At 45.4% G+C, this 144,179-nt stretch overlaps 2 protein-coding genes across 2 annotated transcripts in view; both read right to left on the bottom strand.

The window, feature by feature from the left end:
• Window positions 1–1,824: 1,824 nt before the first annotated feature.
• ren (renin) lies at window positions 1,825–70,880 on the bottom strand. Its single transcript, XM_078546386.1, has 9 exons — window positions 70,768–70,880; window positions 46,052–46,199; window positions 41,538–41,661; window positions 40,006–40,124; window positions 39,113–39,309; window positions 26,815–26,937; window positions 18,896–19,040; window positions 4,139–4,237; window positions 1,825–2,923 (listed from the first exon to the last, which is right to left on the bottom strand). The coding sequence occupies exons 1-9, from the start codon at window positions 70,821–70,823 to the stop codon at window positions 2,762–2,764; spliced, it is 1,173 nt and encodes a 390-aa protein (XP_078402512.1). The 5' UTR covers window positions 70,824–70,880; the 3' UTR covers window positions 1,825–2,761.
• A 64,260-nt stretch (window positions 70,881–135,140) lies between these two features.
• Window positions 135,141–144,179, bottom strand: part of LOC144683406 (vesicle transport protein GOT1B-like) — a 37,028-nt gene continuing 27,989 nt past the window's right edge. Inside the window, exons 5-6 of the transcript XR_013577245.1 lie at window positions 138,660–138,800; window positions 135,141–135,603 (exon numbers count right to left, since the gene is read on the bottom strand). The gene's annotated coding sequence lies outside the window, so the exon portion shown is untranslated. The remainder of the gene's footprint in view (window positions 135,604–138,659; window positions 138,801–144,179) is intronic.

The raw sequence follows: 144,179 nt of genomic DNA on the forward strand, positions 1-144,179 counted from the left end.
CCACTTACGCCTCTGCTGCCTTTTTGAAAGAGCAATCATGCATAGTCCCGCATCCCTGTTTTTGTCCATAACCCAGTAAGTTCCTCATCCTCAAGTACCTGCGCAAATCCCCTTTAAAATTATTTGTGGAGTCAGCTTCCAACAGCTTTTGAGGCTGAGCCTTCCAGATCCTGACAACTGAGTGAAAAAATTTCCCCCCAACTCCCCTCTGGATCACCTGTCACCTTCTTTCAAATTTAAATCTTTGATTATTGACCCACTCGCCAGAGGAAATAATTGTTCTTTATTTACTCTATCATCTTCAAAACCTTTATTAAGTCACCTCTTAACCTTCCCTGTTGGAAGAACAGTCCGAACCTTTCCAACCTCTCCTCATAACTGAGGTCCTTCATCCAAGGTAACATCTTATTAAACATCCTCTGTCCCCTTTCAAAGGCATTTACATCTCTCCTGGTGCCCAGAATTATTCACAATATTCCAGCTCAGACCTACCCAGTGATTTATAAAGTTCAAGCATGATCTCTTTGCTTTATATTCTACTCCTCTATTTATAAACCCAAGTAACCCACATGATTTTTTAATCACCTTATAAACTTGCCCTGCCACTTTTAAGGATTTCTGTGATGGACACCAAGTTCTCTTTCTCATCTGCACATTTCAAAATCATGTCATTTCTAATACACTTTCTTTCCTTTTAGAACTCCAAAAGTCCGTCACTTCACACTTCTCCACGTTGAACTCTATCTGCCATGCTTCTGCCCATTTCACCATCCTGTCTATTTCATCCTAAAATCTGCAACTATCCTCATCGTAATCCAAAAACTGACCATTGGGAAATATCGCCACAAACCACCTCCCAGTATGAAAAACATCCTTCCTCCAGCACCCTTTGCTTCCTGTCAGTGAGCCAATTTTGTATCTATGCCGCCACCTACCCCTCAATCCCATGGACTTCCATCATCTTAATAAGCCTTCTGTGTGGCGCTTTGTCAAGTGCTTTCTGAAAATCCATATATGGCACTAATTGATCTACCTTCTCTATTATCTCAAAGAATTCAATCAAGTTAGTTAACCATGATTTACCTTTAACAAATCTAAGCTGGCTCTCCTTGGTTAACCTATCATTTCCCAAATGAAAGTTTATCTTGTCTCTAATAATGGTTTCCAGTAACTTCCCCACCATTGATGTTAGGGCTGGAGCTTTCTCGTGTTTAACTCTCCCTCATCTTGTATAGTCCTATGATATTAGTAACCCATTGTCCTCTTGCAAAACTCCTCTGTCCAAGGGATTTGAAAGAAGGTGACCAATGCCTCTGCTGTTTCTACCATTGCGTCTTTTGGCAGCGTATGATGCATTCCATCGGCTTACCAACTTTCAGCAATAAGAACCTTTTTTGTACGTCTTCTCTATCTTCCAATCCTATCTCTAGCTTCCCCCTCCTCTTTGAGTGTAACCTTCAAAGCATTCACTTCATTTGTGAAGATAGAAATGGAAAATGTTCTGTTCCCCAGCACTGACCTAAAATGCACACAAAGAGAATGGATCTTGTCGTGTTCCTGTTAGAGAAGTTAATTTAATAAAAGCAAAGGTTAGTGCACTGTTGACATGTTACCGTTTGATACCACTAGCTAGCAAAAATAGCAATTTCTGCATCAGATTGTGCCAAGAATGTCCAAGAGGGAGATCTCAATAACTGGTAAATAATATTTTCATTTTCATTTGTTGAATCCAAGATTGGTACACAAGTCTGGATGCTTTCCTTAGCAAAGGCAGTTGAGGCCCATCTGAAAAGGAACCTAGTACGTGTCTGGCTGAGACTCTTACTAAAGGAATTAAGTTGTGAGGGGTGGGGGTGCTTGGCCCACCATAGTGTGTGGTGGGTTTAATGGACCAGGTGGTTATTTTCTGCCTGTTACTTTTGTGTATTTGGATGAATTGGTATACATGAGGTAATGGGACACAATCTTTCTCTGGGTGGAGGAAGGGGAGGTAATATATGCTGGACAACAGGCCCAGTTTGAAGGGTTGAAATATAGGGATGGCTGAATAGTCAATAACTTTACTTGAATGCAGCATTTGTAGGGATCTTCCCTTTGAAAGGAATCGATAGAATGGAGGGAAACTTTATTCCACTGGCGAGAGAAGCTAAGGAAATAAGACGTAACCGTAAAACCAGAGTAAGGCCATTCAGGGCAGAAGTTAGGAAACATGTCTCCACACAAAGGGTGGTGGAAGTGTGGACTCTCTCTCTCTCACAAAAAGCAGTAGATGCTGGATCAATTAATAACCTTAAATCTGAGATTGTAAGTTTTTGCTAGCCATGGGTATTGAGGGATATGGATCCAAGGCAGGTAAGCAGCATTAGAATACAAATGAGCAATGATCTCATTGAATAGGGGAACAGGTTTGAGCAGCAGAATGGACCTATCCTGCTCCTAAGTCCAATGTCCTATGTTTCTATGGAAACTAAATGAATGGAGAATAATGATAATATTGACTGTATGTGGCCTCTGGAAGGAAGTGAGTGACTTTTCCCTTGTCCCATACCTGCTTCCTATGTTCTAATTTGAGAATTCTAGACCTACCACTGAGTGTCGATAACATGGACAATAAGACGCCTGCTACGAAAGCTGCTAATCTAGCCAGATGGAGCCCAAGGTGAATAGGAAACTGTTGTGCTGGAAAAGGTTGCCATACATGCGGAGTAAGCCATGTTTTTCAAAAGAAAGCCTAACTCAAGCGGTCCGGCACACGTCTGGTTCAAACTGCTGTGGCGAAACCTATCCTTTTGTTCTTGTAATCAAATTCGGCGTAATATCGACCAATAAAGTTGGCACCCAAGATCCAGAGAGGGCCAGCAGGTGGAGGGATGTCAAGGCCAGTGAAAGTAACTGTGCAGACATCTTCGCTAAACTGGGATGCCTGTAAACAGTGAGAAGCAGAGATTAGTCCCCATGTCTCCCAGAACTGAAACACTCAAACAGTTGGAATTTGAACTCATTGCATTCCCTTTAACCACACAAGAAAGTATTAACAAAATGTGTAATATCTTCCCGATTGTCTGTCAATAGCCCCATTCGAAGGCAGAGCTCATGACACTCCCAAGTTTAGCCGGAGAATGCATAAAATCTTAAGCATGTGCTAAGGGCTCATAATTATGGTGACAGGAAAACGCCCAAGGCTTCCTTCAACATCTGTGGATCAGAGGTTTACACTGCTCTCCACTTTAATTTAGGGTTTGATTGATGTTCATAAGATAACGAAAGGAATTGATTTTATTCCAGTTTACAATTTGTTCCAGTTAAATCGATTAGGGAGCACTGGGGTTGGTGGGGGGGGAGGAGGTGGGGGGTCACAATTTTAGGCTGTATTAAGCCAGCTCTAGGTTTGACATCAGTTGGTGGTGCTTTTCCTAGAGAACAATGAACATCTGAAAACAGGCGACCCATCGGGTACAGTGGGTGTTGAGTTGCTGAGTTCCTTCAAGCATGAGCTGGACCTGTTTCTGGCTGGTGGGGGCGTGGGGAATGGGGAGTGCGAACATCGCCTCTTACTAAAGGTTAGGCACTTCCGGGAGTGCAGGACCAGAGTGATCATTCGAACCAGCCTTGATTGCCTAGATGAGTGGGAGAGGAATTTCCCGGATGCTTTATCCCCCAATTTATCCTGGGTTTTTTAATCTGAATTTTTGCCTCACTCAGATATCCTGGTTTTGGGTGGGGTATCACAATTGCGTCGGACTGGCTGGATGCTGAACCAGAGTGTCTTGTCCTGTACCTCATTGTTCATATATTCATATGAGTAACACAGGACCCAGAATCCACAGACTGAACAGACAGCATATACAGAATACCGCACCCCCATGCCAAATCTGACCACCACCACCATTATTAAAATTGTCAGAGCACATACATACACACACACACACACACACATGCATGCACGCACACACACACAGTCACACACACACACACACATGCACGCACGCACACACACACAATCACACACATATGCTTAGACATAAACAGACAGATTCACACACACATGGGCACACACACAAAGACACACACTCAGAGGCACACAAGATACGTGCATAAATTCTCTCCCCCTTCTCCCCACACTATAATTAGAACTCACCCTCATAATGTAATCTTCACCCTTTAATAGATAGTTTCTTCCTCCCAGGTTGAAAGAAATGTGAGGCAATAGCTGTATTTTGTCACAGTCCACGATGTACTGTATGTGAAGTGGAAAGGGAGATGAGAATGTAGGAATAAGAAAAGGCCATTGAGGATATCCAATTCTCCCAATGATTTAAGTCAGCCTTTATCCCAGGCCTGGATTGACACCAACCCCAGTTCCTTAAACTGAGTGCTGCAACATACCTGTAATTCTACCACAGTGTTCCATGATTAACAACTGTTAAATCTGATTAAATACCTAGTATTCAAGTTGGCCAAGGGCCTCTGTATTTGTAATTAGGTCCCGTAGTTCCCCTCTGGTCCAGGACAAAGATAATTTTAGAAGATCTCTCCAATCAATTCTCTTCACACTGTAGAAGACACAATGTTGTTGCTCCTTTTAAGATAAGTACAGAGTTAGCTCCCTCTGTCTTTGTGGCTCATTGCTTTAAGTTTTAAACTACTTTCAGAGTCCCTTAAGCCGCTCTTATTTTGGTTCCATATCACTACATGGAACTAATGCACATGCCTTGTGGAGCCAGTAACTAATCAGCCCAAACTTGTCGAATTGACTAGGGTTGGCTACCACATACCCATGCTGTGCGAAAATCATTGGCAATGCCAATATGTCAGGAGGCCAAAGTAAAAGCAGTTTTTGAATGGCAGGTCAGATAGAAATTTAATTAATATCCTGAATAATATCTGCAAATACTTTGCAGGTCAGGCAGCATCCTGAGAAAAAACAGAATGATAGGTTTCAGGCCATTAACCTTTCATCAGAACTGGAAAAAGTTAGAGATGTCTGGTGCAGACACAATGGGCCGAATGGCCTCCTTCTGCACCATAACAGGTTCTGTGATTCTGCAACAGGTTTTAAACAAGTACAGAGGAGAAGGAGAGATGGGGAGGAATTAGACTTAAAAGGTTCTTTGTCATTTAATCTCTCCTTCCTTCCTCCTATTACTGACCTATCTGTTTATTCTTTCCTTCTCTCCCCCCTTCATTGTATTTCTAGCATTTTCTCTTTTTATTTCAGATTTCCAGCAACTGCAATATTTTGGCTTTTCTCTAACTTTCATTCGATACCTTGCTCCAGAGCTATTAGGACAGTGTCTTCTACACTCTCACAGCGATTAAATCTAACTGCAGTGCCTTGACCAATCAAAGTCCGCCTACCTGGTTTGAATTTAAATAAAAGCTTGGCAGTTAACTGTTCCCTGGTGCATTCTCCATGGCAATGCCTCTACCGATCAGAGTCCGCTTGCCAACAAATCAGCACTCTCTCCTTATGTAGTATAAATTGTTGTTCCCTTTACAATTGCTATTCTTGCGAAATGTCCTGTTGTGGCCCCGCCATGGCGGGACCCACCGTGGGGGATGCAGTAGGCCAGCCAAAAACCCACCGATCGCGGGCAGAAGCGCATTTCCCATCCGCTTCCAGGCCCGCCAACTTGGTGTGAAATTCAGGCCCATGAGACAGCGTATAGCAGAGTTGTTAGGGGAAATCATTGAACCTATGACCTTCCTCCGTTCTACATCTCAGTGATCGACTGAACTCTGAACCTTCACAATGGTTCTTGATAAGATCTATGATTCAAATAGTACGATGTCATGCCGGGAGAGCAAAAAGTTCAAATGTACAAATTCCCTTGTTTAAATGTCCTTGAGGACCAATAAATGTGGTCCTGCCCTGGGAATTAAACACGTGGCCTCGTGTGTTATTTAAGCAGGAGCTCAGTAAACTAGGTTCTCTGTTTGGAACTATTTTGACTCCTGGCAGTAACTATGGTGATGGACTTTGGTTGGCTGAGAGGCTTGGGAAGCGAACTACAAAAGCACGGCTTCTCTGGAGAAATGAAAAATCAATACAGACCTGAAACAAAGGCCATAATTTTCATTTCCAAGGTCAGTATTTGTGGAGAACAGTTAATGTAGTATGAGCCTCTCTCCAGCCAGGCTTGTAGGATCAGAATAAGTCCACTTGAACCTCAAAGGTATTTCTTCCAGTGGATCATACAATTTGACTCATCCTGCACTTGCACCAATTTATTTAGTCATCTGCAGTTGTCAGAAGTTTGGAAGCTAACTCTGTTTCAACTGATTCCTGGAGGTTTTATCACATGATCTCTTCCCCTCAATTCCCCCCACACCCCCTCCCCATTGATCTCTCAACATGTCCTTTATTAAGCTTCCCTGCCTTCCCACAGGTCATTTTTAAAAAAAATTAATTTACAGGATGTGAGCTTCGCTGGCTGGGCCAGCATTTATTGCCCAACCCCTGGTTGCCCTCGAGAAGGTGCTGGTGAGCTGCCTTCTTGAACTGCTGCAGTTCATGTGGTGTAGGTACACCCACATTGCTGGGTGTACTTACACCACATTGGAAAGTGAATTGAATGACTAGATTGAATGATTCTTGACTATCAGTCAAACAACCTTTGCTTCTGTATTCCCAACATTTTTAAAATAAATAATGCATTGAAAGAAATATATTTATTTCACTTAAATCCTCCCCGCTACGGTATTTCCCCTGGGTCCCTCTTATGGTGTCTTGGAGATTAATCTTTAATCCCTGGAGGGACTCCAGGACAATCCTGGAGAATTAGCAACCCTCGTGGCAGGTACAGCAGGGGCTAGACACAAAGTAAAGTCCTGAATATGCTGCCCCATCAAAAAACCTAAGGGCAGGTACAGCCTGAGTTAGAAACAGTGAAACACTGCCTCTACACTGTTCCATTAATGGCGGGGGGGAGCATTAAATCACTTATAGCCAAATCCCATACACGCTCTGTGTACCGGTGTTGTCTATTTCTAATGACATTGTAAAGCCTGGAAATTGTCCCCAGGTGAATGCTATTTTAGATAATGGAAGCAGCAAAACCACACAGATAAATGCGAGCAAAGTCGCCACAGTACACATCCACATTACAACACTTCAAAAGCACTTCATTGGCTGTCAAGCACTGTGGGATGCCCTGAGGTTGTGAAAGACTATATACAAATGCAAATCTTTCTTTTTTTTTCTTTCAGTTGGAGAGCAGGAAGATTTCTCCTGTTCAATGGGGTGGGCCATTTTTGTTGACTCTTCCCACTTTGTTCTGGACATCCAGTCACCACAAATGGTGACAACAAAAGCGGGTGGATAATCCAGCACTCTCAAACATTCAGAAATTAGAGGCTGGGTTTTCTAAACAATGGTTTTCATTAAATTGCGTCACTTGCAATTGTAAACGGTTTCAATGTCCACCATGGCTTAGTTGGGAGCAAACTTGGTTTTGAATCATAAGATTGTGGTTTCATGTCACACATCCAGAGACTTGAGTATAAAATTCCAGGCTTATACTCCAGTGCAGTATTTGAGCGAGTGCTGTCCTGTCAAAGGCACTTGTCCCCTTTTAATGCGCTAAGTGTGGCAGTGGGTGTGAAAAATGGCATTCGACCCACTGGCCGCAATGGCGGGTAGAATCAGAGGAGACCACCGTAGAGGACCCGTCACAGCGCTTACCCACACCCTCCACCAGCGCAGGGACACAGAAGTCGGTGGGACCTAGTTCTAGAGCAGCCTCAGGGTCACAATCTGGTGAGCACAGAATCTGGTCCACAGCACGCGGAGGCAGGGACATCCAAGGTTGCTGGCCCTCGGGGGACTGCTGGAGGCCAGGATTCTGCTGAGCCCGGTTAAGATGATGAGCTTCCAGTCTCAGTCCTAACTCAGGTCAAGCAGCAGCGACAATCACAGAAAAATCAGGTCGAGATGTCAGCTGCATTCCTCAGATTGCAACATAAGGTGGAGGAGTCCGTCCACATTCAGTCTGAGGTGATAGCGCCAGCATGCCAACGCACTGAGGCCAACGCTGATAGAATGGTAGCTGCCATGGAGACCTTGGTCTGCGACATTGATCCTGCGCTGCTGCAGGAGCAGCACTGCATTGGTGTAGCCCTTGATGGCATTCATCAGTGGAAAAGTGAGAGGGGGGCAGGACACCTACATCTCACTCCAGCTGCCCCTTCTGCTCAAGGAGTCTGCCAGGGCTCCTCAGGCACCCAAGGGAGGAGGACCAGCAGGCGGACACCCCGGGGTCATCCACCCAGGTAACCCTGGGAATGTCCAGCCGATCCCAATCCCCTCTTTCCGTGACACCATTACCTCCTGCTCTACAGGCTGAGGAGGGTGCACCTGTCCCACAGTAGGACATCCAAAGCAGGCCGGGCCACTCCAGGTCTCAGCCTCTAGAGGACCCCTTCCAAAGTCATCACATACAATAGGACGTAGCAATCAGCAAACTGCCTCCAACTCTGAAGTGGGGGAAGCACCAAGATGTAGTGGTAGGGTTAGGGAGTTAGAAAGACCTAGGGCCACAATGGTGGCATGGGTGTTCATAACATGTATATGTTCATAAATGTAAATAAAATCACACACATTCACATCTCCTCTTGAATATGTCTCGTTTTTATGATGAGCTGTGTTGTTGTCAATCTGATATGATACCATGGCCTCTCCCCCCACTTATTGCTGATGTTGCTATCATAGGCCTCTCGTTTATGTAATGTGCTTCCATAATGTGACAACGTGTGGCCCTTTTCCAGATCATTCTCGACACCAGTGAGGCCTCGACATTAAAGTTAAATGTGCTTGTAAAATGAACATTGTTCACATGCTTTGCAGGGTTATGTCATGTTTATTCTTGGTAGTGTAAGATTGAGGCAGAGGTGTTCTCCTATCTTGTTTCTTGGAGCAACACGTTCTGGAAACAACCAGAGAGCAGGTTATATTAGATTTGATATTGTGTAATGTGACAGGATTAATTAATGACCTCAGAGTAAAGGCATCCCTAGGTAACAGTGACCACAAAATGATTGATTTTACATCCAGTTTGAAAAGGAGAAGAGTGGGTCTGAGACTAGTATTTTAAACTTAAATAAGGGCAACTATGTGGGCATGAAAGCTGGACTAGCTGAAGTAAACTGTGATACTAGGCTAGGGGTTAGATCAACAGAGAAGCAGTGGCAGACATGGAAGGGGATATTTCAGAATACTCAGAATAACTTTGTTCCTACTATAAAGAAAAATTCTAAATCAAGGACCCACCATCCGTGGTTAATTAAAGAAGTTAGGAAAAGCATCAAACTTAAGGAAAAAGCATATAACAGCTCAAAGATGAGTGGCAGATCAGATGATTGGTCAGGATATAAAGAACAGCAGAGAATGACTAAAAGGTTACTCAAGAGAAAGAAATTAGAGTATGAGAGGAAGCTAGCTAGAAATGTAAAAATGGATCACAAGAGTTTCCGCAGGTATTTAAACAGGAAAAGAGTAGGTTAAGTGAGTGTTGGTCCTCTAAAGAGTGAGAATGGGGAGTTAATAGATAAGGAAATGGCAGATGAAATGAACAAATATTTTGGTACTATAGAGGATACGAAACACATTCCAGTAATAGCTGTAAATCAGGAGGTGGAAGGGAGAGGGGAACTTGGTGAAATTACAATCACTAGGGAAGTGGCACTGAGCAAACAGGTGGAGCTTCAGGCTGAGAAGTCTCCAGGTCCAGATGGACTTCATCCTGGGATTTTAAAAAAGGTGGCTAATCAGGTAGTCGATTTGTTGGTGTTAGTTTTCCAAAATTCCCTAGATCCTGGAAAAGTTCCATCAGACTGGAAAGTAGCAAATATAACCCCTCTATTCAAGAAGGGAGGGAGGCAGAAAACAGGAAACTATAGGCCAGTTAGCTTGACGTCTGTCATGGGGAAGGTGTTAGAGTCGACCATTAAGGAGGTTATAGAAGTTCAAGGTAATTGGGAAGAGTCAGCATGGCTTTATGAAAGGGAAATCATGTTTAACCAATTTATCAGAGCTCTTTGAAGGAGTAACATGTGCAATGGATAAAAGGGAGCATGTAGACATCCTGTACTTGGATTTCCAGAAAGCATTCGATAAGGTGCCACATCAAAGGTTATTGTGGAAAATAAAAGCTCAGGGTGTAGGGGGTAACATATTAGCCTGGATAGAAGATTGGCTGGCTGGCAGAAAACAGGGTATGCATAAATTGGTCTTTGCCTGATTGGCAGGATGTGACAAGTGGTCCCACAGGGGTCTGTGCTGGGGCCTCAACTTTTTACAATTTACATCAATGACTTAGATGAGGGGAGCGAAGGCATGGTAGCTAAATTTGCAGATGACACAAAGATAGGTAGGAAAGTATGTTGTGAAGAAGACATAAGGAGTTTGCAGGCGGATATGCATAGGTTGAGTGAGTGGGTAAAGATCTGGCAGATGGAGTATAATGCGAGAAAATGTGAAGTTGTTAACTTTGGCAGGAAGGATAAGAAAGCAGAGTATTACTTTAATGGAGATGGCTGAAGAATTCTGAGTTGCAGAGGGATCTAGGTATTCTCATGCATGAGTCACAAAAAGTTAGTATGCAGATACAGCAAGTAATCAAGAAATCAAGAAGGCTAATGGAATGCTATCCTTTATTATGAGAGGGATTGAACATAAAAGTAAGGATGTTATGTTTCAGTTATACAGGGCATTGGTGAGACTGCATCTCGAATATTGTGTGCAGTTTTGGTCTCCTTATTTAAGGAAGGATGTAAATGTGTTGGAGGTGGTTCAGAGGAGGTTTACTAGATTGATACCTGGAATGAGCAGGTTGTCTTATGAGGATAGGTTGGACAGGCTGGGCTTGTTTCCAGTGGAGTTTAGAAGAGTGAGGGGTGACTTGATTGAAGTATATAAGATCCTGAACGGTCTTGACAAGGTGGATGTGGAAAGGATGTTTCCTCTTGTGGGTGAGTCCAGAACTAGGGGCCACTGTTTCGAAATTAGAGGTCACCCTCATAGGACGGAGATGAGGAGAATTTTTTTTCCCTCAGAGGGTTGTGTGACTTTAGAACTCTCTGCCTCAAAAGGCAGTAGAAGCGAGGTCACTGAATATTTTTAAGGCAGAGGTAGATTGACTCCCATGCCTAACAAGAATCTAAGGTTATCAGGGTAGATGGGAATGTGAAACTCGAAACACAAACAGATCAGCCATGATCTTATTGAATGGGAGAAGCAGGCTCGAGGGGCCACATGGCCCACTCCTGCTCCTATTTCACATGTTCGTATGTTCATATGTTCATTCTGAAAGGTGAAGGTGTAATGTACAAAGAAAGATGTGTTGACACATGGAGAATATGTCGTGCAACTCCATGTGCTCTGTCTCTCGGCAGGGTTTTCCTGCTATGAGCCCAGACTCAGAGCTCTTGTGCGCTGACGTCTGCCAACCACGTTTCTGACTTTCCAAGTGTACGTCTGCTAAGCTGACCAATAAGGAGGAAGACCTTGCTACCTCGAGCTGCTGAAGCTCTGCCCCTCTCAGCCACAATATTGTCCTGGTGCTCAAACCCACAACCCTGAGCGTTTCTCAACCTGTAATTGCCTGGACTGCAGCCACAGGGCTCCCATCGCAATGTCGGGACGCAACATTGACCAGCGGGGAATCTTGCCAGTGACACCCCCTTGAAAGCGATGCGGTGCTGCCTGCGAAGCCTGGCACTGATGCCGGCGAGTGCCGCGCGACGCGAGCCAGGCGAGCGAACCGGAAAGGCACAAACGAAGTGCACGTGGCTTTTACGCTGTTGTGAAACATGTTGTTCTAGTTGCATGCTGACGTGCCCTGACGACTGAGCTAGGGGCGGGGGGGGGGGGGGGGGATGGTTCCAGCGAGGAGTCCTCATAATCAGCCGCAAATAAATTGCGATGACGTTCTCCGCATGCCGCAGCGGGAAACGCGGCCCGCCATTGGCGGCTGGAGCGCACCATCGGGAACTGGCTTTACGACGGCGTAAAGCTGAGTTTTGGCCTTGTTGCGATATCTTCTGCTCCAGCCCACCATGACACCCAGCACACACAGGAGCAAAATATCCCAGCAGCTGCCTTTTGGATGAGATGTTAAAGCCAGGCTCCGACTGCCCTCTCAGAAGGACATAATAGATCCCAAGGCACTATTTCAAAGCGCTGTCCCTGGTGTCCTGATCAATATTTCAATAATAATCAACATCACAAAAAAACAAGTATGTGGTCATCATCACGCTGCTGTTTGTAGGAACTTGCTGTGTACAGATTAGCTGATGCTGTTCCCACATTACAACAGCAACTACACCTAAAAACAGAAATACTTCATTGGCTATAAATCACTTTGGGACATCCTGAGGTCATGAAAGCACTAAAGGATTGCACATCACCTACTGTGCCTGAATCATGCGCTTAGTTGTCTCCTGCTTGCTGTTAGAAACTGCGGATTCTAATAATGCCCTACACTATTTACCCCTGAGTGATTGCTCTGCACCCATGGCGTTTATTCCACAGAACAAGTATATGCCACAATGGGCAGATTTGTGAAACAGAAGATGAACGCCGCACAGATTTGCAAGAGGGCTGACCAGAAAAAGATTGATATATGGGACATTTGTTAGAGAAAGGTCAGATGGTAGAGTTACACCGTCAACTCCCAAAATCGACTGTTTGCATCTGTGATCGTAGCAATTTAATGGCTTAATTTTCAATTGCAGTAAATGAAATACGCTAATGTACTTCCGTTTCCTACAGCAAATAAAACATCATTGTCTGATACATTAGTTGCGAGTCACAAGTGGGAACCCGGATGTGGAGAATTGGATTCCTGATTAGTAATTAAAAGATGAGTCACTGGAACTGTCAATGATCTCATAACTCACATTTGCATGTCATGTGCATGCATCCAAGTGTTTTTGATCATTGTGTTTTTGAAGATTTGAAAGGAAGACAAAAATCGTCAGACTGTTTCCTATGGATTTTAGCATTGGTTCATTATTACCCGAGAGTTACTGATTTAAGTACCTCTGCTAGGAGAGACCATGGTATCACATCGGATTGACATTCTTTCAATATCATCATTCACATTGCTATAAGTTCTGTACTGGTAAGGAACTTAACTGATTTGTGTGAATTTATCTGTATTGTCCACAAGGGTTTTTCTTGCATTTGGCAAAAAAAAAGCATCATTGTAGCCCTAGCTATGTCTAGTCATCAAGTTCTGTTGGACAACACTGCTATAGAAATTTAGTGCCTTTCACAACCTCAGGACTTCCTTCATAGTCAATTGAGTATCCTTTGAAGTGTAATTACTACTGTAATGCAGGGAAACATGGCAACCTATTTGCAAACAGCAAGGCCTAACAAACTGCAATGTCATGAATGACTACTTTTAGTGATGTTGTTTGAGGGCCAGAACACTAGGAGAACCTCCCTATCCTTCATCAAAATAGTGCCAGGGGATCTTTTGCATCTACCTGAGAGGACAGACAAGCCTTCAGTTTAACATCTCATCTGAAAGAAGGCACCTCAGACAGTGCAGATCCCCCCGATACTGGAGTGTCAGCCTCCATTATGTTGCTCAAGTCTCTGAACAGTGAGGTAACTGTTATTAGGCAAGAGGCATTTTTTGGGATACTTCTGAGCAAGGTTCAATAAAACAGAGAGTGATTTTATTCTGTGAGATTACCCGAGGATGAGGTCAAGTATGGTGATGTATTCATTTAATAACAATGTTTTAACTCTGGTGATTACTCACCCAACACAATGACTCATTGCCGGATTATCTCTGTGTTGACAATGCCCATAATGGCCTGCAGCCCATGATATCACTGCCACATAAACTGTTATTGAATTAACAAGGAATTAACCTGGGTAGTTTTTTCGCCTCTATAATTTTTTAAAATTCATTCATTAGATGTGGGTGTCGCTGACTAGGCCAGCATTTATTGCCCATCCCTAATTGCCCTTGAGAAGCTGGTGGTGAGCTGCCTTCTTGGTATAGATGCAATTTGCTGTAGTGGTATGGTACAACTGAGTGTCTTGCCAGGCCATTTCAGAGCGCAGTTAATAATCAACCGCATCGCTGTGGGTCTGGAGTCACATATAGGCCAGACCAGGTAAGGACGGCAGATTTCCTTCCTTAAAGGACATTAGCCCTTTCATTAAGCTTTCAATTCCAGATTTTTATCGAATTCAAATTCTACCATCCGCTTTGGTGGGATTCGAACCCAGAGCATTGACAGTAACTATGCCACTGCCTCCCCCTCTGTTCCTCAGCGGCATCCTCGTTGCTTTTTGGTCATTGGAATCACAGAAGAGGTGGCCATTTGGTCCACTGTGCCTGTGTTAGCTCTTTGAAAAAGCGACCCTATCGTCAAATACCCTGCCCTTTCCCCACAGCCCTGAAAATCTTTCCTTTAGGACAGCGCATTCCGCCCTGTGTAAAAAAAGAAGTCACCTCATCTCATCACCCCTTTTACCGATTATCTTAGATCTATGCCCTCAGTTTTTTTTATTCATTCACAGGATGTGGGCAAGACTGGCAAGGCCAGCATTTATTGTCCATCCCTGATTGCCCCCAAGAAGGTCATGGTGACAACTGAGTGGCTTGCTGGATCATTTCAGAGGGCACATTAAAGAGCCAACCACACTGCTGTGAGTCTCAATCAATAGAGGCCAGACCAGGTAAGGACAGCAGGTTTCCTACCCTAGAGGACATTTGTGAAAATTCTTCTTTTTATATGGCAATCTGCTGGTTTCTTAGGCACCAGTGTCAGTGATAGCTTTTTATTCCAGCTGCATTAAATTAGCTGAACTTAAATTCACTGCTACCATGAGGGGTTTGAACTCACATCTCCCGGTTATTAGTCCAAGACCATCACTGCTAAGTTACCATTCCCATAGTCAGTGGAAACAGGTTTTATTTATTTACTCTATAAAAACACCTCATAATTGTGAATACTCCTATTAAATCTCTTACCCCTCTCTGCTCTAAGGTGAACATTCCCACATTCTCTACTTCTCAAAGAGGGTTGACAACCCAAGGGGCAAGTGGGAGAAAGCTTTTATGGACGTGGCTGAAAGGTCAGTCAGAAATATATTTGCAGCAGACCTTGGAAGGTGGGGAAAGGTAGCTTAGGAAGAGAACTCTGGTGCACATAGGCTTTGGCCCAACTGGTGCTGGGGGGAGAGGTGCAGAGTAGGCCAGAGTCAGAAAGGTGAGCTGGGGCATAGGGTTGGAAAAGATTGCAAAGTAAACAGAAAGAAAGAACTTGCATTCCTATAGCACCCTGCACTTTTGAAGTGTAGTCAGTATTTTAAAGTAGGAAATGCAGCAGCCAATTTGTGCACAGCCAGCTCCCACAAAGAGCAATGTGATAACGACCAAATACTCCATTTTGTAACATAGATTCAGTAATAGATATTGACCAGGACTCCTCTACACTTCTACAAAATAGAGCTATGGGGTTTTTTATGTCAATCCGAGAGGGCAGACAGGACTTTGGTTTAAAATCGTCAGAAGAGCCACTTCTAACAATGTAGCACTCCCTCGGTAATACACTGGAGTGCTGACCTAGATTTTGTAAGGGAGGAGCAAGTGAAGGGAGGGTTTTGAAAGAAAGAACGATGATTTCAATTTGATACACTGAGGGACAGGGAGCTCAGAGGTACTCGCTGCAATCTGGCTACCTTTGTTGGGTCAACTCAGTCTGATTGCTATTCATTTCCAGATTTGCTCAGTACAGTGCTGGCGATCGCAGTCCAGTGTCCGGTCCAGACTGACACCAAATGGCTCTTGAGCCAATGTAAGCAGATACATCCATTTCGGGGAATTGACCCAGTTGGAGGCACTCTCGCCCCTATGAGTCAGGTTATTGTGGGCTCAAGCCCCATTTGAGCACATCATTTAGGTTGACCCTTCAGCACGGTACTGGGTAGTGGGGGAGGGTGCTGTGTGGTCTGAAATGCCATCCTTTGAACAAGATGTTAAACTCACCCAAAGAGTGACTTTGTCCTGGTGGAACAGATAAGCTGTCGAAGATCCCACGGCACCTTTTTTGCAGAGGAGCAGCACTTTCACCCAGTGGTGGAGACATTTTTCCTCCTCCAACCCTAGTGATCAGTTATCTTACGGCTGTCGGCTGCGTGGAAATGACTGTCACGTTCACCTAAGAAACCGCCGCCTGCACTTAAAAGCAATGTGTTGCATGTGACTCTCTTATAGACATTTTGGAGAGGATGTAGGTTTAAATGGTCTCCTCTGTGGCATCAGGTGAAAACAAGACGCTCAAATGCTTCCAAAGTGAACCTGCGGTTTCTGCAGCAGCTTTCCTTCCAGATAGCCCATGGAAGAAAGCCACGTATTCCTTATTCCTCCCTCTCCTTCAATAACTCAATGGCTCACCCAGTGAGCACGAACACTATTATTTTCATCCTTTCCACCAGCAAAGGACCAGGCAGTAGCAATGCATCGCTTAATGCCCTGTTCCTGCCAAGACCCAGGCCGTGAGATTTTTGGAATGGGCTGGGAAAATAGGCTTGCAGCTGTCCGCCCAAAAGGAAACGGGACTCTGAATCATGCAAAGAACCCCCAGGCAATTTTATTGTTGCAATTGGGCAGAGCACATGATGCAATCGAGCCTAAGCAGTTGTCCTTAAAAGGACCGCTGCAGTTCCTCTGTTCTCCCTGGACTCACACAAATCGGCTGACAGCCCTTCCCCGCCTCCCTGCTAACGCATGCACTCCACCCCCGCCCTTCCCATTTTAGGTGTCCCTCTTGACTCAACAAGAGCAATCGTCAGATCCCTCAACTCCCTACCTGCCACCCAAATCGCCTGTCCATGGCGCAAACCTGTGGGCGACTCCTCCCAACCCCATCAAATTAAAATGAGGTCCAACTATGAACATGGACACAAACCTCCCACCCAATATCCACCTATCAGGAAAATTGGCTCTGATATGTGGAAGCTCCTGTTAGAAAATGCTGACCTTGGTGCTCAAAAGTCGCTGGGCTCCATCACTTAAAGACCGCCTACCTCATTTTGTGTCAACCCTACTGTGATCTGAGCCACCACCCAAGCTTAACCAATTAAGCAGAGTGACCAGTTAAAAACTCACATAATCAAACACAGACTAATTGAACCATTGAACACTACACCTACTGCTACCTCAAAGTAAGGGGGCAGGGGGTGGGGGTGTAGGGTGGGGTTGGTAAATGAACACACAATGTCTGGCTTCTGCAGACAGACACAATGATGTGACTATGTGTGTGCTTCATTGGTGGTTGGGGTTGTGGAAATGCTTCATAGCCAATTGAGTACTTTTAAAACATCATTGTTATAACGATGTAGCAGCCAATTTGTGCACAGAAAGCTCCCACAAATAGCAATGTGATTTTTTTTTTTATTCGCTTCTTAGGATGTGGATGTCGTTGGCTAGGCCAGCATTTATTGCCTATTTCTAATTGCCCTTGAGAAGGTGGTGGTGTGCCGTCTTCTTGAACCGCTGCAGTCCATGAGGTGTAGGTACACCCACAGTGCTGTTAGGAAGGGAGTTACAGGATTTTGAACCAGCGACAGTGAAGGAACGAAGATATATTTCCAAGTCAAGATGGTGAGTGACTTGGAGGGGAACTTGCAGGTGGTGGTGTTCCCATGAACCTGCTGCCCTTGTCCTTCTAGGTGTAGAGGGTTTGGAAGGTGCTGCTTAAGGATTCTTGGCAAGTTGCTGCAGTGCATCTTGTAGCTGATACACACTGTCTATGCAGCTATTGTGCAATGGGGAGAGTGAATGTCTAGGGTGATGGATGCTGGTGGGGTGCCGATCAAGCAAGCTGCTTTGTCTTGGATGGTGTCAAATTTCTTGAGTGTCATTGGAGCTCAACTCATCCAAGCAACTGGAGAGTATTCCATCAGACTCCTGACTTGTGCCTTATAGATGGTGGGGTGTCAGGAGGTGAGTTACTCAATGCAGGATTCCAAGACTTTGACCTGCCCTTGTAGCCACAGTATTTATATGGCTGGTCTAGTTCAGTTTCTGGTCAATGGTAGCCCCCAGGATGTTGATAGTGGGGGCTTCAGCGATGGTAATGCCATTGAATGTCAAGGGGTGATGGTTAGATTCTCTCCTGTTAGAGATGATCATTGTCTGGCACTTGTGTGACACAAATGTTAATTGCCACTTTCAGCCCAAGCCTGGATATTGTCCAGGTCTTGTTGCATTTGGACATGAACTGCTTCAGTATCTGAGGAGTTGTGAATTATGCTGAACATTGTGCAATCATCAGCGAACATCCCCACTTCTGACCTTATGATGGAAGGAAGGTAATTGATGAAGCAGCTGAAGATGGTTGGGCTGAGGACGTAACCCTAAAGAACTCCTGCAGTGATGTCCTGGAACTGAGGTGACTGACCTCCAACAACCACAACCATCTTCCTCTGTGCTAGGTATGACTCCAACCAGCGGAGAGTTTTCCCCCTGATTCCCATTGACACCAGTTTTGCTGGGGCTCCTTGATGCCACAGTCGGTCAAATACTGCCTTGATGTCAAGGGCTGTCACTCACCAGATAATGAGATAGCCTGTTTTTCCAATGGTGTTGATTGAGGAATAAATATTAGTCAGGACACTAGGGAGAACTTATGTGTTCTTCTTCAAAATAGTGCCATGGAATCATTTGCATCCATAGGCAGACAGCCTCAGTTTTATGTCTCATAAAGTGCAGCACCTCCAACAGAGCAGCACTCCCTTAGTACTGTAGTAAGTAATAACCTAGACTTTAGCTTAAATCTATGGAATGGGTCTTCAATTTAGAACCTTCTAACTCAGAGCCAAGCATGCCACTCATTGAGCTGGCAGAAAAATGACCCCTGCCCTTACCTCTCCCTCTGCTAGGGATTTGGCTCCTATAGCGGTCATTAGCGAGGAAACCATTGCGGCTGGTCCAGTGATATAGGACGATCCAGTGTCAACGACAGCTGCACATCCTTGACTACAGAACAGTAACTCCCCACCTACAGAAATTCTAAAGGAGGGAAAAGAACAAGAAATCAGGAAAGGATATTGTTCTCGCCTTCAAAATGATGACAAAGTTCTGCACTTTATTATTATTATTATTTGCTAGAGATTGCAGGCTGCAGTTCAGGAGAATGAAGCCCTGACTGTTACAATTAGGGGTGGAAGGATGGCCAATGTCAGTCTGTACAGCAAAGGCATTTTTCGAGGAGAGTTTCAGCCAAGGCTTAGTTGGTAGCACTCTCACCTCTGAGTTTGATGGTTGTGGCTTCAAGTCCCAATTCAGAACAAAATTCCAGGTTGAGAGTCCCAGTGCAGGTTGAGAGCCCCAGTGCAGGTTGAGAGTCCCAGTGCAGATTGAGAGTCCCAGTGCAGAGGACTTGCTTCCCTACGATGTCTTTCATGACCTTAGGGCTTCCCAACTTTACAACCAATGAAATGCCTTTGAAGTATTGTCACAGCTGTCAAGTGAGAAACATAGAAACCATTTTGTGCACTGTGAGGTCCCGCAAACTGCACTGCTATAACAAGTTGATAACCTGGTTTTGCGATGCTGATTGAGGGGTAAGCATTGGCCACGACAACACCCTTGCTCTACTTAAATCTGGTTCAAAGGGACTGTTTAATATCCACCTGAGACAGCTAGGAGAATTGTCTCATATCAAAAGACAGCATCTCCAACGGTGCAGCATCCCCCTGAAGTATCAGCCTAGATATTTGTCTTTAAGTCATTGGAATGGGACTTGAATCCACATCCTTCTATCTGGAAGATGAGAGTGCTTCCAACTGAGCCACAGCTGACATACAAGCTTCACATCCAATTCAAGGTTGAACCACAAGGTTGCATCAAACATTAATAATCAGGTAGCAGGAGTCATGGTGTCACTGCCAGAGATAAACTTTATATAACCACAATAAACACATTCAATAGCAAATCTCCCTCTGCCCTTCTAGCAAAAGGCAATAGTCTGTCTTTTAGCTGTGCTGATTGGACCAGGCTGAAACAATATCACCTCTGGAGCAGGTAAGAGCAGGCATTGGCGCATGGAGTGGTGCCTATCGATTCAAAGGCCGGAATTATCCGGCCCCATTGGCGTCGGGCGTCATGATCAGGGGACAATATGATGAAAAGACCAAAAATCAGTTTTACGCTGTTGTGAAACCAGTTTGCGATCGCCCGCTCCATCCGTCAATGGGAGGCCGCGTTTCCCTCAGGAACATCATTTTAACACAGTTGCATCTAACCCTGCTCACCGGAATCATCCCCCCATCAGCCCCCACCGTGTCAAATTCACCGCCCACATCGGCGTGACCTCCGATGCCTTTGAAAGGTGTGCACCTGGCGACCTGAACCTCGAAGGGCACTCGGAGGTGAATGCACACAGCCAGCGCTCACAAGCATCACCCGTAGCACATCAAGGACGAGGCGCCGTGCATTCGTTGGGGGCACAGGCAAGTCCCTTTCTCCTGGCTGGCTTTCGGTGCGGTGCCAGGGCAAGGGCTCCAGTGCAGGGTCAAGCCCAGGGTGGGGGGACAGGGGGATGGGCGGTGGTGGGGTGTTGGGGGCAAGGCAGCAGAGATTGAATGAAGTACACAAGAACATGCCAGGCGTTGGAGTTAAGCCAGCACAGACAGGCTGAAGGAAATACTCAAGCACTTGCTGCAGGGATGGGGGGAGGGGGAGGGGGAGGGGGAGGGAAGTGGCCACGCGCTTGGGAAAGCTTGTCAAAAGTGAGCATTCTTCCACAGCTGAGACCGTTCAGCTGTAGCTCCATTACCATACTTGGGCCTCTGAAGCTTTCCTGTCCACTCAAGCAACACAAAAGCATGAAAGTTCTGTCAAATGCTCCAGAACTTTTCACCCCTCCTCGGGTGCCCACTGCAAATGAATGTACGTTTTAGGGGGCAGCAGAACACATGGCCGACTGGGCAAGTTGTAGAATCCCCTTGTGAAAGGCAGCCATAGCACAGTCACTGGTGGAGGTGCTGACAGCCCCTTGCAATGTCTTTATTAAGGTTTGGACCAGTATCCATTATGGTTCAAGCTAATAGTGCAGCCTTGCAATACGGGTTAGGAGAATGCTTGTGCCTGAGCTGAGAGCACAGCCTGCAGTCCAGTGGGCAAAGCTGCTGCCACTCGGTCAGGTGGGTGGGGCGGAAGTGGGTGGGATTTTGGACAGCCAATGAGTGCACTACACACTGACCATCCAAGTGGTGGCCATCACTCTCCGGCATGCGTGAAGGAGCCTTCAGACTTAACCAAGTGAGGTTCTTAGTACACCCATGCTAACCCATGTGTCTCTCTCTTTGATCCTGCGGGAGGAGAACATCAGGATCATGGAGCCTGGTGATTTAATGGTATGTCCCATGGCTTACAGGGGGCAGAGAAGAAGAAGAGAGCGACAGAGGTGCCTGGCTTGGCAAAGAGAGCAGCACCTCCCTCAAGATGAAGGATCGGCAGGGCCTGCTGCACACACAGCTGAAGATCCACAGAGAGCCATTGCTCGTAGGCACCTCACTAGACCCAGGGTCTATAGACGGCACTTGTCATTCCTGCAGATGACCGAGAACCAGTGTCACTGAAAACTGAGCATATCTAGGGAACTGGTCACTCACATATGCCACCTCTGCAGGATTTGGCACCACAGGGACATGGAGGGCATCCACTGCAAGTGGCATATTTTTATGCCAGTGGTTCTTTCCAGGGTTCCACAGGTGACAGATTGTGCAGGATCTCACAAACCTCCACACACAGATGTATCCAGGAGGTCACAGACGCCATCTTCGTGAAGGCACGGAACATTGTGCACTTCATCCGGGATCAGGAAAGCCAGGAAGCAAGAATGCTGGGATTTGCGCAGATCTCGGGTTTTCCACAGGTGCAGGGTGCCATCGACTGCACTCACATGGCACTTAGATCTCCATGGCAACAAGCAGTCAACTTCATCATCCACTCGCTGAATGTTCAGCTGCTGTGCGACCACCACAAATGTATCCTACAGGTCTGCGCACAATTCCCAGGGACCATCCACGACTCCTACACCCTTCAGCAGGTCTCAGAGCCCCGACATCTTCCAGGGTTCAAAGCGGCTGCAGGGTTGGCTCCTCAGGGACAAGGGCCCACTCAGTGGCCTCAGACTGTACCAGAGCGATAGTATAATGAGGCTCATGCCGCGACTCGGACTTTGGTGGAGCAAATGATAGATATCTTGAAAATGAGGGTCCGGTGCCTCGACAGGTCTCGTGGAGCCATGCAATACAGTCCCCATAGGGTGCTGCGCATCATCATCACTTGCTGCGGGCTCCACAACCTGGTGCTGCAACAGGGGGAGGACCCGGCTGAGGAGGAGGTGGAAGAGCTTCACATCTCCTCCGATGAGGAGGACGTCAAAGGGGATGACGATGATGGGATCCTCGAAGGTGAGGATACCGGCGGTGAGGCCATCCCACTGGCGAGGTGAGGCAGGCACACTCGGGAAGCCTTCATAGCCGCAAGATTCGTGGAGGATGATGACGAGATGCAGTGAGGACAATCCTGACATCCTCACCTTGCATCTGTGAACGTTTGACTCCTGTGTGGCTGATGGCAGCGCCCATACCCTCAGTGCTCAGGCTCATGTCATGGAGACACAGCGAAGGCTCTAATACAAAGAAACAAAGAAACAAAGAAAAGTACAGCACAGGAACAGGCCCTTCGGCCCTCCAAGCCTGCGCCGATCATATTGCCCGTCAACTAAAACGTTTTGCACTCCCAGGGTCTGTATCCCTCTATTCCCATCCTATTCATGTATTTGTCAAGCTGCCCCTTAAACACCACTATCATACCTGCTTCCACCACCTCCTCTGGCAGCGAATTCCAGACACTCACTACCCTCTGCGTAAAAAACTTACCCCGCACATCTCCTCTATAGTTTTCTCCTCTCACCTTAAATCTATGTACCCTTGTAATTGACTCTTCAACCCTGGGAAAAAGCTTCTGACTATCTACTCTGTCTATGCCACTCATAACTTTGTAAACTTCTATCAAGTCACCCCTCAATCTCCGTCGCTCTAGTGAGAACAATCCGAGTTTCTCCAACCTCTCCTCATGGCTAATAACCTCCAGACCAGGCAACATCCTGGTAAACCTCCTCTGCACCCTTTCCAACGCCTCCATATCCTTCTGATAATGTGGTGACCAGAATTGCACGCAATATTCCAAGTGTGGCCTAACCAAGGTTCTATACAGCTGCAGCATGACTTCCCAGCTTTTATACTCAATACCCCTGCCAATGAAGGCAAGCATGCCATATGCCTTCCTGACTACCTTATCCACCTGCGTTGCCACTTTCAGTGACCTGTGGACCTGTACACCCAGATCCCTTTGCCCGTCAATGCACTTAAGGGTTCTGCCATTTACTGTATAATTCCTACCTGTATTAGACCTTCCAAAATGCATTACCTCGCATTTGTCCAGATTAAACTCCATCTGCCATTTCTCCGCCCAAGTCTCCAACCGATCTATATCCCGTTGTATCCTTTGACAATCCTCTTCACTATCTGCAACTCCTCCAACCTTAGTGTCATCTACAAACTTACTAATTAGCCCAGTTACATTTTCCTCCAAATCATTTATGTATCCTACAAACAGCAAAGGTCCCAGCACTGATCCCAGCGGAACTCCACTAGTCACAGCCCTCCATTCAGAAAAGCACCCTTCCACTGCTACCCTCTGTCTTCTATGACCAAGCCAATTCTGTATCCATCTTGCCAGCTCACCTCTGATCTCGTGTGACTTTACCTTCTGTACCAGTCTGCCATGAGGGACCTTGTCAAAGGCCTTACTGAAATACATGTATATAACATCCACTGCCCTTCCATCGTCGATCATCTTTGTCACTTCCTCGAAAAACTCGATCAAGTTAGTGAGACACGACCTCCCCTTCACAAAACCATAATAGTCGCTCACTTCCAGGAGGATGATGACAACATGCGGTGAGGACACTCCATAGATCTTCACACAGCCCCTGTGAATGCCTGACTCCTGTCTAGCGGAGAGCAGCTCGCTTGCGCCCTGTGATCAGGGTCATATCTTGGAGACGCAGCTGTGGAACTTTAAATGTACTGTTCATAGATGCTGAAGAGAAGGGGGACCAGCCCCACCTCAAAGGTGTTGAGGGCACACAGAGAATGACTGAACTCTGTGACACCTCCACACGACATTCTGGCAGCAACGACAAGCACCATCGAGGTGCAGGCATCACTAATGTGTCCAGTGAGTATGAAGCTGGACCATCACTTTGGTCTGAAGGTTCCACACTGCACAGGGAACAGGCCCTGGTCTGAGACACCTGCCTTTATCCTTTGCAGAAACCAAGGTTTCACATCTGAGTGACACAAACACTGCTCATCAGAACAAGGAGGGATAGGCAAGGAGGCATTCTTGGGAGTTTATTCACAATAGTGAACATTAAGTACAAGTGATTGACACCCCTGCCCAAGCTGTGCAACTACATCTTCTTAACCTTCCTAACCCTGCTGCTACGTCTTGGTGCTCCTCGGACATCCACAGCAGAGGTGCAGTCAGCCTGCTGACTGCGATGCCCTGTCTGTGATGACTCTGGTGGGTGTTCTCTGGGAGGCTGAGACCTGGAGGGCCCCAGCCTGCTTTTGGGGTGCTGCTGTGGCAGTGACACCCTCCTTGGCCTGTGGATCTGGAGCTGCTGGGGTCACAGGAAGAGGGGATTCGGATGGGCCGGACACTGCCAGTCACGTGGATGGATGGCCCAGGGGGTTCACCTGCTGATCCCCCTCCCTATGGGTGCCCGAGGGCCCCTGGCTGACACCTTGAGGAGAGGGAGAAGCTGGAGTGAGATTGAGCTGCCCCACACCCATCTCGTGTTGATACTGTTGGAGGCCAACTATGGCACCTGCGAAGGAGATCAGCCCATGCAGAGGTCCAGGACTGAAGTCCAGGACCAAGTCCTCCATGGCATTGACCTTGATGTGTTGGCATTCTGGCACTATCACCTCAGACTGAAGGCGGATGGACTCCTCGATCGTGCCTTGCAATCTGAGGAGTGCAGTGGACATCCCTTCCTGATGTTCCCGATCTTATCTTTGCAGCTCCAGCAACTGAGGTATGACCGAGTCCAGAGGCTCATCATCCGGCTTGGACTCAGCAGATTTCTGGCCTCCAGCAGTCTTCTGAGTGCTGGAAACCTGGGGAGTCCCTGCCGCTGCCCGCTGTGGATCAGACAGTGTGCTGTGCTCACCAGATTGTGACCCTGAGGCTACTCTAGAACTAGGTCCACAGAGGTGTGTGTCTCTGTGCTGGTGGAGGGTGTGGGTGAGCGCTGTGGCAGTATTCAATTAGGGTGTCATCAGATTCTTCTTCCGAGGTGTCTTCAGGGCTTGAGACAAGGACCTGGATCGTGGTCCCCCTCGGCTGCTTCCCAGGCGTGTAATTAGTGCAGGGCAGGGGACTGTGGAACAGGGGAACTAACTCACAGCATGGTTGTCTGATGGATGTTGCACTGCTGGATCCTCACTTGGTTGAGCAGCGCCGACCTAACTGTCAGCAAAGGAAAAGTCCAGATCATTGGCAGCCAGTTGGGTGACTTTATTTTCAAAGTCCGTGAGGACCTTACTGTCAGGCATTCCGCCACCAGTCTGAGACCTCTCCCTTTTGCTGTGTGGCTGCTTGATGGAAAGAGTATAAGCAGGGCGTCTGCCAGGCCAGATGATAAGGATGCCTGGCATGTGTGGGTGGTGAGTGGTGCCATGGACGGGATGCGGACACGATCCACAGGGCAGATGAGGGTGTATGTGAGAGTGAATGGTGATGTCCCTTCAACTGGCAGTGAGTGAGATCCCTGTTTGTGAGTGCGTGAGTTGAGAGTGATGAGGAGAGTGACTTACCCTGGTGGAACAGAGGAGGCAATTCATCCACCTTCAGCACTGGGTGGCTGTCCTCTTTTGCAGGGCGTGGGTGTTGACCACCACTGCCGCTGCCTCCCACGCTGGATTGGTGACTTGCCTTGCAGGTCTTTGCCCAGAATGGGGGTAGAGGACTTCACGACGGGCCTCCACTCCACTGAGTAGGCGCCCGAGGGAGGCATCACTACATTTGGGGACAGCACGCTTCCTCCCTTTGGCAGCCATGGCTTTGCAGCAGCTTCCGATCCCTTAGAGAGAGTGAGCTCTGTGCTGGGTTACCCTTTAAATATGGTACCCGGAATACTGAAGGCCTGAGGGGATGGTGGGGCAGAGAATCAGAGGCTGCCCCATCAGCGATCCGGTATTTCCTGGGAATGCATTATTAATGAGGCGTGGTGCACTGGGAATGGGGCCATACGGCGCGAAAACCCGCCATTGCGGCCAGCGGGTAGAACGCCTTCTTTCCCACCGGCTACCGCACTTTGTGCAAATCTGGGATGAATTCGAGATTTATCTATTTGAAATAGAAACAAGGACTGCTTACATTTTATCCCACTCTGTTTTCTGTCCGCGCTCACTCTCTTATTCTTTTGCTTTAACTTATTTTCAATCTTTAACTAAAGCCACCTTTCTCCCATCTACCTTCTCCTTATATAAAAAAAGCTTCTTGAGCCACATCAACCATCCGAATTAAGCCATACAAGTGAGAGACCATTAAATAGCACAACAGTTAAATATTAACAGTGCTCCCTTTGTACATACTAATCTTTAAACTGTTTACCACACGCAATAATAATTTGGAATCGGAGCCTCTCTGAGTGAATCTGTGCCTGAGGGATCACTCCGAGAGTGTGCTGTGTGCTCACCCTTTCACTTTGATCTGCCAGTAGCCTTTCTTAACCAGGCTCAGATAGTGGAACTCCCCGCTGTAGTAGGAAGGGTCGCTGCCCCCCAGAATGATCTCACCACCTGGGCTCCCACTGGCGTCTCTGTGTAAATAAAGAAAACAACTAATTTAAAAGGTCAAGAAACAACAGAAGGGAGCAGGTAGCTGAGGGTAAGAGATTATCCCCTCCACTTCAATAATCTCGGGTCCAGGACGTCCGATCCCCAGAGGGTCGTACCCCGGAGGTACCCCCCTCTGGATGCGCTGGGGGAACCGCTTGAAGTACTGGACTGACACATTGGACCGTGCGGGATTTGCCCGGGAGGTTTGTGCTTCTGATGGGCAATTCCCCTACACCCAGAACCTTCTGAAAAAGTCCCCAAATCTGAGTTAGAGTTGGAGACTTTAGATGATTCCAATTTACTTACCTGAACACTTACCCAAGAGAAGTTAGAAGAATTAAAACTAGCTCTAACACCTGGGTAACTATGCTAGTGACCTCCTGAATCCCCCCCCAACTCTGACCCCACAGACCTGACTATCCCCCACAACCCCTCGATTCACCCCCAACTACCCTCCGGCCCACCTGACTACCACCTGACACCCAACTACCCCCGGCCCCCCAAGCACCATGACCACTTGATTCTCCCCAACTCCCCAGACCCACCTTACCCCCTCACCCACTTACCTGCCAACCTACATCTCACCTACCTGCCACGCTAACCCCTCACCCACTTACCTGCCACCCTACATCTCACCTACCTGCCACACTAACCCCTCACCCACTTACCTGCCACCCTTCCCTATCACCCACTTAGCTGCCACCCTACATCCTCACCCACCCACATGCCACCTTAAACTCTCACCCACTTTCCTGCCACCCTGTCCCCTCACCCACCCACCTGCCACCCTACACCCTCACCCACCCACCTGCCGCCTTACCCCCTAACCCACTCATCCACCATGCTACCCCCTCACCAACTTAGCCTACACATTTACCTTCTCTCTGTAGCTTCTCAAAGAGAACAACTCTACCTAGCGGAATACGACAGCTAGTGCCGTAAAAAGGTGTAGCTTGGCTTCCCCCAACAATCCTGCAAGATGAAGGAGGGCTCCCAGAATAGGTACACTCCGCATTTTTGAAGAGGCGCAGTCCAGAATTCCGGGCCAGAAATACGGAGCTCCATCCTAGTGTGAAAGAATAGGAGTAGGATGGCAATCCGACAGAGATTGCCAGTTCTCGGAATGTTTGGCCTTCAATTTTTGCAATGGAATCTTTTTACTCATTATTCATTCATGGGATGTGGGCTTTGCTGACTAGGCCAGCATTTATTGCCCATCCCTAATTGCCCTTGAGAAGGTGGTGGTGAGCTGCCTTCTTGAACCGCTGCAGCAAATGTGGTGTAGGTACACCCACAGTGCTATTAGGGAGGGAATTCCAGGATTTTGACCCAGCGACAGTGAAGGAACAGCGATATATTTCCAAGTCAGGATGGTGTGTGGCTTGGAGGGGAACTTCCAGGTGGTGGTGTTCCCGCCTATCTGCTGCCCTTGTCCTTCTAGGTGGTAAAGGTCATGGGTTTGGAAGGTGCTGTCAAAGGAGCCTTGGTGAATTCCTGCAGTGCATCTTGTAGATGGTACACACTGCTGCTACTGTGAGTCGGTGGTAGAGGGAGCAAATGTTTGTGGATGTGGTGCCAATCAAGTGGGCTGTTTTGTCCTGGACAGTGTCCAGCTTCTTAAGTGTTGTGGGAGCTGCACTCATCCAGGCAAGTGGGGAGTATTCCACCACACTCCTGACTTGTGCCTTGTAGAAGGTGGACAGGCTTTGGGGAGTCAGGAGGTGGGTTACTCGTTACATGATTCCTAGCCTCTGACCTGCTCTTGTAGCCACAGTATTTATATGGCTAGTCCAGTTCAGTTTCTGGTCAATGATAACCCCCAGGGTGTCGATAGTAAGGGATTCAGTGATGGTAATGCCATTGAACCATAAGGGGCGATGGTTCGATTCTCTCTTGTTGGAGATGGTCATTGCCTGATACTTGTGTGGCGCGAATGTTACTTGCCACTTGTCAGCCCAAACCTGGATATTGTCCAGGTCTTACTGCATTTGGACATGGACTGTGTCAGCATTTGAGGAGTTACGAATGGTGCTGATCATTGTGCAATCATCAGCGAACATCCCCATTTCTGACCTTATGATGGAAGGAAGGTCATTGATGAAGCAGCTGAAGATTGTTGGGTCGAGGACACTACCCTGAGGAACTCCTGCAGTGATGTCCTTGAGCTGAGATGACTGACCTCCAACAGCCACAACTATCTTCATTTGTGCTAGGTATGACTCCAACCAGCAGAGAGTTTTCCCATGATTCCATTGACTCCAGTTTTGCTCGGGCTCCTTGATGCCGCATTTAGTCAAATGCTGCCTTGATATCAAGGGCAGCCACTCTTACCTCACCTCTGGAGTCCAGCTCTTTTGTCCATGTTTGAACCAAGGCTGTAATGAGGTCAGGAGCTGAGTGGCCCTGGCAGAACCCAAACTGAACGCCAGTGAGCAGGTTATTACTAAGCAAGCGCCGCTTGATAGCACTGTTGATGACCCCTTCCATTACTTCACTGGTGATCGAGAGTAGACTGATGGGGTGGTAATTGGCTGGGTTGGATTTATCCTGTTTTTTGTGTACAGGACATACCTGGGCAATTTTCCACGTAGCCAGATAGATGCCAGTGTTGTAGCTGCACTGGAACAGTTTGGCTAGGGGCACGGTAAGTTCAGGAGCACAAATCTTCAGTACTATTGCTGGAATATCGTCAGGGCCCATAGCCTTTGCAGTATTCAGTGCCTTCAGCTGTTTCTTGACATAAGACCATAAGACATAGGAGCAGAAATTAGGCCATTCGGTCCATCGGGTCTGCTCCGCCATTCAATCATGGCTGATAAGTTTCTCAACCCCATTCTCCCGCCTTCTCCCCGTAACCTTTGATCCCCTTACCAATCAAAAACCTATCTATCTCAGTCTTAAATACACTCAATGACCTGGCCTCCACAGCCTTCTGTGGCAATGAATTCCATAGATTCACCACTCTCTGGCTAAAGAAGTTTCTCCTCTTCTCTGTTCTAAAAGGTCTTCCCTTTACTCTGAGGCTGTGCCCTCGGGTCCTAGTCTCTCCTACTAATGGAAACATCTTCCTCACGTCCACTCTATCCAGGCCTTTCAGTATTCTCTAAGTTTCAATCAGATCCCCCCTCATCCTTCTAAACTCCATCGAGTATAGACCCAGAGTCCTCAAACGTTCCTCATATGTTAAGCCTTTCATTCCTGGGATCATTCTCGTGAACCTCCTCTGGACCGTCTCCAGGGCCAGCACATCCTTCCTGAGATATGGGGCCCAAAATTGCTCCCAATATTATAAATGTGGTCTGACCAGAGCCTTATAAAGCCTCAGCAGCACATCCCTGCTTTTATATTCTAGTCCTCTCCAAATAAATGCTAACATTGTATTTGCCTTCCTAACTACCGACTCAACCTGCAAGTTAACCTTAAGAGAATCCTGGACTAAGACTCCCAAGTCCCTTTGCACTCCAGATTTCTGAATTCTCTCCCCATTTAGAAAATAGTCTATGCCTCTATTCTTCCTACCAAAGTGCATGACCTCACACTTCCCCACGTTATATTCCATCTGCCACTTCTTTGCCCATTCTCCTAACCTGTCCAAATCCTTCTGCAGCCTCCCCGCCTCCTCAATACTACCTGTCCCTCCACTTATCTTTGTATCATCTGCAAATTTAGCCAGGATGCCCTCAGTTCCTTCATCTAGATCATTAATGTATAAAGTGAAAAGTTGTGGTCCCAACGCTTACCCCTGCGGAACTCCACCAGTCACCGGCCGCCATCCTGAGAAGGACCCCCTTATCCCCACTCTCTGCCTCCTGCCAGACAGCCAATCTTCTATCCATGCTAGTACCTTGCCTCTAACACCATGGGCTCTTACCTTACTGAGCAGCCTCCTGTGCAGCTCCTTGTTAAAGGCCTTCTGGAAGTCCAAGTAGATAACATCCATTGGCTCTCCTTTGTCTAACCTACTCATTACCTCCTCAAAGAATTCTAACAGATTTGTCAGGCATGACCTCCCCTTGATGAAACCAAGCTGACTTTGCCCGATTTTACCATGCACTTCCAAGTATTCTGAAATCTCATCCCTAATAATGGACTCTAAAATCTTAACAACGACCGAGGTCAGGCTAATCGGCCTGTAATTTCCCGTCTTTTGCCTCACTCCCTTCTTAAACAGGGGGGTTACATTAGCGATTTTCCAGTCCTCTGGGACCCTCCCTGACTCCAGTGATTCCTGAAAGATCACCACTAATGCCTCCACTATCTCTTCAGCTATCTCCTTCAGAACTCTGGGGTTTAATCGATCTGGTCCAGGTGATTTATCCACCTTCAGATCTTTCAGTTTTCCTAGCACCTTCTCCTTGGTAATGGCCACCATACTCACCTCTGCCCCCCGACTCTCTTGAACTTTGGGGATGTCACTCGTGTCTTCCACTGTGAAGACTGACGCAAAGTACCTATTCAGTTCCTCCGCCATTTCTTTGTTCCCCACTACTACCTCTCCAGCGTCATTTTCCAGCGGCCCAATGTCCACTTTTGCCTCTCTCTTTCCCTTTATATACCTAAAAAAACTCTTGCAATCTTCTTTTATATTACTGGCTAGTTTACCCTAATATTTAATCTTCTCCCTCCTTATTTCTTTTTTAGTTGTCCTCTGTTGGTCTTTGTAGGCTTCCCAATCCCCTGCTTTCCCACTGCTTTTCGCCGCATTGTATGCTTTCTCTTTAGCTTTTATGCTGTCCCTGACTTCCCTTATCAGCCATGGTTGCCTCGTCCACCCTTTAGTATGCTTCTTCTTCCTAGGGATGAATTTTGCTGTGTCTCCCAAATTACTCCCAGAAACTCCTGCCATTGCTATTCCACTGTCTTTCCTGCTAGGCTCACCTCCCAGTCAATTCTGGCCAGCTCCTCCCTAATGCCTCTGTAGTTGCCTTTATTTAACTGTAATACCGTTACATCTGATTCCAGCTATTTCCTCTCAAATTGCAGGGTAAATTCTATCATATTATGGTCACTTCCTCCTAAGGGTTCCTTCACCTTAAGCTCCCTTATCAAATCTGCCTTATTACACATCACTAAATCTAGAATTGCCTGTTCCCTAGTGGGCTCCACCACAAGCTGCTCCAAAAAGCCACCTCGTAGATATTCCACAAATTCCTTTTCTTGGGATCCACTACCAACCTGATTTCCCCAGTCTACCTGCATACTGAAATCCCCCATGATCACTGTAACCTTGCCTTTCTTACACACCTTTTCTATCTCCTGGTGTATCTTGTGCCCCACATCCTGACTACTGTTCGGAGGCCTTTACATAACTCCCATTATGGTTTTTTTACCTTTGCGGTTCCTCAACTCTACCCACACAGATTCTATATCATCTGACCCTACATCATTTCTTGCTATCGATTTAATTTCATTTCTTCCTAACAAAGAAACCCCACCCCCTCTGCCAACCTGCCTATCTTTTCGATAGGTTGTATATCCTTGGATATTTAGCTCCCAGTCCTGATCCCCTTGCAGCCATGTCTCCGTGATGCCCACCACATCATACCTGCCAATTTCAATCTGCGCCACAAGCTCATTTACCTTATTTCGTATACTGCGTGCATTCAGATACAACACCTTTAGTCCTGTATTTCCCGTCCCCTTTCTCATTGTCATCCCTTTATCTGATGTACTTGAAGTTAGATTCCTAGCCCTTTCCAAACACTCTGTCCTATTTTGTGTTCTGGGGACTTTAATAGCCTCTCCTGGGCTCACCTTTCTTTTCAGTTTGTTCATAATTTTCCATGAAGTTGAATCCACCCCCCCACACGCTAACCTGCTGCTTTGTTTCCCATTAGTCATACTTCTTGGAGTTTTACCCTTCCCTCCCCCCCATTTTCTAGTTTAAAGTCCTGTTGATGACCCTATTTACCCTTTTCGCTAGAACATTGGTCCCAGATCGGTTCAGGTGGAGACTATCCCAACGGTACAGATCCCTCCTGTTCCAATACTGATGCCAGTGCCCCACGAAATGGAACCCCTCTTTCCCGCACCATTCCTTTAGCCACGTGTTTACTTCCCTTATTCTCGCATCCCCATGCCAATTTGCACGTGGCTCAGATAGTAATCCGGAGATTATAACCCTTGAGGACCTGTTCTTTAATTTAGTTCCTAGTTCCTGATAATCCCCAAACAGGTCCTCTTTCCTAGTCTTATCTATGTTATTTGTCCCGACATGGACCACAACTGGATCCTCTCCCCTCCCTCTCCAATATCCTTTCAAGCCGGTCAGAGATGTCCCTCACCCTGGCACTGGGCAGGAAACATACCATGCGGGACTCTCGATCCTGCTTACAAAGGAAGCTATCAATTTTCCTAATTAAAGAATCCCCTACAACTACCACTTGTCTTTTTGCTCCCCCCTCTTGAATGGCCTCCTGTGCCACGGTGCCGTGGTCAGCTGGCTCATCCTCCCTACAGCCCTGTTCCTCATCCACACAGGGAGCAAGTACCTCGTACCTGCTGGACAAGGCCAAGAGCTGAGGCTCCTCTGTTCCTGAACACAGGATCACTCTACCTGCCTCACTTGCAGTCACACCCTGCTGACCCTGACCACTGACCGGACTTGAGGTACTTAATCTACCGGGTGTGACTGCCTCCTGATACATCACATGGAGTGAATGGAATTGGCTGAAGACTGGCACCTGTGATGTTGGGGACCTCCGGAGGAGGCCGAGATGCATCATCCACTTGGCACTTCCGGCTGAAGATTGTACCAAATGCTTCAGCCTTTCCTTTTGCACTGATGTGCTGGGCTCCTCCGTCATTGAGGATGGGGATATTTATGGAGCCTCCTCCTCCAGTGACTTGTTTAATTGTCCACCACCATTCACGACTGGATGTGGCAGGACTGCAGGGCTTAAATCTGATCCATTGATTGTTGGATCACTTAACCCTGTCTATCTCTTGCTACTTATGCTGTTTAGCACATAAGTAGTCCTGTGTTATAGCTTCACCAGGTTGGCACCTCATTTTTGGTGCTGCTCCTGGCATGCCCTCCTACACTCTTCATTGAACCAGGGTTGATCCCCTGGCTTGATGGTAGTGGTAGAGTGGGGGATATGCTGGGTCGTGAGATTACAGATTGTGGTTGTATATAGTTCTGCTGCTGCTGATGACCCACAGTGCCTCATGGATGCCCAATCTTGAGTTGCTAGATCTGTTTGAAATCTATCCCATTTAACATCGTGGTAGTGCCACACAACACAATGGAGGGTATCCTCAATGTGAAGGCGGGACTTCGTCTCAATTGTGCAGTGGTCACTCCTACCGATACTGTCATGAACATATGCATCTGTGGCAGGCAGGTTGGTGAGGATGAGGTCAAGTATGACCCAGTCTAGCAGCTGTATCATTTAGGGCTTGGCCAGCTTGGTCAGTACTGGTGCTACCGAGCCATTCCTGGTGCTGGACATTGAAGTCCCCCACCCAGAGTACATTCTGCACCCTTGCCACCCTCAGTGCTTCCTCTAAGTGGTGTTCAACATAGAGGAGCGCTGATTCATCAGCTGAGGGAGGGTGGGACGTGATAATCAGCAGGAGGTTTCCTTGCCCATGTTTGGCCTGATGCCATGAGGGGGCCAGAGTTGATATTGAGGACTCCTAGGGCAACGTACTCCCAACTGTATACCACTGTGCCGCCACCTTTGCTGGGTCTGTCCTGTGGGTGGGACAGGACATACCCAGGGATGGTGATGGTGGTCTCTGGGGCATTATCTGTAAGGTATTATTCCGTGAGGATGACTATGTCAGGCTGTTGCTTGACTAGTCTGTGAGACAGCTCTCCCAATTTTGGCACTAGCCCCCGGATGTTAGTAAGGAGGACTTTGCAGGGTCGACAGGGCTGAGATTGCCGTTGTTGTTTCCGGTGCCTAGGTCGATGCCAGGTGGTCCATCAAGTTTCATTCCTTTTTTGTGACTTTGTAGTGGTTTGATACAACTGTTGCTCAGCCATTTCAGAGGGCATTTTAAGAGTCAACCACATTGCTGTGGGTCTGGAGTCACATGTAGGCCAGACCAAGTGAGGACAACAGATTTCCTTCCCTCAAGGGCATTAGTGAACCAGATGGGTTTTTATAACAATCAACAATGGTTTCATGGTCATCATCAGACTTTTAATTTCATATTTTTGTTGAATTCAAATTCCTCCATCTGCCATGGCAGGAATTGCACCCAGGTCCCCAGAGCGTTACCCTGGGTCTCTGGTTTACTAGTCCAGCAACAATACCACAGCACCATCATCTCCCCACAAAGCTACTGCTACTTGGCAGAACATTTCTCATTTCACTTGGAGTGGCCACAAGGATAGTTAGCTGGACAGTTAGATACTTACTGAAATGGAAAGTTTCCGATACCGTATCTAGGATTTCCAACTCGGGTTGGATGTATCCCTGGAGCAGGTCAGAGGATGGAAATTCTGTGGCGAGTAACTCACCTCCTGACTCCCCAAAGCCTGTCCACCATCCAAAAGGCATAAGTCAGGAGGTGGAATACTCTCCACTTGTTGGGATGGTTTCAGTTCCATCAACACTCAAGAAGATCAACACAATCCAATATCAAACAGCCCGCTTGATTGGCACCCCATCCACCACCTTCAATTCACTCCCTCCATCACTGACGCACAGTGACAGCAGTGTGTACCATCTACACGATGCACTGCAGCAACTGTCCAAGGCTCCTTCAACAGTACCTTTCAAACTCACAAACTCTATCATCTAACAGGACAATGGCAGCAGATACATGGGAACGCCAACCTCTGAAAATTCCCACCAAGCCCCTCACCATCCTGCCTTGGAAATTTGTCAACCGTTCCTTCACTGTCGCTGGGTCAAAACCCTGGAACTCCCTTCCTAACAGCACGGCGGGTGTACCTACACCACATGGACTGCAGCGGTTCGAGAAGGGATGGGCAGTAAGTATTGGTCTTACCAGCAACACTCTCATCCCATGAATGAGTCACAGTTGAACGTGGCTCCCACTTCCAATTGCCCCGCCCAGCACACCGGCCACCGATCTCACCTGACAAGTCCAATTTCACGGTACAGCACTGGGTCACTCTCATTGAAAAGCAAACAAGCCATCATTGGCTCATTGAATGATTCCTGACTGTCTGTCAAACAACCTTTTTGCCTGATCTCCAATATTTTTCCAACTAACCAGCACTATTGTTCCAAAAGAATAAAAAAACGTGCATAATTATTTTAATGCCCCCTCTGATCTTACTCCCGGGTCCCGCTGAGCGGTGTCTCCAAAATTCATCGTTCATTCCCGAAGATTCTAAGCCAATCCTCGAGCGTTAGCAACCCGAACTATCGCACACATGCCCTTTAGGAGATGAGAGGGCAGACTGTTCAGGGAGATTAGAAGGAGCCTTGGACTGCTACAGGCTGTACTGTAACTGACCTTGGAGACTCTGCTGTTGGCTCAGTGTGACAGGAATGGAAACATGTTCTGTTTGCCAGCAGTTTCAGCTGGAAGCCTCCTGTTCACAGTGTTTAGTGGATCCACTGATTTGCTTCATATATGGTTTATTAAAAAATAGAGCAAATCTCTGATCTAAAAGTCATAAAGCTCATTTAGTCCTATGTCCTTCTTACATTGTTTCCCTGTCGTCCTGCCTTCCTCTCAAACTCACTCGTTTTCGAATGGACTTACTCTTTGTTCCTGTTAAGCCATCTCTCTGTTACTCCAGCTCCTGTTTGTATACTGTTTGTTAATCCTTGTCCCTGTATAGGCTTGATAAACTGTATCTTCTCTCTGTTACTCATTTGCATTGTTATTCCCCCTCCTTATTACCCTATTACCCCCTCTCTTTAACTCAATCTGTTACCCCATTTCCATATTATTTAACCTCTCTGATACACAATTGTTCTTTTAACCTTATTTTCCCTTTGGCTCATTTCTCCCATATCAAATTTACCTATCATCCCATCTCCCTATTACTTCATCTCTAGCTATTATTCCATCCCTGCTACTTCATCTCCCTGTCATTCAATCTCTCATAGCCACATCTTCCTAGTTACTCTGCTGTTGAGTCCCTTCCCTCTCATGCCCCAATTTACCACTGTCCCATCTCCCCATTACCCAAACTCTCCAGTGTCCCATCTCCCCATCACCTTGCCCCGCCATCTCGCCAACTCCCACCCCACCCCCTACCCCCATCTCTACCACTGCCCTCTTTACCCCACTCCATCTCACTTCACAGCCTATTCATTAATTTTGGAAACACTGTTGTTTTGAAGGAAAATGTAGCATCCAAATTTCTCTCAGTAGGGTCTACAAAGTGCAACGAGAGGAATGATCATATTCAGGAGCAAACAGAGAGAGAGAGAGAGAGAGATAGAAAATTTCAACCTTTCAGTCTGAGTCGGGTTGGAAACCATTCATGGAACTTTCTAAAATTATGAGGTAGCTGTTCACCTGGAATGTTCTTCTTTAATCCATGATCGTTGCTATGGTTTCCTGTATGACTGCCCCACTCTGAGCTCTCCTTTCACAAATCAACTTTAATCACCTCAGATACCTCGAGAAACTATGATAGGTTTAAAATTCTATGCCTTTGAATAAGCCGCCATCATTTAACCTCCCCTTGAAGCTGTCTCTTCAAGTGGCTTCCTCGTTGTCTAAGGGTTGCTTCATTATAGGCAGAATTTTTAGGGGAGCTGGTGGTGGCATATTGTCACTGGACTCGTATTCAGAGACCCAGGGTAATCCTCTGGGTTCAAATCCCACCACAGCAGATGGTGAAATTTGAATTCAATAAAAATCTGGAATTAAAAATTTGATGATGGCCACGAAACCATTGTCAATTGTTGTAAAAACCCATGTGGTTCACTAATGCCCTTTAGGGAAGGAAATCTGCCGTCCTTACCTGGTCTGGCCTACATGTGACTCCAGACCCACAGCAATGTGGTTGACTCTTAAATACCTCCTGAACAAGGGCAATTAGGGATGGGCAATAAATGCTGGCCTACCCAGTGATGCCCACATCCAATGAATTTTAGAAGAAGAATTTTTAGGTTGGCCTGCAGGTGCGCTCTTGACTCAATCGGACGGTGAAATGACATCGGGCGAGCTTCCCGATGTTCATCCCGTGCCCACGCTTACGTCAGCACCCACCCTCCTCCTGCCACGCCCCCCTTCCCCCACCCCAGCAGCGCTGAGCATTTCGGCGTGCGCTTCACACTGGCTAGCCAATAGCGGTCAGGGGGCCGATAGTGGACAGCGGTCCATTCCCCGGCTGTTCCCAGGCCCACCAATTGCGCCCACACGCCAACCTAAAAATCCTGCCCCGTGCCCCATGCCACGATTTCGCAATGGGACCAAGATGAGGAGGCAGGCCCCAGTAGCTGCTTCAGCCAGTACGGAGATCAAACCCACACTGTTGATGCTATTCTGCACCAACTGAGCTAACCAACCTCTGCCCTTGAAGCTATGTTCCGGTTAATTAATTACTCTTTTTATATCCCAGGCGCCCTAAGCTCAACTATCAGCTTGACCCAGTTTGCAGCACATTTCCTTGGAGACGTTGGCTGGTGACACTCGTGTCTCTGAGTTAGAAGGTTATGCGTTCAAGTGCCACTTCTAGCAGGGATGCAAAACTCCAATCTGACACAGGAGTGCAGAGCTGAGGGAGTGCTGCACCCTCAGAGGCGTTACCTTTCAGGTGAGCAGTCAAACTGAGGCCCCACACAGCTTTCTCAATGCAGCTGGGCCTAAAGATCCATGGCACTATTTTGAGAAAGAGTTTGGGGGGAGGTACATTGACTGTCCTAGTCAACAGTTATCGCTTAATCAGCACCATAAAAACCTAGTGCTTAACACATTGCTGATTGTGGGAGCTTGCTGTGTGCAAATTGGCTGCTGCATTTCCTACATTACAACAGTGGCTACACTTCAAAAATGACTTCGTTGGCTGTGAAGCACTTTGGGGTGTTTGGGGGGTTGGGAAAAGCGTTATATAAATGCAAGTGCTGCTGTGGATTCTCGAAGTTCGAAGGAGCTGGAAGGGCCCCAGGTCTCCTGCCCTGTCTATTCAATCTCCCTGTCTCTCTCACTTACCTCCTGCTCTATAGGTTATATATATATATACATAGATTATATGTCGGATGTACCCACCTGTTGTAATAAACAGAAAAGACGTCATCACTGAGAACATGTTGATCCAGGATTCGCTCAAACACGGGTTTGATGTTGTCAATGGAAATAGCCTGGAACCCCATTCCCAGGACCCCATCGAACTTGGCAAAGATGAAAGGGTAAGCTGGCAAGGAGGTAGCCTCGGCAAAAACCTGGATAACCGGGATATTGGCCACCTACCGGAATAAAAGGTCATGCTTTATAAATCACGTCTCACTAACCGGGACCAATCAAAGCCGGTTCCAGTTCCCCAGTGGGGGGTGGGGTGGTGGTCCCGGGCGAACAGGGTGGGCCAATTGGGTGACAGGAGGTGGGTGGCAGGCTGGGTGAGTTAATGACTGTGTCGTAAAGTATTCAAATCACCATTATTGGAAACACATGAAACATTCAAGATTCTGAGGGGGCTTGACGGGGTAGATGCTTGACAGGATATTTATGCTCATGGGGGAGCATCGAAAGTTTCAAATTAAGGGGTCTCCCCGTTTAAGACAGAGGTGAGGAGGAATCTCCTCACTCAGAGGGTCATTAATCTTTGGAATTCCCTTCCACAGAGAGCAGCAGAGGCTGGGCCCTTGACTATATTCAAGGCTGAGTTAGACAGATTTTTGATCGGCGAGGGAGTGAAGGGTTATGGAGGGCAAGGCAGGCAAGTGGAGTTAAGACCACAATCAGGTCAGCCATGACCTTATTAAATGGTGCAGCAGGCTTGAAGGGCTGAATGGCCAACTCCTATTTCTGAAGTTCTTATGTTCTTATTTGCAGAGGTACAGTAAGTAGCACCTGCCCTGCTGAATAAACAGAAACTGGAAACAATACACAATAAATAATGTTTGTGCTGATACATGAACAGGATTTCATCACCTATTTCTCACCATTACAATGTCTTGACTGAGGATTCCCTTTACATTGCCAGACCCATATTGAATGGCAAATCCTTGTCCATTGGCTTCATATGTCCTTGAGGTGGAGGCATCATATCTGTTATGGGAAACTGCAAAGAACCAAAACAAGGTAAAAACTAAGTGTGAGGTGATGCATTTTGGGAGAACTAACACGGCAAGGGAATACACAATGAATGGTAGGACCCTAGGAAGTACAGAGGATCAGAGGGACTTTGGTGTACATGTCCATAGATCCCTGAAGGCAGCAGCACAGGTAGATAAGGTGGTTAAGAAGGCATATGGGATACTTGCCTTTATTAGCCGAGGCATAGAATATAAGAGCAGGAAGGTTATGTTGGAGCTGTATAAAATGCTAGTTAGGTCACAGCTGGAGTACTGCGTGCAGTTCTGGTCGCCAGACTATAGGAAGGATGTGTTTGCACTGGAGAGGGTGCAGAGGAGATTCACCAGGATGTTGCCTGGGCTGGACCGTTTCAGCTATGAAGAGAGACTGGATAGGCTAGGGTTGCTTTCCTTAGAGCAGAGAAGGCTGAGGGGGTGGGGGACCTGATAGAGGTATACAAAATTATGAGGGGCATAGATAGGGTTGATAGAGTGAAATTTTTCCCCTTGGCGGAGGTGTCAAAAACCAGGGGCCATAGATTTAAGGTAAGGGGCAGGAGGTTTAGAGGGGATTTGAGGAGGGATTTTTTTCACCCAGAGGGTGTTGGAATCTGGAACACACTGCCTGAGGGGGTGGTAGAGGCAGGAACTTGAACAAGGACACTTGAAATGCCGTAGCATACAGGGCTATGGGCTAAGTGCTAGATTAGAATGGGATTAGAATAGGTAGATGCTTGATGGCTGGCATGGACATGATGGGCCGAAGGGCCTGTTTCTGTGCTGTGTAACTATGACTATTTAATTTTAGGCAATTTAACCATGTTCTTCGATACATCGCAATCTAATCTTGACCTATAGCGCCATCAAGTGGCAAATCAACTTCTGTGTTAAACCTAAAGAGAATGATGTGCTTAATTTTTTATTATTTTGTTTGATTCTATTCCTTGCCATATCATTAATTTTATATCTCCTCTTTCCTTTTGTTTTTCCATTGTTTTATGTTTTGCACTTGTTTTCTCTAATCTTAAAAATGTTTTTTGATCCAGATCTTGAACTTTTCTCACATTTTCTCCTTGATTGTTGTTCCTTGAGCATTTCATCTCTGCCCAGCCTCTGGTTGAATCTGCAGCCACTTCCAGATCTGCCTATCATTTCAAAGTTCTTGCAGGGGGAGGGGGAGAGGGAGGGGAGGGTGGAGATCGACGATTGTGTCAGGTTTTACAGGCGCGTCAGGAGTTCTATTCAGAGTCTCTTCAGAAGGGCAGTGATAGGTTCAAACAAATCTGACCAGCTATGGGGGAGAGAAGTGAGATGGTCACCCCACTTATGGAGGAATGCCCACTGAACTGCGAATTTGAGCGTATCTGCAGCTACCTTACATTTATCGAGAGGACACTTACAACAAGCAGTGTAGATTGGTGAACAATTAGCCGATGGTATCCAGAGGTTGGCTGACCCTGTGTCGAAGATGACTTTGAAGTTCTGTGGGGGTGTCCCGATACTGATCTCCCCAAAGTATTGGGTCTGAAAAGGGCAACACAACAATGACAAAGACTCAGGACATCTCAAAGCCCCTATATAGCAAATGAAGTACTTTTGAAATGCCTCACCCTAGGAAAAAGCTATGTTATAATGTCCAAGTAATCTGTGTTTTGTGATGTTGGTCAAGGAATAAATATTGACCCAGGGCATCGGGGAGAACTCCTTTGCTCTTCTTTGAAATAGGGTCACAGAATCCTTTGGCGTTCACCCGAAAGGACAGACAGATCCTCACTTTAAAGATTTAGCTGAAAGAAGACACGTCCAGCCATCCTTAGGGTGTCGGTCTAGGTCATGTGCCCAAGTCTCTGAACCCACAACCTCCTGACTGAGAGGGAAGGGTGCTAGACATGGGGGTGGGGTGGGGGTGGGACACAGTGTCTCTGTTACAGGGTTAGTAATTCAGAGACCCGGAGATCACAGCAGGAGCTCAAAGCGTACAATGGAAGTTAGGAAATTTACATTCTGTGAACAAATCAATCTGGAATTTAAAAAAACTAACATTAGCAATGGTGTCAATGAAACTAGTGGATTGTTGTGAAAATCTATCTCGTTCGCTAATGTCCTTCAGAGAAGGAAATCTGCCATCCTTACCTGGTCTGGCCTACATGTGACTCCAGACCCACAGCAATGTGGGTAGATGCTTAACTGCCCTCTGAAATGGTCCAGCAAGCCACTTGGTTGTTAAGAAGCTGGCTCTTCACCACCTTCTCAACTCAAGGGCAATTAAGGATGGTTAATAAATGCTGGCTTTGCCAGTGACCTCACCTCCTGTGAATGAATAGGAAAACAAGATACCCAATCACATTGTAATAACAGACAGCCAGGTGCTGCTGGCCTGGGTTATCTGAAAGAGTCAGTGTCACACTCAGTCAACCAGCTCCAAGCACGACTTCCAGATCCAGAGGTGGGTTGGGGTCACTCCGTCCCATTGCCAACGCCAATCCTGGTTTTACGACGTGGGTAAATGAGTTTGTTGGCCAACCAAACTCTAACTGTACGCCTTCCTATGTTCTCCACAATTGCTGCTCGCAATCAATAATGGGGAGAGACTGATTTAAGAATAAGTAGTGATGGTTTATTGAAACAGAGGCAGAGCACCAGATCATATGTGCTCACTCAGAAACCTCCAGAACTAGACTTATAGTTCCCAGTTGCCTGTGCTGTACAGTGATTTGTCAGTGCTGTCACATGATCAGTACACTTGCATTCTCTTAAAGAGACAGGGTACCTCACTTTACTACATCGCTCCCCCTTTACTTAAAAGTACAGCTAACAAACTTAAAACACATTAACTATTTGCACAATAACTATTTACAGGTCAAGTCTCTCAGAAGACCTCTTCTTTGACAGGTTGACAGGTTGACTGTCCTAGCCCGACAGCCTCGGCTGGTGTCTCCGAGACCTCCTTTTCAGGGGCCAGCTGCCCACTAGGTCCCTCTGTGGGCACTGGCAGGGTTGGACTCTCCAACTCCCTCGGGCTCCACAGGCCCCACCAATACTTCCAAGTCATGTGACCTTCCCTCTACCTGTGGAGCTGACTCACAGCTACGTGATGACTGCGTTTTGCCGTGTGGGATTGGCGTTCTTTGGCGGAGATGATCCACGAGTCATCGAATTACTCTGCCGTTTATCAATATACTATAGGCGAGGGGTCCAGTTACGGCGCTGACCTCGCCTAACAACCAATTTGGCCGGTCGCCAAAGTTCTTCGCGAGGACCACATCTCCTTTTGCGACCATGACCATCGTGACTGGTGTTCTGCACCTCTTGGCTTTTCTCCACCCTCCCCTCTAAATTCAGCCGGATCACAGGGTCAGGTGGGTGTGAAGACGTCTGTTTACGAGGAGTCCTGCCGGGACAATGCCGGTCATTGTGTGCGCCGTGGTCCGGTACGCGAATAAGAAGCAGGACAATCTTGTACTGATGGAGTCCCCTTCCACCTTCTTCATCCCAGCTTTAAACGTTTGGACTGCTCGATCAGCCTTGCTGCTGGACGCTGGGCGGTGGGGGAGGTTCTGATATGGGTAATGTCATTCAGAGTTATGAGCTTGTTGAACTCCGCACTGGGTAAATGCAGTCCCGTTGTCAGAAACAAGGACTTCCGGCAACCCATGTATGTGGCAAAGCTCTGTCGCAACCGATCTACAGTAGCAGCCGATGTGGGCGACCGGACTTCATAAATGTCCATCCACTCGGAGTGAGAGCCAATCAGCAAAAGGAACATTGTGCCCAAGAAGAGTCCCACATAATCAATGTGGAGGCGCACCCATGGCTGACCCGGCCATTCCCACGGGCACAATGGAGCTGAGGGGGGAGCTTTTGCACCTGCGGGCATTGGGGACAGCTCTTGACCAGTGTTTCAATGTCCAAGTCCACGCCTGGCCACCACACATAGCTGCAAGCGATCATCTTCATTCTGCTAATGCCCCGGTGGGCACTATATAGCTCTGCTAATAACGGCCTTTGCCCACCTCGGGGGCACGATGACCCTCGCTCCCTGTAACAATAGGCTGTCCTGACAGGATAGCTCATACTCGCAATCATAATTGAGTTTCACATCCTCAGAGTCAGATCCACCAGACCAACCGTACAAGACCTTCTCACGGACGTTAGACAGTAGTGGGTGTCCTGGCTTGTCCACTCCCAAATTTGCCTGGTTTGAACAGAGGAGGCGTCCAGGAAATTTAGCGCTAAAATGAATTCCTGGGAATTGGGGGTTCCCTGTTGTTGGCTGGCAGGGGAAGGTGGCTTGGCGCGTTGGCATGTGTGATTTGAGTACCTGGTTGATGAACAGAAGGGTATTCATAGGCCGCTAATATGAGCGCCCATCTCCGTACGCGAGCCAATGCGATGGGGGTTATCGACATGTCTTCCCCAAATAATCCCAGCAGGGGCTTAGGATCAGGGACGATATGGAAATGGCGACGGTGGAGATTTTGGTGAAATTTACGGATATTGAACACAATAGATTATTCCTCTTTTTCAATGTGGGAACGCCGCCGCTCTGTGACACTGAGTGTGCGAGATGTATAACCAATGGGTCTCTCTGATCCACCCACCATCCTACGTGAAAGAACAGCCCCTTACGCCATAATAGGGCGCGTCGCATGTTAAAATTAATTCCTGTTTGAGGTCAAAGTGGACCAACAGGGCCGACGATCTCAACACTCACTCAGCTTTCAGGAAGGCATCCTGCCCGGATAACTCCGGTTTTGGTTCTTCTTAAGTAGGCCGTACAATGGGGCCAGGACGGCCGAAAGATTCGGGAGGAATCGGCCATAGTAGTTTAACATGCCAAAGAAGGCCTTAAGCTCAGTGGTACTTCTTGGGGCAGGGGCCTCATGACTTTCCCTTCCCCCCCCCCCGCCCCCCACACAGGCTTGGGCGAGTCGTTTGAGCACCTCCTCCAGATTTCCTAAGTGCTCCTCATCGGTTCGTCCAGTGGCCAAAACGTCGTCCAGGTAAACGACAACATGGGGTAAACCTTGAAGCAGGTTTTCCATAGCCCCCTGAGAAATAGCAAGATCCCTGAGTGTGAGTCCGCAAGACAGGGTGGGCAAAGCATTGGGAAAAAGCATCTGTACTTAACCTTGTAAAATAGCCAGCAATCGGAGCAGGGAGTGAGCACTGTGGTTCAATGTTTTTTTTTAAAAGCCCTGTCCAATCGCAGGGATCCCGCCAAAACTCGCAAAGAGTGCAAAACCCAGCTGAGAAAAGCCGACAGCTGCAGAGGTAGTGAAAAAAAAAAACAGCGACTGCTCTTAAAGCAACAATACATTTAAAAGGGTAAATACATGAAAAATGGCTACGGACAGAAAATTATAAGAGACCCCAGAGAGACGGTGACTCTGCGGTGAGCCAAACACCTACATTCCTCATTCCTGGAAAGCCTATCGGGAGCGCAGCCCCCTTTGCAGTCGTTCACAGTGCCGCAGTTGGGGCGTGTCGACCCACTCGACCCCATTTCAGGTGACTGGTCTCAGTGTGTCGAACGCTTAGCGTTCTTTTTTTACCGCTAACGACATAGAACGGGGGCCGGCAGCCATTATAACAAGGAGAGCTGTTTGTTAAATTTAGTCAGGAAGACAGCACCTTAAAAGCTGCAACACTGCTCCTCAAATACCAATAATAGTGAAAAACAAGGCAGAGACACAATATGGATTTCTGCTTATTTTCCTGTTTCCATTTATGGTTTGTTTCCAATTCTTGGCTCTTTAAATTAGAGACATAATTAATTAATTATGTTCTGAAAGTTGATGGTGAGAAAAATTGGGTCCCATTGTTTAAGGGAGGAAGCCACCCAATCAGTGGGCCGCAGGTTACAGACCCCTGCCCTAGGAATGAAGTTTGAACAGGAGGACTGCACACTTACATCCAGGTAGTTCGTCAGGATTGTCGGTGCTGTTCCATTGCCCACATTTGTCTGAAAATCTTTATCCACCTCCGGAAAGACGTCCGACAGTTTCAGTCCGAGTTGCCGCAGTGATTGGCGAATGGATGACATTTTGTAGAGAGCGATCCTTTGGAGAGACGAAGGTTTTAGAATGATTGTAGAGCAATAGCATAAACCTCTGCTAATTATCAATGAACAAGCACAGGCCATTCAGCCCATCAGTTGCAGTGCTTCCACAGACCATGTACAATCCATCCCATTATCAACAACAACTTGTTCTTATGTAGCGCCTGTAAGAATTATGCTTAAGGGGCGAGGGATCAAGTTTGGGAAAATGTGATAAATTGAATAGAGAAGACAAGGAAGGAGACCAAGGTAGGTATAAGAAAAATTATGATCAGCAGGAAAGGACAGAGTGCACGAGCCTAAGGGCGGGATTTTCCGGCCCACCCAAAGTCATCCGGTCCCGCCAAATGCCAATGGATCCTTTGCCTGGGCTCCTGAATCTCCCACAGCAGGCCCTGTCATGACAGGACCAAAAAATCCCGGCCTAAGAGTCTACCAGCAGATAAGGCTAGAGGTTAAAAAAAGGACAGAACTAAAGGCTTTGTATCTGAATGCACGTAGCATTCGTAACCAAACAGATGAACTGACAGCGTAAATAAAGATGAATATGTATGATCTGATAGCCATTACAGAGACATGGCTGCAGGCTGAGAAAGACTGGGACATGAATATTCAAGGCTACATAGAAACATACATAGAAACTAGGAGCAGGAGTAGGCCATTCGGCCCTTCGAGCCTGCTGCGCCATTCAATATGATCATGGCTGATCATCCAACTCAATAGCCTGCTCCCGCTTTCTCCCCAAACCCTTTGATCCCTTTCGCCCCAAGAGCTATATCTAACTCCTTCTTGAAAACATACTGTGTTTTGGTCTCAACTACTTTCTGTGGTAGCAAATTCCACAGTCTCACCACTCTCTGGGTGAAGAAATTTCTCCTCATCTCAGTCCTATATGGTCTACCCCATATCCTCAGACTGTGACCCCTGGTTTTGGACTTCCCCACCATCGGGAACATCCTTACTGTATCTACCCTGTCTAGTCCTGTTAGAATTTTATAGGTTTCTATGAGATCCCTCCTCATTCTTATGAACTCCAGCGAATATAATCCTAACTGACTCAATCTCTCCTCATATGTCAGTCCCGCCATCCCAGGAATCAGTCGGGTAAACCTTCGCTGCACTCCCTCTATAGCAAGTACGTCCTTCCTCAGATAAGGAGACCAAAACTGCACACAATATTCCAGGTGTGGTCTCACCAAGGCCCTGTACAATTACAGCAAGGCTTCTCTGTTCCTGTACTCAAATCCTCTGGCTATGAAGGCCAACATACCATTTGCCTTCTTTACCGCCTGCTGCACCTGCATGCTTACCTTCAGCGACTGGTGTACAAGGGCACCCAGGTCTCATTGCACATTCCCCTCTCTCAATTTATAGCCATTCAGATAATAATCTGCCTTCCTGTTTTTGCTACCAAAGTGGATAACCTCACATTTATCCACATTGTACTGCATCTGCCATGCATTTGCCCACTCACTCAGCTTGTCCAAATCACACTGAAGCATCTCTGCATCCTCCTCACAGCTCACTCTCCCACCCAGCTTTGTGTCATCTGCAAATGATATTACATTTAGTTCCCTCATCTAAATCATTAATATATATTGTGAATAGCTGGGGTCTCAGCACCGATCCCTGCGGTACCCCACTAGTCACTGCCTGCCATTCGGAAAAAGACCCGTTTATTCCTGCTCTTTGTTTCCTGTCTGCCAACCAGTTTTCTATCCATCTCAATACACTACCCCCAATCCCATACGCTTTCATTTTACATGCCAATCTCTTATGTGGGACTTTGTCGAAAGCCTTCTGAAAGTCCAAATAAACCACATCCACTGGCTCCCCCTCATCAACTCTACTAGTTAAATCCTCGAAAAATTCCAGTAGATTTGTCAAGCATGATTTCCCTTTCATAAATCCGTGCTGACTCCAATTCTGCCGCTGTTTTCCACGTGCTCAGCTATTAAATCTTTTATAATGGACTCTAGAATTTTTCCCACTACTGACGCCAGGCTGACTTGTCTATAATTCCCTGATTTCTCTCTACCTCCCTTTTTAAATAGTGGGGTTACATTAGCTACCCTCCAATCTGTAGGAACTGTTCCAGAATCTATAGAATCTCAGAAGATGACCACCAATACATCCACTATTTCTAGGGCCACTTCCTTAAGTACTCTGGGATGTAGATTATCAGGCTCCGGGGATTTATCGGCCTTCAATCCCATCAATTTCCCCAGCACCATTTTCCTACTAATACTGATTTCTTTCAGTTCCTCCCTCTCACTAAACCCTGTGTTCCCCAACATTTCTGGTATGTTATTTGTGTCTTCCTTTGTGAAGACAGAACCAAAGTATGTATTTAGTTGGTCAGCCATTTCTTTGTTCCCCATTATAAATTCCCCTCTTTCTGACTGTAAGGGACCTACATTTGTCTTCACCAATCTTTTTCTCTTCACATACCTATGGAAACTTTTACAGTCAATTTCTATGTTCCCTGCAAGCTTACTCTCGTACTCTATTTTCCCCTTAATCAATCCCTTGGTCCTCCTTTTCTGAATTCTAAACTGTTCCCAATCCTCAAGTCTGTTGTTTTTTCTGGCCAATTTATATGCCTCTTCCTTGGATCTAACTCTAATTTCCCTTATAAGTCATGGTTTGGCCACCTTTCCTGTTTTACTTTTGTGCCAGACAGGAATAAACAATTGTTGCAGTTCACCCATGCACTCTTTGAATGTTTGCCATTGCCTATCCACCGTCATCCCTTTAAGTAACGTTTCCCAACCCATCATAGCCAACTCGCGCCTCATACCATCGTAGTTTCCTTTGTTAAGATGCAGGACCTTAGTCTCAGAATCAACTATGTCACTCTCCATCTTGATGAAGAATTCTATCATATTATGGTCACTCATCCCCAAGGGGCCTCGCACAACTAGATTGCCAATTATTCCTTTCTCATTACACAATACCCAGTCTAGGATGGCCTGTTCCCTAGCTAGTTCCTCAACGTATTGGTCCAGAGAACCATCCCATATACACTCCAGGAATTCCTCCTCTACGGTATTGTTACTAATTTGATTTGCCCAATCTATATGCAGATTAAAGTCACCCATAATTACAGATGATCCTTTATTACATGCGTCTCTAATTTCCTGTTTAATACCATTCCCAACATCACCACTACAGTTTGGGGGTCTAAATACAACCCCCACTAATGTTTTTTTCCCCTTAGTGTTTCTCAGCTCTACCCATACAGATTCCACATCATCAGAGCTAATATTTTCCTCACTAGTGCATTAATTTCCTTTTTAGCCAGCAATGCAACTCCACCACCTTTTCCTTTTTGTCTGTCCTTCCTAAATACTGAATACCCCTGGATGTTCAGTTCCAATCCCTGGTCACCTTGCAGCCATGTCTCCGTAATCCCGACTATATTAGCATGGTTTATTCATCCACTGTATTGCGAATGCTCCTCGCGTTAAGGCACAAAGCCTTAAGGCTTGTCTTTTTAACATTACTTGTCCCGTTCCCGCTATTTTTCACTGAGGCCCTGTTTGATTCTTGCCCTTGATTTCTCTGACTATCACTTTTCTTATTCCCCTTTCTGTCTGTTGTTCTTGTCCTTGATTCCTCCTCCTCCGACTCCTTGCATAGGTTCCCATTCCCCTGCCATTTTAGTTTAAACCCTCCCCAACCACTCTAGCAAATGTTCCCCCTCGGACATCAGTCCCGGTCCTGCCCAGGTGTAACCCGTCCAGTTTGTACTGGTCCCACCTCCCCCAGAACTGATCCCAATGTCCCAGGAATCTGAAACCCTCCCCCTCACACCATCTCTTCAGCCACGTATTTATCCAATATATCCTGCTATTTCTACTCTGACTAGCACGTGGCACTGGTAGTAATCCTGAGATCACTACCTTTGAGGACCTACTTTTCAACTTACTTCCTATCTCCCTATATTCTGCTTTTAGGACCTCATCCCTTTTTTTACCTATGTTGTTTGTACCAATGTGGACCACGGCCACTGGCTGTTCACTCTCCCCCTTCAGAATGTCCTGTAGCCGCTCTGAGACATCCTTGACCCTAGCACCAGGGAGGCAATATACCATCCTGGAGTCTCGTTTGTGGCCACAGAAATGCCTATCTATTCCCCTTATAATTGAATCCCTTATAACTATTGCATTCCCACACTTTTAACTCCTCCCCTGTGCAGCAAAGCCAACCGTGGTGCAATGAATTTGGCTGTTGCTGCTTTTCCCTGAGAGGCCATTCCCCCCAACAGTATCCAAAGCAGTTTATCTGCTTGCAGGGCAATAGCCACAGGAGATTCCTGCACTGCCTGCCTAGTCCTCTTGCTCTGCATGGTGGTCACCCATTCCCTTCCTGCCTGTGGACTCTTAGCCTGAGGTGTGACCACCTCTCTAAACGTGCTATCCACGATACTCTCCACCTCGCGGATGCTCCACAGTATCCCCAGCCGCCGCTCCAGCTCCGAAACCTGGTCTTCCAGGAGCTGCAGCTGGAGACACTTCCCGCACATATGCTAGCCCTGGGCACTGGAAATGTGCCCAGCTTCCCATATAGAGCAGGAGCAGGGTGCATGACATTTAGGAAGGACAGGAAGTTAGGAAAAGATGGAAGGGTAGCTCTGTTAAATAAGGATGACATTGGTACAATAGAGAGAGATGCCCTTAGTTTTGGAGGTCAAGATGTAGAATGACTTTAAGTAGAGATGAGAAATTGCAAAGATACGATGTCACTTGTGGGAGTGGTTTATAGGCCCACTAACAATAACTACACTGTAGGACGGGATATATAGGAAGACATAATCAGGACCTGTGAGACAGGTACAGTGATAATCATGGGTGATTTCAATCTACATGTAGATTGGATGAATCAGATTGGCAAAAGTAGTCTGAATAATGAGTTCGTAGAGTGTTTTCAGGACAGTTTCTTAGAGCAGCATGTTCTAGCACCAACCAGAGAGCAAGCTATACTAAGTTTGGTGATGTGCAATGAGACAGGAGTAATTAATGACCTCATAGTGAAGGCTCCCCTAGGTAGCAGTGATCATAATGTGATTGAATTTTACATTCAGTTTGAGGGAGAGAAGAATGGATCTAAGATTAGTATTTTAAACTGAAATAAGGGCAACTATGAGGGCATGAAGAAAGAGCTGGCTAAAGTGAACTGGGAAATTAGGTTAAGGGATAGGTCAGTAGAGATGCAGTGGCAGACATTTAAGGAGATATTTCAGAATACCCAGAAAAATATATTCCAGTGAGAAAGGATGACTCTAGTGGTTAACGAAGTAAGTTAAAGATAGTATCAAATTGAATGAAAAAGCATATAATTCTGCAAAGATAAATGGTAGGTCAGAAGATTGGACAGAATATAAAGAGCAGTAAAGAATGACTAAAAGGTAATAAGGACGGAACAATTAGAGTACGAGAGTAAGCTAGCTAAAAAATAAAACAGATAGTCAGGATTTCTACAGATATTTAAAAAGGAAAAGAATAACTAAAGTGGGCAACGTAAAACAATTATAACCCCCAGGGAAAGGATAAAGAGAAAATTATTAGAACTAAAAGCTGACAATTCCCCAGCTCCTGATGGACTTCATTCCAGAGTCTGACAAGAAGTGGCTGCTGAGATATTAGACACACTGTTTTTAATTTTCCAAAATTCCCTACATTCTGGAAAGGTCCCATCTGATTGGAAAATAACAAATGTTATTTGTTATTTTCAAGAAAAGGAAAGAAACAGAAAGCAGGAAACTACAGGGCAATTAGCTTAACATCTGTCATAGAGAAAATGCTGGAATCTATTATTAAGAAGTATTAGAGGGGCACTTAGAAAATCTCAATGCAATTAGACAATATCAACATGGTTTTATGGAAGGGAAATCATATTTGACTAATCTATTGGAGTTCCTTGAGGAATTAACAAGCAAGGTGGATAAAGGAGAACCTGTGGATGTGCTGTACTTAGATTTCCAGAAAGCATTTGACAAGGTGCCACATCAAAGGTTACTACACAAAATAAGAGCTCATGGTGTAGGGGCCAACATATTAGTATGGATAGAGGGTTGGTTAGCTAACAGGAAACAGAAAGTAGTGATAAGTGGCTCATTTTCAGTATGAAAAGGTGTAATAGGTGGAGTGCCACAGGGATCAATGCTGGGGCCCCTGTACCTCAGAGTTCTGCAATCTCTCCCCATTTAAATAACATGCTGCTTTTCTATTCTCCCGGCCAAAGAGGACAAGTTCACATTTTCCCATATTATACTCCATTTGCCAAATTATTGTCTACTCATTTAACCTATCTGTGTCCCTTTGGAGACTCCTTATGCCTTCTTCACAACTTACAGTGCTCAACTATTTACAATTTATATCAATGACTTGGATGAAGTGGCCGAAGGTATGGTTGCTAAATTTGCTCATGATACAAAGATAGGTTGGAAGGTAAGTTGTGAAGAAGACATAAGGAGCCTCCGAAGGGATATAGATAGGTTAAGTGAGTCCAGTAGCCTACTAGGGCAGCAGACACCTGGGAACATCACTACCTGCAAGTTCCCCTCCAAGTCACACACCACTTCACAGAATCAGAATCACAGAATGACAGTGTAGAAGAGGCCCTTCGACCCATCGAGTCTGCACCGACACATGAGAAACACCTGACCTACCTACCTAATCCCATTTACCAGCACTTGGCCCATAGCCTTGAATGTTATGACGTGCCAAGTGCTCATCCAGGTACTTTTTAAAGGATGTGAGGCAACCCCCCTCCACACCCTCCCAAGCAGTGCATTCCAGACCGTCACCACCCTCTGGGTAAATAAGTTTTTCGTCACATCCCCCTAAACCTCCTGCCCCTCACCTTGAACTTATGCCCCCTTGTGACTGACCCTTCAGCTAAGGATACAGTTGCTCCCTATCCACCCTGTCCATGCCCCTCATAATCTTGTACACCTCGATCAGGTCGCCCCTCAGTCTTCTCTGCTCCAACGAAAACAACCCAAGTCTATCCAACCTCTCTTCATAACTTAAATGTTTCATCCCAGGCAACATCCTGGTGAATCTCCTCTGCACCCCCTCCAGTGCAATCACATCCTTCCTATAATGTGGTGACCAGAACTGCCCACAGTACTCCAGTTGTGGCCTCACCAAGGTTCTATACAACTGCAACATGACCTCCCTACTTTTGTAATCTATGCCTCAATTGATAAAGGCAAGTGTCCCATATGCCTTTTTCACCATCCCACTTGGAAATATATCACCATTCCTTCACTGTCGCTAGATCAAAATCCTGGAACTCCCTCCCTAACAGCACTGTGGGTGTACCTACACCAAGTGGACTGTAGCGGTTCAAGAAGGTGGCTCACCACCACCTTCTCAAGAGCAATTAGGGATGGGCAACAAATGCTGATCGAGCCAATGTCCACATAGAATCACACAGTGCAGAAGAGGCCCTTCGGCTCGTCGAGTCTGCACCGACACATGAGAAACACTTGATCTACCTACCTAATCCCATTTACTTCTTTAGCCAGAGAGTGGTGAATCTATGGAATTCATTGCCACAGAAGGCTGTGGAGGCCAGGTCATTGAGTGTATTTAAGACCGAGATAGTTAGGTTCTTGATTGGTAAGGGGATCAAAGGTTACGGGGAGAAGGCGGGAGAATGGGGTTGAGAAACTTATCAGCCATGATTGAATGGCGGAGCAGACTCGATGGGCCGAATGGCCTAATTTCTGCTCCTATGTCTTATGGTCTTATGGTCTTATGCACTTACCAGCATTTGACCCATAGCCTTGCACATCCTGTGCAAGAATAAAAAAACATGGACCAATCAAAAGCTGATCACGCATTCTGGAGACCAATTGAATGGCTCAGAAGGATAGGGCATGAGGGCAGTTGCTGTGCAGCCAAAGTATAAAATCAGGCTGAAAGCCCACAATGATACAGCGTCATCGCGAGTGTGACAATCAATAGGAGAATTCCTGCTGATCAGATCAGATCCTATCAACCTGCAGTCAATCTAGGGGTAACTGTACGCGCTGAAAATTATTCTGTCTTGTTTTTTAAGTTTATTCTTTTGACAGCAAAGCTATTGGATTTACAGTGTTGTTGTGCCTGTTGTTATTCTCAATCTCCATGGACATTGTACACCTTTGTAAAACATCCCAAGGTGCACCACAGGAATTTAAACCAGACAAAAACTGGCACTGAGCCAAAAGAGGAACCAGTCTTTTTTATGTATTCATTCATGGAATGTGGACATCACTGTCTAGGCCAGCATTCATTGCCCATCCCTAATTGCTCAGAGGGCCTTTAAGAGTCAATCCCATTGCTGTGGGTCTGGAGTCACATGCAGGCCAGACCAGGTAAGGAGGGCAGATTTCCTTCCCTAAAGGACATTGGTGAACCAGATGGGTTTTTACAACAATCAACAACGGTTTTGTGGTCACCATCAGACTTTTAATTCCAGATTTTTATTGACTCTGCCATGCTGGGATTAAAACCTTGGTCCCCGGAGCACCATCCTGGGAATACTAGTCCAGCGACAATCCCACCACGCCACTGCTTCCCAGATGACTAAATGTTTGGTCAAAATGGTCGGTTTTCAGCAGCAACTTAAAGGGCGATCGAGAGAGAGGTCGAGAGTCAGAGAGGTTTAGGGAAGGAATACTGAGTTTTGAGCCTTGAGGCCAGAATTAGAGGCAATCTAAGATCCCGGGGGATTCTAACTCCACAAGAGGTCACAGAGAGTTAGTGGAGTGAGACTATTGAGGGACTTGAACGCAAGGTTGTGGATTGTAAAATTGAGGCTTTGCAGGACCGTGGGACAGTGTAGGTCTGCAAGCACAGGTCTGATGGGTGAATGGGACTCGGTGCCAGTTAAGAGACAGGCAGCAGCAGTTTGGACAGGATCAGTTTCCTAGAAGGTGGAAAGTAGGAGGCCAGCCACAGGGGATCGAACCCCGAATAATCTCCTGAGGGACATTTGTGCACAGACATTCCCTCAAAGATAATCGAGCAAAGCCCCAGATCATTCATTGGTTTCCCTCATCAGACAACTTTCCCCTCTGCTTATCCATCTCTGCAGCTTAAGACAGCCTTAAACCGAACTAGGAGGGTGAACACAGTGGGCAAATAGTGGCATTGCCTCACCTCCCTGACTTGATCTTCTCCACTGCCCACTCACTGCCTGCCGCATGTAAATGCCAGTGGGGAATGAGAGGGTAAAATCATGACGACAAGTTGCATATATGCGGCATGGATTCCCTTGAGTATAGGAGATCGAGGCGTGATCTAATTGAGGTATTTCAAATAATAGAAGGATTCTATCGCGCAGCTACAGAGAAACTACTTCCTTTGGTGGGGAAGGTCAAGAACAGCGGAACATAATCTTAAAATTAAGACCAGGCCATTTAGGAGGGAAATTGGGGAGCATCTTCTCACACAAAAGATCATAGAAATCTGGAGCTCATTCCCAAAAAGGTTATGATGGATACTGAGGACAATTGTTGTTTTCAAGATTGAGATCAGTAGATTAAGTAAGGATGTCAAGGGATATGGAGCAAGGATGGGAAATGGATTTGAGGCCAAGGTCACCCATGGTCTAACTGAATGGCGACGCAGGCTTGAGGGGTCAAATGGGATACCCAATTTCCTATGGAAAAAAGGATCTGGGTTCTGAAGCTCCTTTGGTGCTACCATCGTCACTATGTGTGTCTGCATAAGTATATAAAAAAAGCTTGTTTTTATTTAGCATCTTTCGCAATGTCAGGTCATCTCAAAGTGTTTCACAGCCAATGACGTTCTTCTGAAGTGTAGTCACTGCTGTAATGTCGTAAACATGGCAGCCAATTTGCACACAGCAAGCTCCCACAAACAGCACTGTGATAGTGAGCAGGTAATTTGCGTTATTTTGTGTTGCTGATTGAAGAGTTAATATTAGCCAGGACATGAGGGATAACTCCCCTGCTCTTCTTCGAGATAGTGCCACGGAATCGGTTACACACAACCGAGACGGCAGATGGTCCCTCAGTTTTGGGTCTCGCCACTTCTGACAATGGGCAGCACTTTCCCGGTACTGCCCTGGTGTTAGTCCAGCAATTTTGCTCAAGTCTCTGAAGGTGAGGCTTGAACCCACAGCCTCTGAGGAAGGGGAGAGTGCTACCTACTGAGTCACTGCTGAAAGAGCACCAATACCACCCTTTAAATGGATTCCTAAATCTCACCTTTCAACCAAAGTCACCTATTCTCCTTTGTCCCTTCCACGTCCTGCTACCCACTCCTCCACCCTTTTGTCATTGAAGGAGCGCCTCAAGATTTTATTTTCAATGTTATGAACGTGAGAGGTTCCAGTCGTATAAAAAAAACCTCCAAATGGCCCCAGCCATTTGAGACTGAGGACGTCCCTTATTTTGGCTAAGTCTTTGTACCTGAAACAGCCGCATGATCTCACGAAACCCTTCGGGTCCCATCAGAGCACAGGATAAGTGACCCCCTCGGGGCATTGCTGTAATGCCAGCTGAAAAGTCAAACAGACTTTCTCACAGAGCTCGAATTTTAACCTTCTCCCAAATATCCAATTGGATGGCGCAGCCACTCGGGCTATCAGACCCTGCTTCGACCTCATGTTGGCAGCGAAATACTGCAGCCCTAAAATTAAATGACTGTGTAAGCTGAGCCGCTGAGAATTATTCTTCATTTCCAATAGACCCAATTGTAAACATTCACTGATTGCGAACTGTTGCAAATATCAGACAGCCGGACATTTTTTTTTTTGTTTTTAAGTGGTTCTCATTTCTTTAACAAGCTCCTTATGTTCCCTTAGGGTGACTGAAAATACCCAAGTGCTGACGGGCAGCGATCTCATGCAGCTCAGCATTGGCAAGGAGCGAGCCATCTTTTTTAGCCAATGTTCAGATGCAAAGGACAAAGAACGAAGGGGAGTGACGGCTACCGCAGAAAGGCAAGCCCTGGGCTTTTGGAGGTGTGGGCGGGGGCGATCTGAGAGCACAGGGAGGTGGGGGCGGGCGGGCGTGGAAGCGGGGAGGGGAACCTGGTTTCAGAGAGCAGGCAACAAGGTAGGAAGGAGACGGACAAGCCGAATGGATCTTTAAATATTCACTTAGATATGGCGGACAGGCTGCCGATTTTGGCACCCGCCCACTTAGCAGGGGTGTCAGCTTGGGGGTGGGCGGGAAGGCGGTGAGCTAGCCGCCAGACACATTTTACGTGCCCCACCCCCCCACCCCAACTCACTGCCCCCCCCCCCCCCCCCCCCCCCCACCACCACACCTGGAGGGGGCAGGGGGGGTGAGGGGGGAAGTATCTGGCGGGTGTGTAAAACCCAGCCCTAGGTGTTGCCGCCTCAGAGTAAGAGGAGAAATTTCTTCAATTGAAGGGTATGTGGTGGGTCATTGGAATTCTCTACCCCAGAGAGCCGTGGACGCCCGGTTGTTAAGTACATTCGTGGCAGAGGTCCACAGATTTTGGGGTTCAAAGGGGTTTAAGAAACACAGGATGTTGCAGGAAGGCGGAGGTCGAAGGTCAGCCATGATCTAGCTGAATGGTGGAGCTGACTTGAAGGGCCGAATGGTTACTCCCGCTCCTATTTTTTTTTATGTTCTGATCAACATTAAAAAAAAACTTACATTGACATAGCGCCTTTCACAATCCCAGTTCACAGCCAATGAAGTACTTTGCGGTAATGTACATGTTAAGTCAGTCACGACGCTGATGACAAGCTTTTCCCCCCAACATTTTACCGCCTTTCGAAGGCTTACAGAAAACGTTACAACAACAACTTTCACTGATGTAGAACCTTCAAGGTAAAATAAAATCTCAAAGAGTCAAGAGAGAAAAAAATTTAAATAGGTAAAGAATCAGATGTTGAGTAGTTCATTTCGCTTTAGGAATTCAGCCCTTTTGGATAACTTCTCCAACTGTCAGAAGAGAAAACTTTCTGAAATATGTACAAGGCTATGGGCCAAGTGCTGGTAAATGGGATTAGGTAGGTAGGCCAGGTGTTTCTCACATGTTGGTGCAGACTCGATGGGCTGAAGGGCCTCTTCTGCACTGTGTGATTCTGTGATTCTGTATTGAGAGAATGGTCAGAAAAGCATATGGGCTCTTGGGCTTCGTAAATAGAGGCATTGGGCAGTATTTAATAGAGGATGGGGTGTCACTGCAGGCTGAGAACTGGCAAGAGCCCCCACGTGAACTCCTTCCAGGTTAAGTGTCACCTGGACAGCACTGGGCCTTCACTGGGATCCAAGGAACCCCCGGGGGTGGAATCCCACCCGCTGAGAACTGCTGGCCAATCAGAGACTGCCAACTCTCCATTGCTCGGCAGCACCACCGGGCAGCAGTGGCCGTTTCTGGTACTACACCCACCTGAGGCCTAGGATCGCCATGGACCCAGGCACAGATGACATGAGGGGATTCGTGGGATGGGCGTCACGCTGTGTGGGGGAGGGTCAGTAGCAGGGCTAACCCAACACAATACCAGGTCCTTCGATGAGACACTGAGTGCCTGACAAAGAGGGACTGCCCACCTCCCAAGAAGCCCGTAAGAAAACACAGTAGCATTTGTTTCCTGGGCTCCAGTGAAAACCAGTGGTGGCAGGATGAGGTATTAATTGCTCACTTAAGGACCTCAACCAGTGGTGGAGCGGGTAAGACACCCACAAGCCTTCCCACCATGGGCTTAATCGGGCAGTGGCTAGAAAATGGTGCGGTCTCTACCCATCACCCTCCTGCCCAATTAAATGCCACTCACCACCAAACTTGCCACAGGGGAGGGCATTAAATTCTGGCCATTGAGCACAAAAGCAGGGAAGTTAAACTGAACCTTTATAAAGCTCTGGTTAGGCCCCAACTAAAGTATTGTGTCTAACTCTCGTCAGCACACCTTAGCAAGGATGTGAGGGTCCTTGAGGGGATGCGGAAGAGGTTTACCAGAATGATCCCAGGGATAGGGTTTTTGTTACAAGGTTGGGTGGGAAAAGCTGGAGTTGTTCTCCTTGGAGCAAAGGAGATTGAGGAGAGATTTAATAGAGGTGTAAAGATTATGACAGGCTTGGATAAGGTAGACAAGGAAAAACGTTTCCAATTAGTTGGTTGCACAAGGACTAGGGGGAACGGAGTTAAGGTTTTGGGCGAGAGATGCAGGGGCAATATGAGGGAGAGTTTTGTTTACACAGCAAGTGGTAATGACATGGAACTGGTGGCCTATGTGGGTGGTGGAAACAGAAACAATCAATGATTTCAAAAGGAATGGATAAGCACTTGAAGGGCTACAGAGATGGGGCGGGGGAATGGAATTAACCGGATTGCTCCAGAGAGAGCCAGCATGGACTCGATGGGCCGAATTGATGGCCTCCTTTTGTGCCATAGATAACCCTATGGGCGGAATCGTCCCGGATTTGCACAAAGTGCGGTAGTGGGCGGGAGAAACCTCAATGTCCTGAGCATCTCCAATGCTGCCTGCTGGGATTCTCTTTCAGTTGTCCATCTGAGTTGTCCATTCTGTATCTCCATCCTCCCACTGATCACACTCCCATGCAGCACCTGTACCCACCCAACACAAGGCCCCTTTCATTTTCGATTTCAGAAGCATGGTGGTTGTAAAGTATGTTTTCAGCTCCTCCATCCTTTCCCCTCCTCCAGCCACCCATGTGCTTTCCCCCATCACTGTTGACCCCCCGGCATCACCTTCCACCTCCCCACCCTCACCGACTAGCCAGAACCTTTATCTTTCTGAGATGTCCAAGTAAACGTGCAGGTTCCCTATCTTCCCGAAAATCCCCATCCACATCCACATTGTCCTCCCCGATCTCCTTCCCACCCCCAGGGTCCGGTCTGCCTTCAAATCCCCACCAACCACCTTCGCCATCCCTTCTACAGCTACTGTCACATCCTTACCCTCCCACCCTGCCAGCTCACTCTGCCCTCTCTCATACCATTCATTCCTACCACGCCCACTCTCAGTTTGCTCCCCAAGAGGCAGTCATTGGCTCCATAGACCCCTCCCTTGCACGTTCACCTGGACATCTACCCTCCCCTTACTCCTTCCTCCACCCTTATTCCTTCCTCCCCACAGACTCATTCACCCGCTGGACTCCTGCCCTCCTCCGAACTCCTTCCTCCCCCCATAGACCTGCCCCCCTCCAAACTCCTTCTCTCTCCGAACTCCTTTCCTTACACCTTCCTCCCCCCTTACACCTACTTCCTCAGTCGGCACATTCTCCTCGTTATACCCTCCTCCCCTATACTCCCTCCCACCCCCACCTCACCCCATGACACTATCTTTCCTCCCTTCCCAATCTCAACCCAATCCCAACACCAATGTTACCCACCTCTGAACCTCACAGCCTCTCCCCAACACTATCGTTTCCACCCCCCCAGCCCGCTTCCAACCTCATCCCCACCCCCGGTACACCTTCCTCTCTCCCAGTCAAACCCAGACCTTCCTCTCCACCCCATCGACGATCGCCCGTTGCAGCCCATGGCCAAGACCCTGATGTCCTGAAGCAGACCCCAGACACCAAAGGAGACCTTCCGCCTTCTGTGAGCCATATCCGTGAGAATCCACCCAGCGCGCGATACATGTGTTCCTCCAGGGTCCGGTAGCTGTAGGGCTCCAGCACTTCCAGCTCCTCGGATGTCCGCAAAGTGAGCAAGGCCCTAATGGTAAGTCCCAGCTCCTGCACGTCACACTTGTCGAGACGTGTCCTGGGCCGATGTGTTTTCCTGCCAAACGCGCCCGAATGATCCAGCGTGGGGGGGGATGATTCCAGCGGGCAGGGCTTATAATTAGGTGCCAATGTGTTAAAATGACGGTTCCCAATGTGTGGCAGAGGGAAAGGTAGGCGGAGTGGATGATCGCAGACTGGTTTCACGATGGCGCGAAACTGATTTTTGGCCTACCCGCTACATTGTCCACTCGCGCCCGCCATGACGCCCGACGTCAACGAGGACGGAAAGTTCCGGCCTATGACATTTGGTTTAATTTAAATAGTTACTAAGGGACCAGGAGACTGTTCAAGTCACAAAAATCATGCAAGTTGGCGAATCAGTGCGTGAACATTGTAAAAGTTGCAGTGCATTAACAGTATTACTAGAATCAGTTACACGGGGTGAATGCAACTGGCGCAGATGAAAAGTAGTTTATGATTTTCAATATCTCTCCAGTTGACAGGATTATATATTTATGCAATGTTAATTGCATTTGTATAAAGACCAATTTAAATGCAAATATTCTCTGGTCATTAATGAACATCCAGGGGTTACATATTTGGTTACGTGATGCAGATTATATTAGTACAAAAAGCAATCTAAATGCTAATATATCCTGATAGTTAATGATCATCCAGGGATTAAAAGGGGGCCTGGATAATTGACAGGTTGGCACTCAAAAGGTGTGAACAGGCAGGCTATAAATGTTACTTAGACAGGGAATTTTATCATAGAATCATGCAGCATAGAAGGAGGCCATTTGGCCCATTCTTCCTGTGCTGGCTCTTTGGTGGAAGGTCCATTTAGTCCCACCATGTCTGTCCTCAGCCCATAGTACACCGAGGAGCTCGAAACTGTGTAGGACCCCTCAGGCTGTTTGCCTGACACGGAATGTACACTGTGAATATCAATAGTATTGAAATTGTATCGAGGGACCTCAGGGTGGAACATGCTGTATGGAGAAAAATTGAATTTTATTGCACTTTCTGTCATTTTCAATTCAAAATGTTTTATGAACATAAATTTTACGAATAATGTATAATTTTGGGGGAAAAAAGTCTGCCTTTTATTAGATTACTTGACATTTTTTGCATGAAGCCCCCTTTTATTGATTTATTTCCCTCTGCTCTAACAAGCATGTACTCACTCTGGGATAAGATTCTAGGGTTGCCTTAACCCCTCACCTTCAAACACAACTATCAGCAGGCAGAAAAACAGAAAGTGCTGGAAAAACTCAGCAGGTCCTGCAGCATCTGTGGAGAGAGAAACAGAGTTAACGTTTCGAGTCCATATGACCCCCCCTCAGGGCATATTTTGGGCAGGCAGTTGGCCACAGAGAATCACTGGTTCCATCACTGACCCTACTTCCCAAAAACATCCCAAAAGTGCACTTTGCAGTAAGAATGACTGAATGACAACAACTTGCATTTATGGTCTGGAATTTCTCAGATAGCAGGGGGGAGGGGTGGGGGAAGGGGCGTGGATGAGAAGTTGGGACAATGCACTCGCAATTTTCATTGCCCCACAGGCATGCCTTCAAGCATCAGGCCCTAAGCTCTGAAATTCTCTTCCTAAACCTCTCCTTCCTTCTTCCTGCCCCCCTCCCCCACCCTCTCCTCCTTCAAGATGCTCCTTAAAATCTACCTCTTTGACCAAGCTTTTGATCACCTGCCCTAATAGCTCCTTTTTGGGCTCATTGTCAAATGTTGTCTGATAGTGCTCCTCTGAAGTGTTTTATTGCATCAACGATGCTATATAAATGCAAGTAGCTGTTATAAAGCAATTATCACCTGAACTGTGCCAGGGTGCAAATTAGATAGATACCGCTGAGTAGTCCAGAACTTCCTGTTTTTATTTCCGATTTCCAGGGTCTGCAGTAATTTGCTTTTCTTATCATGCAAATTGAATAGATTTTGTTTTAAAAAGCAGGACTTGTGATTTGTTCCAGTGGCTCCCTGCCCACCCACTCCCCCCAATGTGACACTGAGCTACACAAACTAGGGAAGACTCAGACTCAGGTTTGATCCATGGATCCACCATTTGCACTGAAATAGTCAGTCAGTGTGGCTCTGGGACACTATAACTCATCCCACTGTTCCTGGGTCATAGAAGGCAAACGAGAAAGGAAGAACTCCCACTTCTGTCACCTGTTTTCACTGTGTCTGTGGCCAATGCAAGATGGTCGCCCATTGCCTTCTGCGCATGCTCACTGGTCCGCGCTAACAGACGCAGCCTTTAAAATTCTTATTCCTGTTTTCAAGATCCTCCATGACCTTGCCCCTCCCTCGCAATGCAACGTTTAGAAATGCAGTCTTTCAACAAGCCATTGAGGCACAGCAGCCCATCATTTAACAGCATTCAGAGAATGCATTCAAAGTCAATTAATCGCTCTGAGTCAAAGCGTCAGTCTCATTAATTAAGGATGCAGCAGCATCGTGGTTATGCTGATGTGGTGTGCTGCAGTTCACTCAGGGATTCTGAGCTGTGACATACACTTTTATGTGCATGATGTGGCCTGGAGCTATGGATGGTGATGGTAGAGACTCCAACTCCATCGCATGGCTGGCCAGGAACCTCTCCCGCTCTTACCGACTGCCAACGGTGTGTGGTGGAAGGATTTGCAGGTTGCCAGGACAACCTGTTTGGCCACGGAACACACCTTTCTTGGGCATCGAGTCCTGGGGTGCATTCAAACCCGGAGCTTCCAGCTTAGAGGCAGGGACACTAACCATTGCGTCACAGGACCTCCGGGTGATTATGCTACTGGACTAGTGATACTACGAGAAACAAAAGTTCAAATCCCTCTCCTCTAATTGGGGAACATAAATTAAATTAATTAAATAAAATCTTGGGTAAAAAAATTGGAATCAGTAATGGTGGACATAAAACTGCTGGACTGTCATAAAAACATCTGATTCGCTTATGTCCTTTAGTGAATGAAATCAGCCATCCTTACCTGGTCTGTCTTGTATGTGACTCTGAACCCACAGAAACTTTGTGTTTGACTCTTAACTGCCCTCAGGAATGGCCTAACAAGCCATCCAGTCGTGTTCAAGAAGGTGGCTTACCATCAGCTTATCAGCAATGAAGGATGGACAATAAATGCTGGCTTTACCAGTGACACACACATCCCAGGAATGAATAAAAAAAGGAATGAACAATCCATTGATTGTAACGAGGGGTTGGAGCTGTGCTAAGCACTTTATAATTAGTTTTGACAAAGTTAAGAGTGGAGAGATGCAAATGTCCAAGCAATATATGGATTTTTAAGCAGTGGTGTGAGACACTTATTCCATCATTTCTGCTTTCTTTTATATCATTCAAGGACCTGTATGGCATAAATATGCTACCATAATGCCACATATCCCCAGAAAAATCTGGGCCATCAATTGTACTAAGGACTCTTGAGTTTATATCCTTGGATATTGTCATTCTTATATACTGTCATGACACTAGCTCCTCGGTTCTTCTCTCCCATTTGTTTCCACTAATTGAACAACACCAACCCTCCTGAAAGGCCGCCATGGTACAGCACAGGTTTACAACTGGTGTTGACAAGGCTATCGGATTGAGTATTGAGTTTCTATCATGTGTCAGGTTTGACTCAATGGTAGCAGTTCTGCTTCCCACTTAGAAGGTTGTGTACTCTTCTGTTATTGTTGGGTTGTCTCAGGAGACATTGGGTACTTTACTCTGATAAGAGATCTTGCTGGAGGCAAAGGTCTTTCCTTCAAAATACTTTCAAAATCAAAATAACCAACTATAAATGAGGTTATAGAACATCAGGATATAGCTACAGCTCCTCTCTTAGGTCCTTTTCACTCATCTCTCTCAGTCATCACATTACTATGATACAGCTCCTCACACACGCTCAGACGCAGTTATTAGTTTTAGAGTTAGCTCTTTACTCTACATCTCCCCCAAGTCTTTATCTTGCATTATTAAATACATATCCTCCCAAACTCTAGCCCCATTTCATTGGCTTGAGCACATGATTTGGGCAGACATTCCCAGTGCAGTACTGAGGGAGCACTGCGCTGTTGAATGCATGAGGTGTTAAACCCAGGGTTCGTCTACCCTCTCAGGTGGATGTAGAAAATCCCACAGCATTTTTGAAAAAGAGCAGGGGAGTTATCTCTGATGTCCTGCCCTGTTATTTATCCCTCAAACAATATCACAGAAGCAGATTATATGGTCATTTATCTCCTTGCTGTTTATGAGAGCTCCCAGTGTTCAAATTGACTGCTACATTTCCTACATTGCAAAGGTGACTGCGTTTCAAAAGTATGCCATTACCTGTGAAATACTTTGGGCTGTCCTGAGATTGTGAATAGTGTGATACAAATGTGAGTTCAGCCTGTTGCTGTATTTTAACAAAACCGCTTTCTCCATTGGGTCACTTGGCAGAACAGGCTCGAGGGGCTGAATGGCCTATATTTCCATAGGAAGCTTGGGAAGAGGGTTCCTGGGAACCTGACAACTTCTGCAGGTGAAGGGGGGAGGTGGTCTCCACCACAGAGAGAGGTTCCACAATTACTGCAGAAGGGCTTACAATGGTTAATAAGCTCCGTTTAACAAAGGGCAATCAACTAAGTTTATTTTCCCTGAAAGCTTTGTATCAAGTTTCCTTTTGGTAAAAGCTTTCTGCAGTACGTGAGTTGGGGGAACATGACTCCAGTAACAGGGTCAGGAGCATCATCAGCCAGATGGTGAGATTAACTATCAGACAGGAACTAAAATAAGACTCACAGTTCCTTGTGTTTACACAGCAACGTTCTGAAAATAGCCAATAATGGGGAACGCTTCTCCAAACTCTCTCACGCACCTAAGCAGAGTGGTGTGTGGGGGCTGGAGGATATCATGTCTTTCTAGGAGTGGTGGTGGAGGCAGCGGGGGAGGGGAAAAAGGAGGGTATGCTAGAGATTCGCAAAAAGGACCACCAGCACAGTTAGTAGGGCAGTCATATTTACAAAAGTATTTTCAAAACTCAATCACCAGTAATGACTGCATCTCTTCCCAGTCCCACACAATAAGCTCAATTGGATCATGCACAAAAAACTCATACATTCAGACTGCTCCCAGGCTTGAACTCTAGTTTGGGACTGGAGAGGAACTTGGCCGCAGTGCCCTAGGCTAGTTTCTACTTCTGCTGCCTGATCCCCTGCTGTTAATGTCTGTGTGGGTGAACAGCATCAGGTTAAACAGCGATACCATCCCATGAAAGAGCCAGCTGTCACTTACTGAAGAATAACCCTTTTTTTAAATATTCCATTCCCATTAAAACAATACTACAATGAAGAATGAAAATTTGCACCCATTGTGATCCCTCAAACTCTGCCCAAACTTTGGCACAATAGTACGCATTCTCTGTAAGACCATAAGACGTAGGAGGAGAAGTAGGCCATTCAGCCCATCGAGTCTGCTCAGCCATTCAATGAGATCATGGCTGATCTGATAATCCTCAATTCCATTTTCCTGCCTTTTCCCCATAACCCTTGATCCCCTTACTGATTAAAAATCTGTCTATTTCAGCCTTGAATATACTTAACGACCCAGCCTCTACAGCCCTCTGCGGTAAAGAATTCCACAGATTCACTACCCTCTGAGGGAAGAAATTCCTCCTCATCTCTGTTTTAAATGGGCGACCCCTTACTCTGAGATTATGCCCTCTGGTCCTAGACTCTCCCACAAGGGAAAGCAACTTCTCAGCATCTACCCTGTCAAGCCCCCTAAAAATCTTATATGTCTCAATAAGGTCGCTTCTCATTCTTCTAAACTCCATACCCCCATACTCGAGATCAACCTAGTGAACCTTCTCTGGACTGTCTCCTTATATCTTTCCTTAAAAAGTGGACCAAAACTCTTCACAATATTCTAGGTGTGGTCTAACTAGTACCTTGTATAGTTTTAGCAAGACTTCCCTATTTTTATACTCCATTCCCTTTGAAATAAAGGCCCACATTCCATTTGCCTTCCCTATTACCTGATGAATTGTATGCTAGATTTTTGTGATTCATGCACGAGGATCCCCAAATCCCTCTGTGCCACAGCTTTCTGCAGTCTTTCTCTATTTAAATAATATTCAGCTCCTCTATTCTTCCTGTCAAAGTGCATAACCTCACATTTTCCCACATTATACTCCATCTGCCATGTTTTTTTCCACTCATTTAACCTGTCTATATCCCTCTGTAGACTCTTTGTGTCATTCTCACCACTTGCCTTCGCACCTATTTTTGTGTCATCCACAAACTTGGCGATAGTACATTCACTTCCCTCATCCTAGTCATTAACATATATTGTAAATAATTGTGGCCTCAGCACTGATCCCTGTGGCATTCCACTAGTTACAGGTTGGCATCCTGAAAATGCTCCCCTTATCCCAACTCTCTGTCTTCTATTAGTTAGCCAATCCTCTATCCATGCTAATATGCTACCCCCAACACCATGGGCTCTTATCTTATTAAGTAGTCTTATGTGTGGTACCTTATCGAATGCCTTTTGGAAATCCAAATATATTACATCCACTGGTCACCCTTTATCTATCCTGCTTGTTACCTCCTCAAAGAATTCTAATAAATTTGTCAGGCATGATTTCCCCTTCGTGAAGCCATGCTGACTCTGCTTGATTATATTATGCATTTCTAAATGCTCTGCTATTACATCCTTTATAATTGACTCTAACATTTTCCCAATGACAGATGTTAAGCTAACTGGCCTATAGTTACCTGTTTTTGTCTCCCTCCCTTTTACAATAAGGGTGTTACATTGGCAGTTTTCCAATCCTCTGGGACTTTTCCAGAATCTAAGGATTCTTGGAAGGTTACTATCACTGCATCCATTATCTGCATAGCTACTTCCTTTAATGTCCTAGGATGCAACCCATCAGGTCCAGGGGACTTATCAGCCTTTAGCCCTATTAGTTTCCGTAATACTTTTTCTCTAGTATTCATTATTGTATTTATTTTCTCCCCCGCCCCCTTTTGCCCCTTGATTATTTAGTATTTTGTTATTAGTGTCTTCTACCATGAAGACTGATGCAAAGTATTTATTCAACTCCTCTGCCATTTCCTGGTTCCCTATTATTATTTCCCCATTCTCATTCTCTAAGGGGCCTATGTTCACTTTGGCCTCTCTCTTCCTTTTTATATACTTAAAGAAGCTCTTACTGTCCATTTTTATATTACTTGCTAGTTTACCCTCAAAGTTTATTTTCTCCATCTTTATTTTTTTGGTCATCTTTTGTTTGTTTTTAAAACTTTCCCAATCCTCTGGCTTACCACTAATCTTTGCCACATTGTATGTTTTTTTTCTTTCAATTTGATACTATCCTTAACTTCCTTGGTTAACCATGGTTGGTCTATCCCCTTCCTAGAACCCTGCTTCCTCACTGGAATATATCTTTGTTGTGAGTCATGAACTATTTTCTTAAACATCTGCCATTGTTCATCAATCGTCTTTTCTGCTAAACTCCTTTCCCAGTCCACTCCAGATAACTCCGCCCTCATTCCATTGTAATTACCCTTAAGTTTAGCACAGTTATTTCCGATCCAAGTTTCTCATTCTCAAACTGACTGTAAATTCTACTATGTTATGGTCACTGTTTCCTGGGGGATCTTTCACTCTGAGATCATTTATTAAACCTGCCTCATTACACATTACCAGATCCAAAATAGCCTGATCCCTGGTTGGATCCACAACATATTATTCTAGGAAACTATCCCGAATACACTCTATGAATTCTTGCTTGTGGCTACCTCTGCCAATTTGATTTTCCCAATCTACATGAAGATTAAAGTCACCCATGATTAATGTACTGCATTTTTTACATGCCCTCATTATCTCCTGATTTATTCACTGTCCTACAATATAGCGACTGCTAGGGGACCTATAGATTACTCCCAACAGTGTCTTCTTCCCTTTGTTATTTCTTACCTCCACCCATGTGGATTCTACATCTTCCAATACAAGATCATTTCTTGCTATTGTGCTTATTGCATCTCGTACTAACAAAGCTACCCCACCACCCTTTCCTTCCTGCCTGTCCTTTCGAAAAGTCACATACCCCTGAATATTTAGTTCCCAGCTTTGATCTCCTTGTAACTATGTCTCCGTAATGGCTATAAGATCATACCCATTAACCTCTATTTGTGCCGTTAATTCATTTATCTTATTCCGAATACTGCAAGTATTTAAGTAAAACGCCATTAATTTTGCCTTTTTACAATTTTTTCCTCCTTTGACCCTATTTGCAGTTATTTTTTTATGTTTGTGCACCCTGTCCCTTCCTGTCACACTCTGGGTATCATTGCCTAAATAGCTGTCCTGCAAGGCTGCTATATCTTTTTGCTTTGTTAGCCTACGTATCCCCTCCCCAGAACCCTCTACTCCTCTATTCTCCAGTTTCAAAGCCTCAGACTAAGTTTTGACCAATGAACAAACTCACAGCCAGGTGGCTTTTTTGAGTAATGGTGATTCTACATGAAGGAATGCCATGTGGGTGAGGTGTTGGAGTGTGGGCAGCATACATGGAGTTGTGCCCCAGCGCACAAGTTGGCTTCTTCCAAAGATTAAATTGCTTTGAAGATAGGGCGCAGGGGGCAGGAGATAGCATTTGGAGCAATTGCCATCACCCATACTCACCTCAGTTTGAGACATCGCAGCCAACCTTTTAATTCTTAGTGAGAAAGCCTTAGCTTGCTTCTCCATAGCCTAATGACGTAGAATAAAATAAGGCAGATTTTTGTGCATGCAAAGGGAGTTTATTAGAACAACATCTTATTGTTAAGATGTAGTTACATAAGAACATAAGATATAGAAACAGGAGTAGACCATTCGGCCCCTCAAGCCTGCTCCGCCATTCAATAAGATCATGGCTGATCTTCTTGTGTTTCAGATTCCACATTCCCATCTATCCCCCGATGACCTTTGATTCCCTTGCCTAGTTCTAAGCTGGCCACTAAGCAAGGGAAGCACAGAAGAGAGGGGAAGACTGTGGCATAGTGGTAATGTCACTGGACTAGTAATCCAGAGGCCTAGATGGATGCTCTGGGAACGCACAGCAGCTGGTGGAATTTAAATTCAATTAATCAAATCTGGAATTGAAAGCTAGTCTCAACTATCATACAAAACTATAAAAACCTAATGCTCTTTAGGGAGGGGAAATCTGCCATCCTACATGTGACTCCAGACCCACAACAACGTGGTTGACCCTTAACTGCCCTCTGAAATGGCCTAGCAAACTATTCAGTTCAAGGGTGATTTGGGATGGGCAACAAATGCTGGCCTTGCCTTGACACCCACAACGAGTAGATAAAAGCAAATTCTGATGGAGCGTGAAAATTTGCACTATTTGCCAAATTCTGTTCCTTCACTGAGGGTACAACAATACCCCAGGGAATGAAAGCAATTATACGGGCATCAAAAGATTGTCGTTTCAATTTCTCGCTCTAATATTTTTAAACCGAATTTTTAAATTTTGAACAAATTAACAATGGCGAAACAGCACTTTGGCAATTCCGCTATGTTACATGAAGCAGCCTTCCCAACATTGACAACAAAAGTGGCACCTAGTGTTAGCTTCACCTCAACTAATCCTCAGCACGGTCAGTCACACAAAATAACTTTGACAAGTCGCTGTCAAATGTTGTGTTCACACAGAAGCTGTTAAGTGTACTATTGAATCTTCTACACAATAGTTAAAGAGCTCAGAATAATTATACTCAATCAATTCAGACTTGCATTCAATATTTGTTCAGCTGTGTCTTGTTTTGCTACTGAATATTAAATGAGCGTCAAAATTTCCAACTGTAAGGCAACAACAGAGGCTCTTACCTTTTTAAAGCATATGCTGAGGTACAAAGACACCAAAGAACTAACAGCCACTTCATTGTAAGTCTTGTGCTATAAGCTTCGGTCTTCTTGTTTTGCTCACTTTCCAATCTTTGATCTGTGTAAAGTTTCTATCTCTTGTGAGTTTTATAGTCACTTGGCATCGTCTGCAGCTTCGCCATCCACCTTCTCATTGGCTATTGCCCAACCCCTCTGTCTATTGCCCTGCCCCTATCAAACTGTCTGGCAGCTTGGACATGTATGCAGCAAACCCAACGAGTGTCACTAAACACTTAAGAGGATGGTACATTTCTTTAAGCTACTGAGCATTCACAGTATGAGACTACAATGTTGTGTGCCTTCTTATTCTATATACCGAGCTTTAATTGTTGAGCCTCAATTGACTTCAGGGAGATTTTATTCCAAAATGATTGCACAGCGATTAAGTGGAATTCCATGCAGGGAAGGAAAGGCAGGATGCACAGTGGCTGGGCACTTTGATTCCATTAGCTTTGTAGCCCTGATGAAGCTGATAGTTACCCAAATCTGTCCCTACTCACCCCATCAAAACCCTCCATCATTTTACAATCCTCCTGAAATCTAGCGATTTAATAGGATCATAAAATCTTTCCTTTATGGAATGTCTTTAAACACAGAAACTGTGCCAGTGCACTTTATATAGGAGAGGCAGTGAAAAAAAAAAGAGTTGTTGCCAAGCCATCAGATGAGAATTAGGGGAGATGACTGTAAGCATGGTTAGAAGTATGGGTTTGAGAAGTTTTTAAAAACGGAGAGAGAAGTGGAGTGGCAGAAGGGTTTAGGAAGGCAGTTGCAGAGAGTAGGGCTCTGGGACCAATAGTAGTGTGAAAGGTAGAAGGGTAAGTGTTAGGGACCAAGACTGGAGGAGTGGGCCAGGCTTGATTTGAAGATGAGGATGAGGATTAGAAAAGGAGCAAGAGATAAGGATAATGGTCTCTATGGCAGTTGCAATAGAGAGATGCCAGAGAAATTACTGAATCACAACTTAATGACTGTTTTATCAGTGAAGGGGAAAGAGAGGCTTAGTTGAGGTATAAAAGGGAGAGTAACCAGACACCCTTAGTATCACAGGAGAAGGTGAGTAGGAAGGCTTAGGAATTTTAAGATGAATAAAGGCTTCGCAGCCAACTCCAACACATATGGGCATTGGTGGAATTTTTTTATTCTTTCATGGGATGTGGGCATCACTGGCAAGACCCAGTTGCCCATCCCCAACTACCCTTGAAATAAGTGGTCTTCAGAGGGCAGTTAAGAGTCAACCACATTGCTGTGAGTCTGCAGCTACATGTAGGCCAGACAGGGTGAGGATGGCAGATTTCCTTCCCTACAGGGCAGTAGTGAACAACAGTTAATGATAGCTCCATGACTGAGACAAGCTTCCTAATTCCAGATTCATTCATTGAATTGAAATCCCACTGGCTGCCATAGTGGGATTTGAACCCATGTCCCCAGAGCATTAGCCTTGGACACTGGATTATTAGTCCAGTGACATTAACACTACGTCACTGTCTCACCATTGGTTGGAGCAATTGCAGATTTTCTGACCGATACCTTTCAAAATTCATTGGAATCAGGAAACATCTCAATGAATTGTAAGGAGGCAATTCTGAAACCCATATTTCAAACAGGAGAAATCCTCAACTAAACACTGTGAGCCTTATGTCCATCCATGGAAAGTGATAGAGACTTCAATGAGGCATAGCATGACAGATCATAGAAAAGATAGGATCAGGCTAGAGAATGCCAACTTAGGTTCAGGAAAACCACCTTCTTTAGCTTGGTGACCATTTTTGTCTCATTGTGCACCTGCGCAGCATCTGGGGGTATTTTTCTACACTGAAGATGTCGAACACAAGTGAGCTGTGGTTCTCAGTGGTGTTCGTGAATAAGATGAAGCAGTGGACGTTTTCATCCTGGTTTTCAGGAAGGTATTTGAGGGCATCCTGGGTAATAGGGCTGGCACACAAAGTGTGAGCCCCTGGGGTAACTGGCAAAGTGGAACTTGAGTGAAAAGCAAACAACAAAGATTGATTGTGGACAGAGAGATATCAGAGTGGAAACCAAATGCAGATAGAGTCCCAAAGGGATCATTGTAATGGTTGTTATTGTAATAATACTTAATCATTAAGTAGTGATTCAGTAATTCCACCATTTCTCTGGTGTCTCTATATTGCCACTGCTAAAGAGGCCACAGCTGAAGGTCTCTTCTGATCTAAGAATAATGTTTATAAAAAAAAGACTTGAGGACAACATATTCTGTCATATGTATAAGATGACACCAGTGATCAATGTTGCTAACCAATGTCTAAACAACTTGCATTCCTGTGGGATCTTAAGTAAAACATTCTGAGTCCAATCTGACCACAAGCTACATAAGGAAATATTAGAACAGATGGCCAAAAGCTTGGTCAAGAAGAGAGGTTTTAAGAAGTGTCTGAAAGGAGAGAAAGGGAGAGGGAGAGAGAGAGAGAGAGGTAGACAGCCAAGGAGGTTCAGGGAGGAAATTCACAAGTCTAGAGCTGAACGAGTGGCTGCCAATGGTGGGTGAAGGAAACTGGGGATACACAAGAGGCTAGAATTGGAGGAATACAGATGTTGCACAGTGTTGGGGAAGGTTACAGAGATAGGGTAGGGACAAAGCCACAGAAGAATTTAGGCACAAGGGATTTGGACAGGTCAAATAAATGGAAGTGGGCCAGATATTATTCAACACATATAAATGCAAAGTCAGGAGATTAGTAGAAGAATTGAAAGTGTGGAGTTGTAATGTGATTGAGGTGACAGAACAAGGGAAAGATCTGGGAGTTTGATAGATAGCTCACTAAACTTGGAATGAGTGAGTTGTCTTATGTGGAAAGGTTAGGCAGACTTGGCTTGTTTCCACTGGAGTTTGGAAGAGTGAGGGGTGGCTTGATTGAGTATATAAGATCCTGAACTGTCTTGACAAGGTGGGTGTGGAAAGGATGTTCTCTCTGCTGGATGAGTCCAAAACTAAGGGGCATTGTTTTAAAATTAAGACAGAGAGAGGTGAATTTTTTTCTCTCAGAGGGTTGTGTGACTTTGGAACTCTCTGCCTCAGAAGGCGGTGGAGGTGGGGGTCATTGAATATTTTTAAGGCAGAGGGAGATGGATTCGTGTTAGGCAAGGGAATCAGAGGTCATCGGGGTAGATGGGTGTGGAATTCAAAACACAAGCAGATCAGCCATGAACTTATTGAATGGCGGAGCAGGCTCGAGGGGCCGAATGGTCCATTTCTGCTCCTATTTCGTATGTTCGTGTGTAACCACTTATTCTGTGTCAGGTGAACACATTCTGGAATGTGTAGCTTGTGCTGTGATTTATTCATCAAAGGATAAGATTTCAAAGTTGCATCTGGCTTAAATGTGTCTTCATCCGCTCTGAAGGAGAGTCATATGGGCTCGAAACATCAACACTATTTCTCTCTCCACAGATGCTGCCAGACCTGCTGAGTTTTTCCAGCATTCTCTGTTTTTATTTCAGATTTCCAGCATCCGCAGCATTCTTCTGCCATCTTCATCTTTTTCTCTGCTTTAGAGACAAGATGAGGAGGGAATCCAGAGTAAGGCTGTGAAACTGGTTACTGAGCCAAAAGAGGAAAGGTTGTCTACACTGGCGCTTTATCCTTTTGACATAGGGAGTACTTGATTGAGGTCTTTAACGTATTCACAAGAATGGAAAAAAAATTGGATCAAATATTTTTAGTCAGGATTGAAGGGCTCTGTGAAGTTAAGAGGGGTCAGAAAGAAATAGAAAAATTAGGACTACTTTTATTTTGTAAAAAAAGCCGATACAATTCTGGAAGAGATTACCAGCAGCAGTGCTGGAACAGAAAGCTATGGCAGGGTTTAAAAAAGGACGGGGTGTATTTCTGCTTTGGGCGGAATTTAATGCCCAACACCCTCCAGCACCTGGAGACGACTTTGGAGGCTGACTGATTGGGCGGGAAGGTGTGGGGTAGAGACCCCGCCAGCTTCCTGACTACCCTAGTCAAGTTCCGGGCGGAATAGGGGGATGGGGAGGCAGTGGTGTAGTGGTATTGTTGCTGGACTAGTAATCCAGAGACCCAGGGGAATGCTCTGGGGACCCGAGTGTGAATGCCCAGAGTGTGGGCAGCCTTCTGTCTGGAGGCCTGAAGTAGCCAGCAACCCCCTCCCGCCCATACTTACCTCTCTCCAGGGTTTTATTGTCAATCCCAGGTGAAAGCCCTGGTGCAGTACTGGCCATGGCCACGGTGGCGCTGTCGGTACTGAAGAGCTGCTGGCCTCCGATTGGCCGGCAATCAGGGCAGGATTTCCGCCCTCCACTGGGCTTAATTAAACCGGGGGCCCATTGCTGCCCGTGTAAGTGCCTGATTGATCGGCCTCACAAAATTGATCGTTGTGTGTTTGATGGGAACCCTGCCACAAACATTAAATTCCACGCAAAGGGAAGCCAGGCTATTAGTTTCAGAATCAGTTGAGGGGCCCATGGGAGCTCCTTGCAGGGTGAGCCAGATAACCTTCTCCTGTCTAACATGTTACTGGGTCTGTACAACCCTGCCTCCATAACAGTGCAGACGCCCACAGAATCTTATGTCTCTTTTTTATTATTCTTTCATGGGATATGGGATGTGGGCGTCGCTGGTTAGGCCAACATTGATTGCCCATCCCTAACTGCCCTTGTTCAGAGGGCATTTAAGAGTCAACCACATTGCTGTGAGTCTGTAGGCCAGACCCGGTAAGCACAGCAGATTTCCTTCCCTAAAGGACATTAGTGTACCAGATGGGGTTTTTTTTATGGCAACCAGTAATGGTTTCATGGTCATCATCAGACTTTTAATTCCAAGTTTTTATTGAATTCAAATTTCACCATCTGCCGTGGTGGGATTCACACTCGGGTCCCCAGAGCATTACCCTGGGTCTCTGGATTACTAGTCCAGTGACAATACCACTGCGCCACCCCCTCCCCATCCTCCCCCACCCCTCCGAAACTTTATTTTAGGTTATTCTCTGGAAAAGCGCTTGATAGAATCATGCAGCTCAGAAGGAGACCATTCGGCCCATTGTACTGGTGCCAGCTCCTTGAAAGAGCTATCCAAACAGTCCCACTCCCCTGCCCTTTCCCCATAGCCCTGCGAATGTTTCCTTTACGAGTTTATGTCCGATTTCCATTTGAAAGTTACTTTGAATCAGCTTCCATCACCTTTTCAGACAGGGCATAACAACTCACCGGGTAAAATAATTCTCAATTCCCCCCAGTTCTTTTGGAAATTATCTTAAATTTGTGTCCTTTGTGGTGATGCTGACCCTCCTGCCAGTAGAAACAATCCCTACCCATTTCCTTTATCAAAGCACCTCATAATTTTGGAGACTATACAGAGTGACAAATAGAGTTAAAACGCTAGGTCACTGGAGTTATAGATTGACAATGGGGATATTTGGGCATTGCAATGGATCATTTGTCTGAATAAGTCAGGTAGACAGATGGCTCCACCCTACACCACACAATACCTGATGTTCTTTGTTTTGATTTTTCTCAAAGCTTTTGCAATGTGCATGACTACATCAAACCAGGACAATGCTTGTACATTTCCATTTATCGGACATGTTTGCAATTCAAATATTCAATTTTAGTTCTGGCTTGTACCTATTGTTCCGGCAGTAATGAGCTGCTACTGTTCTAAAAGGTCACGGAGTAGAATTATTGAAGTGCAAATTATCCTTCTGTCAAAAAAATGGAATTGAAGCGAATTAAAAAATATAGTACCATTGATGGAGGTACCAACTTTGTTAAAAAGTAAAGATAGGTATATACTTTCAATAATAAGCTTCAAAAGGGGAAATATTTGCAAGGCCATGTGGAAAGAGCAGGGGAGTAAAACTAATTGTGTCACATAAGGGTCTGGCACATAAAGGGTTAACGTGGGACTGAGTACAGTGCTGTCCGCGCAGTGATGTAAGAGAACAGATGACCTGCACTTAGTGGTCAGCGTAGTGTAGGACAGAGCTGTGTGTAGATGCAAGCATGGAGACAGCTCCCAACTTGGACCTTTGCTGTGCCTATGTACATAGTTTCTAGTAGTTAATAAATACTTATCGTTAAACTACCTAAGACTATGAATGCCTTAGTAAGACCTACTGAGCTACACCCAAGACTCTACAACAAATTGGATAGCTCTTTCAAAGAGCAGCATAGGCATGATGGGCCGAATGTACTCTTAACTCTCTATGATTTTTTTAAAAATCATTCTTTCATGGGATGTGGGCATCACTGACAAGGCCAGCATTTGTTGCCCATCAATAATTGCCCTTGAGAGCAGTTAGGAGTCACATTTAGCCAGACTAGGGGGGCGACAAATATCCTTCCATAAAGGACATTAGTGAACCAGATTGGTTTTCACAACAATCAATGACAGTTTCACGGTCACCATTACTGAGACTAGCTTTTAATTCCAGAATTTTTATTAATTAATTGAACCATGGTGGAAACTCATGCTCCCAGAGCATTAGCCTGGGTCTCTGGAGTACTCATCGCATTACTACTGCACCAACACCTCCCCAATAGAAACAGTGCAGCTATATAATGCAGTTCCTCCAAAAGCCAGCAGGTGGAGTAAAATTCCCTCCCTAATCAAAGATAAAAGCAAAAAAACTGCGGATGCTGGAAATCCAAAAAAGAAACAAAAATACCTGGAAAAACTCAGCAGGTCTGACAACATTGGCGGAGAGGAACACTGTTAACGTTTCGAGTTGAAGAGTCATACGGACTCGAAACGTTAACTGTGTTCCTCTCCGCAGATGCTGTTAGACCTGCTGAGTTTTTCCAGGCATTTTTATTTTTGTTCTTATCCCTCCCTAATCAGTTCAGTATCAGAACCGGATTCATCTCAAAGCTGCTATCCTGATCTCTCTAACCATTAACACCAATGAATGCCAGAAAACTGTGAACTTAAGCTGTAGACTTATGATTTGCTCCAACCTGGCCCCTCATCGCTCATTACCTGCCAAAGAGGCTCATGCTACTTGTCAGTCAAAGCCTCATTAAGCCTATAATTTATCAGAATTACCAACTGGGAGCCTTTTCCCAATGTGATGATGAGTTCAGGGTGGAACACCCTCTCGGGCTGTGTGAAACAAGTAAACCTACAATCACTTCATTGTTTTTTCCCTCAAAATTGTACTTTATTTATAAAATTTGCAAAAATACATCACAGAACATTTCAACCTGAAAATTATAGAAAGTGCCATAAAATTCGACAATGTGTTCCACTCGTAGGTGTCTCTGTACAATTGTAATTCATTTAATATTTGCAATATACATCCCATGTCAGGCACAGAGCTGGGGCAAAACAGTTCAAATTCAAAAAATGACAACAGGTACAATAGAATTCAACTTTCCTTGATACAGCATATTCATCTCTGAGGTGCCTCAATACAGCTTCACTACTTTTTTATACATATATACATATGAATTAGGAGCAGGAGTAGACCACTCGGCCCCTCGAGCCTGCTCCAGCATTCAATAAGATCATGGCTGATCTGAATGTAACCTCAAACCCACATTCTTGCCCACCCTCAATAACCTTTCACCCCCCCTTGTTAATCGAGAATCTGTCTAGCTCTGGTATCCATATTCAATGTTAGGCATACAGCGCGAGGGGGTACCACAAATTTTCCAGCCCCTCGGTGCCCTCTGGCAGAAAGGTCTTAGACAGTGACCTTTCCCTGTGGCGCCCCCTGTGCCGGCTGTCCCAAGCTTTAGTGCATCCCTCAGCACGTAGTCCTGGACCTTGGAATGTGCCAGTCTGCAACATTCAGTCAAGGAGAACTCTTTGCACTGGAAGATCAGCAATTTGTGAGCAGGCCAAGGAGTGACTTTCACTGAATTAATGATTCTCCAGCTGCAGTTGATGTTTGTCTCTGTGTGCATCCCCAGGATAAGCCCATAGAGCACAGAGTCCTGTGTCACAGAGCTGCCCAGGGTGAACCCCGACAAAAACCAGTGCATCTTTTTCCAGACCTGCTTTGCAAAGGCACATTCCATAAGGAGGTGGACAACAGTCTCTTCCCCACCACAGGCACCTCGAGGGAAATGTGCAGAGGGGGTGAGACACCAGGCTTGTAGGGAAGATCTAACGGAGGGGGGTGCTTTCTCACCATCACTTCATGGCCCTTGAGAGCTTACTGCCTGGAAATTTCCGGAGCAATCCGGTTCATACTGGATTGGGGCAGAACCATACCTTCACCCACTGTAATGACTTGACGTACCGGACAATCACGTGACCCCTGATAGTCAGTAGGAAAGGCTATACCTTCAATTACTACATTTCCTCCCCTTTTCGTTTTTTACACTTACTACTTACAGAGAATATTTGAACAACCCACAACATATACAAGTCAGGTGATTAAAGATTACGTCTCTGAGGTTGTTTCCTTATTCAGTTAGAACAGTGCAGCTCTACCACTTGAGGTTATTTCACTGGATCGACATGATCAGGAACTGCAGCATCTGATACATCATTAGAAAGTGACAGTTCGGGGTCAGGCAACTCTACAGAGACATCAGGCATGTCTATTCTAGATTGAACATCGCCTCAGGAATTGATAGTTCGACATTATTCACAGGAGGAATAGCTGGTTGTTGGAATGTCTCTCTATTCCTAAGATGATCCACATGTTTTCGAACAATTCAGCCTTCCACTCCCACCTGGAAGGACAAGGGACCAGTTTCTGAGACAATTGTACCAGGAATCCAACACGGTCCACTTCCAAAATTCTGCATGAGAAAAAACTGTATCTCCTACAGTAAATCTTCAACCTTTACTATGAATATTGTGATTCAATTTTTGATAACCCTGTTCTTCTTTACCTAACCCTCTAAGTTTGGAAACACCAGACTTAACCTTGTACATAGACAGCATTTCATCAATAATTCAGACGGCGGTGAATGAAGTGCCATATGATATTTGTGAAAAAAGCGGGAAAGTCGAGCTTCTAGAGTACCTTCTAATAACCTCTTCATTCCAGATTTGAAAGTTTGCACGGCTCCCTCAGCTAAACCATTTGATTAGGGATGTAATGGTGCTGTTTTAATATGTCTGATTCCATTTAAATTCATGAATCTATGAAACTCTGCATTGGTGAAGACTGTCCTGTTAGTCAAAACGATGACTTCCGGTAGGCCACGTACACTAAAATATTGACGCAGCTTTTTAATAGTTGTGCTTGATGTTAGTGATCTGACTTCATACACATCCATCTATTTAGAATGCGCACCTACAATCAATAAGATCATGGTACCTAAGAACGGTCCTACATAATCAATCTAACCCAGGGTTGACCAGGCCACTCCCACCAATGCAGTGGAGCTGAAACAGGCAACCTCTGTTGTTGCTGACAATGGAGACAGTGCTTGACCATCTTTCAATGTCACTGTCAATGCCTGGCCACCAGACATAGCTTTGCGCAAGCATTTTCATCTTCGATACGCCTGGATGCGCACTGTGAACCTCTGTCAAGAGTGGTTCTCTTCCTTGTGAAGGGACGACAACTCTTGATCCCCACAATAAGATTCCATCTTGACAACTTAACTCTGTTTTCCGTGCCTGGAATGGTCTCATCTCTTCAGGTCTCAGATTTTCGACAAAATTGGATCTCTCTTTGTCCAATTCCTAATTTGCTTTGCACACACAGGCAAAACATCCAAGAAATTCAGTACAAGGACAACTTCTTGTGGCATTGAAGCATGTACAATGCTATCTGGTAACGGGAGACGACTGAGTGTGTCCGCATTTGTAAGGCAGGACAGTGCATAAAGGTATACTCATATGCAGATAATATCAAAGCCCAACGTTGAATTCTTGCTGAGGCTATAGGCCGAATGGCTTTATCCTCACTGAATAAACCCATGAATGATTTATGGTCCGGCACAATGGTGAAATGTCATCCATGCAGGTACTGGTGGAGTTTCATCACTCTGAATGTCACTGATAAACCTTCCTTTTCTAGTTGGGAATAACCCTTCTCGGCTGCAGAGAGGGTTCTGGAGACATAGCTAATTGGCCTTTCTGATCAGATTTCTGTCTTTTCTTCTTCTGTTAGCCGTAGAGTTTTGTCTCGTCCTTCATTTTGATTTCACAGTTGGCCAAATTTCTCTTTGGTGAAATCTTAACTTGACTCAGTTCAGTGGTTTAGCTACCCATGGCTTCATTATCCGCTCGCATGTTGGAAAGTTCCACGAGTCGTTGCCAATGACCTGACGTACTTGAAATAGATAACTTTATTACAGAGAGCTTTTCAGAAGCTATATGCTTGAACCAGGTCCTCAACTAGAAAGCCATGTCCCCTGGATTACTTAGGGCTCATTGGTCAGCGTCTCCAAGAACAATCATGTGACCCCTGATAGGCAGTAGCAAAGGCTATAACTTCAATTACTACATCCACCTTTGCCGACGTGACTGTGGAAGATAAAATAGAAAGTTCACCGTTACATCTCAGTGGCAGCCCTTTAAGAACAGCTACCATGATAGGAACCCTGCCGATAGCAAGTCCCTGTGGAATAAAGGGGAAAAGTTTGCATTTTGATAGCATCTTTCACGAACTCAGAATGTCCCAAAGTGCTTTACAACCAATGAAATACTTTTAAATTGCAGTCAACATTATAACGTAAGAACCATGGCAGCCAATTTGCACACTGTAAATTCTCACAAAGAACAATGTGATAATGTTCTGTTTTTTTAAAATTATGTTTGGTGAGGAATACATATTGGCTAAGAAATTGGTTCGATCAACATAGAGTGTTTAGAGAAATTATTAAAATGAATTAAGCTAGGAAAATCTCACATGTCTGCTCATGTCTTCTTTCAACCTTGGGCTTACTGCTTTTAAGAGAACAGAAAATCAACTTAGATGGTTAGTTGAGTGTTAAGTGAAAATCCACATAGTCTCTTAAAAAAAAATCCCATTATCTTTTACTTTAACTGTTTCTGCCATTTATATGAGGAGGGAGTTTAACTCTTGAGGACAGATGACTTATTCAGACTTCAGTACCTACCCAGCTCCTCAATCATTATTAGAACATCAGTTGGTTTTATATGCTGGATTGAGTGTCAACGTTGCAGAAGAGAATTTGAAACAATACACAGCATTCCTGAAGTCACAGAATACACAAAGCAAACTTAAAAAAAAAACTGGCATTAACATAGTATCTTTTGTGGCTTCAGGACATCCCAAAGCAATTTACAGCCAATGAAGTACTTTTGATGTGTTGTCACTGTTGAAGTGTAGGAAAATGCAGCAGACAATTTGCTTCATTTTGCCACAAACAACAATGTGATAATGACCGGATAGTACTCAGCTACATAAAGGGCAATAGGATAAGTGAGCAACTTAAAGGAAGAGAGATGGAAAGTCAGAGAAGCTTAGGGAGAGAGCTCTAGGGCTGAATCTCTGGCCACCAATGGTGGAGCAAATAAAATCCTGGAGAAGCAAGACACCAGAAATGGAGGAGCACTAAGGCCTCCAGAGTTTTAGGGCTGGAGTAGGTGACAGAGATAGGGAGAGGCAAGGCCATGAAGAAGTTATTATTAAGGAGCTTATAGCAGGGCACTTAGAAAATCTCAGTGCAGTCAGGCAGAGTCAACCTGGTTTTGCAAAAGAGAAATTGTGTTTGACTAATTTATTAGAGTTATTTGAAGAAGTAACCAGCAAAGTGGATAAAGAGGAATCTGTAGATGTGGTGTACTTGGATTTCCAGAGGGCATCTGACAAGGTCCCACATCATAGGTTATTACACAAAATAAGAGCTCATGGCATATGGAGTCTCATATTATCATGAATAGAGGATTAATTTGCTAACAGAAAACAGAGTAGGCATAAATGGGTCATTTTCGGTTGGCAAGATGCCACGCCCCTAAACAAGCTGCCCCACCCAGTACAGTTACAACATTGGCACCCACTCAGCAAAATGTGGAAAATTGCCCAGGTATGTCCTGTACGCAAAAGGCAGGACAAATCCAACCTGGCTAATTACCGCCCCATCAGCCTACTCACCATCATCAGTAAAGTGATGGAAGGGGTCATCAACAGTGCTACCAAGCAGCACTTGCTTAGCAATAACCCGCTCACTGATGCCCAGTTTGGGTTCCACCAGGGCCACTCAGCTCCTGTCCTCACTACAGCCGTGGTTCAAATATGGACAAAAGAGCTGAACTCCCAAGGTGAGGTGAGAGTGACTGCCCTTGACATCAAGGCCGCATTTGGCATCAAGGAGCCCTAGCAAAACTGGAGTCAATGAGAATCAGGGGGAAATCTCTCTGCTGGTTGGAGTCATACCTAGCACAAAGGAAGATGGTTGTGGTTGTTGGAGATCAGTCATCTCAGTTCCAGGACATCACTGCAGGAGTTCCTCAGGGTAGTGTCCTAGACCCAAACATCTTCAGCTGCTTCATCAATGATCTTCCTTCTATCATAAGGGTAGAAGTGGAGGTGTCCGCTGATGATTGCACAAAGTTCAGCACCATTCATGATTCCTCAGATACTGAAGCAGTCCATGTCCAAATGCAGCAAGACCTTGACAACATCCATGTTTGGGCTGGCAAGTAGCAAGTAACATTTGCATCAAACAAGTACCAGGCAATAACCATCTCCAAAAAGAGAGAATCTAATCATCACTCCTTGATGTTCAATGGCATTACCATCATTGAATCCCCCAACATCCTGGGGGATACCATTGACCAGAAATTGAACTGGACAAGCCATATAAATACTGTGGCTACAAGAGCAGGTCAGAGGCTAGGAATCCTGTGACGAGTAACTCACTTCCTGACTCCCCAAAGCTTGTCCACCATCTACAAGGCACAAGTCAGGAGTGTGATGGAATACTCTCCACTTTCCTGGATGAGTGCAGCTCCAACAACACTCAAGAAGCTCAACACCATCCAGGACAAAACAGCCCACTTGATTGGCACCACATCCACAAACATTCACTCCCTCCACCATGAGAAACAGTGGCATCAGTGTGTACCATCTACAAGATGCAGTGCAGGAATTCACCAAGGCTCCTTAGGCAGCACCTTCCAAACTCATGACCACTACCATCTAGAAGGACAAGGGCGGCAGATACATGGGAACACCACCACCTGGATCAAATTTTTTTAAATACAATTTTAAAGGGGAATGCAGGATCCAAGAGAACTGGGGCTGCATGTACTCAAATCTTTAAAGGTGGCAGGCCAAGTTGAGAAGGCTGTTAAGCAAAGCACATGGAATCCCTGGCTTCATCACTAGAGGAATGCAGTAAAAAAGCAAGTCAGTTATGCTGAACCTTTATAAAACACTGATTAGGCTTCAGCTGGAGTAATGTGTTCAATTCTGAGCACCAAAATTTAGGAAGGCTGTCAAGGTCTCGGAGAGGGTGTAGAAGAGATTTACCAGAATGAAACTAGGGATGGGGAACTTCAGTATGTGGAGAGATTAGAGAAGCCGAGGCTGTTCCTCTTAGAGCAGGGAAAGTTCCAAGGAGATTTGGTAAAGGTATCCGAGACGCTGATTGGTTTTATGAGAGTAAATGAAGGGGAAGAGTGAACAACGGATTGGGAACCAGAGGACAGAGTTAAGGTGATTGGCAAAAGGACCAGAGGCAATATGAGGAAATTTTTTTTTACACAACCATTTGTAGTGATCTGGAATGCACTACCTGAAAGAACAGAGGAAGCAGATTCAATAGCAACATTCAAAAGAGAGGCCTATGAAGAATGAGCGGGAGCTAGCATTAACTGGATAGCTTTTCTAAAGAGCTGACAAAGATATAATGGGCTGAATGGTCTCCTATGCTATATGATTCTATGATATTAGCTGGGTTCAATTAATCTATTCCCTTAAGCATTTTTAATGTTTGAACAATATCTCTGAGTCCACTCTTTCAGGCCCCAAGCCCTTCACCCTTTCCACACTGGTTGTGAGTTTGGTTGCTGTTCTCTGTAACGCCTCCTTTCTTGTACAAGGAAAACCTTAAATAGAGAGAAAGTCACTTTCTTATTCCTAATATTCAGTCATGCTTTGTAAAAGAAGGCAATGAGGCCTGCATAAATGGGGGGACAGGGATATTAATCATATGAAATGATTCATTAATGACTGAGCCATTTACAAAAACTGTACGCAGTCATAAGGACATAAATAAGTAACAGGATTATTAGACCCATCAATCCCATTCTGTCTGGAGCCTACAGAATAACTTTGCCCAACGTGAACAACCCTGGAAGAAGTGAAGCAGCCATGCGGAGGCTTTAAAAATACAAAGAGCTACGAGAATTTACCTTCCTCCCAGGGCTAATTGCTTATAATGACAAAATATTAAACCAGTCTTAAAACCCACACTTACAAATCCAGCTAGTTAACTTTCACTGCTGACTCCTACCTTGTTCTAGTTTTGTATGAACCATCATATATAGGTGGCAATTATCTCCCCGATCTTCAACCACATTTTCTTTCCAATCCTACTTGCCAGTCCTGCTCATAGTTCCCCTTCCTCTGTTGACAGTACTAAGTAATGCTGGTGCGTGGTTCCACAGATACCACTGGTAACCTCATGGGCGCTTTTCATGCATCAAGCAGTTTAGCTACTTGACCGTAGGCATCACAACATAGTCCTCGGCCCTAGTCCTAGACCTAGGTGCTCTGAAGAAGAGTATGTAGACTCAAAATGTTAACTCTGTTTCTCTCTCCACCAGATGCTACCGGACCTGATGAGATTTTCCAGCATTTTCTGTTTTTATTACAACCTAGTCCAATCCAATCATCCGCACGTGTGCTTTCCTACACAGGGAAGCTGGACATTGACCTGAAGTGGGGCTTCATGTTTTTTCATTCCACCCCCAGCCACCACCCCCACACCCCCGACTTTCCTAGTCTAAAGGAAACTGAGACCATTGGAGTCCTGAAACTGCTGCTCAGGAGGAGAGCAGCCATCGCAACAGATACCAAGGATTGAACCTAGCCCCTTCCTGATCTGTATGGTTTAGTGTTACATCAGGAAATGCTATCCAGGTCTTTTAAAAGATCGGCAATTGCCTTGATATTTACAGGGGTGGGGGTGGGAGGAAGGTGGTGGTGAGTGAGGCAGCTCCCCAGGAGAATGGGTTCCCCTCAGGTACTGCCGAGTTGAATGCCAGGACTTGGTTAACATCATCGGTCTTCCTTTCCTGGCCACAATGCACCAGGTTGAGAAGCTGGCTGGTTATGAGCCAAAGGGGTCATAAAGTTTGCAGCTGGTGGGATGGGGGAGGACCATGGCTCCGAGGTGAAGGGCATTATCTGATTGCATTTGGGAGGGGGAGGGCAAAGAAAGTAGAGACTCTAGATCCAGCAGCTACAACGAAAGATGCTTACCTGCAGAATCCAGCAGTCTTTGCCTCCCTCCAGCTGATGGGTTTCCTGATATTCCTGTTTACATTTAAAATGGAGATTAAATTTGAGGTTTGGAGCCTCATTATAATATTTAAATGATCAACCTGTCCCCAGGAAGAGGGTTGATTGCCCCCATCTCCATTAAAAACAGAAACAGATGGCGTCAAGATATAATGGGGTTGAGTTTGAGACTTTGAACATTGTTACATCCCACCCAACCCAAACCTCACCTATTTTTGGGAGTTAAAATCCCCCTCAATGTGTTTGAAACATTGATCCTGTTTATGGAATGTGTGCATTTAGTGGTAAAAAATAGTTGCAAATACTAAGAAAGTTAATCAGGCACTTGCGACACATTGTAAATAGCTTGTGTCCAAAGCTGTCCTGAATGTGAAGATTATTTTGTGGTATGTGACGGGTTGTCAGCTCCAAACCCTTCCTTCCAGTCCTACGCCAATACAAGCTTTAGTTCAGCACAGAGCTATGCAAGGTCCTGCTGTGCTATATTCACCAAGATTCCCAAACATGGAAAATTGGAATTCCTCCCAGTGATGTGCGTGGGTCTGGAGGTCAGTCTAGAGTGGTCCTATTACGCATGGATCTGACTTTCTGCGACATTGCCTGTCTATCAAGAGTACATTCCCTGTACATCTATCAAACTGATTTCCCACATCTCTACCAAAATTATTATATTGAAGGCAATCAGACAATTCAGTAATATAAAACTAAACTGCTTAAAATACCTGCTGCTTTACCGGGCTATTAATGCTGCTGTTACCCCTAGACTCGACTGTTCCAATGCTCTTCTGGACTGTCTCCCACCTTGCGCCTTCTTTAACTTTGAGCTCATCCAAAACTCTGCTGCCCGTAACCTAACTCACACCACGTCCCATCCACTGTGTGCACTGACATACATTGACTCCTGGTCCTACAAAGCCTCAATTTTAAGATTCTCATCCTTGGTGGTATAGACTTTGAATTAGAATATTTAGAATTATTGATAAGAGAGACCTGTTTCTGAAGCTTTTCACCTTGTCCTTAGCAGGGCAAATGCAGGAATGCCAAATTTCCAGCTATCACAACAATTTGTGCTGCAGAAGAAAAGGGTGCTGCTTGGTTAGCAAAGCAGAGTCATGCCTCTCTTTTCATCAACATTTTAATCCTTGTTTTCAAATCCCTCCCTATCTCTAACCTCCTCCAGCTCTACAGAACTCTGCACTCCTCCAACTCTTAGTGTCGCTAATTTTTGTTGCTTCATAATTGATGGCCGCGTCTTCAGCCATTTAGACTCTGTGCTCTTGAATTCCCTCCCTACACTTCTCCACCTCTCTACCTCCATCTCTCCTCCTTTAAGACACCACCTTAAACCTACCTCTTTGACCAAGCTGTCCAAATGTCTTCTTATGTGGCTCCGTGCCACATTTTGTTTGACAACAGTCCTGTGAAACACCTTGGGGATGTTTTACTTCATTGGAGGTGCTATGTAAATACAAGTGGTTGTTGTTAAAGAGCCAGGTGAGATACTGGGTGGAGTCTTGTGACCTGTACAGGACAGTGGGTGGATCCCTGAGCCTGCAGGCCCAACCAGACTTGCTGTCTTGAAAGATTGGCAGTCGCTTGACAGAGGCAAGCACTGCCGCTGCACGATGGGGCCCCCTGAGAAGGTTAGAATTTTTTTTAAAATAAACTCTGGCCACAGCTGCCAGTCTACCCCAGTGGAGGAGAAACCCATCCACCTGATGGCCTGCAGCCACAGTTGTAGCCTGCTGATCCATGCTGCTCCAGAGCGGCGGAGGGGGGTTTAGAACAGGAGGCCTCACAGATCCCCCAGGCCAGCTGCCGGCAAGTCACTTGACCCTCAGTTGGGGGAGCCCAGCCAACTGGGATCTTCCACAATCCGCCTGCAAATGGACAATTAATTATTCAAATTAGCTACCCCCCCAACTTCTGGACAGGTAACCTCTGACCCACTTTTGGATAGACCACTTGGAGGAGGAACATGTCAGCCCACTGACCCAACGCTAATTTTTCCAGCTTAAATGCACAGGGGCTCGTTCTCTGCAATCAAAAGAAAATGTTCAAGCCTTGCACTTTTTTTTGAATTAGCCAGTAGCTTAGGGAGCCTACCCATCCATCCATACATACAAACAAGGCCCTTCAAGCCTGCTCCAACATTCAATAAGATCATGGCTGATCTGCTTGTAACCTCCGCCCTACCCCAATAACCTTTCACCCCCTTTTTAATCAAGGATCTATCCATCTCTACCTTGAAAATATTCAAAGACTCTGCTTCCACTGCCTTTTGAGGAAGAGAATTCCAAAGACTCACGACCTTCAGAGAAAAAAAATTCTCCTCATCTCTGTCTTAAATGAGCGACTTCTTATTTTTAAACAGTGACCCCTAGTTCTAGACTCTCCAACAAGAGGAAACGTCCTCTCCACATCCACCCTGTCGAGAACCCTCAGCATCTTAAAGGTTTCAATCAGATCGCCTCTTACTCTCCTAAACTCCAGTAGATACAAGCCTAGCCTGTCTAACCTTTCCTCAAAAACAACCCACCCTTTCCTGGTATTAGTCTAGTAAACCTTCTCTGAACTGCTTCCAATGCATTTACATATTTCATTAAATAAAGAGACCAGTGCTGCACACAATAATCCAGATGTCATCTCACCAGCGCTCTGAAGCACAACCTCAAATTCTAACGGAAAGTGCTGGAAAAACTCAGCAGGTCCGGCAGCATCTGTGGAGAGAGAAACAGAGTTAATGTTTTGAGTCTGTATGACCCTTCTTCAGAGTCATAACCTCTCTACTTTTGGGCTGAATCTTACCTATGTTGGGTGGGCTCGGTGGGAGCGGGCGGGGACGGGTGCGGAGCCAATCGCCGCCCACGATCGGCTGCGCGCCACCATTTTACGTGGGCGGGCCAATTAAGGCCCCGCCCAGCATAATATGCATTCCGAAGCACTCAGCGTGACTTGTGCGGACGGAGGAATGAGGGAAAGTTCTTTCACACATGCGCATGCCCCAGGGAGATTAAGTTGATAATAAAAATTTTTAACAAAGGAAGTAAAAAATTATTTAAACACGTCCCATTGTGTGACAGTGTCACATGAGCTGGGACATGTTTGTGAATTTTGCAAAATTTAATTAATCTTTTTATAAAACCTTCAGGAAAACTCACCCCGCCCGTGGATGAGGTTTCCTGAAAAACGCAAAGGCCGCTTGGGCTCTTTGCCTGCCCCCCCGCCAACCTTAAGGTTGGACAGGCAACGTTGCTAATAGCTTTAATTGCTTTTTTAGTGGCCTTAATAGGCCATTGATCGTTTAGCAGGCGCGCGCCCACCAAACGAAATATCGAAATGACGCGCCATGGCGTCGGGATGCACACCCGACCTCATTGCGCATCATTTTACGGAGTCGACATGTCAGGTCTGCCCCTGCACACCGACGGCAATATTCTGCCCTTTGTATTCAATACTTTTGTATTCAATTCCCCTCGCAATAAACAATCACATTCTATTAGCTTTCCTAATTGCTTCCTGTACCCACACACTAGCCTTTTGCAATTCATAGTTCCCCATTGCTCTCTCCAATGGCAACACCTCGGCCAATCAGCGTCGACTTGCCGACCAATCAGCACCTTTTTCTCTTGTAGTATAAATTGTTGTGATAGTTTGAAGTTTGGCAATCTTGGGGAGAATTTTCTCCCCGTCGGGCAGGCCAGTTGGGAGCGGGTGTGAACGGGTGCGGACCCAATCGCTGCCCGCGATCAGCTGTGCGCCGCCATTTTATGTGGGCGGGATGACTAAGGCCCGCCCAGCATGACATACGCCCGGTAGCGCTCGGCACTACCTGCGCGGGTAGGGGGAAGGAGGGAGAGTCGGGGTGTGCGTGCGAAAGAGCGCAGAAATCTCCCTGAGGCACAGAGCTGCCTCAGGGAGATAAAGTTCAAATAAAAGTTGGGAAAAAAGAAAAAATAAAATTATTCAGACATGTCCCCTCATGTGGTAGTGTCACATGAGCTGGGACGTGTTTACGAATTGTCATAAAACTTTTTATTTCATTAATAAAGCCTTCATGAAGCCTCATCCCGCCCGCGGATGAGGTTTCATGCAAACCTCGAAGGCCGCTTGGGCTCTTCGCCTGCGCCCCCCCACCGACCTTAAGGTTGGACGGGCAGCCCTGTCAATTTGTTTCATTGGTTTGTTAGTGGCCTTAACAGACCTTTGACAGTTCGGCGGGCACGCAGCCAACTCCGGTGCACACCCGCCAAACAAAAGATCGGAATGGCGCGCAGTGATGTTGGGACTCACACCCGACATCACGGGGCGTCATTTTACCTGTCGGCGTGCGGGGCCCGCCCCCACATGCCAGACAGAAGGCTCTGCCCCTTGCGTTTGTCCTGATGAGTGCAAGATGTAAAGCTTCAGCAGCATATCTCTTTTTTCAGCAACGTTCAAGTTCCGTGTTACCAAGCGATTCCTGACTTCTCTTCCAGTCCCACCTAAAAACCACCCCTCCCCCTGCAGGATCAGGAAGATTCCGCCCATTAATCCCAATAGAACTCTCATGTCAGGTGAGGCAATTTTTACATGAACTGTTATAATGGTGAAAGAATATTTGTGAATAGCATTACTGCCCATGATACTGGAAGTGGCCTCATTATCGGACACTGAATACAAGAAATAGAAGTAGAAGGAACTTTTAATCTAAGGAGGGAGGACACCCTCTCTATTAAGTTTTTTTTAAATATTTCCTTCTAAGTTAATTTTAATTTTAGTTTTAATTTCCAAAATTCTGGAAATGTCCCATCAGAGTGGAAAATAATGAATGCGACTCCTCTGTTCAAGAAAGGAAGGAGACAGAAAGGGGGAAACAATGGGCCAGTTAGCTTGACATCTGTCATGGGGAAATTGCTGGAATCTATTATGACGGAGGTTATAGCAGGGCACTTAGAAAATCCCAGTGCAATCAGGCAGAGTCAACATGGTTTTGTGAAAGGGAACTCATGTTTGACTAGTTTATTTGAGTTCTTTGAGAAAGTAACAAGCAAGGTGGATAAAGGGGGACCTGTGGATGTGCTTAACTTAGATTTCCAGAAGGCATTTGACAAGGTGCCACATCAAAGGTTACTACACAAAATAAGAGCTCATGGTGAGGGGGCAACATATTAGCATAGAGAGAGGATTGGTTAGCTAATAAAAAGCAGAGACTAGGGATAAATGGGTCATTTTCAGATTGGCAAGATATGATGAGTGGAGTGCTGTTGGGATCAGTGCTGGGGCCTCAACTATTTACAATTGATATCAATGACCTGGATGAAGGGAGTGAATGGGTGGTAGCTAAATTTGCTGATGGCACCAAGATAGGTAAGAAAATAAGCTGTGAAGAGGACATAAGGAGTCTGCAAAGGGACTTAGAAAGGTTAAGTGAGTGGGCAAAAAATTGGCAGATGGAGTATAATGTGAGAAAACACAGACTTTGGCAGGAAGAATAGAAAAGCAGTTTATTATTTAAATGGAGGGAGATTGAAGAATTCTGTGGTACAGAGGGATCTGGGTGTCCTGGTACATGAACCACAAAAAGTTAGTATGTAGGTACAGCAAGTGATTTGGAAGGCAAATGGACTGCTGTCAGTTATTGCAAAGGGAATAGAATATAAAAATAGGGATGTTTTGCTACAGTTGGCGAGAGCACACCTGGGGAAGAATTTTCCCGTCGGCAAGCGGGGACAGCATAAAATGATGCGCGGTGACATCGGGCGGGCGTCCCGACGTCACCGCGCGTCATTTAGATTGTCAATTCGGCGGGCGCGCAGCTGTGTCAGCTGTGCGCCCCCCCGAACTGTCAAAGGCCTATTAAGGCTATTAACAAAGTAATTAAAGCTGTTAAGAATGCTGCCCGTCCAACCTTAAGGTTGGGGGGCAGGCGAAGAGCCCAGGCGGCCTTCGCATTTTTCATGAAACCTCATCAACGGGCGGGATGATGTTTCATGAAGGGTTCGTTAATTAAATAAAATTTTTTGAAAAAATTCATGGACATGTCGCAGCTCATGTGACAGTTTCACATGAGCAGACATGCCCTTAAAATTTTTTTTTAACCATTATAACATTTTACACAACCTAAACTAATGTCCTTGAGGCACCTCAGTGCCTCAGGGAAATTTCTGTTCTCTTTCGCGCGAAAGAGCACAGGCCCCGACTCAGGGAATTCCCCCCCCGCCCGCACAGGGAATGCACAGCACTTCTGGGTGTACATCACGCTGGATGGGTCTTAATTGGCCCGCCCACGTAAAATGGCAGCACATGCCCGATCAGGGGTACCGATCGGGTTCACGCTCGCTCCCACCCGCCCCCACACAATCCCCCCTGACAGGGGGAAATTCAGCCGCTGGAGTACTGCATACATTTTTGGCCTCCTTATTTAAGACAGGATATAAACACGTTAGAAGCATATGCATTAGGAGCAGGCTTGAAGGGCCGAGTGGCCTACTCCTACTCATCTATTTATGGCCACTAGTTCTGGGAGTGAAATATCTTCACTACATCCACCACTTTAATCAGATCGTCCCTCAATCTTCTATGCTGGAGGGAATACAAGCAATGTGTCCTAGTAAAGAGCATCAGGGAGCATAATGTTTGCTCCACTAAATATTTGACCATTTTTATGCTGGCTAAGCAATTCTCTTTAAATAATTCCTTGTGAACATTTCATATACAAATCCACCTTTGTCCTGTCATTTTGATATCTTCTCTCTGTCTCCCAATGGGAAACATTCCAGAATTGTGGGTTTTTTTGACCCATGTGGTTTTCCAGTTGCACTGAGACTAGCAAGTAGGTCTTGGGAGAGACTGAAGTGAGGCGGATTGGATAGGTTCACAGTCAATGCTAGCACAGCAATGATGTGTTCTTACCCTCTACAATGTTCATTTTCCCATGTTTTCAGTTGAGCGTAGCACAGGCTGTTTAAGGTTACAATGACGATGTGTGTGAGCTATTACACAATGCATGTGGTTGTTGCTTAATGATACTGAACTGAAAGACAAAAAAAAAAACTCCCTTAAAAAGAAAAGTGTATCTCAGCACCAAGAGTTTGTGTTTTCTACTAACTTTTCAGGCTTACAGAAAAAAAGAACTTGCACTTATTTATTGCACCATTTTTAAAAATTTAATCACTGGATGTAGGCACCATTGGTGAGGTTGGCATTTAGTGCCCATTCCTAATTATGCCCAGGAAGGTGGTGGTGAGCAATTCTTAGCCACTGAAGTTCCCTGTTCTAACATGGCTATTATGCCACCATACCCACCTTTCACAATCTTAGGGCGTCCCAAAGTGATTCAGCACAAATTATATTTCTTAGAAAGGGCTTTCACTGCTGCCCGAAGCCCTCAAGGAAACCTGAATAGTAAAGAATCAAGCTCACCTTCTTGGCCATTTTCTGCGTCTGCTGCTCCCTGGCTTCAGGTTTCTCTTGCTAGGCCTCACCTCACTGACCTTGACGAAGACTGACTCAAATGGTGCCAGTGTCTGAAGCACATCAAAGTGAAACTTTTGCATTTCAATAAGGCCCTAATCTGTCTAGGGTGTAGGGTTGCTAACCCTCCAGGATTGGCCTGGAGTCTCCAGGAATTGAAGATCACTCAGCAGGACATTCCTGTGCACAACCCCAGTGAAAAATCATCAGGACATTAAAAAAAATTATATTTTTTTAAATTTTCTTTGAACATTTCTTTTAACCAATTATAAAAATATTGAACATGGGGGAAAAAAAAGGCTGTTTGGCTGACAGTCAAACATCATCCAATTGGGTAGTGAACCGTTTTGCTTTCCAACTGATGTAAGAAGGCAGTAGGTCACAAGGACGGATGTGTTGGCTGACTAACAGCTGGAGTGTGGGAACAAGCCATGTGATGAAACCTCCAGGAATAGATTCAATCACAGTTGGCAACCTTACTGGGGTGAGGTCCTCACATGCTACCCAGAATGTGGCTATTAAAATGGCACATGGGACAAGTGCAGCATGGACATGGCACATCCCACGCTGCTGATATCGTAATCCGCAGTGCACCCATTTCTCATGGGATGCAGGGTAGAAATTGACGGAATACTTCCAAGGTGCATCAACTGTCCTGTGATTATTTAAACCTATAAGGGGACTGAGCCCGAAGAACCCCTCTCAACCCCTACCTGAGCATCACGTGTACTTCATCTGTGACTGTGCACATGCCTAGCTGGAGACTGTGGTCTGAACCACCTTTTCTTTCAGGCTGGAGGAGGAATGGAACTCAGGACAAGAAAATTGAGATGGAGCAGGTAGGTTAGCAACTCATGGTGGAGGAGAGGCAGTACAGGGGTGGTGATGGTGTAGTGGTATTGTTGCTGGACTAGTAATCTGGAGACCCAGGGTAATTCTCTGGTGGACCTGAGTTCAAATCACCACGGCAGATGGTGGATCCAATAAAACTCTGGAATTAAAAGCCTGATGATGACCATGAAGCCATTCTTGATTGTTGTAAAGACCCACCTGGTTCAATAATGGCCTTTAGGGAAGGAAATCTACTGTCCTTAGCTGGAGTCTCCAGGAATTGACCTACATGTGACTCCAAACCCACAGCAATGTGGTTGACTTTTAAATGCCCTCTGAACTAGGGGTAAGTAATAAATGCTGGCCTGGCCAGCACTCTGTGAATGAATAATTTCTTTAAAAGTTTGAAAGGGGTGTCTGTAAACCTGCTGACACATTTTCTCTTTATACTAGAGCAGGTTCTTCAAAGGTTTAAAAGGAACCTTTATTCATTAAAGCACAAAAGCAATTATGGCACTTACAGTAAACCATTATAGACACTGCTTAGAATTCAGCTTGGGTACTGTGGCCAATTCTGGGCACCATACCTTGAAAAACTGCAAGTCGCCACAGTTGGCAGAGGACCATTAAAGAGAGACGACTGGTGGTGAGTTTAACCTGAGGTTTAGGAAGGAAGTCATGACCTTCAAAATGGTGTTGAGAAAATTTAGTAGAATGGTACCAGGGATGAAAGACTTCAATTACGTGGAAAGATTTGAGAAACAAAGATTGTTCTTCTTTAAAAAAAATTAGAGCATATTGTGTGGTCGAACTAACCAATGCACTATATTACATCTACCTGTCATTTTGTTATGATGCGGAATATGATTCATGCCAGGCAGACCAAATCCACACAGGAAACTTGGTCGTGCTATCACAATGGTTTTGCAATTTGTATTTATTACGAGACGTGCCCACTGAATTCAGAAGTAATAAGTCCACCAAGACTTTTAGAGATTTTAAAAGAAACTAAAGTCAAATATTTATTAACAAAAGAAAAGGTTTCAACATACATTCAAGACTACAAATTACTACAATAATAACTCCTAATACTCCTAATTAACCAGACTCCCAGTTACACCCCATTTAAGGCAACGGTCCAAAAATAGATTTCAGATTTTAAACAAATCCAGCAATTTAACACAATAGTCTGGACAATGGAATTTCAAATGGCTTTCTCCAGCTTCAGTTTCGGTAGACAGCAGGCTTATGCACAAATGCTGGAGGCTTCATTAAGGCTACTGCACTCACTTCTGTTAGATCTCAAATGCCCTTTCCTGACACATAGCCTCATTCTTCTTTATATACGTTTCTCTCTTAATATGTAAATTCTATTGTTTCATAAGTCTTTGAAACTGTATCTCCCTCATAACATAAAAACTTTCATGTTGTCACTATAGACTGCCAGTAACCCTTGGGAAAAATAAACATATTCCTTAGCCTTGCTTATCTGGCTAATTGTAAACAGACTGGGGTCCCTTTGAAATCCAAATCTCCCTTCATCTATCTAAAAATACAAATTCCCTTCACACCCTACATGCTAAGCCAACATCCATGTCTACTCATTAGCATGTCAAGCACCAAGCTTCTTTTGATGATTTAAACTTGCAGTCTACTTGACTCCAAATGTAATTAAATCACACACAGACAGACCCAACTATACTTACCCCCATAACCCTACTTTACAATAAACCAGAAAAATATTATGAAAATTATTATGCTTTCATGACATATTTGCAAAAATCAACTATTCTGATGTTCTCCTGGTCAGCCTCCTATCTTCCACCTTCAAAGAACTTGAACTCATCTAATACTCTGCTGCACATATCCTAACTTGTAGCAAGCATGTCCCATTTGCTTATCACCCCTACTATGCTTATTGACCCACACTTGCTCCCGGTCCAACTACGCCTCAACTCTAAGGTTCTCTTCCTCTTGTTGAAATCCTTTCATCCCTCACCGCTTCCTATCTGAACTCAGCAGCGTGAGCACTGCATGTTCTTTGAACTTGGTACTGCGAGTGGTGCAAGTGTTCCTAAGCCAGGAGTGTAAGTCCTGTCCATTCTCTGAAAGCTGTAGTGACTGGATCAAACTGCACAATGCAGTGGCCTTGAATTACTCCACAGCAAGCAGGAGCAAATTGCATTCCAGTCAAAATGTTGGCTGTGTCTTGTTGGGAGTTTTGATTTGGGGAGGAAACAGGGGATGTTTGAAAACAACTTTGTCTCAATGAGGAAGTGCCTCCAAGAATAGACACAGCATATCAGGAATAAGCACTGTTACCAAATGTGTATATTATTTAATACTGTCTCCTGCCAATGCAAGATGGGCAGGCAAGATGGCCACCGATGCCCATCAGCTCATGCGCAGAAAACCAATTTTGAGCAGAAAACAAATTTTAAAAATTCTTTTTTAAGTCTTTGTTTAAAAAAAAAACATGGTAAAAGAACATGCTTAAAGAAAACAAGAGCCCTGGGCAAAAGAATTTTCCTATGGTGGGTGGGCTGGGTAGGAGCGGGTGGGAGCAGGCGCGGAGCCGATTGCCGCCTGCGATTGATTCTGTGCTGCCATTTTACGCGGGCTGGCCAATTAATACGTGGCTGGTAACACTCTACCTGCGTGGGTGGGGGGAGGAGGGAGAGTCGGGGCTAGCGCTCTTTCGCGCGCATAGCAGCAATCTCCCTGAGGCACGGAGCTGCCTCAGGGAGATTGAATGGATATTAAAATAATTAAAGAATTGATTTAAAAATGTACTTAAACATGTCCCCCTTATGTGACTGTGTCACATGAGGGGACATGTTTAAATAAATTTTAAAATGTGACTGTGTCACATGAGTGGGGACACGTTTTTGTATTTATGAAAGTTAATTTGTTTATTTAATAAAAGCTTCAGAAAACCTCATCCCGTTTGTGGATGAGGCTTCCTGAAAAACGTGAAGGCCGCTTGGGCTTTTCGCCCACCCGCCAACCTTAAGGTTGGGCGTGCAGCGTTCTCAAGTGGCTCAATTGATTTCTTAATGGCCTTAATAGGCCATTTACATTTCGGCCTCTGATATGCTCCTGCTTTCGAAGGAAGCTGCTCCATTTTTTATTTGGTTGCACCAGGTGAAGCGATCCCCTGGGGAGGATTTCTGCCCAGGACTCAAAGTCAATATCAAAACTCCTAAGTGAAGCCTTCAGAGTGTCCTTGTAGTGCTTTCTTTGACCACATGAGATCACACCCCAGACTCAAGCTCTCCATAGAAGATTCACTTTGGCCAATGAGTGATAGGCATTCTGGCTATGTGACCAGCCCAACTCAGTTCTGACTGTCTCAATATGGTGTGGATGCTTCGCATACCAGCTCAGGTGAATGCCTCAGTGTCTAGTATGTCCTGCCATCTGATCTTCAGAAGCTTCTGAAGGTAGATCAGTGAAAGTGGTTGAGCTTCTTGGTATGATGCTGCTGTACAGTCCAAGACTCACATGCGTGGAGAAGAGTGGGCAGGACTATTGCTCTATAGACTTTTGGTTTGGTAGACAGACTTACTGCTCTTCATTCTCTGACTGATGTTCAAAGTCTGCAGTGGGCTACACTCGCTTTGGAAATTCTTGCACATGTCTCCTCATTAATATAAACAGCTTGAGAGAGTGTGCTTCCGAGATAAGTGAACTTATCCATTGCTGACAGGTTCTGGTCATGGACTGAAACTTGGACTTGAGGTAGGTCTTTCCTGGGGCAGGTTGGTCCATTACTTCAGTTTCCTTAATGTTGATGGTAAGGCTGAAGTCGTTGCATGCATTGGAGAGCCAGTCCATGTTACATTGCATATCCTCCTCTGAACCAGCAGCTACTGCAAAGTCATCTGCAAACAGGAGATAGTGAAGTATGCCCTAGGAGAAAGATAAACCTGAGGTATGGAGAACATGCTGACATAATGATATTGGCTCAGTTGGTAGTGTTCTCACCTCTAAGTTACAAGGGAGTTGATGGTTATAAGGTTGTGGTTTCAAGTCCCACTCTAGGACTAGAGCACAGCATTCAAGGCTGACACTCCAGTACTGAGGGAGTGAGGTGCTGTCCTTTGAATGAAATGTTATACAAGGCTCAAACTTCCCCCTCATGTGGGCATAAAAAGATCTCTTGATACTATTTCAAAGAGTGTGGCAGTTATACCTGGTGTCCTGATCAATATCTTTCATCAATCAACATCACAAAAAAACAAATTATCTGGTCACTATCATTATTGCTGTTTGTGGGAGCTTGCTGTGTGCAAATTGGCTGTTGTTTCCTGCATTGCAACTACACTTCAAAAGTACTTCATTGCTGTAAAGCGCTTTGAGATGTCCGGTGGTCAATAAAAGCATTATATAAATGCAAGTTTCTTTCTAAGTTAAAAGGATGCGATTAACTTTATAAAGAGGTCCTTAGGGACTTCTTGTCTTGCTAAGGCTAGTGCCAACAATCAAGATCACACACTTACAGTGTTCCTGATGAGTCTTTTGCAAGTGAATAACTATTGTTACCAGTCTCTTAAGTGCTATATGCAAAGGATTGTATTACATCATTGTTTTAATAAATAAAGAGTATTAGGGCTCGTGCTTGCACACGAATAGGAGAGAGAGCACATCCTGAGTGGGACACAGCCAGAGTGGGTATTGGAAATTTGGTGCAGAGCGAAAATTTTGTGCAGCAGGGATGAGGTGCTCTTTGCATTTTTTCCTTGCTGTCCAACTTCTTAAATCTTCAGAGCGTGCTGCAGCAGTAGAGGCTACAAGGGAAAGGAATCACTGGTAAGTAGTGGGTAAGGTATTTACTACTTTATTCGCTTATAGTTTAAGGTCTTTTTGTGGTTTACAGTTTGTATATTTTACAGTAATGAGGATCAGGGAAGAAGGGCCCTAGAGTAATTGACTTAAAAGTTTTAATTTAAAGGGATAAGTCATGGCAGGAGCGCTCAAAGCCATGGTGTGCTCCTCGTGTTCCATGTTGGAAGCCGGGAACATTTCCAGTGCCCGGGACCAGCATGTGTCAGGAAGTGTGTCCAGATGCAGCTCCTGGAAGCTCGGGTTTCAGAGCTGGAACGGTGGCTGGAGACACTGTGGAGTATCCGCGAGTCTGAGAGCATCATGGATAGCACGTTTAGAGAGGTGGTCATACCGAAGATGAAGGGACTTGAGGAAGGAAGGGAATGGGTGACCACCAGGCAGTCCAAGAGAAACAGGCAGGTAGTTCAGGAGTTCCCTGGGGTCCCGCTTGCAAATCGGCGTTCCATTTTGGAGGCTGATTCCTCCAGGGAGTGCGGACAGAGCCAAGCTTCTGGCACCATAAGCAGCCTGTCTGTACAGGAGGGGAGGAAGGGAGGAAGAGCAATAGTAACAGGGGATTTTATAGTCAGGGGAACAGATAGGTGCTACTGTGGCCGTCAACGTGACTCCAGGATGGTATGTTGCCTCCCTGGTGCCAGGGTCCGGGATGTCACTGAACGGCTGCAGGGCATCCTGAAGGGGGAGGGTGATAAGGCAGAGGTCATGGTACATGTTGGTACCAATGACATAGGTAGAAAGAGGGATGAGGTCTTGCATCAAGAATTCAGGGAGTTAGGTAGTAGACTGAAAAGCAAGACCTCTCGGGTTGTAATCTCTGGATTACTCCCAGTGCCACATGCTAGTGAGCTCAGAAATAGGAGAATAGCGCAGATGAATATGTGGCTTAAGAGTTGGTGCAGGAGGGAGGGTTTTAGATTCCTGGATCACTGGGGCCGTTTCTGGGGAAGGTGGGACCTGTACAAATGGGACGGTCTACATCTGACCCAGAGCGGGACTAAAATCCTTGTGGGCGGGTTTGCTAGTGCTGCTGGGAGGAGTTTAAACTAATTCGGCAGGGGGAGGGGGACACAGAATGTTAGCAGAATAGGGACGCATCATAATACAGTAAAACAATCAAGTCAGAGGGAGTACAGCTGCATTAAGCTTCAAGGGAGTAAGGCAAGGCTGGATGGCCTCTACTTTAATGCCAGGGGTATTACAGGTAAAACGGATGAGTTAAGGGTGAGGATTGACACGTGGAATTGTGATATAGTAGCCATCACTGAGACATGGTTAAGGGAAGGGCAGGATTGGCAGCTCAACATTCCGGGATATAGAATTTTCAGGTGAGACAGGGGAGGGGGTAAAAGAGGAGGAGGCATTGCATTATTAGTTAAGGAGTCAGTTACTGCAGTAAGGAGAGATGATATCTTGGAGGGGGCATCGAATGAAGCTTTGTGGGTAGAGCTTAGAAATAAAAAGGGGGCAGCCACATTGTTAGGTGTTTATTATAGACCCCCAGATAGTCGGTGGGAAATTGAGGAGCAAATATGTGCACAATTTGTGGAGGTGTGGAAAAACAATAACAATAGGGTAATTATATTAGGTGATTTCAACTTTCCCAACATTAATTGGGATAGACATAGTGTTAAGGGCTTGGATGAAGTGGATTTCTTAAAATGGGTACAGGAGAACTTTTTAGGTCAATATGTAGAGGGTCCAACAAGGGATGGCGCAGTGCTGGACCTAATTCTGGGGAATGAAGCCAGACAGGTGGCTGAGGTGGTGGTGGGGGAGCATTTTAGTGATAGCGACCACAACATAGTACAGTTTAAGCTTGTTATGGACAAAGAAATCGACAAGTTGCAAAAAAATGTTTTGGATTGGGGGAGAGTGGATTTTAGTAAAATAAGGCAGGATCTGGCCAAGGTAGACTGGGAACAGCTATTTATGGGGAAATCTACGGAGGAACAGTGGGGGTGTGTTCAAAAAGGAAATGGGAGGGCACAGGCTCAACATGTTCCCTCTAGGGTGATAGGAAGGAGTAACAAGCCCAGAGAATCATGGATGACCAAAGATATTCAGGTTACGATGAGAAGGAAAAGAGAGGCTTTTAGCAGGTACAAGGGAAGCAAATCAACAGAGGCATTAGTGGAGTACAGAAAATGCAGGGTGGAGCTTAAGAAAGCATTTAGGAGAGCAAAGAGGGGATATGAGAACGCTCTGGCTGGTAAAAGTAGGGAAAATCCCAAGATATTCTATAAGTATATCAACGGGAAGAGGATAACCAAGGAAAGAGTAGGACCCATAAGGGACCAAGGGGGCAATCTATGGGTGGAGCCAGAGGACATCAGTAGAGTGTTGAACGAATACTTCACATTCATCTTCACCCAAGAGAATGAGGATGAAGGTATCGAACTCGGGGAGAGAGACTGCGAGGTTCTTAAGCAAATTGATATAGGGAGTGACAAGGTATTGGAGGTGTTGGCAGGCTTAAAAGTGGACAAATCTCCAGGTCCAGATGATTTATGTCCCAGACTGCTGAGGGAGGCAAGGGAGGAGATTGCAGGGGCTCTGACCCAAATTTTTAATCCCTCTCTGGCCACGGGGGAGGTGCCAGAGGACTGGAGAACAGCTAATGTGGTTCCGCTATTTAAGAAGGGTTGTAGAAATAAGCCAGGGAACTACAGGCCAGTGAGGCTCATATCAGTGGTAGGGAAACTATTGGAGAAAGTTCTGAAGGAGAGTATCTATCTCCACTTGGAGAGGCAAGGTTTTGTCAGAGGGAGGTCATGCCTAACAAATTTGATTGAATTTTTTGAGGAGGTGACCAGGTGTGTAGATGAGGGTAGTGCAGCTGATGTAGTTTATATGGATTTCAGCAAAGCCTTTGACAAGGTCCCACATGGGAGACTTATAAAGAAGGCAAATGCACATGGGATACAGGGTAATTTGATAAGGTGGATTCAAAATTGGCTTAGTTGTAGGAGGCAGAGGGTGATGACAGAAGGATACTTTAGTGACTGGAAGCCAGTGTCCAGTCGCGTACCACAGGGATCTGTGCTGGGTCCCCTATTATTTGTCATTTATATAAACGACATGGATGACTATGTGGGGGGTAGGATTAGTAAGTTTGCGGATGACACAAAGATTGGCCGGGTGGCTAATAGTGAGGTTGAGTGTCTTGGGCTACAGGAAGATATAGACGGGATGATCAAACGGGCAGATAAGTGGCAGATGGAATTTAACCCTAGAAAGTGTGAGGTGATACACTTTGGAAGGAGTAATTTGACAAGGAAGTATTCAATGAGCGACATGACACAAGGAAGTTCTGAGGAACAAAGGGACCTTGGCGTGTGTGTCCATAGATCTCTGAAGGCAGAGGGGCACGTTAGTGGGGTGGTGAAAAAGGCATATGGGACACTTGCCTTTATCAATCGAGGCATAGATTACAAAAGTAGGGAGGTCATGTTGGAGTTGTATAGAACCTTGGTGATGCCACAGCTGGAGTACTGTGTGCAGTTCTGGTCGCCACATTATAGGAAGGATGTGATTGCACTGGAGGGGGTGCAGAGGAGATTCACCAGGACGTTGCCTGGGATGAAACATTTAAGTTATGAAGAGAGGTTGGATAGACTTGGGTTGTTTTCGTTGGAGCAGAGAAGACTGAGGGGCGACCTGATCGAGGTGTACAAGATTATGAGGGGCATGGACAGCGTGGATAGGGAGCAGCTGTTCCCCTTAGTTGAAGGGTCAGTCAGAAGGGGACATAAGTTCAAGGTGAAGGGTAGGAGCTTTAAGGGGGATGTGAGGAAAAACCTTTTTACCCAGAGGGTGGTGATGGTCTGGAATGCACTGCCTGGGAGGGTGGTGGAGGCGGGTTGCCTCACATCCTTTAAAAAGTACCTGGATGAGCACTTGGCACGACATAACATTCAAGGCTATGGGCCAAGTGCTGATAAATCGGATTAGGTAGGTAGGTCAGGTGTTTCTCACATGTTGGTGCAGACTCGATGGGCCGAAGGGCCTCTTCTGCACTGTGATTCTGTGATTCTGTGATTCTGAAGGAATATAGGACTTAGGAGCAGGAATAAACCTTTCGGCCCTTCAATTCTGCTCTGCCATTTGATAAGATCATGGCTGACCTGGTTGTGATCTCAATTCCACTTCCCTGTCTGCCCCCAATAACCATCGACTCCCTTGTCTATCAAAAATCTAATTCAGCCTTCAATAAGTTTAACGACCCAGCCTCTATTGCTCCCTGGGGAAGAAAATTCTACAGACTAACGACCCTCAGAGAAAGGATTTCTCCTCATTTCCATCTTAAATGCGAGACATCTTATTTTTAGACTGTGCCCCCCCGCCCAGTTCTAGTCTCTCTCACAAAAGGAAACATCCTCACGCTATCCACCCTACCAAGCCTTACATGTTTCAATAAGATCACCAACTCCAGTGGTTATAGGCCCAGCCTGTTCAACCTTTGTTCATTAGCCAGATGTCTTTTCTAACCCTCAAATGACGTTTGACAATATGCTGTAGGACCCAATAAGCTCATGTCCAACAAGCAGAGCTGGCAGAGCAGTGGAAGACAAGTGTGTCTTTATTTTTCTTCCAGAATCAGTAAAGGCATGGTCTGGCACTCTCACTCATTTTTCTCTGTTCTCCCACAGGGGCACAGTCCTTTCCCTCAGCTTCCCACCATTCTCCCCACTCCCCTGGTGCCTCTCCTTGGGGCTCTTGGTCACTCCAGCATGCTATCCCTGTCCTCCCCACACTTTCCCACTTGCTGTCACCAGCAGCCTGATCTCCAACTTCCAGAGAGCAGAAGGGAACAGATCATTAAAATAAAACGCAGAGATATTTCCTTAATGAAAACCTTCTTGTGAAAACCTTCTAGTAGTGGACTAGACTCAAATGCCTACATTATCTAGGGATTTCTGTTTTTTAACTGCAGTGGCCTTGAAATAACATTGAAACCAATGGGTTTGTCTAAAATCTCTGGCTGCTGCTTCAGCAAAGGAGTAAACTGTTTCAAAGAAATTACATCTCTTCTGGTAGAGAAAAGTTTCAAATGAATACTAGATTGCCTGAAGAACAATTTCAAGGCCAAGGTTTTAAATTAAAAGCAACATTTTAAAATGTGTTCTTTTGTTACAAAGGGATTGGAGTATAAGGAGAAAGAAGCCATGTTATAATTGTACGGGGCATTGGTGTGGCCATACCTGGAGTATGGTATGCAGTTTTGGTCTCCTTACTCGAAGGACATACCTGCCCCAGAGAGAGTGCAACAAAGGTTTACCAAACTGCTTCCTAGGATGAGGGAGAGATTGAGTAGACTAGGCCGATATTCCCTGCATTTTAGAAGAATGAAAGGCAATTAATTGAAACAAGGGAGAATCTAACCATCTCCCCTTGACGTTCAATGGCATTACCATCGCTGAATCCCCCGCTATCAACATCCTGAGGGTTACTATTGACCAGAAATTGAACTGGTGTATAAATACTGTGACTACAAGAGCTGGTCAAAGGCTGGGAATTCTACGGCGAGTAACTCATTTCCTGACTCCCCAAAGCTTGTCCACCACCTACCAGGCACAATTCAGGAGTGTGATGTGTGATGAAGTGACTCTACACTTGCCTGGATGGGTGCAGCTCCAACAACACTTAAGGAGCTCAACACCATCCAGGACAAAGCAGCCCCACTTGATTGGCACCACATCCACAAACATCCATTCCCTCCACCGCCATCATACAGTGGCAGCAGTGTGTACCATCTACAAGATGCACTTCAATAACTTGCCTAACTTCCTTCCAAACCACCTTCCAAACCCATGACCACTACCATCTAGAAGGACAAGGGAAGCTGGTGCACAGGAACGCCACCACCTACAAGTTCCTCTCCAAGCCATACACCATCCTGACTTGGAGATATATCACCTTCACTGTCGCTGGGTCAAAATCCTGGAACTCCCCCCCTAGTAGCACTGTGGTTGTGCCTACACCACATGGACTGCAACGGTTCAAGAAGGCAGCTCACCACCACCTTCTCAAGGGCAATTAGGGATGGGCAACAAATGCTGGCCTAGCTAGGGACGCCCATATTTCACAGAAGAATGAATAAAAACAATATAAATTTCTTAAGGGGCTTAACAGAGCAGATGATGAGAAAAATGTTTCCCCTCGCTGAGCAATCTAGAACATGTGGTCATAGTCTCAGGAAAAAAGAGGCTGATCATTTAGAACCACAGAACCATAGAACCATAAAACACTACAGCACAGAAAACAGGCCATTCGGCCTTTCTAGTCTGTGCCGAAATATTATTCCGCTAGTCCCATTGACCTGCACCTAGTCCATAACCCTCCAGACCTCTCCCATCCATGTATCTATCCAATTTATTCTTAAAACTTAAGAGTGAGCCCGCATTTACCATATCAGATGGTAGCTCGTTCCACACTCTCACCACTCTGAGTGAAGAAGTTCCCCCTAATGTTCCCCCTAATCTTTTCCCCTTTCACCCTAAAGCCATGTCCTCTCGTGTTTATCTCTCCTAATCTAAGTGGAAAGAGCCTACTCGCATTTACTCTGTCTATACCCCTCATAATTTTGTAAACTTCTATCAAATCTCCCCTCATTCTTCTACGCTCCAAGGAATAAAGTCCTAACCTGTTTAATCTTTCCCTGTAACTCAACTCCTTAAGACCTGGCAACATCCTAGTAAATCTTCTCTGCACTCTCTCAATCTTACTGATATCCTTCCTGTAGTTAGGCGACCATAACTGCACACAATACTCCAAAGTTGGCCTCACCAATGTTTTATACAACCTCACCATAACATCCCAACTCCTATACTCAATACTTCGATTTATGAAGGCCAGTATGCCAAAAGCTTTCTTTACAACCCTGTCTACCTGTGACGCCACTTTCAGGGAATTATGTATCTGAACTCCCAGATCCCTTTGTTCCTCCACACTCCTCAGTGTCCTACCATTTACTGTGTATGTCCTACCTTGGTTTGACCTTCCAAAATGCAACACCTCACACTTCTCCGCATTAAATTCCATCTGCCATTTTCTGGCCCATTTTTCCAGTTGGTCCAGATCTCTCTGCAAGCTTTGAAAGCCTTCCTCACTGTCCACAACGCCTCCAATCTTAGTGTCATCAGCAAATTTGCTGATCCAATTTACCACATTATCATCCAAATCATTTATATAGACAACAAACAACAATGGTCCCAACACAGATCCCTGAGGCACACCACTAGTCACAGACCTCCAGTCTGAGAAGCAATCATCCACTACCACTCTCTGTCTTCTCCCACACAGCCAATTTCGAATCCAGTTTACAACCTCTCCATGGATACCAAGTGTCTGAACCTTCTGAACTAACCTCCCATGTGGGACCTTGTCAAAGGCCTTACTAAAGTCCATGTAGACAACATCCACAGTCTTTTCTTCATCTACTTTCTTGGTAACCTCCTCGAAAAACTCTACAAGGTTCGTTAAACACGACCTACCACGCACAAAGCCATGCTGACTATCCTTAATCAGCCCTTGGCTGTCCAAATAATTATATATCCGATCTCTCAGAACACCTTCCAATAATTTACCTACTACTGACGTCAGGCTCACTGGCCTGTAATTACCTGATTTACTTTTGGAGCCTTTTTTAAACAACGGAACAACATGAGCTACCCTCCAATCCTCCGGCACCTCACCCATGGCTAAGGACATTTTAAATATTTCTGCCAGGGCCCCTGCAATTTCTACACTAGTCTCCCTCAAGGTCCGAGGGAATATCATGTCAGGCCCGGGGGATTTATCTACCTTTATTCACTGTAAGGCAGCAAGCACCTCCTCCTCTTTAATCTCTATATGTTCCATGACACTACTGCTTGTTTCCCTTCTTTCCTTATACACTATGCCAGTTTCCTGAGTAAATACTGATGCAAAAAAACTGTTTAAGATCTCCCCCATCTCGTGAGGCTCCACACATAGACGACCACTCTGATCTACAAGGGGACCAATTGTGTCCCTTACTATCCTTTTACTCTTGTAGAAACCCTTCGGGTTTACCTTCACATTATCTGCCAAAGCAACCTCATGTCTTCTTTTTGCCTTCCTGATTTCCTTTTTTAGTATTTTCTTACATTTTCTATACACTACAAGTACCTCATTTGCTCCTTGTTGCCTACACCTGCTATACACCTCTCTCTTCTTCTTAACTAGATCGCCAATATCCCTTGAAAACCAAGGTTCCCTATGCCTGTTAACTTTGCTTTTAATCCTGACAGGAACATGCAAACTCTGCACTCTCAAAATTTCGCCTTTGAATGCCTTCCACTTACTGAACACATCCTTGCCAGAAACAACTTATCCCAATCCACTCTTCCTAGATCCTTCCTCATTTCCACAAAATTGGCCTTTCTCCAATTTAGAATCTCAACTCGAGAACCAGACCTATTCTTATCCATAATTAGTTTAAAACTAATGACATTGTGGTCACTGGACCCAAAATGCTCACCTACACATACTTCTGTCACCTGACCTGTCTGGTTCCCTAATAGGAGAACTGAGATTAGGAGAAATTTCTTCAGTCAAATGGTGGTGGCTCTTTTAAATTCTCTGCCTCAGAGAAGTATGGATGCTCAGTTATTGAATATATACAAGGCAGAGGTCAATAGATTTTTGGATATTAAGGGAACAAAGGGATTATAGGGAAGATGGTAGCGTAGTGGTAATATCACTGTACTAGTAATCCAAAGGCCCAGGCAAATACTTTATGGACATGGGTTCAAATCCCACAATGGCAGCTGGTGGAATTTGAATTCAATTTATAAATCTAGCCTTAGTATTGGTGACCATCGATTTGTTATAAAAACCCATCTGGCTCACTAATGTCCTTTAGGAAAGGGAATCTGCTGTCCTTACCTGGTCGTGACTCCAGACCCACAGCAAAGTGGTTGACTCTTAACTGCCCTCTGAAATGACCCAGCAAGCCACTCAGCTCAAGGGAAATTATGGATGGCCAACAAGTACTGGCCTTGTCAGCTGACGGTCACATCCCAAGAAAGAATAAAGAAAAAAAATAGTGTGGGAAGGTAGAGTTGAGGTAGAAGATCAGTCATGATCTTAGTGAATGGTGGAGCAGACTCAAAGAGCCAAATTACCTACTCTAGCTCTAGCCTCTTATGCTTAAAAACTAATTGCTTAGAATTATAGAAACAATTTAATGCCATACAAGGCACTGAACGGAGCAAGAAAGACCCAAAGAGGGAATTTTAATTAATATTAAATAGCGCGAGTTTGTTAAAAAGTGCTATATAAATTCAGGTTCTTTATACTTTTATTTTTCTCTACAAAAGTGTCCTTATCTGAATTTGCTTTCCAGAAGTTCATGATTGTTTTTTGAGACTATAACCTGCTGCTGAAAGCCAGAGATGAACAAAGCCACAATCAAATTGCCCTCTCCAATATTTTAACATTCGAGGCGATTGTTTTAATGTCTTTCTTAAATAGGAATGAGGAATTTGAGGCGAGCCTAAGGAGGATCTCACGGCCCAAGCAGTGAGTGCAGAAGTGTGTTTACCAAAATGATAGCAGTGATGAGGATGGACTGGCTTTCTTCATTAGAGCAAAAAAAAAGGTTAAGAGAAGATCCGACAAGAGATATTTTACAGTGCTGTAAAATCCCATGATCCTATAACATCTTTAAATAAGTGTTCAAGAGTTTAAGTATTTTTACTGTACATTCCCTCTGCCAAGATATTGTAACATTTTATAACAATAATTTATCATGTCTAGATGCTGAATCTCTGTTTCCCACAGAGGCATTTTCAAATTTGCCCTTACTTCAAGTGACCCTAGTGATAAGTCATAGCCAGTTGGAGGGTTTGACGTAGGGACCCCTTTTCCAGGTCCTGTAAAATGCATGAGGAAAGGAGTTTGCTCCCCAAGCTCCACCTACCTGACATTGAAATATTAGAGATGCATGTCAGTATTGGATGCAGAATGCATGCTAGTGCACAGGAACCATGTGGGTGAATAGTCTCCACCACATTCAATCTTACAATTAGCCATCACCAGTTTTCAGCTTTGAGGGTCTGTGAGGTCACTTATTTGCGTGAAGGGTTTTCAGTCCGTCGGATTGAAGCACGAGAATTCAGCCCAGAGACACCACACTGAGGAGTGAAGCGAACACCAGGTGAAACAAGGGTTTGCATTTGAGCAGGAAGCCTAAACCAGAGTGCCATAAATACAAGACAGCCATTAATAAATCCAATAAGAGATTTGGGAGAGCCTTCTTTATCCAGATAGTGGCGAAAGCACGGAACTTGCTACCGTAAGGAGCGCAGTTGAGTGAACAGCATAGATAGACACGTGAGGGTAAAGGATTAGAAGGACATATTGATATGGGTAGATTAAGTAAATAGAGTGGGAAGAGGCCTGAGTGGAGCGCAAACACAAGCATAATGCGACCAAATGGCTTGTTTCTGTGCTGTACATTCTGTGCAATTTTATGTAACCAGGCTACAAAGATACTCCTTTCTTTCCCACCCCTCAAAACACTGTCCAACATTTGTACCTTGGGTCATTTCCAGCATCTTCCTGAGACTTTTGCCAGTTTGCCCTTGAGGGGTCAAAGAGGAGTTTTTTTGGCAGTTTCTTGAACTAGCTACAGGTTTCTTGAGGCTTTTTTTTTTCTGCTTTTCCCAGGAGGTGGGGACAAGTCTAGTCAGGCTTGAAGGACTGAATGCATATGGGCCTGGTAGCCTTTCCTCATGAGGGCAGAACCAACAACAATTCTCCATCCAGTGAGATGGCTGGATTCTTGATCTCAGCCCAAACCTGCGCGTCATTTCTTTTCTCCCAAGGGTGCTCTTACTGAATTGCTGGCCTCAGTCCTTCTACTGCCTGTTGCTTCCTTCTGGCCCAAACAGCCTGAGTAGCGACTTTACGTCATGTGGTAGGATAGACCAAAGTCGAAAGAGTTATACGTGCTCCCAAGAAGTCAACCATCACAGGAGGAACAGATCTAAAAGCATGTGTCCCATCAGCCGGTGAATATGGGACTCATATTAAAATATATGAAATCGAAGAGGACAGTGATGGGAAATCATACAGAGTAAAGAAAACATCACATTGAAAACAAATTTTAAAAATGGAGCATTTTGTATCAAAGCAGGACATTGAAGTGTGTTTCAAAGTCAGTAACAAAGTGTGAAAAGATCTGGAGGATGTCTACTCAATCTATGGAGCAGATTACCTAAGGAGACAGTGGAAGTAGTTAGTCCTGATTCATGAGACATTTCTTTTAGGAAATTAGGTTTTGGGATACAGTAATTTAACATATGATGTGAAGTGAGTATAGCACACTCAGGAGGAACCAATGCTCTTCTAACAGGGGGTTTCTCTTGTCTCATGCCTGGGTGTGTTGCAGACTAATTAGAAGAGTTTGCTATTAGTCACCAGATCTAATATCATTAAATCATGGGACAACTAGAGTGCTAGAAGGCAAACTAGGTAGTCCTTGCTCCTTTTCCTTCCGGCATCTCCTATGCTTCTCTGATTTCTTGTTGCCTTGCCCCACTCCCACTAGAAGCATCCTTGATAAAACGCTCCACTATATAAAGTACTGGATAATATAGACTTGAAAGATGATGCTGCTTGTTTGGTGTGCCTTATTGTATTTGCATTCTTCTGAGGTTCGAATGATTTCTAGTGCCTTAATCATTGTGGTTTAAGAAAGAAAGAACTTGGAATTTACATAGTGCCTTTCACATCCTCGGTGTTTCCTAAAACACACAGCCACTCCAGAGGATCAGCTGGTTAACCAGCCCCATTTCCAGTGAAAACGATGTGCAACAAGTCAGTATGAGGCTATCATGAGATGAGCCAAACCAATTTGCCCCCACATGGTCCATGTCTCTCTGGGGCAGAACGTTTCGTCCCACAGGCTGGCGCGCGGCCGACCAGATCGGGAGTAAAATATTGTTTGACGATGTCGGGCGAGCATCCCAACATCATTGCGCACTCGCACGATATTTCAGTTGGCGGGCATGTTCAAGAATCGGCAGCGCGCCCGCCAACAATTAAGGGGCCTCTTAAGGCCATTAAGCAAGTAATTGAACGCTATATTTGGCTGCCTGTCCAACCTTACAGTTGGCGGGCGGGCAAATAGACCAAGCTGCCTCTGCATTTTTTAGGAAGCCTCATCCACGGGGCAGGATGAGGTTTCCAACAGTAAATAAAACACAATAAAAAAAGTTTTAACATCATTTTTAACATGTCCCTCTTCATGTGACTGAGACACGTGGGGGGATAAAAACAAAAAACTACTGTGGATGCTGGAAATCCAAAACAAAAACAGAATTACCTGGAAAAACTCAGCAGGTCTGGCAGCATCGGCGGAGAAGAAAAGAGTTGACGTTTCGAGTCCTCATGACCCTTCAGCAGAACTGAGTATAGTTAGGAACAAGGCAGAAGAGACAGGCGGAAATCCTGTCGGAGAGCAGAGCAATACTTCTTCAAGGTAGGCATTTCTTGAAGAGGAGTGCCAGTCAATTAAACACAGAGATAAAAACAAAGTGGGGGGACATGTTTATACTATTTGTAAAATCTTTCTTTTTGATTTTAAAGTTCTTCAGCTCCCTGAGGCAGCGCTGTGCCTTCAGGGAGCTGTCAGTGCGCATTCCCCTGCACTTACCCAGACCTCAGCACTCGCGCTCCTCCCGCTCCCACCCCAGCAGCGCTGAGGCTCTCAGCACACATTTCACGCTGGCTGGCCGGTAGTTAACCCGCCAGCCATGTCCACCCGACAAAGGGAAAATCCTGTCCCTACAGTAGGATCTTGTTTTATTTAACTATAAGATGTAATTTTATTACAATCTTATGTAATCAAATAAAATTAATATTTTAATTTTATATATATATATGTGCACAATTAGCAATGCATTGGCATACATGAAGAAGTGGCAGAAAACTTTCCAATAAGGAGGAACAAGGAATGGTGGAGATTGAGTGTGGAGAAGTTAATGGAGGGGCTAGTATGGGTCTATGAAAATACAGCTCAGGAAGAGGGTTTTGAATCAATTCTTGAAAGCAGATAGGAGTGATATTGAGGTGGAACAAACTGCAGGACTGCAGTCAACCTTTGCCATTGTGGAAAGGGCGATGCATAGAAGCTTCACTGATGTTAGGACTATTCTACTACTGGTTTTGGATTTTTCAGCCAATGGCTAAATCTTTTTCTTATCCTTTGACATTCTAGGTACTATTTCCAATATTCGCCCTTTAGGGTTCTGCTATCCTTATTCCCCTGGCAAGGTGAATTTATTCAGTCAAGCTTATTGTCAGTTTAAATTCTTACCTAAAAGAGATTTTAAATCATCTTAAGAGCTTAATTCAGCTATGGCCTTGGTCTTAAGATAAATGTCCTCTCTCCCAGGAATATTTAGACTCAACAGATATATCTCAGAACAAAACATACACTTCACAGGTATATTATAGCTGAAATTTCCCTCTTAAAGAGTTTTACCTCTCCTAGAACTTAGAATTCACTATTATAGGATCCTAGAAGAGTTAGCATTCTTGAAGTTTACCAAATGAGTCTACAAGTTTTTCTAATGGTTACTTTATAATAAGCTTAAACTTTGGATTACATTCTAATAATGTTTTGAATACTACAGAGTATAAATGCAAATTCATCTAAAAATAGCAAATGCAAACTTCAAATTCACTTAGAAAATAAAAGTAGGACATTCAAACAAATAACAGCTAGCTTTTTATTCTCAGATTCAAAAGCTAGAAGTGCAGTTTTCTGCTGTCTTTGTCTCTGGTTGAGAGGAAACTAATGAGGTCTTGACTGTCTTAGTACTACAAAGGTCTGACTGCCTTGCAGGCTGAATTGTTTACCTAAGTTTCTGATTTAAAGAAAATCTTGACTTTGAATGATATGACTATTGTCTGTCTTACTGTTAGGCCAGAAAAAACAAGTTTTTCTGAAACATGGCTGCAATGCTATCAGCTTAAGCATGGTTCCCTGCCTGGAAAAAGCCTCTCCTTGAGCCCTTCCTGTCTGTGTATATGTGTGAAATTAACGTTGTCTCTTTTGCAAAGATTTTTAGCTGTGATTTTAATGGAGTTAAATTTTTAACCCTTTAATAGTCCGAGTCAACTCCTTAACACTCCCTTCTGGGTGCAAGGAAGAAACCAGTAACAAGATGGTTTCTGGTGATAATTACACTCTCACAATGATTTTTACTTGGAAGTCAGAGTGGTGGGGGTGGGGCAATACTGTTTTATGTCCAGCTCTAAGGAGTCCAGGCTCACCTATTTAGTCCATTAGTGGAAGCTCATGTGAAAGACAGATATATGCACCCAGAAGTTTCTCAAATCTGCTCTCATTATGCTGCCATATCTAAGCCCAAAGTGAGGAGGAAATCTCATTAATCCATGCAAAAAGGGTCTCCACAACTCTGACTGTCATTAAAACAGAGCTAAGTAGAAAGGACCTATACTGTCTGAAGTTTAGAAGAGTGAGAGGTGATCTCATTGAATCATGAAATTCTGAGAGGATTTGGCTGATGATGGAGAACATGTTTCCTCTGGTCGGACATTCTAGAAGTAGGGGGTGTCTCAGGGTAAGGGAGTCAGCCATTTAGGACTGAGATGAGGAGAAATGTCTTCACTCGGAGGGTTGTGAACCTTTGGAATTCTCGAATCTGAGGGGGCTCTGGATCTTCTGTCATTGGGTGTATTCAAGTCTAAGTTTGAATGAACTTTGAACTCTAAAGGGATCAGAGAAATGTAACCCCCCTGTTTAAGAAGGGAGTGAGGCAAAAGACTGGAAATTACAGGCCGATTAGCTTGACCTCGGTCGTTGGTAAGATTTTAGAGTGCATTATTAAGGATGAGATTTCAGAATACTTGGAAGTGCATGGTAAAATAGGGCAAAGTCAGCATGGTTTCATCAAGAGGAGGTCATGCCTGACAAATCTGTTAGAATTCTTTGAGGAGGTAACAAGTAGGTTAGACAAAGGAGAGCCAATGGATGTTATCTACTTGGACTTCCAGAAGGCCTTTGACAAGGTGCCGCACAGGAGGCTGCTCAGTAAGATAAGAGCCCATCGTGTTAGAGGCAAGGTACTAGCATGGATAGAAGATTGGCTGTCTGGCAGGAGGCAGAGAGTGGGGATAAGGGGGTCCTTCTCAGGATGGCGGCCGGTGACTAGTGGAGTTCCGCAGGGGTCAGTGTTGGGACCACAACTTTTCACTTTATACGTTAATGATCTAGATGAAGGAACTGAGGGCGTCCTGGCTAGGTTTGCAGATGATACAAAGATAGGTGGAGGGACAGGTAGTATTGAGGAGGTGGGGAGGCTTCAGAAGGATTTGGACAGGTTAGGAAAATGGGCAAAGAAGTGGCAGATGGAATACAACGTGAGGAAGTGTGAGGTCATGCACTTTGGTAGGAAGAATAGAGGCATAGACTATTTTCTAAATGGGGAGAGAATTTAGAAATCTGGAGTGCAAAGGGACTTGGGAGTCCTAGTCCAGGATTCTCTTAAGGTTAACTTGCAGGTTGAGTCGGTAGTTAGGAAGGCAAATGCAATGTTGACATTTATTTCAAGAGGACTAGAATATAAAAGCAGGGATGTGCTGCTGAGGCTTTATAAGGCTCTGGTCAGACCCCATTTAGAATATTGTGAGCAATTTTGGGCCCTGTATCTCAGGAAGGATGTTCTGACTCTGGAGAGGGTCCAGAGGAGGTTCACGAGAACGATCCCAGGAATGAAAGGCTTAACATATGAGGAATGTTTGAGGACTCTGGGTCTATACTCGATGGAGTTTAGAAGGATGAGGGGGGATCTGATTGAAACTTACAGAATACTGAAAGGCCTGGATAGAGTGGACGTGGGGAAGATGTTTCCATTAGTAGGAGAGACTAAGACCCGAGGGCACAGCCTCAGAGTAAAGGGAAGACCTTTTAGAACAGAGATGAGGAGAAACTTCTTTAGCCAGAGAGTGGTGAATCTATGGAATTCATTGCCACAGAAGGCTGTGGAGGCCAGGTCATTGAGTGTATTTAAGACCGAGATAGATAGGTTCTTGATTGGTAAGGGGATCAAAGGTTACAGGGAGAAGGCGGGAGAATAGGGTTGAGAAACTAATCAGCCATGATTGAATGGCGGAGCAGACTCGATGGACCGAATGGCCTAATTTCTGCTCATATGTCTTATGGTCTTATATCTGAAAATTGGTCTGGAAAGTGGAGTTGATGTTAACTGTATTCAATGGCAGAGCAGGCTTGAGGAACCAAACAGTCTACTCCAGCTATTCTTAAATTCTGAGTTTATAGTCACCATGGGACTCTTACGTTAAAAGTCTCAAATCTCATATGCTTTAAAAATAGTGTAGGCCATTTATTTTCTGTCTTTTCTCTGTGCAATATTGTAAAACTCCTCATGTAGAATTGAATAAGAAAATGTGTTCAATGTAGCTGCAGCTCCTTCGCAATACAGGATATTGGTCACATTGACATGAGATGCTCTGGTTGAAATACGTCTCTTGAAATCGCTGCCCTTTGTGCAAAGCTCAGGTCCCCATCTGATTTTCTTAATACGCACCACAGCATTCCATAGTTTATTGGATGGCTTCAGCATGTTCTGACGCACAGATGCTTTTGTTACTTGCACAGTTGAAGATATTACGACATTCAGCTTGCCTAGCTAGCCCTCTGTAGAAGATTTCCTGGCAATTATTTCTGCAGCTCTTTATCGGGGTTAGGAATGCCAGAATCATTTAAAGTTTTGCTTCACAAGTCTGTCCAAAGTTTGGCCCTCCAGTTTAATTCTGCCGCGAAGTAGGAATTGATTCTGGGGGGATAAGGTTTGCTCGTGGCAACTTTGTGCAGAAGGAGGCTGTTTGGTCCATTGCCCCCTGTGCCAGCTCTTTGAAAGAACCCTCAGTTAGCCCCACGCCCTGGCCTGCAGATGTTTCCTTTTCAAATATTTATCCAATTCTCGCATGAAAGTTACTTCAGGTACAGTGCCTCAAAGCATGTCCTGTCCTTTCCCCTCCCTCAGTCACTCATGTGCTTTCCTCCATCACTGTTGACCCCCCCGGCATCACCTTCCACCTCTCCACTGTCATCTACCAATCAGAACCCTTATTATTCCAGGATGTCCGGGTGAACACGCATGTTCTCTACCTTCCTAAGAGTCCCACCCCCATCCACACTGACCTGGTGGCGTCCGAAAACCGGATTTTTTTTTTAAGCGGGACATGCAAGAATTTTAAATGCTATTAAATGAGTGAAAAAGCTCACTGGCTTGTTCGGGGAGTTTCAGCATCGGCCCGGCGGCGTGCCGAATAATTGTCCACCTCGCACGCCTATTGTTTCCCACGCTCCCAAGTGGCCGGAGTGACCCTTGACCCCACCCGGCCCAGCTCGGAAAAGTTTGGGGAGCTGCACCTCTCTTTCTCTCTCTGTGCGACTTCCACCTTGGGTGTTTCTCGAGATGCTGTAGTGAACCCAAAGTGAACACGGTTTTTAAGTTGTGCCCTTACCAGATCACCCCGCAGCTTCAGTGCGGCTGCTTTAGACTCAGGGGGCCGGAGTTTTCCGTCTTCATTGGTGCCGGGCATCAAGGCGAGCATGACAAGACATTATGGCGGGAAGGCCAAAATTCCATTTCACGCCATCGCGAAACCCATTTCAGATCGTCCGCTCCACCTGTCAATGGTGGGCTGCCTTTCCCACCACCAGGAACGTCATGTTAATACATCTACATCTAATTATAAACCCGGCTCGCCAGAACCACCCCCACCCACGTCAAATTTACCGCCATGTCAGGCAGGAAAACACACCGACCCAGAACAAGTTTTGACAAGTGTAACGTGCAGAAGTCAGGACTTACCACCAGGGCCTTGCTCAGGTCACGGACACCCGAGGAGCAGAAGATGCTGGAGTCCTACAGTCTCCGGGCCCTGGAGGAACATGAGCATCACATGCTGGGTGGATTCTCATGGACGTGGCTCCACCGCGAAGCAGCTCACGGAAGGTGGAAGGTCACCGTTGAGGGTTTACTTTGGAGCATCAGTGTCTTGGCCATGGGAGAGGAAGGTGCACCAGGGAGGGATGAGGTTGGGAGGGGGGAAGGAGGGTGTCCAGGGGTAGGAGGGTGTAACGGGGGAGAATGCCACAACTGAGGAGGTAGGTGTAAGGGGGAGGAAGGTATAAGGGAAGGAGTCTGGAGAGGGGAAGGAGTCTGGAGAGGGGAAGGAGTCTGGAGAGAGGTAGGAGTCCGGAGAAGGGGAAGGAGTCCGGAGAAGGGGAAGGAGTCAGGAGGAGCAGAAGGAGTCCAGGTGGAGGAAGGAATCCAGGGGGAGGAAGGAGTAAGGGGTAGGGGGGAGATATCCAGGTGAACATGCAAGGGAGGGGTCTGTGGAGTCGATGACTGCTCCCTGGGGAGTGAAATGAGGTTGGGCAAGGTAGGAGGGAATGGTGAGAATGAGAGAGGGCAGAATGAGTCAGTACGGTGGGAGGGTGAGGGTATGACGGTAACAGTAGAAGTGAAGGCGAGGGTGGTTGTTGGGGACTCAGAGGCAGACACAGACCCTGGGGGTGGGAAGGAGGAGGTTGGGAGGTCAGTGTGGATGGGGGTGGGACTCTTAGGAAGGTAGGGAACGTGCAGGTTCACCCGGACATCCTGGAATAATAAGGGTTCTGGTTGGTAGATGACAGTGGGGAGGTGGAAGGTGATGCCAGGGGGGTCAACAGTGATGGGGGAAAGCACATGGGTGACTGAGAGAGGGGAAAGGACAGGGGAGTTGAAAACATACTTTACAGCCATCGTGCTTCTAAAATTGCAAGTGAGAGGAGCCTTGTGTTGGACGGGCATAGGTTCCTCATGGGGGTGCAATCAGTGGGTGGGTGGAGATGCAGGTCAACTCAGGTAGACAACTGCAAGAGAACCCCCACAGGCAGTATTGAAAATCCTCGGGACATTGAGATGAGTGTGATGGAAGAGGGCTCCGTGTGCGTGGGACAGTGCTTGCACGAGGCTCTGAAAGGCCCTGCCAGACACACACTTCACCCTTCAGAATCACTAGTGGGCCGGCTCTGTGTAGCTGAGCTGCCAGTTTGTGGGGGAGGGGGTTGGGGGAGTGGTTGGAAGCATGGGGAGGATTGGCAAAGCCTGTAAATGAAGCTGAAAGACACTATTACACATTACTCAGTGAAAGCGAATATATTTTCAGGTTATAAAGTCACACAATGTGTTCATCCATGCAACAATGTGTGGTCAGAAACTCTTAACTTTTCTCGACCTACCTCTTCTTCTAGGTGTTGCCCTGACGTTTGCATCAGGGGTGGAGACAGCCTGGGCAATGGTTGGCCCTGTTGCCTCTGATGACTTCGGTGTGGGTCCTTTAGAGAGCCAAGGCCTTGAGGGCCGCGGCTTGCTTTGGCTGTCCTCCTGTGGGCGGCTGCTCCCTCTGCCGTGACAGAGGACGAAGTTGAGGGGGTCACAGCCAAAGGGCACTTGGAGGGAGTGGACAACCTCTGAGATTCCTGAGTGGATGACCCGCGGTGTCCACCTACCACTCCTCCTCCCATCAAGTGCCCAAAGGCCCCGGCCTGACTTCTTGAGGGAAAGGAGCATCTGGAGGGACATCGAGTTGCACCGTTTCCCTTTGACGTTGCCACTGCAGGAAGTCACGCATGGCTCCCGCGACGGAGTGCAGGTCTGCACACATCTCCGCGTTCTACTGGACCAGGGTCTCCATGCAGTCCGCCATCCTTCCCATGGGGATCTCTATATGTGCACATTTGGCACCACTTCATCAGCGAGCAGGAAGATGCTCTCCTCCGACTCGCGTGCCAACCTGTTGAGGGCTTCCAACAGCTCTGCATGACGTTCCCTGCCTTCTTCTGACTCTTCACGGTGAGTTGGAAGGCCAAATCCAGAGGCTCATCATCTGACTCAGACCTCACAGATGCCTCTTCCTGAGCAGTCCTCCAAGTGCCAGGGAGCTTGGCTGAACCTACCTCCTCCTGCTGTGGACACGTGTCCGTGCAGTGACCGTCAGGTTGTGAACCTAAGCTTGCTCTAGATCTAGGTCCCACCGAGGTGTGTGTCTCTGCGCTGCTGGAGGGTGTGGGTAAGCGCTGTGACAGGTGTTCCAGACCACTTATTTCCAGCTGTTCAATGGAGGAGGTGTCCTCTTGGCCGGAGGTGAGGATGTGGATGGAGCTGAGGGACTGGCTGGCTGAGGGTGTCGGTCACTTGGCAGAGCTCCCTGTGAACCAAAGTAGAGATAATGAGTGCATGGCAGCGGAGTGAAAAGCAGGAGAGAGAGCACTCACAGTTGCATTGAGAGAGGGATGATGTGGTGCAGGATCCTTACGAGGATGTTCGTTACTGACCTCGCCATCACTGCAGGCACAGTCCACGGCTTCACCAGTCAGCGCGATAGCACACTCCTCAAAGTGAGTGAGGGGCCTAATGTGGGCCACTCCACCCCTGGTCTGGGACCTCTCCCTGCTGATGTGAGCCAGCTTTCCCTGCATGAAAACAGATGGAGAGAGTGTGAGCAGGACACAGGGCACTGTGTGGAGTGTTTGTGTGATGGGTGGAGTCATGGATGGGATGAGGACATGAGCTCCAGAGGATATGAGCCTGATGGAGATGTGAGGGTGTGTGTGAGAGTTAGTGGTGTTGTCCCTTGTGGTGTGAGATCCCTGTGGATGTGTGATGGGTTTGTGTGTGTGTGAGTTGAGAGTGATGAGGAGAGTGACTTACCCTGGCAGAATGTATGAGAGCATTCACTCTCTTCCTGCACTGAGAGGATGTCCTCTTTAGCAGGGTGTTGGCGCTGACCACCACTGCCACCGCCTCCCATGCTGGATTGGTGACTCTGCTTGCTGGCCTTTGCCCGGAGTGGAGGTAGAAGGCATTGCAGTGGGGCCTTCACTCCATCCAGTAGGCGCTTCAGGCAGGTGTCACTAAATCTGGGGGCAGCACGTTTCCTCCCTTTGGCAGCCATCAGTTCCCAGCAGCTTCCTAGCCCTTAAAGAGTGGGGTGGGACCCACAGGGGTGGCCTTTTATTATTGCACCCGATTTACTGAAGGCCTGAGGTGATGGCAGGGTGGGTGAGTCAGAGGGCGCACGACCAGCAACCTGGCATGTTTCCCGGGAACGCATAATGACTGAGGAGGAAATGGAACGATGCATCGCGAAAGCCCACCATTGCGGCTGGAGGGTTAAACGACCTTTTTCCCGCCCGCTACCACACTTAGTGCAAATCTGGGACAAGTCCGCCTTTGACTTCAGCATCGTCAATCTCCATCTAAAGACACTAGAGATGCTGTGAAATGCCTCGGGACCTTTCTCCAAAAGCCGGCAAGATCCCAAATCCGACGTGGTCTTTGTCCCGAGGTTGCCAGTTTTGCAACACTCTGCCTGTATTGAATCTACTTCCACTGTCTTTTCAGTCAGTACGCGCCAGATCAGGATCACACGCTGTGTGATAATCTTGTTTGGCTGCCAGACTTATCAAACCCAAGCAGTTCTTCCTCCTTTTGTTACACTCACTATTGTCAGGGGATAGTGCCTGCATTACCCTGCCACTTACCCTACATGGAAAACTATCTCTGTTGTATAACAAGCAAGGAAAGAATTCAGAATGTTAAAAATAAGATTAAAAAGTCTTTCATTGCCCAGCCATTGGGATTTCTTGTCAGGAATCTTCCCCATGCACAAAACTTAATAATATGGGTTTGTATAAGACGGGTCCACATAGGCTGAGCTTGTTCTCATCAGACGGCCAATGGTTTCAAAAGTAAATTGGATTGGCATGACAAAAATGTCTCAATGAATAGACATCTCTTTTCATCTCTCCTTCGGAATTAGCAGTTGAGAATTAAAGAGCCAGACTTTATAAATGAGCCTAGATTACACAGGGTAATTTTGACCTTGGGATGATTGTGTAAAACAGATGATATTAGCTTGATCACCCCTTAAGCATGTTGCATGGAATTTAAAGCACAGGAACAGGCCATCGGCCCATCTGAGTCTACGCTGGTGTTTACACTTTGCATGAGCCTTCTCCCAAATCTAATAACCTCCTCCTACCATGCCCCCCACCAAATCTCTCTATTCCTTTCTCCCTCGTGTATGCATCAGGCCTCCCTCTAAATGCATCGAGGCCATCTGCTTCAATCACCATGCGACAATGAGTCCCACCTTTTCATCATTCTCAGGATAAAGAAATACCCAAATTCTTTATTTGATCAGTTAATGGCTATTTTATATTTGTGTTCCCCTTACTCTGGACTCCATGGCCCCTTTTTCCTGGATATAAAATTATTGCATTGGTTCATGAAACAAACGCAGGCCTCCAGCAAGGGAGGTAAGACTTCTACCCCTGAGCTACCAATACAACTTGGTTTCTATTTTCAGTAACTTGAACTCTGTCTCCAAACCATTCAATTTTCCGTCGCCATTTCCCAAGGTTTATCTTTTTAATAAAGGGCCCGTGTAACTTTAATTTCAAATTCCACAGAGGGCATTCAGACAGGAATGTCTTAGCCGCGGGTCATCTCCACTGCTGGGATTTTCTGTTTGGCTATAGCTCTTTATTTAATTGCCAGTTTACTCCACAATGATCTCGATAAACTTCACTTTAATACTGAGAGGCCTCTTGTAATGATTGCAGAAAACTCGAGAGTAGCAGCAGAATTAGCAGAGTAATTATTCTGAGGCAGATACCAGCATAAAGCTTGAAATATAAAGTGTCTCTGTAAAAGGCCTCCAGTTTTTCTGTTCAATTTACCCACTAGCTACATCATTGCCTACAGGCTCTCTAAGCACCAAGTTCATACTGAGTAAACCCTGTTGAATCCTGTTTCTCTCTGTTTCTGCCGAAGACACTGATCTTCTTAGCTTGGTGTTATCGCAACAGTGCTTCCAACAAAGTGGAACAGTAAGACATTAAAAGGTCAAAATTGCTCCATGCCAATATTAGTAGGTAAACACATCAATTGTGCTTTACGTAATTACCCTGCCTGCTCTTCTAATGAAGCCGTAAACCCATCTAAGCCCCAACACTCTCGTGCTAATAATGTGCTTTCACACCCGCTTGAATCCTGGCCACGTTAATCCATAAATTTATAATGGTGACATTTACTCTGCATCAAACCAAATCTATAGGTGACCTGGAAACATGTGATGTTGGCTGTAGGCTTTTGAAGTAGAGAATGCCTGGCCTTGACACGCGTTCAATCAAAAGCCCATCAAAAAATTAAAGCAAAAGAACATTGCACAAAATTCACAAGCAAGGAAAAAGATTAGTTTGAGTCATCTCAGTCCCATGTCTGTTTGTTTTTCTACTTTGAATTATTCATGTCCCTTCAATTTAAAAAATAACAATAGAATTGTTTACTATCTCTCAAAATGAATATGTTATGTATTAAATTTCAAAGACCAAGTCGTTCCTTAGCACACCGCAATAAATGCTACTCCCACTCCATGGGTAGCATGTTACATGGGAGTGGACGGTTTCCCCCCCCACCCCCACCCACCCACCCCACCCCACCCTGGAAGCAAAGGTCAGCGTGGCACCGACCCGCTGGACACCAGCCCACCCCACAGCCATAACGTGCTGTAGGGTGGGCTAAATAGGCAACGAGCGGGACTTCCGCCCCTCAGCAGTCCCGGCAGCACCAAGAGCGCAGTAGTGGCCGCTGCCGGAACTGCAAGCAGGCCCAAGAAGAAGGCCCATGGATTCCGGAGCCAGGTGACTCCAGGATCTGGGTGTGGCGGGGGGAGCGGTTTGGGCAGTTTAGGGCGGAGGTTTGGGGGTGTGGGGGTGGAGTTGATGTGTTTTATAGAGCAGGAGGATAAGAAGAAAGGGGGTGGGGGGTGTTCTATCTTAGGGGGGCTGCCCCCTGATGTGCAAAAGCAACCCCTGCCCCACCCCCCCAAAGTTAGTATCCCCTTCCTGTTTTTTAAAAAGATGGCCTGCCCACTCCTGTCCAACTGCTCATACCAACTGTGTTCTGGTGTGGGCAGTGTATTATCCCAGTCAATTGGCTTGTTAACAATCTCAATTGACCCTTGATTATTTATTTAAATGTGACGGGCGTGCTGCTCATTTTGGTGCCCACCCACCCGTGGGTGGTGGTGGGTGACCCCCGTGTTATGGGGGTGAGCTTGGTGTGGGTGGGAAGATGGTGGGTTTGGCACCCGTCCTATTTTACATACCCCCCCTGCCAAAAATACACCCGGCAGGGGCATTTAAATCCACCATCATCAATACCACAGAAGTACTTTCACTGGTTCTAGTTCTGGTTGAGTCTGAATATTCCCATTCCCTTTCTGCCAGCTCTGTCTCCCCTTGCCTGTAGGGCAGATACAGCATCATTAGATGAATACATGTACAAGGATCATGCATGTCTTGTTACCTCACAAGACTCATTTACAACTTTGGGTCTAATATCAATTGCCCTCACAAATGCCACATTTCTCGCCTGACAGGGGAGACTTGGTAATGTAGTAATAGGAACAGAATTAGGCCAATCAGCTCCTCAACCTCTTTTGCTTTTGGATTATAGCCGTACCTCAAATCTCTTCACCTGCCTTTGTTCCATATTCCTTAATATTCTTACCTAACAAAAATCTCTCTCATCTTGAAAGTCCACAGCATCCATAGTCCTTTGGAGGAGAGTGCTCACATTTCTGCTATGCTTTGTGTGAATAGGCACTTCCTGATTACACTTCCAAATGTCCTTGCCCTAATTTTAGAGAAAATGGTTCCTCTGTTTCTACACTACTAAATCTTTTTACCATCTTAATCACAAAAGGCAGTGGGTCGACTTTGTTTATGTTACAAGGTTCACTCCAATATTGTACTGACTGTCAAAGGCAACCCTGCAAAGCAAAAGGTGATGGAGAAGGGTGGGGAATGGATTGGAGATAGTCCTTTTTCAGCCCTTGGCTCCATTTTAGCCATCCTCATTGTCTTTCTCTAGAATGCCAGTCCAACACACTCTGTTCTGGCTTCCTTCCTATACTTTTGCATCTTGCCTCCTGACTTCATGCTGCTACAAAAAACTTCCTTCCTCAAATATCATTTTTTTAATCCTCTGCAGGATTTGCAACTGTCTCGCTGAGACGCGGTGTAGTGTTCTATGGTTCTGTGTTTGATTATGTGAGTTTGTTTACAATTGATGCTCACTTTGTTTGATTAATGAAGCCTGGGTGTGGACTCAGAGTAAAGTAAACAAAGCTGTTGAAAGAGCTGTTGGAGTGGAAGCATGGAGTAGACATTTTAAAGCACTGCAAATAAAATATGTTCACACACAGAAATTAGTGTCATCTCTGCATAGATCCAAGATGTAAAACATACAACAATTGACTTATTTATCCAAAAGGCATTTGATAATGTGCTACATAATATGCTTTCCAACAAAGCTGAAGCCAATGGAATAAAAGGAACAATGGGCAGCATGGATACAAAGTTGGCTGAGTGGTAGGAAACAAAGAGAAGTGGTGAACAGTTGTTTTTTGAAGTAGAGATAAATATACAGCAGTGTTCCCCAAGAGTAATGGTCCTCTGTTTACAGCTTTTCCTCATGTACATATTAATGACCTGGGCTTGGGTGCACAAGACACAATTTCGAAACTTGCAGATGACACACAGTGTGGAAGCATTGTGAACTATGGGGAGGATAGTGAGAAACTTCAAGAATAGATAGACAGGCTGGTGGGATGGCTGGACACATGGCAGATGAAATTTTATGCAGGGAAGATCAAAGTGAAACATTTTGTTAGGAAGAATGAGGAGAGCCAATATAAATAAAATTCTAAAGGTGGTGCAGGTACGAAGACACCTGGGAATATATGCACACAAATCATTGAAGGTGACAGGACAGGTTGAAAAAATGATTAAAAAGCCAAACAGGTCCTGGGTTTTATAAGGAGGGGTGTAGCATACAAAAGCAAGATGGTTAAGGTATAACTTTATAAAATGCTGGTTTGGCCTCAGCTGCAGCATTGTGTCTAATTCTGAACATCACATTTTTAGGAAGAAAATGGAAGCCTTAGCGACAGTGCAGAAAAGATTTAAGAGGATGGTTCTAGGGATGAGAGGCTTCAGTCACAAAGTTGGTTAAGCTGGGCTTGTTCTCCTTAGAGAAGAGAAGAATGAGAGGAGATTTGAAAGAGGTGTTCAAAATCATGTGGAGTCCAGAGTAGATAAAAATTAACTAGCTCCATTGGCGGAAGGATTGAGAACCAAGGGATACCATGGTTTAAGGTGATTGGCAAAAGAACCAGTGATGAAATGGGGAAAAATAATTTTATGTAGTGAGTGGTTATGATCTGGAATGCGCTACTTGAGAATGGGGTGGAGGCAAATTCAATCATGGCTTTCAAAAGGGAAGGAGATAAGCAACTTAGGGGAAAACATTATAGGGCTGCAGAAGTAGCAGTGGGGAACAAAGAAATGGCGGAGGAACTGAATAGGTACTTTGCGTCAGTCTTCACAGTGGAAGACACGAGTAACATCCCCAAAGTTCAAGAGAGTCAGGGGGCAGAAGTAAGTATGGTGGCCATTACCAAGGAGAAGGTGCTAGGAAAACTGAAAGGTCTGAAGGTGGATAAATCACCTGGACCAGATGGATTACACCCCAGAGTTCTGAAAGAGATAGCTGAAGAGATAGTGGAGGCGTTAGTGGTGATCTTTCAGGAATCACTGGAGTCAGGGAGGGTCCCAGAGGACTGGAAAATCACTAATGTAACCCCCCTGTTTAAGAAGGGAGTGAGGCAAAAGACAGGAAATTACAGGCCGATTAGCCTGACCTCGGTCATTGGTAAGATTTTAGAGTCCAGTATTAAGGATGAGATTTCAGAATACTTGGAAGTGCATGGTAAAATAGGGCAAAGTCAACATGGTTTCATCAAGGGGAGGTCATGCCTGACAAATCTGTTAGAATTCTTTGAGGAGGTAATGAGTAGGTTAGACAAAGGAGAGCCAATGGATGTTATCTACTTGGACTTCCAGAAGGCCTTTGACAAGGTGCCGCACAGGAGGCTGCTCAGTAAGATAAGAGCCCATGGTGTTAGAGGCAAGGTACTAGCATGAATAGAGGATTGGCTGTCTGGCAGGAGGCAGAGAGTGGGGATAAGGGGGTCCTTCTCAGGATGGCGGCCGGTGACTAGCGGAGTTCTGCAGGGGTCAGTTTTGGGACCACAACTTTTCACTTTTTACATTAATGATCTAGATGAAGGAACTGAGGGCATCCCGGCTAAGTTTGCAGATGATACAAAGATAGGTGGAGGGACAGGTAGTATTGAGGAGGCGGGGAGGCTGCAGAAGGATTTGGACAGGTTAGGAGAATGGGCAAAGAAGTGGCAGATGGAATACAACGTGGGCAAGTGTGAGGTCATGCACTTTGGTAGGAAGAATAGAGGCATAGACTATTTTCTAAATGGGGAGAGAATTCAGAAGTCTGGAGTGCAAAGGGACTTAGAAGTCCTAGTCCAGGATTCTCTTAAGGTTAACTTGGAGGTTGACGAGGTAGTTAGGAAGGCAAATGCAATGTTGGCATTTATTTCGAGAGGACTAGAATATAAAAGCAGGGATGTGCTGCTAAGGCTTTATAATGCTCTGGTCAGACCACATTTAGAATATTGTGAGCAATTTTGGGCCCTGTATCTCAGGAAGGATGTGCTGCCCCTGGAGAGGGTCCAGAGGAGGCTCACGAGAATGATCCCAGGAATGAAAGGCTTAACATATGAGGAATGTTTGAGGACTCTGGGTCTATACTCGATGGAGTTTAGAAGGATGAGGGGGGATCTGATTGAAACTTACAGAATACTGAAAGGCCTGGATAGAGTGGATGTGGGGAAGATGTTTCCATTAGTAGGAGAGACTAGGACCTGAGGGCACAGCCTCAGAGTAAAGGGAAGACCTTTTAGAACAGAGATGAGGAGAAACTTCTTTAGCCAGAGAGTGGTGAATCTATGGAATTCATTGCCACAGAAGGCTGTGGATGTCAGGTCATTGAGTGTATTTAAGACCGAGATAGATAGGTTCTTGATTGGTAAGGGGATCAAAGGTTACGGGGAGAAGGCGGGAGAATGGGGTTGAGAAACTTATCAGCCATGATTGAATGGCGGAGCAGACTCGATGGGCCGAATGGCCTAATTGTTGTTCCTATGTCTCATGGTCTTATGTCTTATGGCTACGGGTTAAGCGTTGGGGGAACGTTCTAGTTAAGTTCTTGCAAAGAGCCTGTACAGGCTAAATGGCCTACTTCTGGGCTGTAACCATTTTTTTGTCATTCATTCATGGGATGTGGGCTTTGCTGGCTGGGCCAGCGTTTATTGTCCATCCTTAGTTGCCCTTGAGAAGGTGGTGGTGAAATGCATCCTTGAACCACTGTAGTCCATGTGGTGTAGGTACACCCACAGTGCTGCTAGGGAGGGAGTTCCAGGATTTTGACCCAGTGACAGTGAAGAAATGGCGATAGATTTCCAAGTCAGGATGATGAGTGACTTGGAGGGGAACTTCCAGATAGTGCGTTCCCATCTATCTGCTGCCCTTGTCCTTCCAGATGGTAGTGATCATGGGTTAGGAAGGCGCTGTCTAAGGAGCCTTGGTGAATTCTTCAAATGCACCTTGTGTCGGTGGTGGAGGGAGTAAATATTTGTGGATGGGGTGCCAATCAAGTGGGCTGCTTTGTCCTGGATGGTGTCAAGGTTCTTGAGTGTTGTGGGAGCTGCACTCATCCAGGCAAGTGGGGAGTATTCCATCACACTCCTGACTTGTGCCTTGTAGATGGTGGATAGGCTTTGAGGAGTCAGAAGGTGAACTACTCATCGCATGATTCCTAGCCTCTGACCTGTTCTTGTAGCCATAGTATTTATATGGCTAGTCCAGTTCAGTTTCTGGTCAATGGTAATCCCCAGGATGTTGATAATGGGGGATTCAGTGATGGTAATGCGATTGAACATCAAGGGGCAATGGTTAGATTCTCTCTTGTTGGAGATGGTCATTGCCTGGCACTTGTGTGGCACGAATGTTACTTACCACTTGTTAGCCTAAGCCTGGATATTGTCTAGGTCTTGCTGCATTTGGACATGGACTGCTTCAGTGCCTGAGGAGTCACGAATGGTGCTGAACATTGTGCAATCATCAGCGAACATCCCCACTTCTGACCTTATGATGGAAGGAAGGTCATTGATGAAGCAGCTGAAGATGGTTGGGCCGAGGACACAACCTTGAGCTACTCCTGCAGCGATGTCCTGGAACTGAGATGACTGACCTCCAACAACCATAGCCATCTTCCTTTGTGCTGGGTATGACTCCAACCAGTGGAGAGCTTTCCCCCTGATTCTCATTGACTCCAGTTTTGCTAGGGATCCTTGATGCCACACTCGGTGAAATGCTGCCTCGATGTCAAGGGCAGTCACTCTCACCTCACCTCGGCTCACCTCAAATCTATGATTTGTACTCCCTCAGATATTTCTCCTCATTCCATTCAGATTGAATTTCTTTCAGAACAGCCTTTGCGATACTGTTGCAAATGATTTGTTCAGCTCTTGTGTTTCATCAAGACAAGAGGTTATAGCAGTACAATAGTGCAACACTTCCCATTTTAGGTGCCCTCCATCTATATCAGGATCAGGTCAAATATATCGCAGTTGGAGGTAACTGTGATGTATCGGCCCAGCTACCTCAAAATTCCAGCTCTTGCTGCACCAGTAAGGATTTTCCACCTTCCACAAACACTATACTTGTGGCCCTTTTGGGCAAGAATGTTGATCAGTGCCATATTTGTGTAATGGGTTTATGTTCACTAGGATCTAAGTTGATACTCTCTATTTTCACGTAGAACTCTGGCAGTAAACAGAGGAAGTTATTTGTGTATTTTTTTTAATCAATCAAATCTAATACTGCATATTCCAACCCCTTTTTTTTTGTTCTCGATTCTAATTTAGCTTCTGGTAAAATCATTTGTTCCATAGAGGATCTGCTTATCTCCTGATAGCAGTTTTAATTTATAATCTGTGGTTCTGAAAGAGAGCTAATGGGGAATATGTAAATGACAGCAAAGTCCAGGCTGCTAATTGTCCTCATTTTAAAACACCAGAAAAATTGCCTCAATCAGGTTTTGCTGCTTCTTGTCAATTAGCCTCCGGTAGCAGCTCATTCCCAATTAGCAGCCTGGGCTTTGCAGTCCCCAGGTTCATCCATCAACCCTTTTATAAAGCTTGCTTGGCCCATCCTGCTGCAAGTTATGCATTCACAAGTAGTCAGTGCCAATTCATTTTGCGGTGTGGATATGTCCGTGTTCCACGTGTACATGGAGTGTGGGAGGTTGCGGCCTCTCTTCCACTAGCCCCTTCTATTCCTCCATTTTGGGCTGCACTTCAGTCCCACTTTGTTCACCTGGTGTGGAGGGGTGGCCAAGCGTGAGGACCTCCTCATGGGTCTGCTCCCGGGCCTGACCAGGGCGGACACCAGATAGTTCCAGACCAGATTCGGCCAAATGGATTGTGTGCTCCAGCTGCCCACTTCTCTTCCGCAGCTATGTCCGCGCCTGGGTGTCCCTATGCGGTATATTTCAGTCCTAGTCCCATTTTTGGGGGCTATTCAGGATGAGGCGTACCTCCTGATCAACTCCCCTCAACTTCTGCTAGAGGGACTCAGGCTCAAGGACACATAGTTGGGTCGACTGAGCCTAAACAGCCTCCACCCAAAGGAAAGGAATCAGTCGAGATTATTACGTTCTTCCCGATTGCCTTATTTTCAATTAGTTTTGAGCTAGATTGTAATTTTTCCAGATTTTACAAGGGTCTGGGTGAAACTCCTCAGTGAATATTTCCCCACCGAAGGGGAGAGGAGTTAAGTTCCTTGAGTTATTGGTGCAGAAAGACTAAGTGAGACAATTTAAATTTTAAAACACATGAATGAATGTTTTGTAGAAGCAAGCATGCAATCCGTTGCTTATAAGGAAAGCATAAATCACAAAACTAGATAAATCCCAAAGGAGAAAAGATAACTAGTTCTCATTTCGAATAGAGAACCCAAAATGTAAACCTTACTTGTTACAGATATAATACTTTTAAAAGAGGGAAAGGATATCCATCAAATATTAAAGTAAGGTTACCTTCATCCCTGAGTGTGTGAGAGATTCGTTAAGTTCGAAATGAATCTAAAACAAAGCTAATCTTATTCAAGTTATGCTTGAATATTCATAGTAAATTTTTGGGGTTGTATAATTAATTTGATTCCTAACAGACCACCCATTACTGATTCCCCGTGTTTGGTGAAAGGGCTACCTGCTATAATGAAGGTGTCCGTTCAATTTCTACAAAATGTTGTTTTGAATTTATACTTGAAAACCAGGCCTTAGCAACTATGTTAGTCAAATTTTTTTTTATTCTTTCAGTGGGATGTGGGCCCCTCTGGCAAGGCCAGCATTGGTTGCCCATTCACAATTGCCCTTAAACTAAGTAGCGTGCCAGGCCATTTCAGAGTCAACCACATTGGTGTAGGCCAGACCAGGTAAGAACAGCAACTTTCCTTCCATTAGTTTACACATGGACATTTATGATAGCTTCATGGGCACCATCACTGGCTAGCTTTATATTCCAAATTTATTAACTGAATTCAAATTCCACCAGCCACCATGGTGGGATTTGAACCCATGATTATTAGCCTAGGCCTCTGGATTACTAGTCCAGCAACATTACCACTATACCACCACCTCCCCCATGGTTCCGCCTAGTCAAAGTAATCCAGCAAGATAACAGAATTTGGGGACTGATTGTGGTTTTACTTATCGGAGCTTGTATTATATATCGTGAGAGCTATTATAATAGACAGAACCATAGAATATCATCTTTTAGGTGTGTGTATTTTCTTATCGGCGAATTCACATTGTTGTGAAGGGAATTAATCATATTGTGTATGCAAGCGAGATTTGACTCCTGTTAAAATATGTTTTACTGTGGGTTTACCCAAAGTAACATTTAATCCAATATTCCTGTATTAATTATTATTTAATCCTTGTTTAAATTATTTAAATATTATTTAATCCTTGTTCATTCACACCAGGAGAGGGATATCACAGTGTCTGCCAATATGTTTGAGCTTTTTAACCACCAATGGAGGAACTTGAGGGCATCATCCACACAGAGGACATCGTTATGATTCAATTTAATGAGTTCCCTTTGCATTTTATTTACAATTTGGATTTTATTGTTTGTCCCCTTTAAAAGGGGCCACTTTTGTTGAGTTGATTTTGATTGGTGACACCTGTGTCATCCAAATTAGCCAATCACGGAAGAGTAGTCAGCGGCAGTTTCTAGGGGCAGAATATTGAGCTCGGCGGAGGGGGACGCACGCCCGACTCAACCAAGCGTAAAATGACGCGCTATGATGTCAGTTGAGTGTCCCAATGTCATCGCGTCGTCCTGCGATATTTTGTTCAGCGGGCGCCCGCCTGAGTCGGCAGCAATTAAAAGGCCTATTAAGGCCATTAAAAAGGTCATTAATTTCAAACTCATGCTGCCCGTCCAACCTAACGGGCGGGATGAGGTTTCCTAGAGCAAATAAAAATTTCACACTTGAATTAATAACGTGTCCCTGCTTATGTAACAGAGTCACATGAGGGGACGTTTTATGACATCTTCGTTCTGTTCATTACTTTATTTTTAAATAGCGCTTCATCTCCCTGAGGCAGCTCCATGCCTCAGGGAGGTTGAAGTGCTTTTTTGCACTAGGCGCGTTCGCCCTCCTCCCACCACCCACACATGCAGCGCTGAGCGCTGCCGCTCGCGTTCCAAGCTGGGCGGACCTTAACTGGCCTCCCACGTAAAATCGTGGTGCGGTGCTGATGGCAGTCACCTTCCTGACCAGTCCCGCCCGCCTCCATCGAGCACCCCCGCCAAAGGCAAAATCCTGCCCCAGGCTTTTTTTTATTCATTCATTAGATGTGGGCTTCGCTGGCTGGGCCAGCATTTATTGCCCAGCCCTAGTTGCCCTTGAGAAGGTGGTGGTGAGCCGCCTTCTTGAACCGCTGCAGTCCATGTGGTGTCAGTACACCCACAGTGCTGTTAGGAAGGGAATTCCAGGATTTTGACCCAGCAACAGCGAAGGAACGGCGATATATTTCCAAGTTAGGATGGTGAGTGGCTTAGAGGGGAACTTCCAGGTGGTGGTGTTCCCATCTATCTGCTGCCCTTGTCCTTCTAGATGGTAGTGGTCATGGGTTTTGAAGGTGCTGTCAAAGGAGCCTTGGTGAATTCCTGCACTTCATGTTGTAGATGGTACACACTGCTGCTACTGTGCGTCGGTGATGGAGCGAGTGAATGTTTGTGGATGTGGTGCCAATCAAGTGGCCTGCTTTGTCCTGGATGGTGTCGAGCTTCTTGAGTGTTGTGGGAGCTGCATTCATCCAGGCAAGTGGGGAGTATTCCATCACACTCCTGACTCGTGCCTTGTAGATGATGGACAGGCTTTGGGGATTCATGAGGTGGGTTACTTGTCACATGATTCTTACTCAACACAAAGTCCCAGCCTCTGACTTCCATTGGTATTTATATGGCTAATCCAGTTAAGTTTCCAGTCAATGATAATCTCCCATGCCCCCAGAATGTTGATGGTGTGGGATTCAGTGATGGTAATGTCATTGAATGCTAAGGGGAGATGGTTAGATTTTTGCCTTGTTGGAGATGGTCATTGCCTGGCACTGGTGGGGGAAAACGTCACTTGCCATTTATCAGCCCAAACCTGAATGTTGTCCAGGTTTTGTGGACTACTCCAGCATCTAAGCTTACATGACTTAAGACATTGCTGGGTACCCTGATTAACACTCCAATTCATTGTTAGATGTAATGGGTTCCCAGTGGCTGTAGGTCACACATTTACACATGAGCAAGAACCACGACTGTGAGTGTGAGGAAATCACCACGGCATTGTGATTGCATGCACCCAACCACACATATAAACAGAATGGTAAGGGGCACTAGGTAATCAATTCATGCAGGTCACAGAAAATATTGCAACCTAATCCCCAAGTCAAGGACTGAAGCTTCATAGGAACAGAGCAGAGGCAAGGCTGAGACTCTTAAGGTGGAGGATGTGTGTCTCAGGGCAAGTTATTAAAGGTATTTGGTGAAGGTCCATGCTTAGTTTTTTTGGAATTGTTAAACTTCCTCTGTTTATTTATCTATAAAATTGAGCTATAATTGGATACCAAATAACGGAGCCATAAGATCTGGCTTGATGATGGAATGAGACAAGTCTAACTGTATTCCTCAACCATGACTTTCATGTGATCTATTGGTATAGGTGTAGGGTAATGGTTTACATCAGCTTTAATTTTTAAGTGAGGTTCTGTTAGCAGTGTTCAATTAGGATTCCAACTAAACACTCTTTTAGCTGACAGGGAGAGGACAATAAACTACATCTGTTAGCTCTAACATGAAAAAGGCACTTAGCATAGATCTGGATAATTAGGGAGTGAGTCAAGTTACTGGGTGTTATTCTCATTAAAAGTGAAGTATTGCAGCTAATAGGATAGGGTATAACTTCAAAACAAGTGAATCCTCACATGGATAGAGTGAAAGCAAGGCAGGAAAAGAGGGGAGACAGATACTTCAGAATTCGAGAAGGCCGGGCCAGTTACTCCCTCCACCTCAAAATTTATGAGGTTCTTGTCTCCTAACCATGACCCTGAACTGCAGGTCTAAGGCTGCAGGTGTACAACACTTCTGCTCTTCGTGGATGCAAAATATGACCAGCAAGACCCCTCTTATATTCCCTACCTGTGAATTAGATATTGCCCACTGAGCGAGAGCTGTCTGCATGAGCGGCCACACACACATACACAAAACCCTTCTCCATCTGACAAATCGCTGTCACAATAGTATAAGAAGCTCTCCAAGGACTCCAGTTTTACACCAGTCCGGAGGTACACTCAGCATGGTGTCAAGGTCAAAAACTTACAAGGTGGTTTCCATAAGACAATCAGTGTTGTTTGGGGAAAAAAGAACAGACAAGTTCATCCCAGTCTCCTGGCCAATCTTTAACTCAACAAATGCCTAAAAACAGGATACCTGGCCATTATCACACTGCCGTTTATGGGACATTAGTGTGGACAAATTGGCTGTTGCAGTTTCTATGTTACAACAGCAGCTGCATTTCAGCAATGCCTCATTAACGGCAAAGTATTTTGGAGCGGCCTAAGGTTGTGAAAGGTGCAATATAAATGCAAGTCATTCTTTCTGAAAGGTAGCAAGTGATAAATCAGATTCCTGACGGTCATTTCTTTATTCAAGCATTTACCTTATTGGTACTTGGACAGCTTATAGAGGTCATGTGGTGCAATGGTTACTGTCCCTGCTTCTGAGCCAGAAGCTCTGGGTTCAAGTCCCAACCCAATACATTCATAATGTGGCCAAACAGGTTGAGTATCAACATGCAAATCCTTCCAACACTCGCCAATGGCAGGTGGTGAGAATGGGAGAGATTCCTGGCCAGCCATGTGATGGAAAGAACATTGGAGCCTCTACCATCACTGTCCAGACTACAACATGCATGTAAAAGTGTATGTTGCCACAGCAACTTAAACTCCCTGAGTGAACGGTATTACACCACCACTTGGAGAGGGGCAGTTAGTTATCACACTCTCCTTTGTGGAGGGGCAGTAGGGTTTCTGTCAATTTTAGTGTGCAGGAAGACTTTATTTCTATTGACAAATTCACTCATGAGGTAAATTTCATTTAATATTTTATATCAAGTTTGATATTGCAGGATACAGTGGAAATAATTACCATGCCTTCTGATGCCAGCTATTAACAAAGGATAAATTTAAAGTATGTCAGATAAGAAATATTAGAGTTGACAAGGGCCCACAGAGTAATGATATCTACAAACGTCTCTCTCATTTCTTCTTGCCACCCACCAGCCTCTTCCCGTATCTTAATCCGAAAGAATTCCAATTGTACGAGGAGACATCTTTCTCCCTCTTCACCAACCCTAACCTGGCTGGCCATGAGTGGATCTTGCTCAGGATGACCTTCATGTTCCACAGCTCCTGGCTGAGGGCCTGTTGCTTTCTGAAGAGGTTGTAAAGGGGATTCTTGGGATTCCGATTCCCATTCAGCTTCTGAAGGTGGCCGGAACAGGGAAAACCAGCTGGCCTGTGCAGTTCTTCAGAGTTCATGTGATCAAAGAGACCAACTATTAAAACACAAAAGTGTGGCACAGAGTGAAATAAATCTCATTCAAACAGGTTCAGCCTTCACAGTTAACACAGGCTCTTTTACCTTCCAATTAGGCTGTTCAAATATCGCAAAGTTTAACATGCTCATATGAAACTTCTTTTATCAGCTATTTAGAGGAGATTTAATGGCAATCTGTGAAATTGTGAAGAGCTTTGATAGAATGAATAGTGGAAGATTATTCCCTCCAGGTGTCCATGTGGCTTAGTGGATACGCCACCCGTGCTCCATACATCTCTGGATCTCCAATCATAGCCCACCAGCTCAGATATGTTTCTGAAGTCAGATACAGGTGTTTAGGATGGAGAGAGGATGTGTGAGAGAAAGAGAGAGGGGTTGACACTTAAGCCTTTGAGAAAGAGTAGCAAGTGCCTCGGCCATATCCAGACACTTCCATGAAAGTGCATCATTACTATAGCTGCAGTACATGCATCAATAACAGTGCACACGTTTGAGTCCGAAGGTCGTGGGTTCATAGCCCCACTCCAGAGGCTCGAGTACACAATCTAGACTGACGCCCCTAGTGCAGTATTGAAGGAGTATGGCCCTGTCAGAAGTGCCAACAATTCAGATGAGTTTAAACTGAAACCGAGCTGGGCATAAATGATCCCGTGGTACTATTTTGAAGCAGAGCGGAGGAGATCTCCCTGGCGTTCTGGCTAATATTTATCCCTCAACCAACATCAATAAGACAGATCACCCAGTGACTTATCTCACTGGCAAATTGTGGGATCTTGCTGTGTGTAAATTAGCTGTCAGTTTTCCTTCAGTGGCTACATTTCAGAAGTAAAAAGCAAAATACTGCAGATGCTGGAAATCTGAAATAAAAACAAACACTATACTTGTGGCCTTTCTGGGCAAGAATGCAATTTTGTGCAAGAGTCCATATGACTCTTCTTCAGAGCTCTGGAGAAGAGTCATACGGACTCAAAATGTTAACTCTGTTTCTCTCTCTTTAGATGCTGCCAGACCTGCTGAGTTTCTCCAGCATTTTCTGTGTTTACACTTCAAAAGTATTTCAGTGGCTGTAAAGCGCTTTGGGACGTCCCAAGCTTGTGAAAGGTGCTATAGAAATGCAATTCCATCTTTTTTTTCCCTCTGGTTGAAGAGTCAGTTATGAGGGAGTCATTGGTTTAAAATAGCCGCTTAGAATGAGGTGAGAAATTAGGAGAAATTTCTTTACACCAGAAGGTTTTAGATCATGAAATTCTTTGCCGGAGGGAACGTTTGAAGGAGGAACTATGGCATCTTGTAAGGGAAGATGGGATAAATTCCTGAAGCAGAGGAAAAGCAGGGATATGGAGAGATAGCAGGTATTCATTTTGGATTGTGCTAATAAAAAACTGGCACAGACAGGATGGGCTGAATGACCTCCTTTGGTGCAATGAACATCAATGGATAAGAGCTCCATTAATGTAAATAACTAAGAAATGTAATAGGATTTAAAGAGCCTAATTTAAACTGTATGTTACAAATACCTCAATTAGTCAGCCATGTTATTAAAACTAATTTCATTCTTTTCATTGATTCTGCCTGAGGTTATTGCAGTCACTATCAAATTCCAAGCCTTGATAACAAGAATGATTCTCGTGATTTTGAAATAGTAAAATTTGACTTTATTGCCTGATGAGTTAATTGTGCAAACCCAAAGGGGATTTATTTCAGCAGTCTGTTATCACTGGGATGTGACATGGGGACTAGAATCAATGGCAATGCTAGCAGTGCAAAATTCTGATTGTTATCCAATGCCCAGAATGCAGTCCAGGAGCTAGTCCACTTGTGCTGCACACGTCCAATCGCAGCCCACCGATTCTAGTATGTTTCTGAAGTCAGATACAGATATATAAGACGGAGAGAGAATGTGTGAGAGAAAGGGAGGGGGAGAAATTGACGCTTGAACCTTTGAGAAAAGAGTAGCGAGTGCCTCAATCATACTCACACACTTTTATAAACTTATGTGCATGTGTACTAACATTGCAGTACATGCATCAATAACAGTTGCCTACATTCAAAGCGCATGTTTGTACCTGTTATTGTATTATGGATGCTTCTTTCCCCATTTATGGAGACATGTGTTAAAATACAGTGCCTTACACCAGCAGACATATTGTCTACACCCACACACACACAGACAATGAAACACACACACATACGTGTTACAGGTAATCCATTATAGTGCAAATCCAAAGCCCTTTATATGTATGAGTAACAGAAACCTACAAGTATATAAAATACTGTGTGTTTTTATTGTTACCTTTAATCACACTACAACCAATGTCTATTATTGGAAATCACAAAGTTAATGATTTAGCTCCCATTATATTAAGTTTTGGATGGCTCAAGGATCTTTGTAAACCTGACTGAACTTTAATTATTACCAATGAGATATGGTAGAATCTTAGAAGTACGTTAGTAAACCAGCTGATTTTTTTAAAAAATCTATTCGTTTCATGATCATTATCAAAGAGACTCAGCTGGGATTGCAGGATCATGATGGATCCTCAGCAACGCTCGGTACAGAAATACAAAGTGTCGACACTTTCCAACACCAACATGTCTCACCTCAATGTGCAATGGTGACATATCATAGCTTTAATAAAACTAGTTAAGGCCACATTGTGGTCCGTTTTGATTTTTGGGTGGCCCATGATGAAGAACACCAACTAGTTGATGATGAGGTGGCTGCAATTTTCAGACCCCAAGGCTCCTTCAATTCTTTCGCCTGTGGAACTGATTGCATTATGGCCCATCCTCTAACCAGTTCCGAGCTAAAAGGACAGTTGAGGCCCTAAGTCCTGATTTGCATACTGAAAGACGCTGATTGTTTCAAACAGGCAAGTGCCTTGGGTGCCAATTTTCAGGCCCCTTTCAACTTGTCGTTGCCACATCGTCAGGTTTAATGGGACAGTAAGGTTACCGTTTTGAGACCGTTACTCATTCAGAGATTCAATCTCGCTTCTGTTCAGCAAAGAAGCAAACCGTGTAGCACAAAATCTTGCCCAAAGCTAACTTTACCTGCAAACTGTGGTCTGTGGGTTGTCACATCCCTGTCCCAGTCCCTGTCCAAGGGGCTTCCAAGTTGGCCATCAAAGAAGAGGATCATCAGGAACAGCAGGAGTGTCCTCATACTGGAAACTGTGATAGAATACTGGTGAACTGCAAGAGAAAGTGAGTTTTGGTCATTGCGTCAGGGCAATTATTAATCTCACTCAGTAATTTAGCAATTGAGTTGTCAGAAGGTGGATTTCATAGCCCAAGAACTCCGCTTGACATGGCATTAGGGCATTCTTAACCTCACAAATAATTCAAAGAGAAATCCTTGTGTGATAGAGTAGAAGAGGTGAGTAAAAGAGTTGCAGCATTGGAAGACTAGATAGCATATTGGAGAACAGCAGTGGAGCTCCAGCAGAAGGGGCCAGGTAGATACATTGGAGAATTGGTCCCTTGACAGATGGACTCAAATTCACATTTGCTGTTATGATTGATTTGCCCGCCTGGCTCAGTGAAGGGACCTGGAGGGGTAGAATTTTAATCATAACGTACAATGACCTAACAAGTAGGATGGTCCTAGTTGCACAAGCATTAGGAAGCTTGAGCTGTTAAGTTACCTCATTTTAGCTGGTACATTTCTGCAGTATTCTTACACACGCAGGCTTCCCTGGGGTCTGGCCAAATTTTACCGAGGTTCCTCAAGTCCAGGTAGTGGAGTCTCTCTCATTCCACATCACCAAATAGACTTTCGCAGGAGCTTGGTTTGGGGACAGTTAAGTTTGCTGATGGATTTTCATGCAATTTCATATTTCAGCCCAGGTTCCCAAGGTGTTCTTGGTGGGGCAGGGGAAGTGAGCACAGGAGGAAGGCTGTATCTTCTGGTGATTTAACCAAGGATGTTCATTAATATTGACTGTGTATTGAGCAAAATACAACCAAGAGGCTTGGCTGCAACACTTGCTGGTGAGAGAAAAGAAACACAAATAGACCAAAATATAAGAGAGAGAGAGAGAGGGAGAGAGAGAGAGAGAGAGAGAAAGCAACACAGAACACATAGCCTTGGAAAGAGTAGAAAACAAAACTGTCAAGCTTCACAAGGAGGGTACCAGAACTGAGACCAGGACTTTCCGGCCCAACCCTGGTGGGAACCATCGCAGGAGATTTGTCAGCCCAGCCGAAAGCCCATTGACTTTTGGCAGTTCCGGACGATCCCGGCGGAAAATTCCTGAGGGATTACAACTATTGGGAAAGATTGCACTGGCCGCGGCTTTTACTGAAAAGCAGAATACTGCAGCTGCTGGAAGTCCGAAATAAGAACGGAAAATGCTGGAAATACTCAGGTCTGGCAGCTTCGGTGGAGAGAAGCAAACTTAACGTTTCATCAGAACTAGGAAAAGTTATAAACGGAATAGGTTTTGAGCAGGGGGGTAGGTGGACAAGGACAAAAGAAAGGTCTGTGATGGGCTGGAGGACAGGAGAGATTGAATGATGGAAGAGTCTTCCAGGGCCAAAGAAACGTTAACTCTGTTTCTCTCTCCACAGATGCTGCCTGACCTGCTGAGTTTTTCCACCATTTTCTGTTTTTATTTTGGGCTTTTACTGTTCAGGAGACGTCTCAGAGGTGACTTGATAGATGCCTTTAAAATCATGAATGGGTTGGGCAGAGTCAATGTGGAGAGAGTATTTTCACTTGCGAGCGAATTCAAACCACAATACAAAGGTTACACAAAGCTAAATCCAAAATACAAGTTGGTTACTAATAACTGAAGTAGGGAAACCACAGAAAAATTGTTTTTCAAAGGGAACGAATTGAATGTGGAACTGATTACTGCAGGAAGTGGTGAATCCTTTAGATGCTTTCAAAATGAAGCTAGACAAGTACATGAGAGAAAGGGGGAATAGGAAAATATACTGAAAAACTGAGGTGAGGCAGAAGGAATTGGATTAAGCTCGTGGAATACAAACCCCAACATAGACTAGTTGGCCAAATGGCCTTTTTCTGAGCTGTGCAGTCTATATAATAAGGAGCCAGATGGATAGATTATCTGATTAGAGTGGTGAGCGCTGGTGGAGTGATAGTGGGGTAAATGTTGGTGCATGGCTGGAGGGAGGAGGTGTGACATCAGTAGGGTTTGCATAGGCACAGAACTACATAGACACAAAGCATCAATTTGAACCCAATTTTCTGACCAGGAAACTGGCAGGATGTTGATTTTACAGCTTGCCTGATTTGACTCTTTATTGCAGAGTTCATAGAGGTTAATATTGCGCAAGCTTTTAAAACCAACATTGCTCCCTATCCCTTTCTGCCCAGCAAGTTAAATTAAAATGGCCCTCCTGAGAACAGGAGCATGCGACCTCAGCTACATAATTACAACCCGGGTTCCACACAGAGAGCCACAGATATGGGTAATTAATAAATAAAAGTCCATTTACTGCAGTCAGAATAGAAGAAAATCCATCAATTTTCAAAAGAGGTGCAGGCCGCGAATGTCTTGGTGAATCTGTACTGCTGCAACCCGAAACTCTGACTTGATTAATTTCTGGAGTGTGTCTCATGGAAGTGAGTGGGAGGCAGTGGATGAAAGCGTTGATCAGTAGGGTTTCTGGCCTTTGTTCTGTGAGCAACATGAAAGGCAACCCACTCCAAATCTGCGCAGATTTACCTGCAGAGACCCTGTAAAGCAAATATACCCAGCCATACTTACTGCTTGCTTTATGCAGCCAGGTGGCTAGATTTGAAATTATCACCATAGAGTAATGTGATCCCTGCAGTGGCCCACCCAGGACTCTTTGGCTTCAATAATCTTTTATTTTTATTTCCATTCCCCTCAAACCATCTCCTCAATCTTCTTCATCTCTTCTCCCCCGAAAGTGGTTTTTATTTGTTCTTGGGATGTGAGCACCACTGACAAGGCCCAGACTTATTACCCACTCCCAATTTCCCCTGAGAAGGTGGTGCTGAATGGCTTTGTTGAACCCCTGCAGCCCATACTCCTGAGACACTGCTTCTCCTTCTTGTGCCTCACCCAGTTGGCCACTCTTGACTTGTGACCAGACAGGAGTGCCATTGGTAGCGCCCGGCATGTAGTCAGTGCTGAGCAACTTTGGCCATGATTGTCCATGCAGTCGATTTCCATCAAAAGAAAATTGTGGGCAGTGCACCCATTATTTTTACATCCCCCATCATTTGCATCCAAGGCCAATGATTTGTGGATTGTCAAAAATTCACTTGGGTTATTTAACAGAGATGGTATTAATGCTAAGTGGACTTAATCAGATTTCGACATACACATGGCATTTTTAAGATGGAGTCACCAGACATGAGTGAGAACCAGAGCATACTTTATCTCCTTACCTGCAGTAATCGATTGTAATGAAGAATTCAACTGATATGAGATAATTCAGCACAACCCAAAGGTTGAATGTGGGGTCTTTCTGATCTGTTGGGCCAGTTCCACACTGGCCAAAGCTCTCTCCATCTAGGCCACTAAGAACAATAGCTTACACTTATATAGCACCTTTAACATATTAAAACATCTTAAGGTGCTTTACAGGCGAATTATCAAATGAAATTTGTCACTGAGCCACATAAGGAGATGCTAAAATGGATGACCAAAGAGTTAGGTTCTAATGTGAACTGTAAAGGATAAGAGAGTTAGAGAGGCAGAGAGGTTTATAGAGGGAATTCCAGAGCTTAGGGCCTCAGCAGCTGAAGGTACAGTTGCTAATAGTGGAGCAATTAAAATCAACGATGCTGAAGAGGTGCAAATTAGAGGAGAGTAGAGATCTCAGCGGGTTGTAAGGCTGGAGGAAGCTGCAGAGGTAGGGAGGGCTGAAGCGATGGAGTGTTTTGAAAACAAGAAGGAGAACTTTAAAATCGAGCCATTAATGACAAGGGGTGATGGGATTGGGTGTGAGTTAGGATATGGGGGACAGTTTTTTGGATGATCTCTAGTTTATGTTGCGTGGACGGTGGGAGGCCCTTCCTGGAGAACATTGAAGTAGCTGAGTCTAGAGCTAACAAAGGCATGGATGAGAGCTACATCAGAAGATGAGCTGAAGCGGGGGCAGAGTCAGGCGGTGTTATGGAAGTAGAAACAGGAAGCTTGGTGATGGTGTGAAAATGTGGTCAGATGCTCATCTCAGGGTCAAATACGACACCAACGTTGCGCGCAGTTTGGCTCAACCTCAGATGCCAGGTATCTCAGGAACGGAGCTATGTTGGCGGGGAGCCCCCTAAAGACAATGGCTTCCCATTTGATATCGCTGTTCATTCAGTAATGGATGTCGGACAAGCAGTGTGACAAATCAGAGACAGTGATAGGGCTGAGAGAGGTGGTGGTGAGATGGACCTTTATCTTAACAAATACCTTCTTCCATTTTTCAGGACAGTTCACCATCACACAGCCTCCTTCAGCTGGAGGAGGGTGGTGATCTGAAACGTAGAATGCGCAGTGTTCTTGCCATCTTTCCACGCTGCTGGCCAAGAAGCTAGCGGACTTGTGTAAACCGATTTAAGCGGTCAGCAAACAGGGCACTCAGAACTCAATCTGCCAGAGAGAGGCATTATGCTCTCCACTTTATGCCACCCTGTGGCATTATGACCATCTCCGCCAGCTCTACACAGTGAGTTGGTTAAACAACTAGAACACCTAGATTTAGTTGGCAAATTTCACCTGATGTTCATTCTGTTTCCTGTACTGTTTATGACCGCAATAAACACCAGCTCCTCTTCTAAACGATGAAAGACATTTGACATTTAACTGAGATGATTCCTCAATGATGCAAGGGCACCAAGTGAGCTCCAATACTTGTAAAGGTCAATCTCCAACTAAGAAGTCTTTATTGTCAGATGACCAGGGATATGATTGCAGCACATCGATTTTAAGTAGACATGTTACAAAGAATCATTCGTGTAGGGTCAGATGTGACAGGCGGGCTGAGTAGTGAGTTGCTCTCCTGATGTTTTATATGATGGAGTAACACAAGACAAGTCGACACCTGTATCTTTTCCTTTGTTGAGAAAGACAGTGAAGAGCCAAGTTCCATAGTGCAGGACACCAAAGGTGAAAAGAAGAGGAGAAAAGTGAATGAAGTAGTTATGGGCTGGTAAGAAGCCTGTAAATTGTTGGTGTGAGGATAGACTGAGGAGTTCCACAGTTCTGAGGTCACGGAAAAGATTTATGACATGATTCAGTGAGTCTTAATTTTAAAGCAGTGATGACTCATTGAGTGTGGGATTGTGGGGGGTTGGTGGGGGGGGGGAAGATAACACATATAGAATGATGTCTATAGAGCTTTGCGAAAATGCAGGGAAAATTCACAGGAGCAATGATTAAAATATGATTGATGAAATAAAGAGAGGAAAGGTTGTGATAGAGAAAAAAAAGGAGTCAGTTTTGAGCTGCACCTCTATTATCATTAACAAGACAGTCATTTCAGCATGAAATCGTCAGATTCTCTGAATCAACTTAATAGTTGATCCTTTTGCCAGCAATTGTAAAAGATTTGTTTCTCTGGTCAGAGCAATGCAATAAGCAC

The sequence above is a fragment of the Cetorhinus maximus genome, chromosome 8, assembly GCF_964194155.1.
Source record: "Cetorhinus maximus chromosome 8, sCetMax3.hap1.1, whole genome shotgun sequence".
Classification (NCBI taxonomy): domain Eukaryota; kingdom Metazoa; phylum Chordata; class Chondrichthyes; order Lamniformes; family Cetorhinidae; genus Cetorhinus; species Cetorhinus maximus.

Bases quoted from the DNA above. Each gene is read 5' to 3' on its own strand.
- ren (XM_078546386.1), bottom strand. From the start codon at position 70,823: ATGAAGTGGCTGTTAGTTCTTTGGTGTCTTTGTACCTCAGCATATGCT. The intron at 41,662-46,051 runs GTAAGTGTGCAG...TGCCCTTTTCAG, and splicing joins TCCTGACGAACTACCTGGAT to ACCCAATACTTTGGGGAGAT. The intron at 19,041-26,814 runs GTGAGCACACAG...TCCCTCCTTTAG, and splicing joins TGGCAGATCAAAGTGAAAGG to AATTTCTGTAGGTGGGGAGT.